This window comes from Microtus pennsylvanicus, chromosome 7, assembly GCF_037038515.1.
Source record: "Microtus pennsylvanicus isolate mMicPen1 chromosome 7, mMicPen1.hap1, whole genome shotgun sequence".
Taxonomy (NCBI): domain Eukaryota; kingdom Metazoa; phylum Chordata; class Mammalia; order Rodentia; family Cricetidae; genus Microtus; species Microtus pennsylvanicus.
Genome location: NC_134585.1, coordinates 115,838,532 through 115,952,100, shown reverse-complemented (window position 1 = coordinate 115,952,100; position 113,569 = coordinate 115,838,532). Strand labels below are relative to the sequence as shown.

At 47.5% G+C, this 113,569-nt stretch overlaps 3 protein-coding genes across 3 annotated transcripts; 2 read left to right on the top strand and 1 right to left on the bottom strand.

Moving 5' to 3' along the window:
* Positions 1–4,323: 4,323 nt before the first annotated feature.
* Positions 4,324–19,321, top strand: Reg4 (regenerating family member 4). Its single transcript, XM_075979061.1, has 6 exons — positions 4,324–4,474; positions 6,858–7,021; positions 11,345–11,439; positions 12,744–12,881; positions 14,836–14,941; positions 18,884–19,321. Exons 2-6 carry the CDS (start codon positions 6,955–6,957, stop codon positions 18,949–18,951), a joined length of 474 nt encoding a protein of 157 aa, XP_075835176.1. The 5' UTR covers positions 4,324–4,474; positions 6,858–6,954; the 3' UTR covers positions 18,952–19,321.
* Positions 19,322–56,823: 37,502 nt separating this feature from the next.
* Positions 56,824–77,470, top strand: Hmgcs2 (3-hydroxy-3-methylglutaryl-CoA synthase 2). Its single transcript, XM_075981807.1, has 10 exons — positions 56,824–56,989; positions 66,391–66,845; positions 71,398–71,523; positions 71,957–72,121; positions 72,382–72,547; positions 73,003–73,173; positions 75,172–75,278; positions 75,672–75,797; positions 76,196–76,307; positions 77,035–77,470. The coding sequence occupies exons 1-9, from the start codon at positions 56,886–56,888 to the stop codon at positions 76,300–76,302; spliced, it is 1,527 nt and encodes a 508-aa protein (XP_075837922.1). The 5' UTR covers positions 56,824–56,885; the 3' UTR covers positions 76,303–76,307; positions 77,035–77,470.
* Positions 77,471–78,526: 1,056 nt separating this feature from the next.
* On the bottom strand, positions 78,527–105,658 carry Phgdh (phosphoglycerate dehydrogenase). Its single transcript, XM_075981806.1, has 12 exons — positions 105,398–105,658; positions 96,274–96,425; positions 94,904–94,969; positions 92,772–92,826; positions 92,575–92,673; positions 86,789–86,921; positions 86,202–86,350; positions 85,221–85,373; positions 81,878–82,010; positions 80,688–80,818; positions 79,570–79,807; positions 78,527–78,822 (listed from the first exon to the last, which is right to left on the bottom strand). The coding sequence occupies exons 1-12, from the start codon at positions 105,533–105,535 to the stop codon at positions 78,668–78,670; spliced, it is 1,602 nt and encodes a 533-aa protein (XP_075837921.1). The 5' UTR covers positions 105,536–105,658; the 3' UTR covers positions 78,527–78,667.
* Between the last annotated feature and the right edge of the window lie 7,911 nt (positions 105,659–113,569).

Genomic DNA, 113,569 nt, shown 5'->3' with positions numbered 1-113,569 from the left:
CAAGCTCAACAGCTTTGCCCCAACCCCCTCCTCACATGGTTCCCATGAGTCCTCAGGACTTACCTGAGTAGTGTATCTGCCTCCAATCTTCCCGTGAACAGAAACACTCTCTTTGTTCTGTAGAAAACTTCCTCCCACCTTCTTAGTCTGTGCTGTTGGGCATAGCAGCCCTTAGAGATGCATAGCTATTAAACATAAAAATTTGTGGGCTGGGGATGTAGCTTTTGGTAGAGTACTTGCCTACATGAGGCTCTGGGTTCAATCTCCAGAACTGCCTAAAACCAGACATGGTATCGAATGCACTTGGGAGACAGAGACAGAGGAATCAAAAGTTCAAGGTCATCCTCAGCTATAAATTGAGTTTGAGGCCAGCTTGGGATACATGAGATCCTGCTCAAAAAAAAAAAAGGAAACTTCACTATTTTCAAAGTTTAATATTCAATTTTTTTGTTAGTCTCTTTCCAGTTTGACTGATGAGCATTTTTGGTCAATGGCTCTCCATGAACAACACAGGTTGAAGGGGGCCCATGAGCATAGCAAAGTCTGTCCAGTAGTCAGACTGATATATCATGAATTGATGAGAGTTCACCTAGTGTTTGGGTCAAAGGAAGAAAGATATTGTTTCATCAAAAATGCACTGTGAACCAGTTCCTTTTCTTTCTCTTCTTTTGGTGTTGCGATTGACCCAGGCTCTTACATGGTGTTGATGACAGACCTGGGCTTTACATGGTGTTGGTGATTGACTTGGGCTCTTACATTGGGTTGATTGACCCAGGCTCTTACATGGTGTTGATGACAGACCTGGGCTTTTACATGGTGTTGGTGATTGACTTGGGCTCTTACGTTGGGTTGATTGACCCAGGCTCTTACATGGTGTTGATGATTGACCCAGGCTTTTACATGGTGTTGGTGACTGAACCAGGCTCTCACACAGTCTTGGGAATTGAACCAACCATCTCAGCCAGTGTTCTGCCACAGAGCTAGCCTGATCTAAGCACAGTTGATCACATGCCTCTTTTCAGAAGTGTGTCCATCATGATCGTGATGTAGCAATGCGTGCGTTTTTATTTGGGAGAGACTTTCTAGAGGCCCAATTGAATCTCTACCCTGACAAGGCAAGAGGCTTCCAGTGGGCTTCAAGGGTAAGATCTCCCAACAGAGGAAACAAACATCTCTTGTTAGAAAGTAAATGTTTCCAAAAGGAATTGTTAAGTGATGCTTTTCTCTGTGGGGCTGAAAAAAAAAAAAGGAATGGGGTTGACCTTGTGGCGAAGGCTCTTTCAGGAGTGACTGGTCACACCAGCGAACACACTTTGCTGGAAATGGGCTCACACACGGGAGAGACGTTATAAGTTCCCATGGGAGTGGGCCGGAAATGCATCAAGAAAACAGGCAGAAAGAGACACTTTAAACAAGCACACCTCAATATCAGTCCAAACACACTGAACCTGATAGAAGAGGAAGTGGGAAGTACTCTACAACACATGGGCACAGGAGACCACTTCCTGTGTATAACCCCAGCAGCACAGACACTAAGGGCATCATTGAATAAATGGGACCTCCTGAGGCTGAGAAGCTTCTGTAAAGCAAAGGACACTGTCACTAAAACAAAAAGGCAACCCACTTACTGGGAGAAGATTTTCACCAACCCCGCAACTGACAAAGGTCTGATCTCCAAAATATATAAAGAAATCAAGAAACTAGACCGTAAAAGGCTAATCAATCCAATTATAAAATGGGGCACTGAGCTGAACAGAGAATTCTCAACAGAAGAACTTCAAATGGCCAAAAGACACTTAAGGTCATGCTCAACTTCCCTAGCGATCAGGGAAATGCAAATCAAGACAACTTTAAGATACCATCTTACACCTGTCAGAATGGCTAAAATAAAAAACACCAATGATAGCCTTTGCTGGAGAGGTTGTGGAGAAAGGGGGACACTCACCCATTGCTGGTGGGAATGCAAACTTGTGCAACCACTCTGGAAAGCAGTGTTTCGGTTTCTCAGGAAATTCGGAATCAACCTACCCCTGGATCCAGCAATACCACTCTTGGGAATATACCCAAGAGAGGCCCTATCATACAACAAAAGTATATGCTCAACGATGTTCATGGCAGCATTGTTTGTGATAGCCAGAACCTGGAAACAACCTAGATGCCCTTCAACGGAAGAATGGATGAAGAAAGTATGGAATATATACATATTAGAGTATTACTCAGCAGTAAAAAACAAGGACTTCTTGAATTTTGCATACAAATGGATGGAAATAGAAAACACTATCCTGAGTGAGGTAAGCCAGACCCAAAAAGAGGAACATGGGATGTACTCACTTATATTTGGTTTCTAGCCATAAATAAAGGACATTGGGCTTATAATGCATGTTCCTAGAGAAGCTAAGTAAGAAGGTGAACCCAAAGACAAACACATAGGCATCCTCATGAATATTAACCTTCATCAGGCGATGAAAGGAGACAGAGACAGAGGAGCACGGGACAGAAATCTCAAGGTCCAAATCAGGAGCAGAAGGAGGCGGAGCACGAGCAAGGAACTCAGGACCGCGAGGGGTGCACCCACACACTGAGACAATGGGGATGTTCTATCGGGAACTCACCAAGGCCAGCTGGCCTGGGTCTGAAAAAGCATGGGATAAATCCGGACTGGCTGAACATAGAGGACAATGAGGAATACTGAGAACTCAAGAACAATCGCAGAGGGTTTTTGATCCTACTGCACATACTGGCTTTGGGGGAGCCTAGGCAGTTTGGATGCTCACCTTAGGAGACCTGGATAGAGGTGGGCGGTCCTTGGGCTTCCCACAGGTCAGGGAACCCTGATTGCTCTTGGAGCAGATTAGGGAGGGTGACTTGATCGGGGGAGGGGGAGGGAAATGGGAGGCGGTTGCGGGGAGGAGGCAGAAATCCTTAATAAATAAATAAATAAATAAATAAATAAACAAGCACAGACACACGAGCTGATCAGGAGGCGCGGTCCCTGTCAGAGTCAAGAATAGGAACACTGTCCAACAGGAAGCTGTGGAAGGGGCAGGGAGATAGCTAGGTTGTAAAGGGCTTGCTTGCTGTGCAAGCACAAAGACCTGCATTTGACCCCAGATCCCAAGTCAGAAGCCAGATGTGGGGAGGGCAGACAGATCCTAAGAAATGCCACCTGAGCTTAACCTCCCGTCTCTGTCTGCATCCACACACACACACACACACACACACACACACACACACACACACACGAGTGTCTTCCTGGGCCCTTTCACCTGGTTCCTACATCTACACACCCAGGTCTTTGTGTTTGATTGCATTCCGTGTTTATTGCATTCCTTACCCTCTTCACAGAAAAGCAAACCTACTGTCCTTTCTAAATAGCTCACCTTTTTCAAAAACAATTAGGAATTCAGCAAAGAAATCTGTATTGGAATGAGGAAGTCAGAGTTCTCCACACACCACAGACAAGTCTTGAGAACCCTCAGGTCACTGCTTTCTTGGTATTAGGTTTTTAAATTTTTTCTAAGGATCACTTTTATTATTGTTAATTGTATACAGATATGTGTGTCTGTGTGTGGGTGTATGCACATGAGGGTAGCTGCCTGTGGAGACCAGAGGCCTCAGGTTCCCTGGAACTGTAGTTACAGATGGGTGTGAGCTGCCTGACACGGATGCTAAGAACTGATCCAGGTCTCTGGGCAAACAGCTGTTGCTCTCTGGGCCCCCACAACTGGGCTTCTTAACTGTGCATGGGAGAAGCCTGTCCTACATTGCCCACAGGGCATTTGATGATGTAGGAAAGAATTTGATATAAGATATTCTATCAGTGTAAGATATATATATATATATATATATATATATATATACATTATTTGCCTGCGTCAAAACAGATTTCAGTGTCCTCAATTCCACAGGAGAAAGGCAAACAGGGGTCTGAGGACCTTGATGCATGCTGGGAGGTGGGAATGGCCTGGGGGAGAAGAGCCTATGTGGTCTTCAGTTGAAACCTAAAGCCAAATCTGTTCTGCAAGGATAGATATCTAACCCTTCAGAGTGGAACATCTTTCCAGGGAAGAAAGGAAGACAGAGGTCACCTCCAATACGAAGAGTCAAAAAGGAGAGAAAAAAAAATACAAAACAGAACCGAGCACAATTAACTGAAGAATTGTGAGAGGAAAAGGGCCGTTCTCAGACTACAGGATACTGTTAATTTTAATAGCGTGGACATAAAAGATTTTGTTTGCACACAGGGAGAGGTCCTGCTCTCGGCTAGACAAAGCCCAGTGTGTGTCCACTCTACAGCGATCACGCAAACAGTCCATTTTTTTTTCTGTAGATAAGGGTAATTATTAGTAAACAACGCTATTGCCTCGTGACTTCAACAGGTCATCACATCCTGAGGCAAGAGGTATAAAGACACAGGAACCTGGGACCACTCATTCTGAAGAAGACAGAGTTCTCAGAGTCTGGTTGCAACCAGGTAATCCTCCCGGCGGTGGGGACAGAGGGCTTTTTATGAACACCTGTTTTTCTCTGCCAGCTACATGTGGATCAGAAATTACAAGATACATCTCTGTTGCTTCTGCTGGGGTGTTTGTTATTAGCGCTGTTTTGATTTAAATTGTTCATTTTTAACACCGTCATGAATATTAATTGCTGTGTGGGTGTTTGCACATGCGCGCAAGGCTAGCATTAGGGTACGACTCGAATTCTCTCCTTCTATCTTTACGTGGGCCCAGGGATGGGACTCAGGTCGCCAGGCTTACACAGCAAACATCTTTCCCGCTGCTCCTGGCCCGCAGCCCTGAGTTGTTTCTTTTCTTTCTGCTCTTACTGAAAGAGAGTTGGCTTTGGTGGCCAACAGTGTTGGGTTCTGTGGTGGCTCTGTGGATGGGTAGCTGTGAAACTCAGGGAAAGTTCCAGAATACAATGAATGGCAGTTGGTTTATCAGCAACATTGCTGACACTCGCAGTACAGTGTAGTTATGGAGGTCAAAGGAGACGACAGGTTTTACCAGATGCCTCAAATCCTGGCCCCCATCTCTCCAGCCCATCAGCCTGACCGTTGAGTTCCAGCTAGGTTTCGGGACTTTGAAATCCCACCGTACTTTAGAAAGGAAAGTCCAGCAAAGAAGTCCAAAGTCCATGAGATAATTTTAAAAACTAAAAGCAAATAGAACATGAGGGGTGCCCTCTCTGTTACTGCCAGACCCAAATGCTCATGGCTGCTGAGGATTAAAGTTTCCAGAAGTCTCCAGTTTAGATGCCCTATTGCATTGGCCCCCAAGCCATCAATTATTTGAGATTTTCTTATTTGGATTTTGATCGGAAAGCATGATTAAATGAGAATTCAATGAATTCTTCATTTTCATAGTTATTTCTGAAAAACTACTAAGGCTTAGAATTGTCTTAAAGCGTTGATAAGATTAGAAGGGGCTGTGGGTGCCCATTTTAACCTTACGGCAATATGGTGGCTACTGTTTCTTGTAGACAATTCCAAAGATTATAGAGAATACTGTGCATATAACAAAGGCATTTTTAAAGCTTGAACATTATTGCTGTTAAGAGGCTGCCGAAAGATCCAGTGAAGTCTGTGGCTCAGCTCTTGTTGGATGAGCTAAGTACAGGGGCAGGGGCTACTGCAAGGAAGCAAAAGGAAGTGGAGTTTTTGGGCCTCCTGTTGGCCCCTACAGTTGAAGTCTGTGGTTCTTTAGAATTATATATATGTATATATTATATATATATGAAAAGTATGAACTTAAAAATAATTTTAGGACCCCAATGGGAAGCAAAAAATATATTTAAAAAAACATTCTTGTCAATCATCAAAAAATAACAACAAAATAGAAAAGTATAAAAAGCTATAAGCTGATAATTCACATAAGAATTTTCAAAAATCATATATAAAAGATGCTGTGTTTCACTAACAGCTTTTAGGTACGAGCAAACATACTTTTCAAACATCAAACTGAAGTGTTTTCCATGAGATAAGAGGGCAACAGTCTTGAATTCTACCAATAGGATCCGTAGGCCAGCCTTCCAGAAGAGAGGGGCTTCAAAGTGACAACGGACTTACTCTGGGTGCAGCAGAGCGTGAGTTCATGCCAAACAGAAGAGAAACCAAACAAAGAACCATGGCTGCAGGAGCGTCCTCTGTGGCTGGTCTGTGTCTGAGAGGCAGCCAGGTTACGAGGCAGTGTGATTTGATTTATGCGAACCTATACACGGGGGCCTAGGACGGTGTCTGGAGGCCCTTCACCGAACTGCTTATCTCTGGGAGATGGGCTCACTTCCTAGTTCTTGGTCTGCGCTTACATTTTAATGATTTGTGGGTTTTTTGATAATGAAAGGGGAGACTAGCAAAGCTTCTTTCTTTCTTTTTTTTCTTTCAACATGATGTCAGCAGGGTTCAAGAATCTAGTTACAGTTGCTGGTGACACAGAGCAAGTAACCTAGTCCTTGTAAACTTTCTTATCTGTGACGGTATTTGGGCCATCTGTTTTCTTTATCTTCAACATTATAAAAAAACTCTCAGTATTGGAACCCCTTTATTACATTTCCTGGACTTCAGAGGTCTATTACCCCTGTGAGGAAGTGTGCCCATGTCGCCCTCTGCTGACTATCCCAGAAATAACAACACAGGTACTCCGCCTGGTTCACAGACTCTCAGATTGCTAAGCACTTCTTCCTGCTGTAATTAGGGCTCTGACATTGGTCCAGAGGGGCTTGAAGGTAAGACTAAATCCTCATCAACTAAATGCTCCTTATCCCTATGTCAATTATGGGATTATCTTCATTGTAAAATTGGAAATATTTCGATGTGGTATCTAAACTCCAGCATCCTTCTCACTGGTCTGCTGCAGGTCTAGGAGACACCAGAGTCTTTAAGAGAAAACTGGCAAGTGTTCTGAGGGTCTTGAAATCAAAACATCGAAGTATTGTCCCCAGTGAAAGAGGAAGATGGCTCCCAAATGCGTTCGGCTGCTCCTGCTGCTGAGCTTTGTAACCGGCCCCGAAGTCATGAGTGGTAAGTTCAGTCACATATTGAAAGACAGTCACAGCCAGCAAGCACACAGGGCACACATCACACCATCTGCTCACACCCTCAGGCATTTCAGGAAAGAAGTATCTCGAAGAGGGAAAACTAATGAGACCTGTCAATGGGTCTACAGTCAAACAGGGATGCCCAAGGTGGTTGTAAGCCATACTTAATTCATGGGTTGCAGAATAAATTTTGCAAGTTTGTGGTGAATGATAGAGAGCCTGTCTAAAGAAGCTGACATGCATCAGACTGTCTGTAACTGACAGTTCTAATCACAGCATCCAAACCCTTATGTGCTGTTCTCTTATTTGAGCCTATTGCAAGGTCCAGTTTACCAGGGACCTGCAAGCCTAGTTGCAAAGATGGTTATTTTACACTCACAGACCAATCATCAAGGACAGGGAGTGTGCCAGTGACTGTACAGGATCTAGAGTAGAGAAAATAGGGCAGGGAAAGTGTCAGTGTGCTGAGAAAAAAATACCGTGGAAGTCTGAACTGGAAGGACTCATCTAATGTAATGGTTTTGTTGGATCTATGAGTAAAATGAGGGCAGAGAAAGACAGATTTGTCAAAAGTCACACTGCCAGACTATGTGGGGCTCTGGCCAGCTCCTCTTCTTGGATGTCTCCCATAGTCCTCCATAGCCTCACTGGGAGTTGGAGGTGGCAGTGTAAGAATTATTTGCTTGAGCATCGTCTCTGTTGAGAAAAGAGGTCCAGTGATGCCTAAAACTCCTTGAGTGGGCTTGCTCAAGGGGAGGAACTAAAACAAGGTACTATCAAGAGAAATAGTGCTTTCTGAGTCATCAGTTGAAGGCTGTGCTCCTTGCCATAACCTACCCTTGACATGGCTGTGTATGGTACTCGCTGCCCCCAACCCCATACCTGCCTCCAGCCATCAATTCTCTCACCATTTATGGCTGCTCAGGACCCATGAATTCAACCACCATTTCTGCTCCCTTGCAAGAACGTTCAGAATGCTGGGAGCTGCCCCCAGCCACTGCTGAGCTGCCTTCTAGCCATTTCTATACATGGTTTCAGGGCTGTCCTGACCTCTGGCCTCCCATAAGGACTTGACATTTACCTTGACTGTATTCTGGAGAATAAGACAAGACTCTCCAGTTCGTTTCCCAGGACTTCACTAATCTCTCCGGTTCTCTCCCCAGGAGGAGATAGAGCCAAAGCATATACCATGGGTCCTCCCATGGCTCTTTTCCAGACAGATCTTCCTCCCAGCTGGAGAAAAACTTGGCGTTGATTGTTACATTCCTGAGAACCATGCTTAAGACAGATCCCATATATTCTGTGCACAGCAGCGTATGGGAAAGTCTAACCTTGCTTGCATTTAAAGGTGATGTGGAAAACTGAGAAATTGGTTTTCTCTTTCAGCAGAGGCTGATGGCCAAGATCAGAGCTCTGTTGTCCCCACAATGGTCCCTTGCCCTGGCCTGTGGCTGCCTGTGGCTCAGTGAGGAGAAACAGAAACACTTAGAGACAATGGGAACTGCATCTGGTTAACGTTTTCAGTAATGTTCCACCTCATTATCACAATAATGGTGATGCATTTTAAAAGCTATAATTCTAGCTGAGTCTGGTGATGCGTACCTGGAATTCTGGTTACTCAGGAAAACAGTGCAGAATGACCTCAGAGCCCTGGTCTGCCTCTGCTACACAGAGTTCAAGGCCAGTCTTGGGAGCTTAAGCAGACCCCGTCTCCGGTTTTAAAAAACAGAAAAGGCACGGGTTAGGGTGTAGCTCTACATACCCATCCTGGTATCATGTAAGAGAGCTAGAGTTCTAGCCAGCTGTCATGTATTCAACCACTGCTGTATGCTAGGCAGGATGCTAACCCTTGTGTGTGCATTTTGTGTGCGTTATCCCACTAACCCTCCAAGCAACCCTGTGGGGAAGTATGTGTTGTTAGTTCATTGTGCGGGCAAGAGACCAGAGTTATAGAATGCTGAGAGAGTAGAACTAGAGATGTGGAGCCTGGGTGCTAGGACCCGTTCCTTCTGGTCACCCCAGGACACTCTTGGTAGAGATATGAAGGGTCCTGGGCAGCTGAGAAAACAGTGGCTCGCCCAGGTTCCACCACACTCCTGGCTGGTAGCCATTGCCATCTCTCCAGGAGAGTCTGGCTGTTAAGCAAGGCAGCCGGCACAAATGGGAGTGGCTTGCAGTTGTTTGTTTGTTTGTTTGTTTTAACGTAGCTTGAGCTTGACTAAAGACGGCTGGAACCTTAACTCAGAGCCGTCTAGGGCACATCTTCATTCTGTCCGCTGTGGGAGTGTGAGGCGCAGCAACTTCCTTCTGCCTTTGTTTCCTCTTCTGAGACATGGTGGTGATGTCAGAAACTACTTAGCAGGGGGCGGGGTGGGTTGTAGAGTATTAATAAGACTGCCCAAAGCAAGACCTGGTACCAATGAATGCTGGGTAAATGTGTGGTACTGTGGAAGATACTACAGCGCAGGCCTCAGAAGCATTTTTTAGCAACTGAGATGTTCCCACCAGGGGGCGCATTCGGTAGCTGCAAGAAGGCTGGGCTATGGTAAGAAAGACGAAGAAGAGCAGAGGGAAGGGGAGAATGCCAGGCAGAGGGGCAGAGTGGCATGCGCAAAGGCAAGGAGAAAAGCAAGAGAGATGAATCGAAAAGACAGAATCGATGGACACACAGACACAGAGAAGCAGAGAATCCGGTGGGAGAGGCAGAGCATTGAGTGCCTGGCTGGAGGCATCCTGATCTTAGGTTTCTATGCTCTGACTCCCCTCTGGATCCTCTGCTTGTGGCCCAATATGGCTGTTCTCTTGAGCTCAAGTCGGAGGAGGCGAGTGCCATGGTGGAGGGGGGCCTTTCCCGTCTGTTTGCCCACAGAATATCAAGCCAAGTCCCTTCGGGTCACGTGACCTGTGCTGGAGCACAGTGTCTTGCCAGGCTCTGGTTCTTAAGCTCCGCTGCTGGTGCCGTTACACGGTTATCCAGGTGACCAGCCCCCAGGTCCTCGCACTTAGAGCTGGAGAGTTTTGCCTTCTGCTGCCTCTCTTCCTGAACATTCTCACCAGCCTTAGATCAGAAGGTCCGCTTCCTGTATTAGTCACTTTTCTCATTGCCGCGATCAGAGGCCCGAGGAGAATCTTCTCTGGGAAGGAAGCGTTTCTTTTGGAGTACAGTTTGAAAGTCACCGTCCACAGCCATGGGGAAGGTGTGGTTGCAGGGGAAGAAGAGAGCTGACAAGAAATGGGCTGGGCCACACTAGGGATCCGCTTCCTTGGTGAGGCTGCACCTGCAAAAGTTCTGCAGCCTTTTTTTAAAAAAATGCCACCAGCAGGGGGAGCAAGCACTCAGATATATGAGCCTAAGGGAGCCAGTTCACTGGTTTGAAAACTATTAAGCTTTCTCAGTGCTGCTTTGGTAAGCCTTCACTTGAGCCCGTTTTACTATCAATTTTTTCCTAACAGTTACCAATGATCAGCCTTGTCCCAGCTGGGGTTACCGTTGTTGTGATACAACACCACCATCAAAAGCAAGTTAGGAAGGAACGGTTTATTTGGCTTACACTTCCACATCATGGTCTATCGTCAAAGAAAGTCAGGACAGGAACTCAAAGAGGGCGGGAACCTGGAGGCAGGAGCTGATGCAGAGGCCACAGAGGGGTGCTGCTTATAGACTTGCTCCACACAGCTTGCTCCTCCTGCTTTCCTAGAGATCTGCAAAAGCAGCAGCCCAGGAATGGCACCACCCACAGCGGGCTGGGCCGTCCCACATAAATCACTAATTAAGAAAGTGTTTGCCTACAGCCCAATCTTAAAGGGGCATTTTCTCAACTGAGGCTCCCCGCTCTCTGATGACTCTAGCCTGTGCCAACGTGACATAAAACTAGACCGCACAAAGCACAAATCTCTTTAAAAAGCTTTGGCTTACAAAGCCAGCACTTTTACACTCAGTTTCTAGAATCTAAAGCAAAACAATGAAGTTTTGGTTTCTTCAGGGATTGGGGGGCACGCCTATAATCCTAGCACTAGAGAGGCTGAAGTTGGAGTTCAACCTGGGCTACATAGCCAGACATTCTTTCAAATAACATTGTTTTTTCAAGAAAAAGAAAAAAATATTCAGTGTCAGATTCAAAAATTAAGATTTCCTTTGTTTTTAAAATTGTCGTATAAAACAATTGTGGTTTCTCCACTCTGTAATCATTTGTTACAAAGTTCCTACTTTCTCATTTTACTTGAGGTGTTCCAAATCCAAAAACTGTCTCGTCATCATACTGAGTTTTGACATCACAATCTATAACTGTCTTTTGTTTCTGTACAGCTGTCTGGAGACCCAGCTGCCCTGCAGGATGGTTTTACTACAGTTCCCACTGCTATGGATACTTCCGGAAGATGGGAAACTGGTCTCAGGCTGAGGTGAGAAGTGTGAGCTGCTGATTTCTTGGAGAACAAGGGACCAGCTAGAACTACAGATTGTATTTGACTTAAAGTCAAGGGTTCTTCCTGGGACCCCAGGAGAAGCCTCGTGGTTAAAACGAAGAGGGATGTGCTCAACTCCTTCAATTTTGTGAACATTGATGGTGTAGGTACTATGTGCTAAGAACCTCAGCAGGCTGCATGGAGTTAAGAAGCAGCCATGACACTCAGAAAGCTAGAAATACACAGCTCAAAGGAGCATCAAGGGTCAAGGAGCTTGTGCAAAGAATAACTGAATTCCTCTATGAGACTTACCAGAGAGAGTGATAGGGAAATGCCTGAAACAGGTCTCAGGGACACCAGGCAGAAAGCCAAGAATCAGAAATGGGGGATGTCCCCACTTGACACAACCCACACATGCCTGGATTTTGTCTTTCCAACTATGTGTAAGACATTTACAAATATCCTAGTAGCCAGTCCAAGTAGGCGGAGGATTACTATTGTCATCTCTCCAGCTTGTGGCTGATTGACACACATAGAGGTTATGCGTCATGGCCCAGCCCAGCGTGGTTTCAAGTGCCCTTCCTGTGTGTAACTCAGTAGAGAAAGGAACAAGGCTGGCGTCCCAACCATGTGGCAGCTGCTGAGGATCAAGCAGTTTCCTCTAGCAGTTTCCTCTGACTTCTGAAACTGAGAGAAGGGAGCATGGTGGAACATACCCACAACCCCAGTTCTTGGGAGCCGAGAGTTTGAGGCCAGCCTTGGCTACAGAGGGAGATCTTCCCTCAACAGACAGGTGATGTGTGAAATCAATGGTGGTTGTGACGTTTAAACAGGAAATTTCTTTGCAGCGTAAACAAAAATGATTTCCTTTTGATTAGACCAAGAGAAGTAGCAATGAAAATTCAGGGAATGAAATGTCTTATTGAGTGGAGGCCTGAATAACCGGGAGCATAGAGAGAGCGAGAGGAAAGATCGAGCAAGCAAGAGGTGGGGAGGAGAGAGAGCGAGACAACCCCAGATTCTGTAACTATGATTCAATTGTGCCTCAGAGAGGTGAAGTGACTTATGAAGGCCACTGAAATCTCAGGCACTTCTCTGGTGCTAAATCTCCTGCCCGGGCCTTGAGCTTTTGCTTCCTCTGAGACCCAGCACTGTGGTCTTCTGTCTTCTATAGTGACAGAAATCACTAGTGGGGTTTAGATCTCAGTGTCGGGGGAAGGGAACCATCCTTCTTGGTTCACTAGGGTTCCAAGGAGAGGGTTGTGCGCTCGTGACATCTTTAATGGGACCTCTCCTTGCAGGAGGAGTGTCAGAAGTACGGAAGTGAGTCCCACCTGGCAACTGTCTCGAATCTAAAGGAAACCAGAGTCATAGCAAAGTACATACTTGGCTATCAGAGAAACCTGCCTGTGTGGATTGGCCTGCATGACCCACAGAAGGTAAGCCCATGGTTGGCTCACAGAGCCTCTTGGGAAATCCAGGATGACAATCCTTCCATGAGAAGTGACCTTCTGGCCTACAAATAGGACTCAAGTAATAGCCCTGTGGCCAAGCACCTCCAGTGGCTCAGGCTGAGGCCTGAAGGTCAGGGACCCCTTCTTTTCCTCAGTGTTAGAAATAATTCAAAGAGTTCCATTCTGTGGAACTTTTAATTAAGGGCCTTCTTGATCTTCAGATGCAAAAGTACCAATTTTACAGAGCCTTCAGAGAGAGAGAGAGAGAGAGAGAGAGAGAGAGAGAGAGAGAGAGAGAGAGAGAGAAGGGGGAGAGAAAGCAGGCAAGCCGATCTAGAAGATTCAGAGTAATTTATTTGCCTTTGGTCTTAATTAAAGGTAAAAACTTTCAACTAACCTTTTTTTTTTCTGAGATTCTGTCACATTTTTTTAGTCATTCTTAATTCTCTCTGCACCCCTTTTGACCTCTTCATCAGCACTTGACTATGAGAAGTACCACAGGGTATCTGTATTTATGCATTTGGGGTGGGGTGTTTATACCCAAGTGAAATAGGGGCATAGGCAGGGAAACCCTGCTTTCTGTTTCTAATGACATAGCTGGAGACACCAGAGCTCATAGACCTTATTCCGTGAAAACGGAGTCACCCTCTGGCACTGGCCTATGACTCACAGTGTGCTTAGTCTTTTGAGTATTGCAGAAAAACAAGTGATTTTTTTTGTGTGTGTGTGTTATAACTGTTATACAGTTATTTGTTTTAAATGGTGTTTATTTGAGTTGCACAATTTTTTAACTTTTAAGTATTTTTTTATATTTTTACTTTCCATGTGTGAGCATGTATCTACATGTTTGTATGTTCCTGGTGCCTGGGGAGGCCAGAAGAAGATAATGGGGTGCCCCAGAATGGGGTATCACTGTTGTGAACTGCCATGGAGGTGCTGAGAACCAAGCCTGGGCTCTCAATAAAAGCAACAAGCACTTTTAACAGCTGAACTTCTCCACTCTTTGAGACAGAGTCTCACTATGCAGCCTTGGCTGCCCTGGAACTTGCTACATAGACCAGGCTGACCCCAATTTCACAGAGATCTTCCTGCCTCTGTATCCCCAGTGCTAGGATTAAAGGCATAGGCTACCACACCTGGCCAAATTTTTCATTTTTTATGTATTTACTTTGTTGTCAATTAGAACTCTGCCTTCAGAGATAAGCTATATATTTACATCTATTTCTGTGAGATTTTTATAGTTTGATTTTTTGACATGTGTGAATGTGAGACACAAGTGTTCTAACATTGTTCTCTATCTCCAATAATCAAGAAAATGCAAACTAAAATTATATAATTTGACTTAGATTATCAATATTTTTCTTTGTATCATGACTACTATCTTGAGGATGCAGAGAAAGGGACCTGGCACCCAGTCAGTGAGCATGGAAATTTGTACAAGTGGGCAGTTTGGGAAAGTACTGTTTCGATGGGGATTGATAACCTCAAAACAGCCACATTATTTGACCCATTAGTTCTGCTTCTGGAATAGATTATAAGGAAATAATTTTGAGAACACAGAGTGAGTCTCAACAAAATTAGTCATAGCAGTGTTTTTCATAGTAATTGGAAACAATACAGTCAGTCGTCAACACTAGATTGTTAAGGTAGATTATTGTACATCCTTGTGTTGAATGGGGGGGGTTGGAAAGCCACAGGAAAGACTCAAATGTTTTAAAGAGGACAGTATTTTTTAGTACATTGATAACCATGTTTCTATCAGAAGTAATATGCTAAAACATTAGTGATGTTTTCCTCTGTGACTTCCATAATTTTGGTTCTTCATATATTTTTATCCTTTGCCCCATGAAACCCGATCTCACTGGGCTGAGGGCCTGCTGTGTCTGTGGGAGTGGGAGCTGCCTGGGTTACACACTCCCTCTATTTCCTGTCATTGCAGAAGCAGTCATGGCAATGGATTGACGGGTCTATAGACCAGTACATACCCTGGAATTACAGGACAAAGAGCGAAGGCAGGCACTGTGCTGCCCTGAATCCCAAGGACAGTAAGTTCCCTGCACCCCTTCCCTTTCTCCAAGCTGCAACTCCGTCCTTGAACCTGTTAAGAGCGAAAGGGGCATGCTTGGCCTCCTCCCATCGCCCCTTTCACTCAGCAGCACTGCCTCACAGGATGGTGGCCTCGACACGCAGTCTATGAACCTCCAGTCGCCTGTACCCACTCTGCCATCTTTGCTAAAGCCAGTGAAGGACTTTCTTTTTAACATCAATGGAAGGGGCCATGAGGTGACAGACTATGACAAAGACATGAGAGGTAAAAGCTGGAGAAGGGAATCTCTTAGGCCAGGAGAGCCCACACCGCTGCTACAAAAGACATGTTAGCCAGAACACAGGCAAAATGATAGGTAAGAGCTACTAAAACAAGGTTGCCCACCCAAACTGAGAGAAAGCTGTGGTGAGTTAGTGCCACCCAAACCCACCACGGTGCTACCCCAGGAAACAGCGAGAAGCCCCCCACTAAAGTCATCCAGACAAAAGCTAGACATTTTATTTCATTGTAGAAGAAACTGTGTTGGAAGAGAGACTCGGAGTCACAAGGATCAATGGGAGAACATTCCAAGAGGACATATTTCAGGGACTCACACACCTATCGTATGAGGCCCTCCATGTCTGCCTTTTAGTCAGTTCAGTTTTGGGGAAGCAGTTGACCAGATGTTTCTGGAGACCCTTTGCGTCCCCACTGGATAAAGTGGTTCTGTGCTTCCCACGGGACAGTGTTCTTAGGATTTCTCCTGTCGGAAGAATCCCACACTGAAGGAGCCTGTGGCGTATCTGTAAGAAGGGGGAGCCTGGGTCTTTTGGTCCCATCCACCCATCTGGTTTCACTTCAGTTCACAGCAATCAGAACACAGGCTTCAGACACAAAGAAAGCCAAAGGAGGAGGCTGAGGAGGGGACTGGGGTGGGGCGGGGGGGAGGACAGGCAGTGTGCTTGCTGTGCTGGTGTAAAGACCTGAGTCTGAATCTCCAGAACCCACATAAGCTGGACAAGGTAGTGTGCACATGTAATCTCAGCACTTGGACAGGAAGACAGGGGTGGGATGGAGACAGGAGAGTTCCCCGGAAGCTCACAGGTCAGTCACACGTGGAGGTGGGGGCCAGGGGAGCACATAAAACGGGGTATTTAATTAAAAACTCAGGGAAAGGGGCAATGCTAGTGAAAAGCTGGTGAAGGGTAGACCTTAGAGGGGAAATCTTCATGAGCCCCCGCCCTAGTGCTATTTATGTCTGTAGAATGGATTTTACCTATGCACACTCAGGCACAAACTCTGCTCTCTGTGGCAGCGCTTGTTCTTGCTTCCTTTCTACTTAGGAAGAACTTCTAGGTGTTTTGTCCCCTCTGTCCCTCTGTCGTTTCCTTGGGACTCTCCACTCTGCACCAGAACTGTTTTGTGACCCACTATGTCACTTTGGGACTCCACACTAGAATAGGCCTACAATCCCAGTACTTGGAAGGCTGAGGCAGGAGGCTCGTCTAGTTCAAGACCAGCCTGGACTACAGAGGAAATTCAAGGCCAGCCTGGGCAATGTAGTGAGACCTGCGCTATAACGGAAAACAAGAAGAGAGCCGTGAGTATGGTCATCTAGAGCAGTTGGTAGTGTATTCGTGGGCCTGGGTTCAGGTGTCAGCGCTGCAAGAGAAAAGAAGGAAAAAAGACAAGTTATGTTCATTCTGCCCTGGGGTCAAGGGCAGGAGCTCTATGTTCTGGGTGACCTTGTATATAGCATCTTCATCTTACTGAACTGCCTAGCCTGGTGCGGACTTCTTCCTTTTCTGCACCCCAGATATCTCCTTATGAAAGGGAGAGAGTCGTCTTAATAGTCATTCAGTGCCTTCATAGATAGGCTGGGCTCACTGTCCAGGTTTGGTGTGCCCATCCCTCCCCATTCCCAGCACGTCCCCCTTTAGTGTTGTGGGAGGGAGGCAGGCAGGAGGAGATTAGAATGGGTACCAATCTAGGTGGGCACCATGGGTAATCTGCTCTTGGTCACCTAACTCTTCAATTCCATCTCTTCTCTGGGCTCAGTGGATGTCCCAAAGGACCCTACACAGCCACATATCCAGTCAGTCAACCTGAGTTTCGCAGGGCAGATTCCAGGCTATCAGGCTTGCGCGCACACTCTTAGTTCCGAACTTGAAATCCCTCAGCAGGCTTGTAGTCCCCATGTGATGTTCTGGTGCTCCAACTACAGGCCCTTTGATTTAGGACACAGGCACAGATACCCTCTGTGTCTCAGGTATGGGAAGCACACATAGGTGACAGGGTCAGATCTGCAGGTCAAGACCCAAGCCGACACCAGCTAGGGGGAAACACAACATCCTGCCACATTCTCTCCGGGATCTCACGGACTGAGGAATTCTATTTTGAGGACAGAAATAGTTGGGCCTCTCCTAGAAATATATATATTTCAGTCCCCCAAAGGTCCCCAGTCTCTGGCCCAGCCCTTCTTTCTAAGTGGGTAACCTGTGATTGGTTACAATGGCTTTAACGGGTCTTTGAAATTCACCCTAGAGCATCTCAGAGCTTGGCTGTGGAGTCTCCCAGGGCTTTGACACAATTTCTAACACAAAGGAGCGGCTGAGGGAGGGCTCAGCTGTTGTCTTAGCTAGGGTTTCTCCTGCTCTGGTGAAGCACCATGGGCAATAGCACGCTGGGGAGGGAAGGGTTATTCAGTTTATGCTTCCACTGCACGGTTCATCATCAAGGGAAGTCAGGACAGGAACTCAAGCAGAGCTAGAACCCGGAGCGAGGGGTTGATGCAGAGGCCATGGAGGGATGCTGTTTACTGGCTTGTCCGGCATGACTTGCTCAGCCTATTCTCTTATAGCAGGACCACCAGCCCAGGGATGGTCCCACCCACAGTGGGCAGATCCTTTCTCATGAATCGCTAGGAAAACGTACTATAGGCTTGTTTATGGAGACATTTTTTCAGTTGGGGCTCCCTCTTCTCTGATGACTCTCGCATATGTCAAGTTGACATAAACCAGTGAGTACAGCTGTTGAAAACAGCTGCTGCTCCTCTAGAGGATAGGAGTTGGAGTCCCAGCACTCACACTGGGCAGGTCACAACCTCTTGTAACTCCAGCTCCAAGGGATCTGAAGCCCTTCTGTGGCCTCTGCAGGCACACACACACACACGCACGCACGCACACACACACAAAATTATAAATCTTAAAAAAAACCATAACTGTCGGACGGTGGTGGCGCACACCTTTAATCCCTGCACTGGGGAGGCAGAGGCAGAGGCAGGTGGATCCCTGTGAGTTCGAGGTCAGCCTGGTCCACAGAGCTAGTTCCAGGACAGCTAGGGCTATTACACAGAGAAACCCTGTCTCAAAAACAAAACAAAACGAAACAAAACAAAACAAAACAAACAAAAACCAGACCACCACCAGCAGCAACCAATAAACTAAGCACACATAAAGGGAGCCTTCCCTGGGTCTGTGCCAGGTGCTGCCTCCTCCTGAGTGCTGGAGTAGAGCTTGTACAACCTGCAGTGATCTGAGAAAGTTGGTGTTTGCGTTAGTCAGGGATCCCCAGAGAACCAGTAACGGGAGGTGGAGATTCCTGGGGGTGGAGCGGGGGCAAGGAAATTACTGCAAGAGCTGATGTGGAAAAACTAAATCCAAAATAATTAAAGGGAAAAATCTTCTGCTCCAGGAAGCCCTTGGTCTGGGCTCCTTTACTCAATGTCTTTTGGTTTGAGTGTCAACAATATCGATGAAATACCCACAGAGCAATATCTAGACAGCTGGGGGCCTAGCACTTGCTGGACATCTGGACGAAACAATACCTTACCCTACCCGTGTTGGCACCTGAAAGAACCACTACCGGCCCTTGTCCAGGGCTCCAAGAAGAACACACAGACAGTTCTGGCAGATTCGGTACTGAGCTAGCTTGGTTTAAATGTCTGTTGATTTTCTTACAGGCTTTTTAAGCTGGAACAAAAACGGATGCAGCGAGCGCCAACACTTCCTATGCAAGTACAGGCCATAGAGCAAGAATCAAGCGCCTGCCAGCCGTGCGCAAGCTCCTTCTTCCTCCCTCTCACCTGGCGGCTGATATAATCCTTATCCCCGAGAGGAAACACAGCAGCGAACACTGATGAGGCCTCCAGCACACTATCAGGCTCAGAGAGCTAAGCATGGTGGGACAGGGGCTTCCAGCCTCAGAGCTTAGCATGGTGGGACAGGGGCTTCCAGCCTCAGGGATTGGCAAGGTGGTACAGTGGCTTCTGATCTCAGTGTTCACTCTGGAATCCTTTCTAATCCTCCTCTTCCCTTTGGCTGCCTCAAACAAATTGAAATGTACTCACTGACCACTGGGTCTCTGTCATACCAGTAAAGTTTGGAGCCAAAAAAACAAATGGTCAAGAGTGAGCTTCTGTCCCCTTCAGTCCCTGGAACCTCCGACCTCCTCTGTTACCCATACATGTCCCTGTACTTTGCTGCTGTCTGTCCTCCTGCCATGGAATGTTCATCAGTGGAGTCCCTGCCAGTCTGAAGTGGACCCTGAATTATTTATTGAGTAGGTGGATTATTCATTGTGTGTGGGAGTCTGCCGAGTTCCACTGTAGTGGTGACAGGCATGGAAAGGTGAAATAAGTCTCAGAAACACTCCTGCATGGTTTCCCATCTTCCTCCTCCTCGCCCTGCCTCCTGCGTCCCCAGCAGCACTTGGTTTGAATAGAGAGGTAACCGGTGTACCTGCGAGGCTCAGAGTGAGCGGAGCAATGCTCAATTAAGAGTTCTTCTGGACCTCTGATGGAGGTAACAGCCACAAGTGGTGCGGTGGACTGACCTGGAGGCCCTGGAACTCACCTCTTCTCTGCCGTTAACAAACTCGGTGGCCTTACTCATTTCTCTGTGCTCCGAGTTTAAGATTCCTTATTGCGTGTCTGCTCCAATAATAAGGAGGTAATCAAATTATAGAGCATATACATCCTCATCCCCCAGGTCATGAGTCTGCATGGCAGTACAAGAACATAGGATTTGCTGACTGTTTAGATCACTCACTTTGGTATGATCCTGACCTTGTCTAGTAGAAGGGAAAGTGTCTAGGAAGAAAGTCTATGTGACATGGCCGGGCAATCAGGTGGACAGTCGCTTGCTTTCTCCTTGTGACATGGCCAAGCAATGAACAGTTTGCTGCGCTGTTCTGACAATGGCCCTTTATCCCCAGAGCCATTGGGGGCTGACTGCAGGAAACCTGAAGGAAGGGTTAGCGAGGAAAGAGGTAACCAATGGACCCCTTCTTTCTGAGGCCCAAGAGGAAAACAGCTGTCATGTATTACTCTAATGGGGCCTGTCAACCTGTAAATAAATCATACTAGTGAGATTTCAGAGGAGGTGACAGGCAGGTACAGAAGGACCATTTTCACTGAAAGGGTAGCCACCCACTCCAAAGAGGGATCCAGACAGATCTCTGCCCAGGAAGTGAAAGCGTCAGATTCCTGGATAGAGAAGGTCGATGAACTGAGAGTGCAGGCTGAGGGGTGCCACGTAGGACCCAGGCTCCAGATGCTGCAGTGCTGCAGTAAGAACTGGAACTTGGACAGGTCACAGGGAGACTTGTCCCTTCATGAGGCAAGGCCTTGTTGTTTATGGAATGAGGCTCAGGAAAAAGGAAAGAACCTGCCCTGCATTCGCTTTCTCTCCAAGTTCATTTACACCCCCACCACAGCAACAGAGAGATAAAATAACAATCCAGACAGTAACTGATGAAAGTCTATTCTAGAAGCACTGGGAAAGCTCTTAAAATGGGCTTGAAGTAGTTCCGTGTGGGGGGTCACTGCTATATATATATTAACTTTATTTTATGTGCATTGATATGAAGGTGTCAGATCCCCTCGAACTGAATCTTCAGACAGTTGTGAGCTGCCATGTGGGTGCTGGGAATTGAACCCGGGTCCTCTGGAAGAACAGTCAGAGCTCTTAACCACTGAGCCATCTCTCCAGCCCCATCACTGCTGTTTTGGGGACAGTCTTTGTGGATGACAAAGCCCCCGTCCTGAAATTGCTGCGATGCTGAAAACTGGCGTACCCTCACGCGTAGATAGTAGGCATCCTTCCACATGGACGGATGGCTTCCACCTTGTTAGAAGGGGGGCTGATTCACAGCTCACTCTAGAGCTCTGCTGCCCTTCCCTTATGCACACAAAACGTCAGCAGTCCTTAGAAATCCAGCTGCGGGTGGCATACCACAAATCTCCCAGAGTGCATCCTGGGTACCAGGAGTTGATGCTGGAGCCTGGGGAAGCCATCAATAAGCAAAGTTGATGATTGTCTTGCCGTTATGGTTTGTGCCTTTCAGCAAGGCTGGGCGGTGGAAGGAGACAGAAAAGTAAACCAAATAAAAGAAACAGTCTTGAAGTGGTGGCAAGTGCTAAGGAGGAGGGTAAGACTGACCAGGAGCAGGGTGGGGTGGGGGAGGAAGGGTGGGAAGGGTGGGGTAGTAGGAGGGAAGGATGGCTCAGGGTGTAGGGCATCACGTATTTCTTATCCATTGCAACTGATAGCCAGACTTTCCCAAATAAAAATAAGAATTTATTGATTTATGATATGTAATAATTCATAAAAAATTGGATTGAGGTATAACTGAACCAATGGCTATAGGTAGTCCCGGGATGGTGTTTTCTCTTCATTTTATGGCTGGGAACTAGCCTTGTTAATTAGCTTCATCTCATAAGCTAGCTATAACGACTCCAGCTTTGACCCACACAGGAAAAGGCTCACAGACCTCACGCAAAAGCCTCCAACTGAAGCCTTATTGGCTCAAAATAGCCTGGTGTGAGTTAGGTGCTCACCAAAGGCTCATGTGCTGAAAGCCTGGCTCCCACTAGCAGACTTAATAACTAATTCAATCAGTAAGGGTGATTCCTTGACATTTGACAGCAATGTGGGGGAAGTAAGGGTTAGCTGCAAGTAGGTCCCTGGAGGAAGGCGTTGGAGTGTCTTGTCCCTTGTCCCCACCCTCTGCTTCCTGCCACCATGAAGCGAGCATCTTGCTTCTCCATCACGTCCTACCATGATGCTCTGGCCCACCTTGGCTCAGAAGCAGAGAGCCTGACAACCCCACACAGATGCCTCTTTGTCAGGAACATCAGGAAACCCTTTAAGATGATTTTTGTTAGGTTTTTTTGTTTCAGTGATCTGAAGACAAAGAACTGACCAACACACTATGAGCCCTTAAATGGGTTGGCTCCTTCATGAAGCTGGAGCCCTCATGGTCCACAGCCCAAAGGACCCATTTCAGAACACAACTGCCGTCAGGACGAAGCCTTCAACAGCATGCATGAGTGCTGTGAGTAGGATTCAAATCCGAACAGGCACAGCTGAGCATTCATTCAGAAACGCCAGTGTGTGCTTAGTGTCTGAGAGCTGTTTGTGATCGCTGAGTTAAAATGTGCAGTGGAGACGGAGATAAGCCTGAGGACTCTCCCAGAAGCCCTGTGTGTCCAGGTTAAATGTGGACGAATATCAGTGTGACCTAGGGCTAGATTTCTCCGTAGTCAGAAAGCACAAGCCGTCTAAGAGAAACACTGATTAATTTGGCTTCAACTTTTAATATTTTTGTGTGTATGTGTACAGGTGTGTGCACTCGTGTGTATGCAGGTACGTTTATGTAGGTTCGCACAGCATACACGTGTGAACATAGACGTGGGCAACTTAGGGTGTCACTCCTCCCGAGCTGTCTGCCTTGCATTACTGTCACTATTGTTTTCTGTTTGTTTGTTTGTTCTGTTTTGTTTTTGAGAAAGTATCTCACCGTGTAGCCTTGACTGGCCTGGAACTCACTATGTAGACCAGGCTGGACTAAAACTCATAGAGACCCACCTGCTTTGTGCCCCAAGTCCTAGGACGCAAAGGATGTGTCTGTCACTATACCACGCCTCCAGTTTTAAGACAGACTCTCCCACTGGGACCTGCAGCTCGCTGACTAGGCTAGGGTGACCTGCGCCATGCTCCAGGGACCTATCTCTCTCTGCCTTCCCACAAGTTTACATCACCACACCCTTTCTTCACGTGGATGACAAGCATCCAATTTGGCTTCTTACATTTGCACAGCGGGCATTTCATTGACTGCGCAGTTGCCATCAAATTCAATACTTTGCCCTTAAATATATACTGTTGAAGATGGAGAAGAGATGCTGAAGAATGGGAAAACAGGTGAATTTCAAGCTCGTCACATCTGTGTGCAGCATCCCTCAGCTTTACCTCTACCAGAAGGCGTTCCCATTCCCACCCCACCCATCTCCATCGGCTCTTCTTTTTATAACGATAAACACTCATTTTAGACAAACTGCAAAGGCATTTAACCCTTTGGGTGCTTCAAACCTCCCCAGTGAATAGACATACCTGTTCTCCAACTCATCACGGCTTCTAACATAAAGTCCTAGAAAAACGGTTTCAAAATTTATTGTTTATTTATTTTTACTTTTTACTTTTTTTAAAAAAAGATTTATTTATTATGTGTACTGTTCTGCCTACATGTACGCTGGCAGACCAGAAGAGGGCACCAGATCACGTGAGCCTGTGCACCTGTAGCTGCACAGGCCCACAAATTCCAGCAGAGGGCGTCAGATCCTCCGGAGCTGGACTGAAAGGCAGTTGTCAGCAGCCTGACTCGGTGTTAGGAGACAGACGTGGGTCCTCTGCAAGAGGAGTATGTACTCTTGACTACTGAGCCATTTTCCCAGAACCCTCCAGAACTCTCTTGCTTGTTAGAAGAGTTCCGGTTAGGTGACTATCCTTCCGCCAGGGGCCTGTCTACTAGCCTCTTTTCTTCTAACTTGTAGAGCACATGGCCTCTGCCCAGTCTCATTACCATGTTAAATATGTGTTATCTCAGTGTCTGTTTGTCTTTCAGACTTCATTTTCTCTACTGTCTTGATATGGATAAGTGAAGCGATTCGATAAAAGGCAATAAGGACTTTAGCACTCAGATCCATTCCTTTCAACGAGGCTCAGCCAAACAGCTAAGTCTGCTGGCCTTTGCCCACAGGGACAAGCTGATAACCCTGGAACGCGACTCACTCTGTCCAACTTGTGTCTGAATCACGTAGTTCTCTAAGTCAGGGTCAGTCTCTGAGGGCACTGGGACTTCTACAAAGAATAACAGGGAACGCAATAAAAGAGTGTGCATAGCAATGGTGGGTCAGGGTATCCTCCTGGAGGGTAGACGGGGTTTGCTGCAATCAGGGGACGGACAGCACTGGTGTATGAGCAAGCCTCAAAAATAGAGTTTATGACCAGGATCGATACCTGTCCTGCCGCCAGAGGGCCCCATGGAGGCAGTTAGAAAGGAATCTGCAGGCGGAAGCCTAAATTTGTGAGTAAATTAAAACTAGAGCCTCTTTGGGTGCTAGGACCTATCTCCGCAGAACAGCAAATATTGTCGGATTGCTTGTGTCCAGTGACAAATATTTTATCACATTGTGTCTATTTCTTTTGTAAGTATGTGCTTGCGTATGCAGGTTGCGGAGGTCAGAGGTCAAGGTCAGGTAACATTCTTCGTTTCTTGCCACCTTAATTTTTGATGCAGGGTTTCCCAGTGAGCACACAGCTTGCCGACTTGTAGAGAGGCTGGCCAACGAGCCCTAGCATTCTCTTGCTTCGGCCTCCTCCGTGCTGGGATTGCTGGCACTCAGCCATGACTGGGATCTGAACTCAGGTCCTAAGGTTTGAGTAGCAAGCACTTTATTCATCCGACCATCTCCCAATTTGTTAGGTTCCCAACCTCCAAACCCCTAAGTGCCTTTGAAACAGAAAGCTCTGTGACAGACACATTTATACTGGCATTCCTCAGGAACCTGTGAATCCGGTTTCTGCCTGCCAGGAAGAGCTGCTTCCCTTATCTTCTCCTATCTCTGGCTAAAGGGAGGTCTGGCTCCCTATTAGCACACGGACTTGTAACACCCAACAAAGCGCCATGCAGGCTCCCAGGCGGTTCTGGCTTGCACACTCCCCTCCCTTTAGCGACCTGCTCTTTATAACTGGCACGGTGCTCCCCTGTCTTGGTTGCTGTCATTCCTGTCCCTGAGAGGTAGCCATTGTTGTTCCTTTTGGAGACTACAGCTCCCAGCATCCCCCTGGACTGGAAGCCACACAGGTGCAGGGCATTTCTCCCAGACGAGAGCTCTCTCTCTCTCTCTCTCTCTCTCTCTCTCTCTCTCTCTCTCTCTCTCTCTCTCTCTCTCTCTCTCTCTCTCCCTCCCTCCCTCCCTCCCTCCCTCCCTCCCTCCCTCCCTCTCTTTCCCTCTATCCTTTCGTCTCTTCACACCCGTCCCTCACCTGTTGTTACCGCCCCCCCATTAAAGTGCACCCACGTGGGACCGCCGCGTGTCTGTGTCTCCTTCCTAACCCCGCACCGCCGCGTGTCTGTGTCTCCTTCCTAACCCCGCACCGTCATGCGTCTCGCATAACGTCACCACTCTCTAACCCCACAGACAGACAAGGCCAATACAAAAAAGATAACAGCCATGGCATCTTTAAACTCCCCAAATGCCTCTGGCTATTCTGTCTACACCCTGAGAGGCCTGTCACTTTCGTATCTACAGTCAACCTTCTTCCCACCCACAGAGCGGTCTAGTTTGGGGGTTGCTGTGTTCCCACACTATCCTGCCGAGAAAAAAAAATCATCCCGAGTTTAAAATTAGACAGCGAACAGGTCTAGACTATAGTAACCCACAAAGGTATGATATAGACATCGCATGAATTTTCATTAAGATGTACATTAATATTTGAAATGGAATCCCCAAACACTAACGAGTAGATGTCATGGGAGCAAAATGTATTAATATAAAAAAAATAGCTGGATGTGGTAGTGATTTTTTTTTTTACTTTTTATTGATTCTTTGTGGATTTTGCATCCTGTATCCTGATTCTACTCATCTCCCTGCCCCTTTGTATCTGCCCTCTGCTCTTGCAACCTCCCCCTCCCAAAATAAAATAAAATTTAAAACACACACACACACACACAAAACAGAAGCAAACAAACAAACAAAAAAAGAGAAACAAAACAACCAACAAATAAAATCTCAGTATGGAAGCTGTAGTGTGGCCAAGCCACACGGTCTACCCTTTAGTTCATATATCTTTACGATAAGTGTTCATTGCGATGAGTCATTGGTCTGATTCCAGGCTCTGGCTTCTGCTACACCATTGATGCTGGGCCCTCTCTGGAACTCTTCTGTCTTGTGTCATGGAGACCCTGTAGCTCCGGAAGAGCAGCAAGCTAGGAGCCACCGAGCCATCTCCCAGCTCCCGGTTACTGTTCTTAAGATCAGTTTTGATTTTTAAATTTTAAAATTAAATTTATTTGTGTGTGTATGGGGGAATTATATTGCCACAACACGTGTGTGAAGACCAGAGGACAACTCTGTGGAACCAGTCTCTTCCGGCATCATGTGAATTCCAGGGTTGGTCCCAAGAGCGTATGTAAATACTCCTTCAGACGTGAGTATTTTCTGCTACAGAAGACATTTAAAGATGAAGTTCCTTTAGTTTTGCTATATGTGCTTATTTTCTATTAAAAAAAAGTCAAATTCAATGCTTTTGCTTTTAAAATGCTGTAGCTCTTATAATCCTATAGCCCTGAAATTATTTCTGTCTCCCACCATCAGCATGTATGTGGAGAGATATTTAAAATCATATCCTCGAAGACAGGTGTGATGCTATGCACTTGCAAGGCTGGGAGGGAAATCACCAGTTCAAGGGCAGCCTGGGTAACATAATAAGACTTTGTCAAAAACAAACAGCAATCATAAAAACACAAAGAAACGTACGTTCACCGTTATTAACAATTTTATTTTTGCAGTGGTAGGATTGAGGTAACCTTTCAAAAATTCCTTTTTCTATTTTTTAAAAACTAACATATATGCTTTTTAAATTTACTTTTTTTTGCAGACACTAGACATCCTTGTCTGGCCTTGAATTCATTGGGTATTTCTCCCTTGGCTGCAGTCTCCTAAGTGTTAGGATAGCTGACACTCATCACTGGATCTGGCTTATAATTAAATATTTTTAAATGTATTTCTTGCTTCTAAAAAAAGTTCAAGCTATATTTTATATTTATACAAATATAACATAATAAATATTTTTATATTAGCTTTAAATTGTTACATTAAAACTTTTTTTTTATCAGGGGAGACTTTTATGGTTTCCCAGTTATGTAAGCAAATCACCTTATGTGAAATACATACAAACACCAAATTAGAACTATATCCTTTATGTGTAAGCCATGAATAATGACGTAATAAATAGAAATAAACTCATTTCTAAAGAAAAAGAATCAAGCTCACATAAACTTGACCTAACAGAGAATGTGGGTTTCATGAAGCTAAAGCTGGTTTTCCAAAGAGTCCTGGAACAGACAGACCTCTGTCTGGCTGTGGTCCAGATTCTTTGGAAGTTTAACAGGGACTCTGGCTCAAGTACCACTTAACTCTTCTCCATTCAACCCCCGGTGCATTCTTCATCCTCTAGACGCCTGCAGCCACACTCAGCTCCACTCCACGCCAGGGCGCCTGGGAAACTGGCCAGCTCTGGCTCCCTCGTCCTCATAAGCGAAGCAAACATCACTGGATTTTGTCACAGAAACAGAGCAAAGCTTGAAATGTTCAAGGCATGACTCAGAAATCAGCAGTGCTAGGTGCTTCTCGACTTGACTGGATGGAGAGAGGCCTACAAGGTTTAGTCGTGCACACCTCTGGGTAAATCTGTGAGGCTGAGTCCAGAGAGCCGTCAGGGGAAGACCTGCCCTGAATGATTGTGCCTGGCACCATCCCATGGTTGGTGGCCCTTAGTGGAAACCCGGAGGAGGAAGGAGAGAGCAGCCAGCACAGGCCTTGAGCTGCTTCCGGACTGCTCTTCTCGGCCACACCCTCTCTGCCTGGGTGGACAGAAACTTAAAAGTAGGAGCAGAATCACATCTGTCTCCTCATCCAGTGGTCACTGCCACAAAGCCTAGCCAGTAATGGCGGGTGATGAGTTTTTTTTTTTTATTGAGAAAAGGAGAAAAAAAAAAAAAACAAGTTTCCACCTCCTCCCAGCCTCCCATTTCCCTCCTCCTCCTCCCACCCTTCTCCCCCTCCTCCCACCCTTCTCCCTCCCCCCACTCCTTTCCCCCTCCCTCTCCAGTCCAAAGAGCAGTCAGGGTTTTCTGCCCTGTGGTAAGTCCTAGGTCCTCCCCGCTCCGTCCATTTCTAGGAAGGTGAACATCCAAACTGGCTAGGCTCCCACAAAGCCAGCACATTACGTAGGATCAAAACCCCGTGCCATTGTCCTTTGCGTCTCATCAGCCCTTATTGTTCGCCATGTTCAGAGAGTCCAGTTTTATCCCATGCTTTTTCAGTCACAGTACAGCTGGCCTTGGTGAGGTGCCCAAGCCGAGGTCCCCAGTTAGTTCCTTGGGCAGCTGAGGATAGGGAACCTGAAATGACCCTATCCTAGAGCAATACTGACGAATATCTTGCATATCACCATAGAACCTTCATCTGGCGATGGATGGAGATAGAGACAGTGACCCACACTGGAGCACTGGACTGAGCCCCCAAGGTCCCAATGAGGAGCAGAAGGAGGGAGAACATGAGCAAAGAAGTCGGGACCACGAGGGGTGCACCCACCCACTGAGACAGTGGAGCTGATCTATTGGGTGATGAGTTTTATAAAGCAGTTTATATATTCTCTTTCATATTTCAAAAAAAATTCTATTAAAGGCAATTAGCCTGGCTAGGGCCAGTATTCCATAAATCTCCCCCGACTTTGATCTCCCTCACCTAGGATATCTTTTGTTTACACGAAGGTCTATTTGCAAAACTTGCTATTCTGGAGTGACTCGCCCCTTCTCCCTTTCTTTTCCTTTGCACCAATTCTCATACAACTAGACAATCTCAAAAGACTGTGAAATCAGAGCCCAGGGAAGGAGGGAAAGACCGTCACCTTAGAATAAAAACTAAGGGAACTCTGGCCGGAGTGCTTGCTTGCCAGCTTCTGGTGCAGCCTTTGTGTAAAGAGAAATTGTCTTGACAGCTGCTTTCGCTATGCTTGCTTGTTCCGTTGTGCAGTGCTGACGTTATCCTTCTTTGTCCCCAACAATGCTGAGAGACAAGAGAAAGAGCATGGATTTTGCTGCCTAACCTATTTCCAGTCCCAGGTCTGTCGACTAACAGTGACATGGCTTTGGACAGCTTGCCCGATCTCTCCGAGGCTGCTTTCCCATTTGCAAAAGAGAAATACGAGGCTGCGTTCCCATTTGCAAAAGAGAAATAAACAAATAGAAAAAAAGGACTCTCTTAAAAGATCATTGAATAGATTTAACAAAATCACCCACAGGTACTTAAATTGGGAGCAAAGCAACTTGTGTCCCTAGATGTCCAGTTAGCAGAACAAATTTCAATGGCCGCTGTCATTGGGTAATACTCCAGGATTTAACAGAAAACTTTGCAACTTGATTAAAATTCCTGAGGGTTTCAGCCACCGAAACTGTCACAGATCAGAGGTAAGTGATCTGTGTCCGAAGCTGCAGAGCAGTGGTACAGCCTACATCCCAGAAAGCATGAGGTGGGCAAACCCAGCTTGTAGCTGGTTGTGCACAGTTCCAGAAAGCAGCTCTCTCTGCCTGCAGTGGCTGTGCTGCAGGGAACCCTGGCTGAGCATGGGAGGGGCCTGTGGTAGTGATGAGCCACAGCACTGAAGAACAGCCCACCCTCTCGCATCCTTGGAGGTGGATGAAGGCTTCCCAACCATGCCTGTTCGCACTCCGAATGCTGGACCACAGTGAGATTAGTGCCACACGGCAGGCTCAGAGTCGCTGCTCCTCTGAGGAACAGTGAGCTGTGCTCCGTGGTGAGACTAAAGGAATGTTCTGGAAGACCACTCTGACGTGGGGCAAATGCAAAGTGGTTTGCAAGATTACTCAGAGCCAGGCAATGGGACTTTGTCAAGATAGGGAGTTTTCAGACTTTCAGTATGGTGATGGAGAAGAAAAATAGTTATTGAGGCTTACGAGGCCCCCCCCCCCCCCCCACTGAGGAGTTAGTCTACAGAGCTAGTTCCAGGACAGCCCGAGCTACACAGAGAAACCCTGTCTCAAAAAAACAAAAACAAACCTTTCTCCCTCTCCCCCACCTATATATACACATATATACATTTATTTATATATTAAAACTTACATTTTATTTAAAAACTTGTAAATAAAAAAATCATGCATCAAAATTAACTAGACCCAAAGTCTTAGTGAACAGTTAGAATACAGTTAGAATAGCCCTTCTGAAGCTGTGGAGCTTGGTGTTAGATTTTATGCTTTCACTACTGAATATATTTTATGTACTTATACACACACACACAAAACAAATAGAAAACCAACAAACTCTGCCAAATCCGTAACAAAGCTAAACCTAGAAAAAAATAGCTTTATATCTTTTTTTCATAATTTGAGTGCCCATTGCCTCCATTAGGTCCATCCTAATATTAAATAATAAAATCTAAAAAAACATGTTTGGCTGGCCGTGGTGGCGCATTTCTTTGATCCTCGTGCTCCGGAGACAAAGGCAATGGATCTCTGTAGCCCACCCTGGTCTACATGGAGCATTCCAGGCCAGCCAAGGCTACACACTGACACCTGATCTCAAAAAAGGAAGGAAGGAAGGAAGGAAGGAAGGAAGGAAGGAAGGAAGGAAGGAAGGAAGGAAGGACAGAAAGAGAGAAAGAGAGAGAGAGAGAGAGAAGAGAGAGAGAGAGAGAGAGAGAGAGAGAGAGAGAGAGAGAGAGAGAGAGAGAGAAAGTTAGAGTGAGTTATTTGACCCCAGCTTTATCCGAGTATCTTTAAAGACAAATCGAATCCTTAGTATGGGACCTGAGTGGTCATGGTACTGGCCTGGGTTACCAAGTGTGCCTGCGGTGCATTCTGGGAACTCTGAACAGTTGAGTACTGGGAGTCAGGGAAAACTCTATTCGACTGAGGTGACAGTCGCCAAGGTGCCAGAAGAACTATGCCCACCATCCCTCCAGGAAGTAAACCGTTGAATGTCGTTTGGACCTTGGGCTGCACTGCTAGATGAATATCAGAATACGAGGCTGGTGGGATTCCCTTCCAGGCTGTCTGCAACTGCAGGAAGCCCAGAAAGAAAACACTGGAAACACGTGAACGTGCTGAGGGACGCTGCCATACTCACAGCAGGGGTGGGAGTTGGGGGATGGGGGTTAGGGGTGGGGAGTGGGGTTGAGGGTGGGAGGTGGGGGAGGTGGAGGGCGTGGCTTCTACGCACAGCATCTGGAAGGCTTGGCAGAATTCCTAAGTTACACATTCAGGAAGAAAAAATTTTGATTATAAATTACGATACAACAATCTTTTGGAATGAGCCTGGGACAACGTGCTGAGAGGACCTTGACCTAGTTTTGACCCGGGAGAAGCCAGGTTTCTGCGGGATTGATCTTCCCAGAAAGCGTTTGGAGAGAAATGTTAATGGAAAAACCCGTGCTCACTGGACACTTGGTAATCCATCATAGTTGTCAAGTTTAGTGAAAACAATGGAACAGGAATAAGAAAGGGTGCCAATACCACCATTCTCAGAGGACAAAAACTGAGAGCAAAGTGAGGCTAGAGTCGTCTTGAGGTCAGACCCGTGCTAGCAAAAGTCCATACCTCTGGCCAAAGCATTCTCCAGAGGGCTGGAGAGATGACTCAGTGGTTAAGAGCACTGGCATCTCTTTCAGAGATTTTCAACGTGCGTGTAGCAGCTCACAAGTGTCTGTAATTCCAATGCTTGGGGATCTGACGCCCTCTTCTGGCCTCCACAGTCACTGCATGCACATGGTGCACAGACATCAACGGAGGCAGTATTCCCATAAAGCCCACAAACATTCCATAGAGGGGCTGGGGAGACGGCTCAGGAGTAAAGTGTTTGTCTAGGACTTGAATATGATGATCAGAATCCACATTCTAAAAAGCTAGGCACAATAGTGGCCTGCTCGCAATCCCAGCGTTGGACAAGTGAAGTTGGGAAGCTCCCTGGAGCTTACTGGACATCCTGCTTATCCTGCTTTGGCAGGTTCCCAGAATGGGGTAGTGATGGTGGCTTGGTTTAAAAAAAAAACAGTAGAGCCAGGCAGTGATGGTGCACACTTTTAATGCCAGCACTTGTGAGGCAGAAGCAGGCGGATCTCTGTGAATTCGAGGCCAGCTTGGTCTACAGAGCGAGTTTCAGGACAGCCAGAGCTACGTAGGAAGGCTCTGTCTTGAAAAACAAAACAAAATAGTGGAAATCGCCTGAAGAATGACACCTGAGGTGCTTCTCTGTCCTCCACTCGCTCCTGCATTTGAGCATGCGCATACGTGTGACCCGCACAAAAGGACTCCACAAAGGGTGTGTTTATTCTATTGATGCATTAAAACGTCACCACAAATCTGCTTGATACCAGTGACATACATTTGTTATCTCAAACTTTCTCTGGGTGAAGAGGCCCATGGCTTAGCTGGGGACTCATAGGCTGCCACGCAGTATTAGCAGGGTAAGGTCCTGACCGGTTCCCAAACTCACCCAAGTTGTTGCCCGAATTCATTTCCTTATGGTTGCAGGACTGAGGTTGCTGGCTGTTTCCAAAGACCTAACCTGGTTCCTAAGGTCACCTGCTGTGTGTCTTTCCCTCAGGTGGGGTAGCCTGCTTCTTGCCATCCAACAGGGGACACGCGACACTTTCTGTAGTCTGCAGTCACGAAAACCACCATAGGAGTGGCTACTCACTTCTCCTGCTGCAGCTTCTGGCTAGAGCGAAGCCATGAGTTCCATCCACACCGGGACTATTTGAAGGGCATGACTCATTGGGGATTGCCAGTAAGGTGTGTCCTCCGCACACTAAAACACTTCGTTATGTGTGTGCTGTGTGTGCACGTGGCCTGAGCACACGATTCCGGGAAAGTTAGAGGACCACATTTGCTTGCGTTTGCTCCAGGTCAGACTATGAAACAAGATTTCATATGGAGCAGTTCTGTTTGGGAGGCGCTCCTCCGAAACTCCTGCAGAGCGAGGGAGAGGGAGGAGAAGGAAATGTAATGGACAAAGCGGCTGTTAATTACATGGTAGCAGTGTTACAAATTGCGGGCAATTTGAATTTAAGCCCTCCCTCCCCCCAGGTTCTCATAAGAAGCACAATACAGGACTTTCCCCGTACCACATGAGGAGTAAAGAGCTGAGGGGTTTTTACACCAACAACAGGCATGAAAAATGAAGAGGTCTGGGGCTGGAGTTATGGTTCAGTGGCTAAGAACACGGGCTGCTCTTCCAGAGGACCTAGGTTCAATTCCCAGCACCCACATTGTGTTATGGTTCACAAAGGTCTGAAACTCCCATCTCAAGGGATCTGATATTCTTTTTTGGCTTTGGTGGGTACTGCAAGCACATGATGCACAGACATACATGCAGGTAAAATAACACCCCCATATATTATTATATTATATTATATATTATAATAGATGAAAGGGTGATTGCCCGTGGAGGAAATTTGAGAAGGGCAGGACCATCTAATAAAATTTCTTTCTAACATTTTAATGAGATGTGTATGACACACACACACACATCCCAAATCCACATCTTGATGAATTTTCATAAGGAGAACGTGTCCATGGAAGCAGCTCTCTCTAGAAGCTGCTATGGTGACCCCGCTTTCCAGGGTAACTGGTACCCTGCTGTAGAACTTCGTGGATTAGTTTTGTCCATGTTGTGTTCACATAAGGGAACCACGCATGTACTCACAAAATGTTCGTATGTGGCATCCAAGTGTAAATGAGTACCCGTGAGTGTGCATGGAGGGGCAGGAGACTGGGGTCTCCCTCTGTCTTTCACTCCCCATTGTTTTAAGAGTGGGTCCTTACTGAACCAGGAGGTTGCAGTTGCAGCTAGACTGGCTGGCCACCAAGCCCCCAGAATCCACCTGTCTCTGCCACCCTGTGCCCCATGCTGGGGTCTTAGGTACCTGCCACCACACTTAGCTTTTTACATAGCTGTGATCTCAGGTCCCCATGCTACCATGGGAGACACTTAGCCCCTGAGCCATCTCCTTAGCCCACAGATATTTGTGTCCTGCATTTTAGCTCAGTCCTTGGGAGGTCATCCATACTGTTACATGCTCATGGACTATGCATTCTCATGCTGGGTAATATTCCATGTCACAATGGTATACAGTCCACTGATAGATGTGGGATGTCCGTCTGTATATGTGATGCTTTTAATAAATGGGTTAATAAATAAAGCTGTTTTGGCTGAAGTTTTAGCAGAGCAAAGTCAGATGGGAAATCTGAAAGAGATATAGAAAGTAGGCAGAGTCGAAGAAATGCCATGTAGCTGCCGAAGGAGAGGAACCTGGAAACTTTCCGTTAAGCCACAGCCTTGTGGCAATACACAGATGAATAGAAATGGGTTAATTCAAGATGTAAGAGCTAGCTAGAAATATGCCTGAGCCATTTGCCCAACAGTGCTGTAATTAATACAGTTTTTGTGTGATTTTTCAGATCTGGGCATCTGGGAAATTAAAGAGCAGTTTCTGTCTACAACCGATGATGGGCATTGGGCGGTTTCTTTCTTTTCTTTTTTTTTTAATTTTTGAGACAGGGTTTCTCTGTAGCTTTTGGTCCCTGTCCTGGAACTAGCTCTGTAGACCAGGCTGGCCTCGAACTCACAGAGATCCGCCTGCCTCTGCCTCCCGAGTGCTGGGATTAAAGGCGTGCGCCACCACCGCCCAGCCTGGGCGGTTTCTTAACAGGACTTCTGTTTGATGTGCGTTGTACAGTATTCTCTATGGCAACGCAGCATCTTTAAGTAGCAGTGTGAGCTATGAGAAGGTTCTATAAGGTGAACACCAAGCCCAGTGCGGGGATAGCTCGGGATAAAACAGAAGCCATGTGTGAGCCAGCCAGGTCCACTGCTCTTTTGTTTTTAGTGGTTTTAATTTACTCCATCGATTTCACTCAGCAGAAGCTTGAGTTGCCTGGGCAGGCTGACAGTGGATCTAGAGAAAGACTTCCACTGGTGTCGCATGGCTTTTCTCTTCTGGTTTTCCTTTTTATCAAAGATTCCAAGGTCTCACTCACTTACCAAGGGAATGGGCATGTGACTCAAAAAGACAAATCAAAGCTTCTTTCTAGTAAATTTGGGGACTTGTCAGTAATTATGTAAGCTGATTCCGACTCCGTATAGTGAATCTATACACAAATAATAATGATAATAATAAAATTTATAAACCTTAACTCGTTATCTAGTGTGTACTCTAAACTGTGTTGGTGATGGGAGTAGGAGGCGCCCCACCCCCAGAGACTCTTGGGGCCAGCAGCAGCAGCAGCAGCAGCAGCAGCAGCAGCAGCAGCAGCAGCAAGAGGGTCAGTGGTCTGAGTAGCCAGCTAGGAACAAATGAGAAAACCTCTGGTAACTGGAACAGGGACAGATTCAAAAGCTACAGGGTGAGGTTGGGGTGGAAGATGGTGTGGTGTTCTTAATTTGTCTGGTTCATTTTTCTGGATTCTGCATCAACATTGAAAAAAGAGGGAGAGGGTCCAGCGAAGTGGCCCTGATTGAGACCTTGCTCTGGTTCTGGCGGACTTTTGCATCCTCTTTCCAGGCTCTGTCCTGATTGGTCCTTACTCTTCACTTTATTTGCATACACACAGCCAATCAGGGCCTGTCTATGTCTCTATAAACCAGTGGTTCTCAACATTGTGGATAGCGACACCGCTTGCCCAGAATCAAGTGACCCTTTCACAGGGATCGCCTAAGACCACCAGAAAATACACAAATTTACATCATAATTAATAACAATAGCAAAATTATAGCTATGAAGTAGCTACGAAATAGTTATATGGTTGGGAGTCACCACAACATGAGAAACTATATTAAAGGGTCGCAGCGTTAGGAAGGTTGAGGACCACTTTATAATATAAACCCTGTGCCCATCCTCTTTATCATCCAACTTAGGCTCTCCTCAGAGAGGAAAGACTCCCTCTGCCCTTAGGACCTGAAGAGATCTGCCACAGGAAGGGAAACTGGGACCTGCCTCAGCTTCTGAGATAGGCTGCTCCCACCTAAGGCAGAAAATTGCTTCTTATCTGATACCAAGTGTTCAGCCCTAAAATCACATAATACAAGTAACATTATATGGACTGGGCAGGCTCTATTTCTATATTTAGGAATATATACGTCTATAACAACAAGGAAAGAAATCGATGTCAATCTGCCGAGATGGCTCAGCAGTTAAGAGCACTCGTTGCTCTTGCAGAGGACCTAGGTTCGATTCCAGCACCCACATGGTAGCTCCCAACCATCCATAATTCTAGTTCCAAGTGGTCTGAGTCCAGCTTCTGACCTCCTCAGGCAGGAGGCATGCAAGGGGTACACAAACATACATGTAGGCAAAATATTCACATGTGAAATAAAGTTAAAAAAGCAAACAGAGGCCATGAATTTGAGAGAACAAATGAGGAGTGTAGGGGAGGGGTCAGAGAGAGGAATGGTAAGTGGGGGAATGATGTCATGTTTTCATTTAAAAATATATTTTTAAAAGAAATTTGGACCCACTATTTCTTGCTCTAATTGTCACTCCTATGTGAACTTTCGTTTTTCTGTGTGAATTAGTTTTCCTGAGTGGGGAGCACAGTCTTCTATATTTGTTCCCCTGTTACTGCCTTCCTACTTCGTTCCAGGATGAACGACCAAACTCTGCCCCTGTCTTACTACCACAGTCCCCAAAGGGTCCCTGCTCCCAACGCATCCTAAATCACGCACAGCCCACCTTCCTAGCAGGTGCAGGGTTTGATCTGTTACCAAGGAAACAAGACATTCAGGCTTCTCTGGTCACCGATCTGGTATTTTAAAACCTCATAGTCGTTACTGCCCAAATGAACCCAGAAAGAGAAATGGATAAAACATCGGCTGTAGAAGAGCATCAGGAAAGGAAACCACAAATCTGAAATTCATCCCGCGAGCATCCTTCATTAACGATTCATCAGCTTGCATCTGAGCCGCGAAGGGACTGAGAACAGGTAACTGAGGGTAATGATGAGGTGGTCCAGCACACAATAGTCCTCTAGTTTGGTCGCTATGGCAACTAGGCGGAAGTTTGTAGTGAGCACAGAGTTGTTGACCAAGTGGGAGGAGGAAGGCACGGCAAGCGTCATAGCTTGCATCGGGCTAGTTTAACTCGTTGAAGGTAGTCAGGAGCGTGGCCTCCAATCAGGGCAGATGTCCCAGGACGAGCATGCCTGGGCTTTGCTTCTGTGTCTAGCGATTCTGACCGGCGTGGGGTTGAAGGACTTCTTACAATAGTAACATTTTCAGGATTTCCCCACAGTGCTTTTCTGGTGCTCATTTCAGTGAAGCCTTGGCTTCCTTGGGCGTCAGAAGGTGATCTGGGTTGAAGTAGCCAAGCTAGCTTTACAGAGTCCTTTCCTCTGTTTCTTCGGTGTTCAGAAGCACGCTGGCGTCCTCTGTGATTCCCCGACTCTGTTTATTCTCCAAGAAAGGAAGCGTTCTCAGCCTTCTCCTCCCCTTATCTCCTTTGCCCTTATTCTGCTGAGTTTTGATTTTTTTTTCCTCAGCAGTTTGTACTTAGTGTTCAGCCAGGCCTGGAAAGGGGCCCTGGCTCTTCCCACAGCTGGCTCCTAACTTTATGTTCATGTTGATACCTGCGGCTGATTATGACGATGATGTTTACACCAATCAGATTGTTAAAGTATAAACAGTACCTGAGTGATGGAGCTGTTCCAGCCCCAGGGTGTGGAGCGTACTTACACTTAACTAGCCCTGGTGGTCAACCTGGCTCTCAGGTTTAGTTGTTGCTTCTCCCCCCAGTTCTGGGCGATGGTTTAGGGGTTTAGCTCCTATGTCCAGAGCTTCTTACAAATCATGTGTCAGAATCGCTAGACACAGAAGCAAAGCCCAGGCATGCTCGTCCTGGGTCATCTGCTCTGATTGGAGGCCACGCTCCTGACAAATCTCCTCTCAGAGGCCAACATGAATGTTCTGTTTTATCTCACCCCTTGCATCTGGTGGATCAAAGGGATAAGTCGTCACCTTGTTTTATTGTCAGGGTTCATAAGCTTTTGATTTTCCTTTAACCATTTTATATGGGGATCAGGGATTCAAACACTATGCCACTCTATGCCTCAGGAAGCTGTGGACTGGGTGATGGATAAGTTCCTGGTTCCACCTGCTGTGTGTGCAAAACATCACAAACACTTCTGTGGAGCAGTAAACAGACCTAAGGATGCTCTTGGCCACGATGGAGGTCTCCTTCTGTTAGAGGGGCATCTTCTGCTGACGCTTACGGAAAGTACTTCGTTTCGCCACTAGCTGCTAAAGTCCCGCAGGCTGCTTCTTACAACCTACTGAACTAGGCTGCTTCTTACAACCTACTGAACTTTTGCCGCTTTCTCCACCTCCAATATTCCCCTGCCTTTCTGGTCACTGTTTAACTTCTCAGATAGGAAAGCAATAATAATAAAAATTTAAAAACCGGTGTAAAACCTTGACCTTTAAGGAAAAAAAAAGATGACTTTCCTATAGCTACCTCCTGCAGTAATGAAGGCTCCAGAACTCATGGCCTCAGAAAGTGTCTCCGAATTCATGTCAGTTCCTTGTTTTGCAAACAAAATAATTTTCCACAGAACTGGATTAAACAAAAGAGTAACGGTATCTTGAATGTTATTATTTTTTTCAATATTATTTTGGAAAGGAATGCAAACTATAATTAAATTATTATAATTGCGTTAGTCTGGGCTTTCTAGAAAAACAAAGAATTGGGCATGTGTGTGCATGTATGCAGTTTCTCATAAAGTATTAGTTTGCATGATTGTGGACACCGATAAGTTCCTGGATCTGTGGGTGAGAAGCTGTAGATTCAAGGGAGCCAGAGGAAAGCTCTTGTCCGGACCCAAAGGCCCGAGAATCAGGAGAATGGTGGTGTAGCTCCTGTCTAGAGGCTGGCAGGTCGGATGCCCAGGAAGAGCTGAGTGCTCAGGATGAAGCTAGAAGAGGGGATGTTCCAAGCATCTGCCAGGCAGGAGGCATCCTATCACTCTTACTAATGAGAAAGCTCATTTTTCTGTTCTATTCGGGCTTTTAACTGACTAGATGAGGTCCATCCTCATTAGCAAGACCAAATCCATCACTTAGTCTGTTGATTTAAATGTTAAACTCAGCTGGGAATACCCTCACAGAAATACGCAGAGCGATCTTAGCAAATTTGGGTGCACAGTGACCCAGCCAAACTTATATCTAAAATTAATCATTATAGTTACTAACCATTGAAACTATTGAAGTATTAATTACTTTAAAGTGATCTCATCAGTTGTACTAGGGGTTACTGGAGAAGATGGTTCTGCCTACAGTGATCTGTTCTAGAAGTCAAGGGAGAGAGAAGTGGGGGCAGGGATGAATTCTCCGGAAGTGTCCAGAACGGTGTCTCACACTGATGATCTCAACACTTGGAGAGTTGAGATAGGGGGATTGATACCAGCAGAGGCAACACTGGGAGACCCTGTCCCCAAACAAGCAAACAGAAGTTTTATCTCTGTTAATCTGGTTTTATAGAGTGGGGCATCAAAGGAAATTAGCTAAGATGGCATAGAGAGAAAATAGAACAAATCCAAATCCATAATTTCTCCTGTCCTTTTCTTCCCCCTTCTCTGTTTCTTCTTTTCCATTCTCTGTGGAGGTTTTCTTTCTCCCATCTAAGGTCACTGCCTGAGGAAAGTAGGCAGAGGCTTTTTTGCAGAATGAAGTAGTTCAACACACTGACATTTATACTGCAGGCATTCCCACTGTATCTGTTGACTGTGTGGAGGAACGAACGGAAGTTTTCAGTCCTCCAGGAGGAAGAAGTGAGCGTCTCTAACAATCCTCACCCTGGGTGCGCAGCAGGGCAGGTGGTGAGTGGAGCTGGCGCAGTCTGAAGAGCCTCTGTGTGACTGACTGTGGAAATACATGGAGCTGTACCAGAGAGCAATGCGGAAGATGCTCTGTCTTGCGTTGGTCAGTTCTAGAAGTTCAGGGAAAGGGAAGTGGGGGCTGGGGTGAATGTCTGGAAGGGAGAACTTTGGAGCAAGAGAACTCTGGAGATCTACCTTGCGTAGATCTGAGAACACACACTGTGAGTAGTGTGGTAATACACCAAGCAATAAAAACTCTGCCTTTACATGGGATAGAAAAGCCCTGCCCAGGAAAATGGGGGAAATCACACATTTCCCATCTACTCTAGGTACTTTGAGCTTTGTGCTTTGATGTTTTGTCTTTTCTGCTTTAAAACTTCTAGTAAGAAATTATCTGTACAGATACACAGAAAGCCGCTGATCATGACTGGGACTGAATCTAGTTTTCTGTTTACTTATTTGCTTTTTTTCTAAATTGTATTTTCTGCGTGTATGTGTGTGTGTTTGCATGTGCTTGGTGGTCAGAGGACAATTTAGGGAGACTGTTCTCTTCCTCCACTGTGTCGGTCACCACCTGCAACTCAGGCCATCGAGCTTGGTGGCAAACACTTTTACTGCTTCAGCCACATCTCTAGGCCCCTTCTTTCCATTTTTCCTGAGATGGATTTCGTCCTTAAGAAAATAACAATTAAGGAGAACTCTCTTTGAGAGCACAGTTGCATTTGCTGGCCAGAGTTTTGAGTAAGTCCGGTATTTACTCACAGTTTGCAGATTCCAGACTTCTCCCAGGAGTGGGAGTCCAAAGTCCGACCAGCACTGACCAGAATGTCCATGTGAGAGAAGCCTGTGCGCACTTTGTCCAAAGGCTTGCATGTTGACATTTCATCCAGATCCGTGTCACTATAACCAAACATAACCCGAGTTCAAAAAGAAAGAAACAAGCTGCATTCACGTTTAAGAGCTTTCTCTACAGTAGTCTTAGATTGTCTTGATTCAAGTAATGTCCAGATATCACTCTGTTGCCATTGTTCAAATTTTCTCACCGATTAATGTTAACGTGGAGAAATGCTGCTGAGCTTTATAACTGTTTCTGGAATGTTCGCTGAATCATCAAAACATTTTCTCAAGTATTTGATCACTTGGGTGTTCCCCTGCCTTGTACTGCTTGCTGTCGAATGCACTGAGTTTCTTCTCCAATGTTGTCCCCTTTACAGATCTTTGAGAACCCGAGAATGCACTTTGTTGGCCCCTGCTTGTGTTTGCGTGCGTGCGTGAGTGTTCTGGACTGAACTGGGGACCCCGTGTATGCTAACCAATCAGCACTTTTCTCAGCCCTGCCTCTTTCTCTTGGAGACAGGATCTCACTGAGTTGCCCAAGCTGGTATAGAATTTTGTGTAGCACAGAAAGGCTTGGAACTTCCCACTCTCCTGCCTCAGCCTTAGGCCTTCAATGCCTGGCTGAGCCAGTGCTGCTACGGTGTGGTACAATCCCACTTCCATTTCTTTCTTGTCTTACTCTCTGGAAAAGTGTGGCAGTCTATCTGCGCAACCTCTAGCTCCGTGCTCTACTCAACTGCCAGTTTTTTCTTTGATGAATTTTTTTCACACTAATGAACAGTTTAAAGTTTTAAAAAACATTTATTTGTTTAGTGTTTGTGTGTGTGTGTGTGTGTGTATGTCTGTGTATGTGTGTGTGTGTATGTGTGTGTGTGTATGTGTGTATGTCTGTGTATGTGTGTGTGTATGTGTGTGTGTGTGTATGTGTGTGTATGTGTGTGTGTGTGTGTGTGTGTGTGTGTATGTGTGTGTGTGTGTGTGTGTGTGTGTATGTGTACACTTGCATGCCTCAGCTCTAGGGTGAAAGTTAGAGGCCGATGTTTGGGAGAATGTGAAGGAGAGGCTGTTCTCTCTTTCCTGGAATTGAATTCACATGGTTGGGCTTGGCCTCAAACACCTTTGCCTCCTGGGCCATCTTGCCAGCCCCTAGATACATCATCTGTAGAAAGAAAAAAGTGTATTTTTGGCTGCTCTTTTATTTCCTTTTCCAGATATCCCCACTCCAAGCAGCTAGTGTCATTAAAAAATTGACAGCCCGAAATCTGCCTCGTCCATGCGTCTCTCAACTGAACCTGCAAAAAAGAATCTTCTCTATTTAACACATCTGGGGTGAACTTGGGAGGTAAACTGACATGGAGTTATTTATTTATTTATTTAGTGGAGGGCTGTCATGGTTACTGTTCTATTGCTATGAAGAGACACCATGACCAAGACAGCTTATAGAAAAAAGCATTTAAATGGGAGCTTGCTTTCAGTTTCAGAGGCCTGAATGGTGGGGAGAGAAACCTAGGCAGGCCTAGCACTGGAGCAGTGGTTGAGGGCTTATGTCTTATTGGCAAGATGTAGGCAGACAGAATCTAGATATAGAGAGGGGTTTTGAAACCTTCAAGCCTGTCCCCATTGACACACTTCACCCAATAAGGCCATACTTCCGTATTTTTCTTAAACAGTCTACCAACTGAGAAGCAAACATTCAAATTAATGAGCCCATGGGGCAATTCTCATCTAAACCTCCTTAGGGCCTCTTTCTATCTAGCCTAGCCATTTTGTACCCTACAACTTCTGACTTGGCTTTGTCCTATGGACACGGCTCTGGTTGTCCCTTGGACTGTGCCCTGTTCCAGGGGTTTGGGGATCCCTCCAGCTTTGCCTTACTGGTCAGCTCTAGTTGTCCTTCCAGAGTACGGTTGGGATTCTGATGACCCCTCTTTTTCACCGGGCTCTTCACATTGCTCCTGGGGTTCTGACCCTTCCTTTCTAGGTTCCTACTTCAACATCGGTTTGGAAAACCAGAAATCTGAAAGATGGCAAAAGGAGATGCAGGTGACATCTTTTAGAATTCCTGATTTCACCTGCATTTCCTTTACATTTGTCCTGTGTCCATCTAGCTAGAACTCAGCCTATTTAAAAGTCCTTCAACTTCTGTGGTAAGGACCTCCTTACCACCTCCGCTTCCACTAACCTATCAGGTCTCAGTTCATTTTTCCAGGCTAAGTGGAACTGCTGTTGTAAGACTTGAGTAGACACCCACACTTACACCAGACATTAGTTCAACTCTTGGCCCTGTTCCAGAGGGCAGCGCTTGGCAAATCACCCTTCAGCTGACTCTACCTACTCCTGTCACCCCTGGGGAAGCTCAAATTCTTAACGACAGCCTCTGTCTAGATCAACTGTTAGCTTGATCTATCTAGATCTGAGTCACGCCACACAGACTCACATGAACAACATCCTTTTGACTCATGAATACAGGTACCAGACCCTCACTCAGGGATCACCAACCAATCAATTGACACAGGATGGAGAGGGAGAGAGACTTGATCTTAACCCCCACGATGCTCCAATTCCAGCAGAAAGTAGCCAGGATGGAAGTGGATACCCATACATCCCTTGGGCCCCACATCCCTCTAACCCCTGTTCTGCAAAGTGGTTTCTTTTTTTCTATAAGTAGAAAGCTGAAATATTAACTCACAGAGGCTGTCCCAGTACCGGGGCTAAGCCATACATTATATAGCCTGTCTAGTTCCTTCACTAAACTGCTAAGCTCAGAGACCCCCTATCCTCTAACATCTATAAATGTAAGGAATTTCCCATGTTCTTTGTGTTGCTCTTGGTTCCCCTCTCCCATCTCCCCCTGCCTTGAGGAGCTGGAATTATTATTGAAGGATCAATTTCCTCAAAAGTGTATCATGAATTCTCTCAATATTCCTCTTACAGGGCTACCCATCGTTTGGATAGTATTCATACCCACACGTTTATTCTTCTAGTACCTTAGAAGTGTGTTTCAGACATTTTAGAAAAACACTTCACCCTTTTGCCTTTTCCTGTTGATTTTGAGGGTTGGGGAGGGATGAGATTAAGATAGGGGGTAGCCAATGCTCTCCTTAACTTGTGGTCCTCTGTCTCCACCTCTCACGGCTGGATTACAGCTTGTGCCATGACACCCTTGTACCATGAGGGGCTGTTTGTTGGAGTTTCTATCCCACCTGGTACCTCACAGCCTGCAAGCCCCAAAGAAAATCACACAGAGATATCCATAAGTTATAAAGCTGATTGGCCCATTTGCTCAGACTCCTTGTTAGCTCTTGTAGCTTATATTAACCCATTATTCTGATCTATGTTAGCATGTGGCTCAGTACCTTTTTCAGTGGGGTAGATCACATCCTGCTGCTTCGGTGGTCTGGGCAGGAGTGGGAGGAATCAACTTCCTCCTTCCCAGAATTTTCCTGCTCTCATTGCATCATTTTTACAAATGATGCAAATCATTTGTAAAATGATTTACATCCACTCCTGCCCAGAATTCTTCTGTTCTCCTTGTATCATTTCTACTTCCTGTCTGGTTCTCCCGCCTATACTTCCTGTCTGGCCAATCAGCGTTTATTTAAAACATGATTGACAGATTAGAGATAATTCTCCCTCACCACACTCTGCCTATTGGCCTGTTGGATTTCCCTAATCAACTCTTCCTGCCAACCGTTTTGATCGTGTTCATACCGTAATATTCTTCTACAGTGTATTTCTATCAATGATATGACTATGTGCTTAGGATTTCTTTTCAGATAAAGCTCTTTATGTCTTAGGCGCACGTTTTGTGATTGTTCTAAATTCTTGCTGGCACCGTCTGCCCCTTACAGCTGAGAAGCATGTTGCTGTTATAGTCAGTGAGCTTGGTTTCCCAGAGGCACTGCCTCTGGTGCTCAGTGGTGAAAGCATTAATGGTCAGCTTGGTCTGTGCCCTTCAGGGCCTCTTTAATGTGAGAGGCAGAGCTGAGCACACTGTTGAGGGCCACAGATCCTGCGCAAGTCCATCTGCCATTCCTGCTCGCTGACCCCAGAGGCCACCTCTGAGTGAGGGTCCCGCTCTGCTCCTGGAAAGCAGAGCGCTGGGAGAAAACACTGCTAGACCAGCTTTGGGGAGCGGAAATGGGGGTCTTGAGAGGGACTGTCAGGCCACGGTTGGTCTTACCATCTGGGCACCAGAGTAGAATTTTGTCTTCCCTGTTGTCGCCCAGCTGCCCCCCTCCTGCACAAACTCCAACCCTACCTCCCCTAGTGTGCCCTTCCTGCAGCCCTCAGGCCCCTCACGGATTTCTCTTTGGCTTTTCAAATCCACGCTCTTCAAATCCAGGCTCACGTGGGAGGAAGCATTCAACAGCCCCCGGCAGTGTTCTGTAGAGCCATGCAGCCAAGTCTACATGATCAAATATAATGCAAATAGAAGTTAGTATAATAAGCAGGACAGCACTTGATCACTATCTATCTATAAAATTCCAAGCTAGAGAAGCAAGACTAACCAGCCATGCAGTTGACTATGTTGTGATGTATTACTTGTAACAACAATAAAATGACCGTAAGAACAGAATTGCTTCTTTTCAACCAGTTTAAAGATTCGTGAAGATGCCAGAGAAAGGATTGTGTACGGCATCTGGTTTGTTTCATGAGAATCCTGGGCAACTGTGCCACTTCTCACCAGGTCTCCACCATACAAATACTGAGCCCTTCCCACGCGTGACTCCACAGCACGCGTGACTCCCAGCCCCTTGTTCCTTCTGTCCTCCAGAGGATATGGGCCACGTGGGACACCTAAAAGTGGAAATGCACTTCAAAAGTCACCAGGAGGGGATTGTTTTTCTTCTGAGAACTTTCTCAGACTCCCTGCCCTTTCCCCTACTTTCCTCTGGAACTCTGACCGAGTCAGATAGGAATCTAAACACACTCCCCACAGCCTTCTCTCACCAAACTCTGGAGGCTTCAGAATCAAAGGTCTGCCTTTCATTCCAGGCAATCACAAAAGACAAGGCCTGGCTCATAGGAGATAGGAGGAAACAAGAAAATCAGAAAACCTCCCAGCCTTGCCTCCCACAGCAGGCTCCTCGCCAGCCTTCCCAAGCTGCAGGCTCCATGCCAGCCTTCCCAGCCTGTCGACCCGAAGGTGTGGTTTTTACCCACTCCCAGCCACAGCCCCTATCCACCCACCCACAAGCCAGTTCACATTATCTGTCATGTCTCAATGTCTGCCTCTTCCAAATGGGGCTAACAGTCCAGGGATGGCCAGCATCCGACCTGACAGAGCACAGGCTTGTATGTACTGCATCAGCGAGAGGATGAAACACAGTTCATTCCTGAAAGTATCCTGAGGGCTAGACTTGCCTTGGAAATACCCCCCAACACACACACACACACACACACACACACACACACACACACACACACACACACACTTTCTGGTTTCTGGTTCTTGTAATTCCAAAAGCCTTTGCCCTTTGACTCAGTGGAAAGCACTGCCTGCCCGGGAGACATTGCTTTGAATCAGTAGTCCTGGCCTCTTCGGGTAAATGTGCTTCATGGTTGTTTGTAAGGGTTGTGGCTTTCTGCTGAAGAAGAAACACTGGCCTCACATGGGCTGAAAGGGCTCATCGAGAAACCCGAGATTCTTATTTATAACTTGCTCATGAACCAACGCAGGTGGCAGAATTGCCTAAAACACAAACACTGCTTGTGCAAGACTTCATCGTTGATAATCGATTTCCCTTTTAATGTTTCTCTAACACTTAACAGAGCTCCTCCATGGATTGGGCATTTTGCAAACTCTGAAAGACTGAAGGATCCAAAGCCCAAAGAAAAGTGAAAATGTCTGGTCTTCTCTAAGAAGTATTCAGAGAGTCTTTTTTTAAAAAGACATAAAAGTACAAAGCAAGTCCAGGAGAGGTGTTGGGACAGGGGGTTGTAGGATGGTCAAGATTATGTACCTCTGGGAAAACCCAGGGAAATACCTTGATTTGAATAATTAACATTAAAATTACTGTAACAAAAGTAAGCATAAAACATGGGCTCAGGACTGAGGAGATGGCTCTTTGGGAAAGAGCTCTTGCTGTACAGGCATGAGGACCTGAGTTCAAATCTCCAGCACCCATGTAAAAAAGTATGCCTATAACCCAGCACTGTGGGGAGCAGGGATTGAGAGGGTTACTGGAGCTCACTTGCTGTCAGCTTCGATCCAGGTTCAGTGAGAGACTCTGTCTCAAGGGAATACTGTGGGGGAGTGATAGAGAAAGACTCTCCCCCTGGCTTCCACATGTATACCCCCCCACATGCATACCTATCACACACATACTACACATGCACATCCACACGCTCTCACACCCCAAAAGAGTGGGTTCACTTAAGTATTGGGAAGATGGAGTCCTTTGGGGTCATGACTGAGATCCAATCCTTTCAACAATGTGGGCAACTGGTAGACAAATCATTTACTCAATTGGACTTGAGTACAATTACTTGACTCAACAAGGTTCTTTTCACTGTGGAAATTACCACATGGTGGGGTCTGGCTGTGATATTCTCCTGTTTTTACTTTTCTTAGTACACTTCTGTACATTTTAGTAATCTCAAAGGACCAATCAGTCTAAGAGGTGGCATCCCAGGACATTGATGCATGTGTCTCATATAACTTGATCTGGGGAAATGTGGTCACCCCAGACAGGGTAACACTGGCAAATCAAAGAAATTCCACTCACGTCTAGCTTGGAGAACCAATAGGATTATTGAAGTTATCTACAGGTGCAGGAGTAACTCAGAGGCAGCTGCATCACTGAAAAGCCCCCTCCAGCATGGATGACGATAACCAAAGCTGCACGCCTGTACTTGGGTAGCAATAAAGGCCCATTAAGGGAAAACCCCATGCTTAAGAGGACAGACTCTCTGGCCTGGGTGGAAACCTAGCATTCCAGATGGAGGGGTCGATCCTGGCCACAGAACTTCCTCTCAGGAAGGGGAATAACCCCTTGGAAAGTGGGCCTACTTCAAACTATGTCAAAGAGATGGGTGGAATAAGTACTACTTTAATGAGATGCTGTATACTTCCTTACCAGAATCCCTACCCTGTAGTGCATTATTTACAGAGGGAAGTCATGCTGTTTTGTAATGTTGCCTGCTTTTCTGAAATACTCAGAATAATGATCCTTCTTTTTTTTTTTACTTCTTCTCTAAGCATGTTTTCCCTCATGCCACAGGTGTCACCCTTTGACACCCCTTGAAACCATGCCAGTGACTTCCGGGCCAAGTGATAAGTCCCCTCTCTCCTCATTCATGGAGGGAACTCGAGGAGGAACCTAGAAGCAGGAACTGGAATAGCAGCCATGGAGAAATGCTGCCTATTGGCTTGTTCTTTGTGGCTTACTCAATCTGTTTCCTTATAGTGGTCTGGACCACCTGGCCAGGGGTGGCACTATTCACAATGAGGTGGGCCCTTCCACATCAATGGTCACTCAAGAAAATGTACCATAGCCTGATGGCGAGAATTTACAGAAGTCTTTATTGTTATTCAAAGGGAAATACAGACTCACAAAATACAGGATAAGGTGGAAGCTACAGTGTATCCAGCCGCCATAGGCCCAGCCGCAGGTGTCCTGCTGCTCTGCCCAGGGGAGGTGTGAGCAGCCACACAAGCTTGCTTCTGCTTTGACTTCCCAAGAGAGTGAGCTAGACCCCTCCTCTTCCTTATAAGAGATCATGGGTCATATCTGCACACAGAAGCCACATCACATCTGCACACAAAAACCACGCCCTAAGACCCTATTGGTGGAAATGAATTTCCACAACACTTCCCCCTTTTGTCTAAATGAGAAGCTTCAGGTTCTAAACCTGATACAAAATTATAAATAATAACAAATATCAAGTATTATCTAGGAGAAAGGGTAATAATATACACCAAAATAGAACTATGACCAAGAACAACATCAAGCAAGAAACACAAACACAAACACATACTCCTTCCTGTGGTGAGTTCTAAATGCTGGAATCCGCCTCTCCACATAATAGAAATGTGTGTAGCTATTGCCTCTGGACTAAAATATTTTCTCCTGGAAGAAGGTGGGAAAGACCCAGGAAGCTAATAAAACTCACAAGGCTCAGAAAGTTCAGAAATTTACAAGGCTCATAAGGCTCCCAGGCTTTAAGAGTGGGAGAAACTGGCTGCAAAGAGGAAGTGCCTATGCACATTGTAGAGTGAGTTCCAGGTGATGTCAGGGAAATCCACGACCTCCCCTCTTGGGGTCTTTAGTCTAATCAATAAAAACAGACTCAGACGAAAACTTGAAGACTGTGCTAGGTAGTTTTATGTCAACTTGACTCAAGTTAGAATCATTTTGGATGAGGGAACCTTAACTGAGAAAATGCTCCCAAATATGAGTGACTAGGGCCCAGGAAGACAGATTTAGGTGTGTGCAAAAGCTGTGTTCCAATGGGGTGACAGTTTTAGTCAATGCATTTTCTTTTTATGATTTAAAAAAAATTAAGAGTGTTGTGCCTGCATGTATGTATGCACACCAGCTGAGTTTTGTGTGCCCACAGTGGTCAAGAAGAGGGCATCAGATCCCCTGGAACTGGAGTTTGGGTGGCTATGAGCCACCATGTTTGTGCTGGGAACTGAATCTGGGTCCTTTGTAAGAGCAATAAGTGCTCTTAACCACTGAGAATGTCTCCAGCATCAAGAAATGAAGAAATAAAGGAAAAAATGAAAGGAGAAGGAGAGGATGGAGGAAAGAACAGAAAATTTCTATAATAATAGAATAAATTAAATTAAAAATTGAAACACTTTTTCAAATGCATTGGTAGAAACATCAGGTAAGCAGGTTACCATAGAGAGGGGACCTCTCTGGTACAGGCCTCAGATGCTACTTGCTGATATTCCTCATTCTCCTCTCTCTGTCTCTCTGTGTGTGTATGTGTGTGCACGCGTGTGCACACATGCCACAGTGCCCATGTAGAGGTCAAAGGGCAACCTCAGGCTTCAGTCTTCACCTTGTTTGAGACAGGTCTGTTTTATTCAGGGCTGCATATACCAGGCTTGCTTGCTAGATAGCTTCCAAAGTCACATAACTCCCACCTCCCAGTGAGGTGTGCTGGGTTTGCAGAGTCTGGCACAATTGTATCAGCTTTTATGTTGGTTCTGGGGATCTGAACTCAGATTGCCAGTCTTGTGCGACAGGAACCTAATCCACGGAGTGGTCTCTCGGCCCTGTTCTTAGTTTTCAGAACGGTGAAAGGTGGTGTGTGTAAAGACCTATTTTAAAGTTTTGGACAGACAGAGAACTGGGCTATAAGTGGTTTTCAAGGAATCATCGTGAGATGATTGAACTCTGGTCTACAACATTTCAACTTTATAGCCACCAAGTTCAGTCATTTGGACTTGCGGAATACTTTACCCTTTGGTCTTAGTATACATTGATTATACCGAAATGAGTTTCATTGTATTTTGGTCATATTTACTCCCTGATACCATCCTGTGCCTCCCCCTCACACACACACACAATCCAGTGAGTTCCCTGGTCCCACCCACCCCCTCCCTCTCACACACAGTGTGTTTGTTGGCTCCCTACCTTCCCCTCTTTCTCTCTCTCTCACACACACAATCCAGTGAGTTTCTTCATTAGAGTTGCTGACTCTACCACTAAAGAAAATCTCTCTCCCTGCCCCATCAACCACTAACCGTAAGGAGGAGTAGGGCCCCTGAACCTCCCCACTTCCATGATAGGATATTCAGGAACCAATCTCGTACAACTTTGTACAGATAGTCACACCTCGTGTGAGTTCAAAAGTGCAGAGGCCACGCCACATCTGGAATCAGGACTTCCCATCCTTTCCTTGGGATCTTCCTTTCCTCGCGCCCCTCCCCACCATGTCCCCCGGGCCGTGGAGCGAGTAATATAGGTGCACTCTTGTGGCCGAGCGTTCAACAGTCGCTCATCCCCAGCACTGTGGCCGGTGACGGGTCTCTGCAGCTACAGCCCACTGCAAAGAAGAAGCCCGGAGATGATTGGTAGTTCCATCTATGAGTATAAACATGGCGATTTAGAGTGGCCTTGCTAGGAAAGTAGCGTGGCCTTTAGAATCTTGAACTCGGGTACAGACCGCTCCCCTCTACCCAGGGAAGTCTAGCTTACACACCCCATTCTCTAACAACCCTGACTCTGCTGGGCCACTCACTTTTAAGGGGCTACCTGCACCTCTGCTGGGTTCACCACTGACCCTGTCTGTCTTCCCTATTGTTTCTCCCTTCTCCTACACAGCTTGGATAACGGCACTGCGTCACCATAAACAGCTAGCTCTGTAGAGACACTGTGACGTTTGCTGACTCAGACCTATTGAACTTCTGACTGTGGCTGAACCCAACTTTTGATCCCCTTTAATAATTTTTTAAATTATATTTTTACTTTTGGTTTTTCCAAGACAGGGTCTCTCTGTGTAGTCCTGGCTGTCCTGGGACTCACTTTGTAGGCCAGGTTGGTCTTGAACTCTGAGATCCACCTGCCCTTGCCTACTAAGTGCTGCTATTAAAAGTGTCTACCATATCCTTCTGGCTATCCACTTTACTCTTGCATCTGGACAGCTAAGTCTGGCTAAAGGAAAATACAACTTTGGATTTTCAAACATGCATCTCCAGTGTGGAAGGAAAGAGTGGCAGATTCAGAATGGACTTGAGTAGGAGAGAAGGTCACGTGACCATGGGGAGCATGATGAAGAGGGATAGGACACCAAGTCAGAGACAACATGATGGGGTCTTAAAGGGATGGAGAGGCTTTTCTTTAAGGGAACTGGCTTAACACACAGCTTAAAGTAAACAGATAATTGCCATGGACAACAAGATAGGGGAACCTGAGGGAGAGAGAGGAGGAGAGGAACAGGAAGAGGAAGGGAGAGAGGGGGAAGAGACGAAGGGAGGGGAAGAGAGAGACAGAGAGACACAGAGAGAATGTTCTCTGAACACCAGAAAGCTTTTATATTTTCCCAGGAGGTGGGGAGACTGGCCACAGCTCAAACCCAGTTCCGGGTAAGCATCATAATTGTTTGTAGAAGGAGCAGAGATAAGGAAGAACATTTGTTTACAAAATCCTTTTATATTTGCAGGAGGTGGAGCTGTGCTGTATAGAAGGTGTGGCTTGATTTCAGACACACACACACACACACAGAAAGAGAGAGAGAGAGGAAGGTAGGAAGGGAGGGAGGGAGGGAGGGAGAGAGAGAGATCTAACAAAGTTTGTATTTAAATTCTCAAATCCTCATTCCCAGCTGAACACTTTGACTCTTGTCTCCCCCCCAGAACACAGTAACTACCCAAAAGAGCTGCTCCCCTTGCCTCTGCTCCGCCCTCCTGTTACTAGAGAAGAAAGGTGCCTGCTTTGGGCTCGTGGCCAGTCACCACTTACACAGTGATTGTGCCACCTCTGTCCACACAAGGGCCTTTCCCCAGCTCTGCCCTCTCCCTCTCATCCAGGTCCCATTCCCTACTGTGTTGTTCTTATCGTACTGTTCCTGTACAGCTCAGTCTTCTAAACTCCCTTGCAGGCCTCTGTGTTTTACTGTTTGCACCTAATCTATATCCTCCTTTGTAGCAAATTCATTGTGCTACAGTCTCTTTAGTCTTTTGTCCCTAGTGCACCATTGCTATTGAAACCTCTCTTATCGAGGTCCCAAGTGACTTCCTTATCATCAAATCCAGTGGTAGGTCCTGAGCCTTCAGCATCCCAGACTGCTGGGGCAACAAAGGGCAAGGTCATTCTCCCTCCTTCTCAAGGAACTACCAAACCAGACAGTTCCACCTCCATCCTCCGGCTGCTTCTCGCCCTCTGACTCTATATCTGGAGGAATCCAAGCAGTGAAATCCTCCTGATGTCACCAAGATGGAGGAAGCTGAATAGGAACCCTGGGATTTTATACAAACATACAGGATTGCAAACACACAATGTATTAATTTGATAAAACTAGAGAACACAAACATTCAATCTAACAGAAGTTTGATTTTGTGTTGTCAAAAGAAACAGCTCTCACTTCAAAGGCATAAAGGACATGGTTTGTTCAGGAACAAAACTTGAATGACCCTGACCTGAGGACATACATTTAGGTCTCCCCAAATATAGTGTCCAACATGGAGGCAGTTTCAGAGACTTTGATGGTAAGAGAATAAAGAAAGTTATAAATCAATGAATTTTTAAAATGCATTGGTGGAAACCTCAGAGAGAAAAGTTACAGTAAGATGGGGGAGCTCTGCTAGCTCTGTTACTGGCCTTGGATGCTGTCTCCAACACTCTTAGCCCTCTGGTAAGTTAGTACATTCCAAAGGCTTCTTCACTGTCAGATTTAGGTCTGGCTAATAGCAGGGTGTTAGGTCAAACAAAGAGGGACAAAGAGTATCTTATTAGGGTGCTAGAGACCACCCTGGATGAAGTGTCCTGAGGCTCTGGGGCTGCAGCGTTCAACCCCTCCACATCACCCAAGTTTCAGTCGTCAACCTGTGTAGACAGTTTCTACCCTGGAGTTCTCCTTCCTGTAAGTGATAAACGAGGCACCGCCATAAGCGTTGCTGCAATAAAGACAGATTGCTGCCTTCAACGACCTAAAGAGTCTCTTTAAGTTTTTTAGGGATGTACCTAGACTCAGGAAAATGTTGACTTCAACACAAGAAAGAATTTCTGGGCAAGTGAGCATGAAGCAGAATCGGGGTTTATCAAAAGACAACTGGTGTAGGTGGCTGGGGGGATGGCTCCGTTGGTAAAGTCCAGACCAGAGTCCAGATCCCTGGCACCCACATAAATAGCTGAGTGTGCTGTGTGCACCTGCAGTCACCGTGTAGAGGGTAGAAGGCAGGAGCATCCTTGAGGCTTGCTAAACAATCTGTTCAGCTGAATCAGCGAGCTACAACTCCAGGGAGAGATCCTGACTCAAAACAGAAGATACAGAGTGATAGGAAGGGGGGGGGAGATACTACTTTGACCTCTGACCTCCACCTGTACCCCGCCACACACATATATACACATGCAGAAGAAATAAAGGGTTTTTTATTTAACACAGAATTTCAAGCACAAGAGTTAAGGGAAAGAAAGAAGTTTGGGAAGAAAATAAGACACTGCAAGGGCAATGGGCATGGGTTTCTCTAAGAGACTGTTGCAGCTCATTGCCTTTAAAATAGTCATATATGCCACTTTGGTGATGTTGCCAAGGAAACAGAATGAGATGACAAGTCTAAGGGACAGTTGACATGACTTTGAACAGGCAACCGTCTAGCACCAAGGGATGCAGGAAGGTATCTTCACCACACAGCAGAGTTTATAATAGTCTTGTTTGAGATCCCCACTTGGAATCTTGGAAAAGAAATGAGGCCCTTCTCTTGATATAAAATGTCTGTACAGAGAAGGGATAGTGTCTCCTTGCAGCAGCCTTGGTGCCAACACATCACAGCAAATGGCAAAGTTGAGGAAGCTTGATGCTCGGCTGGGACAGACTTTAACCAGAGTCAAGGCCTTTTTCCCTGCCCATGGTTCTCCATGTCTTTGCGTCCTGCCTCAGCAAGCACTAAGAATTCCATCAGACTAATCAGCTTTATTTCCCCTCCTGCTTTTGAGCATGTACAGAGTAGTCTGTGTCTGCCAACTACTTGTGACAAGCACTTGTGAATGTTATCTTAGTTAATTTTAATAAGTATCTGAAGTTGGTTCCGTTGTTGTGTCCAAGTTACAAGTGTCTGAACAAGGTCAAGATTATGGCTGAGCTGAAAGACTGAAATCAAGAGGAAGGCAAGAGCCTGGACATGACAAATGTGTAGGAAGCCAGCATGAAGGCTGATATCACTAACAATGTAGGAGGTGCTAAGAGTAGAGAGGAAGCAGTGGTCCTCATGTTTAGATGCCTTTGAGGAGAAGTGGAGTAAGACTCTTACAGGACTGAAAGAAATGGGGGACATTGGGTGGGTGATGGCTTGGACTTTAAGAAAGAAGGTTTTTGTTTATTTGCTTTGACTCAGGGTCTCATGTAGTCCGAGTTGAATACTTATCACAGGATAATCAGGGATGCTTGATCCTCCTGCCTCTACCCCTGAGTGCTGGGGTGACAGAAATGTGCCACCACATTTGAGTTGACAGTGGGAGGCTTTGTAAGAATGGGGAATGTAAATACTCAGTACTTAGAGGTATCAGTGAAGAACCAAGAGACACATGCCTTGTTCCAAGTACTGAAGAGCCTTGGGTGTCTGTGGCCAGAGGAGCGGTGTGTGGAGAAAGAAAAAAAAAATCAAAACCATCATTGGGAAGAGCCACGGGAATGCCAGCTGATTCATCCATTGGAATTCCCAGTTCTCAGACAATAAACAACGGACATTTCAGAGAAGAGACGGCAATAAAGAAGTCTCTTGATGACAGAACTCTGAAGAAGGTTCAGTGGACAAGCATGAGCACCAGGCGGAGACTGAGCTAGACCTGAGCCAAGATACATGTGGGGGAAGGGAAGATGAAACATTTGACTCCAGGGATTGGAGGGAGTACACGGGAGGAGCACACACAGTTGAGGTGTAGGGATGGGGGAGGAGGCGTCTGCTGCCACTGACCTGGAGTCTGGCAACCTGAGTTCTGTAAACTTTGTGGGAGAGAAGCTCTTGTTGTTCAATAATCTTGACCCCAGGGGGAGTGTGCTAAGAGCTTGGAGATCTATGGACAGGCTCTTGGTAGGGTTCTTGCCACAAGGAGGCTGTTGCAGGTAGGCGTGACCTGCGAGCAGTCTAGCTGGATTCAGCAGTATGGAGACAAGAACACAAAGGTGACCTAGGAGGCTCAGATTTAGGAGATATCTAGAGCTTCTGGCTTCAGGGAAATAAATGAACCAGAACTACCCCAGTTCTTGTGACTCTCTCACAGAGTTGGATTAGACATCCGGGTTAACAGCATCAACTGCTAGGCGAATGCATGATCATTGTGAGGGATAGAACCTGGTGCCCCAAGAAGGGTGGGGCAGACACTCACCTAGCACCTCAGATTGCTGGAACTTCTGTCTTAAGTAGCAGAGGCGCTGGGGAGGGCTCTCAATGGATAAAGTGAAAGTATGGCACCTTGGGTTTGGGACCCCACACCTCCGGATAAGCACACGTCTGGAACCCCAGTTCTGGAGAGGCAGAGCCAGGCGGATCCCAGCGACTCTTTGTTCAGCCAATCTAGCCCAATAGGCAAGCTGCGGGTTCACAGAAAGACACACTCCATCTTAAAACCTAAGACAGAGAGTGGTAGAGGAAGTGACGTCAGCCTCCGGCAGCCAGAGGTGCCTGCGCAGGGCAGCGTACTTGCGTGCACAGGTATAGCACACAAGGTCAAAGACACGGTGGGGGGTGGGACCCCACTCTGCAGCTTAGCAGAGCTTCCTGCTCCCTGATGTCTCCAGGCTCCCGCTAACACCTCTCCTTTTTAGGAGAGCCTGGACTTCAAGACAATCTCCTTTCGAGGGACCCTGAAGCTCTCCTGCAGCACCAGCTGCAGCCCTCTTGACAACCATGTAGAACTGTGTGAGCATGTGGCGATATGTAATACGATATGATAAGCAGTAAAGATAAGAAGAAAATAGCCGGCTCCACGGATCAAAGCCAGCCAGCCCCTCATATGTGAGACAACACCTACTCTCAGCTGCTGGAAAGGCCGGTATTAAAAGATTTTACCTGTAATCACAGCACTTGTGGGAGGCTGAGGAAGGAAGACTGATTTATAGTTCAAGGCCAGCCTGGACTACTTAGGAAGAACAGGACTCAAAAAAAAAAAAAAAAAGAAAGAAAAGAAAAAAGTCACTCAGCAGGGGAGTGAGGGGCAGATGCGGGGGGCGGGGACAGTTGGGGTGACTGTTAGTTAGGATCACGCTTCCATGTGTTTCCATGGCTGGGCAAATATAAAGCTGATTACCAAGGACGCCTCAGAGCCAGTCAGCCAGAAAGCAGCCAGGAGCAGGGCAGCTATGTACATGTTAGAGATGATGTTTTCCTTTGACTTGGTTCTGAGACCTTTGGCCCAGTTTTCCCGAAGCAGGCAGAGGCCTCGATAAGCTGAGGCGGAGCTTCCGGAGGCTGGAGTCCTGGAGACTTATAAAGCCCAGACCACAAGTGCTGGGCATCTCTCCCAAGGTCCCCGGACTGCTGCTGGCTCTCTGCTGATACCCAAGCGATGCAGCGGCTTTTGGCTCCAGCCAGGAGGGTCCTCCAAGTGAGAAGAGTGTTGCAGGAAGCTTCGCTCACACCTGCTCACCCGCTCTCAGCAGCCCAGCAGAGGTGAGTCGCCTGCGTTGAGGGTCAGACAAGCAGGCAGAGGACCTGTCGGAGAAAAGTCACTAGAATCCCGGGCAAAAGCTGGTGAGGCTTGCACTGAGCCCTAAACACACAAGTTGGCTTCAAATGAGCGCTGTTGCCTCTGTACTAGACAGCGCTTGCCAGCGGTTGAGCTGGAAGTATCCAAACCAAAGTCTCTGATGCAGGTTGTTTAGGAAAAACAGCATCCTTTCCTCTGCCAGCTGCACAGGGATCCCGCGGCTGCAACCGGATCTCCCAACTGCAACCAGATCCCACAGCTGCAACCTTAATTCAACTGCTCACTTTAGCTCAGGGCAGCAACCTAAAACGTACCAAAAAGAGGAAGCTGTGTTTCTCCATGCTTCAGTTTTATGAGATGAAATATAGAAGGTGGGTGTGTGTGTGTGGGGGGGTGCATGTCCTTATGCAAGAACACTCATGCCTCGATTCTTTGTAAACACCCTTTAGTCTGGTCCAAGTACTTGTGGTTGCCCAGAACTAACGGGATACAGCTGCGCTTCGTGCTTTGGGTTCCCAGCTGCCCCTGTATTATTTTCTCCTTTGCTCACTGCCCACTGAGATCCTAGTCCCAAGGCTTCCCTTTACTTACACTCATGAACACGAAATATTTGGGAAAGCCCTTTGCTCTTGTGTCTTCCCTTGCCTGCTCTCCAGGAAGCCTGGTATAGGTGTGGAGGAGAGGGGACAGACAATGCCCTTCACCTTTTTTCTTTTCTTTATGACTCCGCCATCATCTCCACTCTCCCACCCTTTGCAAAACTACTGGATTTCAATAGAACATTCCAGTTCAGAATCTAGCTTGTTTCTGCATGAGGAAGTGGTAGACATGATTTACTAATTTCAGGTCTGAACAAGGGTGATCATTTCATGCCCCCCCCCACTTTTTGAGAAAGGATCTCTCTATGTGGCCTTGACTGACCTAAAAACTCACTATGTAAACCTTGACTGATCTAGAACTCAATATGTAGAAGAGGCTGGTCTTGAACTCATGCAGATCCATCTTCCCGTGCCTCCAGAGCACTGGGATTATAGGTGTGTGCCACCAGCCACCACACCTGGCACAGACTTTCCCGAAGCAACAGTGGACCACTACCCAAGCCTCCTTCCTCATCAACGCTCTGTGGCTTCCTTGGTTCATGCTCTGGAATCCTTGTTCACATTTCCCTTTTGGTGGCCTCATGGTTAACCCCAGTGCTGGCTGCCTGAACTACTAATGCCTTTGTAGGTCATCTTTGCTGTAGCTCACCTCTAATCCAACCAGCATCGGTTTTAAGTCCACCCCAGAATAATCGCCACCCCCAGCATCCGCTTCCCTGCCCTGATATTAAACGCCCAGGTCTTCATGTTTCTCACTCATAACCCCTACACACCCTCCTCTGTGAAGGCTTCCTGGCCTGCTCACACAGCCCCACTGTGGCCACTGCCCTTTCACCCCCTCCAGTCCTTCACTGACAAAACGCCACTCATCTGTCACTGACCTTGGGGGCTGGTGAGGTGGCTCCTCGGGTAAAGGTGCCAAATCAGAGGACTTAAGTTCAGTCCCCGGAATGTTCATGGCAGAAGAAGAGAACAAACTCCCGAAATTTGTCTTTGGACGGTCACACATGTGCTGTGGCACATGTAACACCCCCCCCACACACACACACAACATTTGAAAAACGTAAACAAAGGAAACAAGGTTGACCTCAGATTTAGCTTCTTCCATGAAGCTTTTCTTATTTTGCCTCTCCAGAGAATCTCTGCTTCCCTTGCCCTACATGATATTTCCTGTATCCCTTTCATGGTCCTCATCCCCCTCGAGTCTTGGCAACTGAACTACAGCCATGCTCCTTCCTGCCATGTCCTTTTCTCTGTGTAACGCCTTCACACAACACCACCCTTCTCTGCACAATGGGTGCTGACCATGGATGCCGACCATGGGTGCCGAGCATGGGATAGTTAGCTGTGAACCCACAGGGAAGCAGGAAGGATGAAGTGAATTAGAGCTTGGTGCGGATTCTTTGTTAGGCAGCAAGAACAAGCAACTTTAAATTCAATGCAGTTATCATCCTTGGAGAAAGCACAGGATGGGGACTCTTAACCAAGTGCCTGGATGCTCCTGGAAGCCTTTGTGCAGTACTTTAATCTCCAAGGCCCTGAAATCCACGTCCAGAAAAACCTCTTCCAAGAAGATAAGGAGAGTTCCTGGTTCTCTGAACTTCTCCCTGGATCCTGTCTCTATGAGAAGCGAGGGAGGCAGTCGGCCCAGATAAGGCAGAAAAGAGACACGAACCTGAAGGGAAAGTAGCCACGCTGGCAGCTCCAAACACTAGCTAACCATTAGCTCTTGGTCCTGGGGACGCTCCCCCATAAATATTTGAAAGTTCAAACTCCAGTTATTTGGAGGGCACCAAATAATTAAGTTAGCTCCTGCCCTCTTCCTGTCAGAGACCAATGAGGGGAATCGCTCTGCTTTGGTATCTCTTGACCGTAGGATGCTCTTTTGTCTCACTGGAGTCCTTAAAAGTGACTCCTTGTGGGAGAATTTGGGGACCACAGAGGTGCAGGTAGGGAGGAGCACTCAATAAGAGTCAGAGCCTCTGTGGTACAGAGAAAGCTTTGTAAGCCAGGTGCCCAAGGTGACAACTAGACAGTATTCCTAACACTGGGGAATCACTTCACTAGAGTTTATAGTGAAGAAGGGCACTGGCTTTAGATCCTGTAGGAAGGGCGCTTGCAGCTCAGAAGGGAAACTGCACACTTTCACCAGAGGAAGGACACAGGAAAGAAAAAAAAAATCTCTCCTCCCTCTTCAACTGACCCCCCACCCCCATTCTCTCTGATCTCCATTTAAATTGCACTTTTGATCCTCAGTGCTCCCACGGGTTGGCCTGCTCCACTCCACAAGGAGCTATAAAATGCCTGTCCCTCTGTGGGCACAAAGGGTGTCTGCCTTAGTCTCTGGTGAGTCAGCTCTGAATGGGGAGTGTCTGATGAATACTGAAAAGTCCCAATCAGAAGAAAACAGACAGACTGGAAGTTAGGGAAAAACTTCCTTTACAAGTAGGAAAATGACCTGGGTGTACTGGCCCACATTTGCAACCTCAGCACTCCAGAGGCTGAGGTAAGAAGGTCATGAGTTCAAGGCCAGCTTGGGCTATGTGGTGAGACTTTGTCTCAAAACAAAACAAACACAGCAACAAGTGGGAAAAGGATCTGTGTGTTCATGTGTGGTAGAAGAGAGGAGAGAGGAGGACAGCGAGAGAGGTACACTGTAAAGACCGTCAAGGTTTCTAGATTATTCCAAGAGCTTTTACCATATGTGAAAATAAAACATCAGGATCACAACAGCTCGAATGGATGGAGACGGTAACAGAGCCGACCTCAGAAAAGGATTGCGCCTGTCTACAGGTAGTTGGGTGTACTATTTTTAATAGGCACACAATAACTGTTCATACTTACAGGGATGGTGTGACATTTAAGCGTTCATGTGCGCACACATACACACACACACACACACATACACACACACACACACACACACACACACACACACACACACACACACACAATCTTGCAATGACCAGATCAGGGCCATTGACTTATTTATCTTTAGAGACTTTTACTATCTCTTTATGTTGTGAGCATTCAAAATCTTCCCTACTTACTACTTTGAAATAATTAATTACTGTCAATCATAATGATCCTGCTTGTATCATAAGGCATTCAAAGTTACTTCTGGGATTGGAGAGATGGTTCAGTGGTTAAGAGCACTGGCTGCTCTTCCAGACGCTCAGGCTACAATTCCCAGCATCCACATGGCAGCTCACAGCTGCCTGTAACTTCAGTTCCAGTTCCAGTGGCTTCAATACCCTCATACAGACATATATATAGGCAAAACACCAATGCACATAAAATACAAATACATAAATTATTTTAAAAAAAGAAAGTTACTTCTGGGTGAGGATGTGGCTCGGTGAGTTTGCCTCAAATGTCCCATATTTATGTCCCAGCACCATGGAATAAATCAAAACAAAAACTGAAACTTATTTCTCCCATGCAGCTGCACCCCTGTGCACGGCAGCCATGCTCTCCCTGCCTCTCCTTTTCTTACCCTGCCCCAGGCTTTTGTATCAGTGTTCTAGTCTCTACTGCTTTGAGGCTGGTGTCTTAGCTACCACCTGTGAGCAAGAACATGCACTATTTGACTTTCTCTGCCAAATGTATGTCCCATCCATGTCACTGCAGCAGCAGAATTTAATCTTCATGGCTAAATCATATTCCAGCATGCATATATGTTTGTGCGCACGTTCATCTGTCAGCGGACAGCACAAAGGATTCTCTATTGTGGTTCTGGTCAATAGTTATGCAATAAGCGTGCAAGTGTCTATTGTGTGTGACATGCAAGATGTTTGTTCAGTTCAGTTTCTTTGGATATGTACCTGGTATTAAGATTCTTGGATCAGGTGGTAGTTCTCTTCTGGGTTTTGGTTGTAAAACTGTACAGTTTCTGTGTGGCTGTATCAATTCACACTCCCATCATCTCTGTATGAAAGGTTTTTCTTTAAAAAAAATTGTGTGTGCGTATAAGACACGCGATAAGGTGTGTGTACCATGGCACACATGTGGAGGTCCGAAGGCAACTCCCAGGGGTTGGCCTGTGGGTTACTGCCGAGACTGAGCACAGCCTGTCTTCACGGGAGAGGCAGAAAGGCACCTTCCCCCACCCACCGAGCCATCTCGCCAGCCCTGAGAGTTTCCTTTCTCTGCAGCCTTCCCTGCATTGGCTGCTCATTTCCTTATAGAGCCATTTTCACTGTGGCGAGGCTCCATCTTGGACCTTTGCTCCGCATCTCCTTGCTGAGGTGTGATGTTGCGTGTGTTTGCACCTGTTTTCTAGCTGTACATTCTCTCGAAAAATGTGACTCAGGTGTTGGCCTATTTAAAAACAGAAATAATTGGATTTTTGTTGTCAGGTTGTTTCAGTCCCTGGTATGTCCCGAGAGTTGCACCCTTCAAATGAACAGATTGCAAGGATTCCCTCCCATAGGAGGTTGTCTTTAGTCTCATATCGTTCCTTGTGCTGTTCAGAAGCATGTTCCATTTTAAATAATCACATTTGCCTTGCTTCGGGACAGGGGTTCTTAAAAAGTATTTGAAGGACTAGTGAGATGGCTTGGCAGGTAAAGCTGATAGGTCTGATGACCTGAGTTCCATTCCCAAAGCCCACATTGAGGAAGGAGAGGACACTCACAGTTGCCCTTTGATGCCCACACACGTACATAAGTCAATACGTAAATAAATAGATAGGTCAGTAATATAAAAGCAGGGAAAGGGAAGGGAAGGATTATGAATTTGAGTTTGATCTAAGCAACCTAGTGACTCCAGTCCAGGCTCCATAGTGAAATCACGTCTCAAACAAATCAAATCAAAACAAGACGAATCTTTACCCACCTAGATTAGCATGTGTCCTGCATTTCCTTCCAGTAGATTTATGATTCAGGACTCTCACCCGTTTTCAATTTATTTTTGTATGGAGAAAGTCAGGGCTCAGTTCTACTGTGGGTGGATAGCTCGTTTTCTCAGCAGCACTCATGGAGAAGCTCATTTCTTCAAGGTGTATTCTTGACACCTTGGCAAAAACTCAGCTGGCTAGGAAAGTGTGGGTTTATTGATTCTGAGTTCTTTACTCTGCTCTGTTGGTCTATGTGTCTGTTTTTATTTCAGGGCTGTGTAGTTTGAGCTATTATATCTTTGTAGTGTGTGGTTGTTGCTTTGTTTGAGAAGGGTTCTGCTATATAAGAACTGGCCGACCTGGACCTTGCTCTGTAGCCTAGGCTGGGTTCCTACACACAACCTCCTGTCTCAGCTGCCCATGTACTTGGATGGTGGATGTGCACTTCAATGCCCAGGTTTGTACCTTTTGAAGTCAAGTCTCCTAACACCTAACACCTTTGTTCATACATATATATATATATATATATATATATATATATATATATATATATATATACACATATATATAGTAGGAGTATTCTTTTTTCTTTTTTAAACATTTGTGAGTGTGTGAGTTTAAATGCTCACATGTACATGTGTGAACACATGTGTGTGTGCATGTGCATGCACGCACCCACTCGCACGTACCTTATAAAGAGGTCAGAGGTCACCACTGGGTGTCTTCCACACTCTCCATTTCAGTTTTGGAGACAGCATCATTCCCTGAACATGGAGCTTTCTGATTAACTAGACTAACTGGATCATGGGCCCCAGTGCTGCTCCTGTACTCAACATGCTTAATTAATTGATTAATTAAGCTAACGGCCTATCAGGGTGATTTATTATTTCAAGGACTACTATTTCATTGTTCCTTTCATTGCTTTATTTTCTAGTTTGTTTATTTCTGCTCTGCTGCTTGTTATTTCTTTCCTTCTCGTACGTTTGAGTTGGTTCTTACTTTTCTTGTTCCTTGTATTGCACATTAAGTTGTTTATTGCATTGCATCATTAAGTTGTTTATTCGTAATCTGTTTGTTTGGCACAGACATGTTGCCATATGCTTCCTTCCAAGGGTTGGTTTTGCTGTGTCTCGTGGGCTTTGGAATGTAACAGTTTCACCTGCATTGAGATTGTTGTCCAGAAACAGCAGCTGTTGGTGGAATGTGCTGCCAACGTGTTTCATTCGCTTGGTCTACAGCCCAGGTGAACTCTATTGTTCCTTTGTTGACTGTCTGTCTCAATGATCTATCTTATCTATTGATGAAAGTGGTGGTGGTAAAATCCCCAGTTATAGATTAGGATCTGTTTTTCCAGTTCTATCTGAAGTCTTGCTTTATGGAATCCACGCCCCTGCACTGAATGTATATGTATTTACAAGTATTTCCTCTTGCTGACTTTATCTATTATTTAATTCTTATCTATTTATTCCTCTTGCTGTCCATTTATTATTAGACAGCAACCTTCTTCATCTCTTCCTATAGACTTTATGTACAGTCTATCTTATCTGACATGAGCATAAGTACTCCTGTTTGCATTGGGGGTTCTTTTTATGTATCTCTTCCATCCTGTCACTATTGGTTTATGTGTATCTTCAGTAGTAATAAGTTTACTGTAGAGAGTGTATCAATAGGACTTGGTTGTAGTCCAAAGCCAATTTATATCTTTTAGATGGGATATTGGAGTGTCTTTTATTTTTTTTTATACATGTTTTGCTGGTCATTTGTATGGCCTGTGCTCCTTCCTTTTCCTGTTCATCAATGTGGTTTGATTGTTTTCTATTCTGATAGATTTCGCTTTCTCCTTTTACATATATCCACTCTGCTATTGTGTTCTACATTTTCAGATGTCTTCATAGTGTGGTCATTTTCTGTCACCTTAGTATAGAATTTCCATAAACATTCTTTTAGAAGTTATTGGTCAGTGATGAATTCCCTGCTTTTTCTAATCTTGCTAAGACTTCATTTCTTCATCTCTGAAGAATAGCTTTGCTGTATATAATATTCTTGGTTGGCAGTTCTTTTCTTTCAGAACTTTGAATAGATCACCCCATTCTCTACAATCCTGCATGGTATCTGCTGAGAAATCTGCTGTTGATCTAATGGACAGTTCTTTATATATAACTTGAGTTATTTCTTTTGTTGTTTTTGGAATCTCTATCTTACACTTTTCTATTTATTTATTTACTATGTGCGTACACATGTATATGTGTATGCTATGGCTGTGTCTGTGCAGCAGTGTGTGGAGATTAGAGGACAGTCTGAAGGAGTTGTTTCTCTCCTTCCACTATGTAGATCCTAGGTCTTGAATTCAGGTCACTGGGTGGACAGCAAGTGTCCCTACTTGCTGAGCCACTTTGCCAGGCCTGTCTTAACTCAGCTGTGCTTTGCTAAGTCTCATGGGCTTCCTTCATGCATTTTCATCTCTTCTTTTTTTCATTGGATTAATTGTTAAAAAGCATGCCTTCTTTATGCTCAGAAGCTGTCTCTTTTGCCTGCTCAGTTGTATTTTTATGACAGTTATTACTATTCTCCGAGCTGAAGAACATAATAACTGCCACTCCCTATGACCAAGCGTTCAAATATATGAGCCTATGGGGGCAATTCTTATTCAAACCACCACCCCTGCAATCCCAATACCTAGGAGAATCAGGAGAATCCAGAAAAACTAGCCTGCCTGGGGTAAAATGAGAGACCCTGACTCACAAATCTCAAATCCAAAACAACAACAAAAGACACACATGTAAACAAAACAAAACAAGCTCTTAGAAGTTAAAATAATAAGCAGAGAAAAGGTATAAAGGCTTTTGTATTTGTTACTCTTCCTTTTGCTATGACAGGATATCCTAACAGAAGCAACTTAAGGGAGGAAGCAGTTATTTTGGTTCACAGTTTTAGGGTTCTGTTTACCATGTTGGGGAGGTCACAGTGACAGGAGCTTGAGACAGTCCGGAGTCAGAGGACACAGAGTAGTTACGCTCAGCTTGCTTCTTCCTCTTCATACAGCCTAGGACCCAACCCAGGGTAAAGTGCCACACTCCTCCAGGGTGGGCTGTTGGAGCCTGCTCCAACAAAGGCAGCTAGGGTACATGGAAGTGGTGTGAGGATGAGGAAATGGCAGATTGAAAGAAATTGAGACAGAAAACATAGATTTGGGAGGTCGGTTTGATAAATACCAACCAGCCCAGAGTTTATTTTAGAACTTGCTCTTACACCAGGTAAAGGCAGAAGGCAGAACAAAGAGCGGTACAGTCACCCCCACCCCTGCGCGCTGTCCTTAGAGAAAGCTCATGCAGTTTTTTATCTGGACGTGCCTTGGGCTGGCACTTACCAGCCTGTGTCTTGTTAGATAATGTGTTCCTTTTTATGGGCAAAATGCTCTTTCCCATGGGCTTAATCAAAACGTTTTTTACAGTTCTCAAGGAGAGTGAAACAAGCAAGCTTGAACTCAATGACTTATACGTCAGAAATAGACTCCAGATGGAAACTGAGTCACATGTGGGTTACTATAGTGGGCCTTCCCATCTCAATTAAACCATCAAGATAATCCCTCATAGGCAGGCCCAAAAGCTAACCTACTCTCAAAGATGGAGGCTTGTCTCCTAGGCAATCCCAGATCCTAAGGACTTGATCATCAACACTGATGTGACACTCTGGGAGTCTAGACTGCCATTCAAAGAGCCATCACATAACTAGCGTGGAATGTGATTAGGATTTAGGATGAGTTAAAGGATGAAAGGGTCAAGTCAACAGATACAACTACTAAATTTTCACTCCCTTGCTAACACAGCTTTAAAACATACCAAAACATGAATGAAATAATTACTCCATTGCTTTCGTGGCAACTGTCAAAAGGCCATTAGTGGATTTACAGCTGTTATTTTAACTACAGGTTTTTCACAATCCCTCCTGCTCCCCTGGCCAAAACAGACACTTGGCCGAAAGACGTGGGCATCCTTGCCCTGGAGGTCTACTTTCCAGCCCAATACGTGGACCAGACTGACCTGGAGAAGTTCAACAATGTGGAAGCAGGGAAGTACACAGTGGGCTTGGGCCAGACCCGAATGGGCTTCTGCTCGGTCCAGGAGGACATCAACTCCCTGTGTCTGACAGTGGTGCAGAGACTGATGGAGCGCACGAAGCTGCCGTGGGATGCTGTGGGCCGCCTGGAAGTGGGCACGGAGACCATCATTGACAAGTCCAAGGCTGTGAAGACAGTGCTCATGGAACTCTTCCAGGATTCAGGCAACACTGACATCGAAGGCATAGATACCACCAACGCCTGCTATGGTGGTACTGCCTCCCTTTTCAATGCTGCCAACTGGATGGAGTCCAGCTACTGGGATGGTATGTGTTTCTGGGACTTTACAGAAGTCGGGTTCTTAGAGTAGAGGCTGAACGCTATGTTCTGCTTGTTAGCTCTCCAGAGGGCTTTATCCTGGGAAGGAAGGGAAAGGCAATTTATTTCTACAGCTGCTGCTATTGCCCAACAAAAACAGTGAGAACAACCAGGTAGATGTTCATGCGGCGGTTCATTTATTCTGTGCATTATCCCGTGGCGTGAGTCCTGCACCAGATCATAGAAATGATCCGTGTCTTACTGTTTCAGTTGCTTGTCTCGCGTCTGAGTTTCAGAGATTTTAGCTCATTGCCATCACGGCAGGAAGCACGGCAGCATGCAAACAGACATGGTGCTGGAGTTTAGCTGAGAGTTCTTCATCCAGATCTATAGGCAAGAAAGAGACTTGGGGCTTAGCTGGAGCTTTTGTAACCTCAAAGTTCACCCCCAAAGACTCTCTCCTCCCAAAAGGTCATATTTCCTAATTCTTTCAAATAGTGCCACTCCCTGGTGACCAAGCATGCAAATACATGGACCTATAGGGTCATTCTTAGTCAAACCTACACATTAACCTCCCAGAGCCTCCAAGCTCTTGTTTGCCTTTCTGCCTTTCAGGGCTGAGGGAAGGACTGAATGAAGTACTGACTGGGGTGTGAGGGGCCTTGGCGGTCTCCGGAGTTACTGAGTTCGAAACTAGGCCAAAAAGCAGGGAAAAATAAAGTGAATACTAATTACAAAATTAATTTTAAGGTCCTGATGTGGCGACGGATCCTAGGAAATATACAGCCCAATATTCTTTGCTTTAAGTAAAGAGACCAGGACTGCAGAGAGGGCTCAATGGTTAAAGTACTTGCTTTCAGGGGAAGCACGAGGACTGGAGCTTGGATCCTGGATCCCAAGTTAAAGCTGGGCGAGCGAAAAGAGAATGAGCTGTATAAATATGAGGGGGCTGGCAAGACGACTCTTTAGGTGAGGGTGCTCACTGCCAAGCCTGGTGATCTGAGTTAGCCCCAGGCTCCACGAGGTGGAAGGAGAGAACTCTATCGAGTTGTCCCTTTATTTCCTTTTGGTGTGACTTTTATAAAGGAAGGAAAATAGATTTTTGAAGAACTTAATCATTAAAAAAAAACGTTGGCATTAAAAGGCACACACTGAAATGAACCAGACTCAAAGGCTATTCAACTCGATGGAGTTCTCTATAGTTAGAAGAGCCACTCGGAACAGACTCTGTAGATTTTATACTTCCACAGCTGAAAGTATGTTTATGCATGTATCCACCACTAAAACCAGAAACTCCACGAGAGAATTAGAACTAAAAGAAGAATTTGCTTTGTAACTCATGACCAGCACCTGCCTTCAGTCCTTCTTCATCTGCTGCAGAACAATCGTTTTGTATGCTGTGAATCTTTTTGCACATTTGTTTGCATATAGACCAATCTTATTAACTAAATTCCACATCTGAGAGAAAACCTGAAAAGGTTTGCATCCCGATAAACCTCTCCACCAGTGCAATAATCCAAATCAGACTAAATCAAACCAAATTAGAAAAAGCCCAGGTTTAATGGATGCCAGCGCTTCTGGGTTGGCATTCCAGCCCCAGAGAGGAGATGGGGAAGGAAGACTGGGAAACCGCGTGCTAGTTCTCTGTGGGGACAGTTTAAATACCCTGTGGAAGTGGTCTTGAGCAACTCTGGGAGCAACTTTGGCAGGGGGTCACCCTTTGGCAGGCTTTCTTGGACTGAGGCAACTCCCAGGGGAGGGGCTAGGGATGAAACTTTTCACCCAAACATTCCAGACTTGGATTTATTCCAGATTGGATTTATTGATGCCAGGGGTTGGGGATGACACTTCCAATCAAACAAAAACGTGTCTTTTTCTTCCTGAAATTGCGTGGCCTTTCTTATTATTATACATTTTAAGTCCATCCGTTTTCATGCAAACGTGATTTTGTTTTTCTTTTTAGGCTGAATAATGTCCTATTTTATATATAAAAATTTCCTTTATCCAGACTCAGCTCTTGAGGACAATTAGGATGATTCCTCTTCTTTGCCACAGAGAATTGGGGTGTAGATACCTCTGTGGAAGGGTGTGGGGTTCTCTGGGTATACGGTCAGGAGCAGAACAGTTAGGTGATATGCTAGTTTTGTCTTTACTTTTTGAGAAATCTCCAAACTTATTCCCACAGCAGCTGTATTCATTGAAGCCCCGCCAATACTGAATAAGTGTTCCTCTCTCTCCGCGATGTCTCCAGCATTTACTGGTAGATTTATTGACGATGGGCATTATGACTGGGGTGCTAAGGGGGCATCTCAAAGCCGACCTGATGGCTAGGAATATCGAACACTTGAAACAACAAGTGGCCACTTGTACTCCTTTTTCACCTTTTTGAAAAGTGTCTATTCCATTTATGTGCTCAGTTGTGGACTGGGCTTAATTTCCTTGGTATTTAATTTCGGTATTTTTTTTTTTGGTAAATTCTTGATAGTGGCCTACTGTCTGGAGCTTAGCTGGTAAAGACTTTCTTCCAGGCTGTGTGAATATTTTAGGTCATTTTTCTGTTACACAGCTTGTCTTTTTTAAATGAGACTTTTGTAATGAAGGGAAATAGATTTTTTTTCTTGGTTATACATATTGTAAATACTCTTTGGTTTGTCTTTTGATTTTGTCTCTCCCTAGAGATTTGGCTTTTATGGTTAAATTTAAAGGTCTTTTCCTTAATGATATGTAAGTGCTTTTCTATAGCTTTTGAAATTTTCATATTGAGAATGAAAAAAATAGATACATACAAAAATGTTATTTTATTCTCCAGTGGCCCACATGTACAGTGTGAGGGAAAACCCTAATACTTTCTCTTAGGGTTGTTACAAGTAGTGAGAGGAGGCCCTGGGACTTGAAGGAATGTGAGTTGGCCTCCTGGTCCTCAAAACTTCATCCTACAGTTTAATATCTTAAGTTCTGTGGGCCTCGGTTTCTTCCTTCTTTGAGGAGGCCGTGGCTAGGTTGTGACTCAGTGGGAGAGTGCTTGCTTGCCTAGCATGCTCAAAGGCTTGGCTCCACCCACAGCAGTGCCTGGGGAGAGGGTCTGATTAATATGGCTTAGGAGTCAGTCAGAACAGGGTTTGAGTTTCAAATTCCACATCCCCTAGGTCGGTAGTTCTCAACCTTCCTACGGCTGTGACCCTTTAATACAGTTCCTCATGTTGTAATGACTCCAACATGATAATTTTTGTTGCTATTTTATAACTGTAATTTTGCTATGCTGTTATGAATCATAATGTAAATATCTGTGTTTTCCAATGGTCTTAGGTGACCCCTGTGAAAGGATCATTCGTTCACAAAGGGGGCACAACCCACAGGTCGAGAACCACGGCATTAGTTGAACACTCCAAATAAGTTTCTTAGGAGGCCGTGTCTTCAGATATGTTAGCTTAGCCTCCTCCCTCCTGATGCCTTGTCCTTCTATGGTTTAGCAGACACATGAATATGTAGGTGCTCTAAGTTGGTTGGTACAAACCTAAACTGTCCCCACAAGTGCCAATCAACAGAGATTTAAGCGACTTTGGAAAAGGAATCCTGACCAGACATGGTGGCTCTAATTTGTCATCAGCCACTTCCCGATGCAGGAGGATCTTTGAATTTGATCCAACCTGGATGCAATGAGTCCATGTCTCAAAAACACTCCAAACAGGTATGGAGAACGAATGGCTCGGCAGTTAAGAGCGCTTGTTATTGCAGAGGACCTGGGTTCAGTTCCCCATTCCCGCATGGAGGCTCACAGCTACCCGTAACCACAGTTTCAGAGTGTTCAACCACTTCTTCTGACCTCTATGGGGACCAGACACACACGCAGTGCAGACACATGCATGCAGGCAAAAGACTTATACACATAGACTAAATAAATCTAAAAAATAAAGCTTAAACTCTAAAAATAGAAACAAAATTTTGAAAAAAATAAATAATCCTGGGGACCAGCAATATGGTTCGGTGGGTAAAGGGGCTTGCCACCAAGCCTCATGACCTGCGTTCCTCCGCCAGCACCAATGTAGCTAGGCCTGACTTGCACAAGTTTTTCTCTGACTCCCACATGGTTTTTGTTCTGTCTTCTTGTATGCATGCGAGCATGCATTCACTTAAAAACTACATGGAAAGTCTGGAGGTGGTCGCTCACACCTTTAATCCCAGCGCTTGGGAGGCAGAGGCAGGTGGATCACTGTGAGCTTGAGGCCAGCCTGGTCTACAAATAGAGTGCCAGAACTGTTACACAGAGAAACCCAGTCTTGAAAAACCAAAAAAAAAAAGCATAAAAAAGTTTTAAATGTAATTTATATATATAATTCTGAGTGAGTTAGGATTCCATAGTGAGACTGTAGGGGCATTGAGCACTGAATTTATATTTCAAATACAAATGGATTGTGGGTTTTACTAGAGTTTATGTGTACTATTTTATCTTTTTTTTTTAAGGTCTGGTTCCATTTATTTCCAGAATACAAAACTGTGCTCGGCACACAGCTGACCTCTACTCCAGGTTTGGCAGTGATGTCTGAAGGTCTGTTTTTGCAGGTCGCTATGCCCTGGTGGTCTGTGGTGATATTGCGGTCTACCCAAATGGTAACGCCCGGCCGACAGGTGGCGCTGGAGCTGTGGCGATGCTGATTGGGCCCAAGGCTCCTCTTGTGCTGGAGCAAGGTTCGTAATTAACATTCCCAAGAGGCTGCAGGTGGTACGGTGGTACATTCACGTCATAGATCCTAATCCCAAACTGTCGCGTGCACTCCTCAGGCCCGGGAGATGGTGGTGGCTCTCCTCTCAAAGTCTGGCCTGGGGAGCAGCTGCTTAAGGGGGGAGAGAGAGAAGCCAGAATCTGTGGTTTCATCATGCCTGGGAGGGGGGGCGGACAGTGTATGGAGTGGGCCTGCCAAATGCGGATTCGGAACCGTAGGGATCCATGGTAAAACTAGCGGTGAAAGACGACATTCAGCCATAAAGTCAGGCTTGGAGAATTCTGGCATAGACGACAGAACAAAGCCAGGCGTCTCTTTCCTCACTGGTCTCACCCATCCTTTCTGCTTGAGGCGGCCTGTGTGAGAGGCGGTCTCTGAAACCGTCTGTGCCTTTCCAGGGCTGAGGGGAACCCACATGGAGAACGTCTATGACTTCTACAAACCAAACTTGGCCTCAGAATATCCACTGGTGGATGGGAAGCTTTCCATCCAGTGCTACATGCGGGCCTTGGATCGGTGCTACGCAGCCTACCGCAAGAAAATTCAGAACCAGTGGAAGAAAGGTACGGGGCTGGGAGGGCAGAAAGCGGGGCTGCTACTCATGGCCGAGAGTCTTCCTTTATCTTTCCCTGGGGGGAGCACTTTGTAAGGCCTGTGGGACGAGTGAGACAATGTGTAGAGGAATGAATGAGAGAGCCTCACATGCTAGGAGTGGAACCCATTTCTTCAGGAAGCTGAGCCTCTGGGCATTGGCACATCCGGGAGGGAGGATCTACGTAGCTCATTGTCACACGGCCTCTCACCTCTCCACCTTCTTTTCTAGCTGGAAATAACCAGCCTTTCACCCTCGACGACGTGCAATATATGATCTTCCACACGCCCTTTTGCAAGATGGTCCAGAAATCCCTGGCTCGGCTGATGTTCAATGACTTCCTTTCATCCAGTGGTAACACACAGAACAACTTATACAAGGGGCTGGAGGCCTTCAGGTGGGTCTTCTTTAAGTGGAAGGCTTGGGAAGTGTGAGTGAGGAGGCTCCCTCGCACCTCGGATGTGGACTTCCCTCCGTGAGAAGCAGCCGGCAGTCCTTCACAAAGCAGAAACGATGCTAAGCCTTTCTTTCAATAGAGGGAAGGGATGGGGCAGCTGTGCAGGGCTCTCCGTGTATTAGGTGAGGAGAAGAAGATAAAAAGAAAGAACGAAAGCCAAGCAGGGTGTGTGGTTATGGATTTGGTTTCTAGTTTTCTAACAGACTATGGAAGTGTGCATAGATGCCACAATGAAGTGTGTGTGAATGCGGTCTCAGTCAACAGGAATGTGACTTTGAGGTCTACAGACGTTTCAGTTTGTAATAAAAACCATGCACCCCAGAGCTTTCTCGCCTCCATGTTCCTGGCCTTCTTCTCTTGTCAACTCTCATGTGACATCTTGCTCTGCCTCACAGGGGTCTAAAACTGGAAGAAACCTACACCAACAAGGAGGTAGACAAGGCGATTTTGAAGGCCTCCCTGGACATATTCAACAAGAAAACCAAGGCCTCGCTTTACCTGTCCACGAACAATGGGAACATGTACACCTCGTCCCTCTACGGGTGCCTGGCCTCCCTTCTCTCCCAGTGAGTACTGCCCCTCCCACCTGCTGTTTCCCATTTGTAAGCTGATAGCCCAACCAATGCTTGCTCCTTTCCATTGAAACATTTGGTTTGTTGAGAGATAGACTTTTACAATAAAGGGGAAGTAAGAGGATAAAATGAAAGGTTACAACTTGTCCCAGAGGTGGTTGGGGGCAAGTTTGCTAGCTGTGTTGAACTTCTCCAGAGAGAACATGTGTATACTGGGGAATGTGCCAGATATACCCAGGCAGGAAGAAAATAGAATTTGTGGGCGTATCTTTATCTCACCAATTTAAAATCTCTATACTTAATACAGCATGGTGGATTGGAGGCTGGCTTCAGACCCCATAACTGGTTCTAGCCTGTTTACCACTTGTCTTGAAAACTAACTTCCTGGACCTGTATGAGCCTTGCTTCTTTTACCTGTGAAATATCTGTGTAACAATGGCTGCTTTCCACAGTTCCTTTTTATCCTTTGGTAATTTCTTACAGTATAAAATGTACTTAGATTGTATCCACCCTCCATCACATACTGCAACTCCTCCTGGACCACCACTTAACTACCCCTTATTTTATTTTTATATAACTCACTGAATCCAGTTAGTGCTTCCTATATCGTATGGGTATAGGCTCATCCGCTGGAGCATAAGCAACCTACCAAGGGCCACACCCTGAAGAAACCGACTCTCCTCCCTCAGCAGCCATCAGCTACCAACAGCTCTGCAGTTAGGATGAGGCAGCATGAGCCGTCTCTACCCATGCAGGAATTGTGATGGGCTTGGCCGTATGCAGGCAGCCAGAGTTGCAGCGTGTTCATGAGTGCAAAGGCCCTGACATGTCCAGGAGGCACGATTTTGCTGCAGTCTAACCTGACTTCTGGATCTCACAATCTTTTTCCTCTTTTGTGATTGTCCTTGAGGGGTGTGTGTGTGAGATACAGATGTATTCCCATCAGTGCCATAGTGACACAAATGTTATTGGAATAACCAACAGCTTTCTAATTGGATTTGAGGTCAGCTCCGTAGGAGGGAACTCATGCCTGGTATTGTAAGCCTGTCCAAGAATCCATGACTGGGTAGGTCCTAGGCCCTACATGAGAACCTACGATTCCTTTGCTAAATAGACATGGTATGGAACACTCTTCTAAATACCTATCCATATGCTCATATATTAGTACAGCTCTCGTCCCTGCCTCTTTTGGCTGTGGCTAGTGAGCAACACAGAGATTAACAGCTGGTCAAAGTACGGAGGATGAACGACTATGGAATGCTTTCCAGTGTTCATGAAAATTGCCTTAAAACATTATGATGCTCAGAAAGCGCTCAAAGGCTGTTACCTGTACTGATTTTTCCTGTTTTGCAGTGTTTATAAGGGAACACTGCATATTATATAGAAAAGATACCTAGAGGTGAACTTGATCAAATTACTGATGGGGGATGCTCAGAAAACTGAGTCATAGGAATGTGTGCTAGCAAATGCCTGTACTCCCAGAACTGTGGAGACCTGGGGAGGGGGACCGTAGAGATCAAGGTCAGCCTGGGCTACATAGGTAGGTAGGTACACACACACACACACACACACACACACACACACACACACACACACACAGCCAAACGATTGCAGTTAATTTGTGATCCCAGTGGGTAGATATATAGATCCACAACACACACACACATACACACACACACACACACACATACACGCTGAACCATTGTAGTTTGGGAGCCCTAAGGGTTAGTCCACTGGTCTAATCTGCTACACCTGGAAGCTTCTGCCCTCACAGTTCTGCCTTCACGCTCTGGGCTGTGGCCGCTCTCATTTTGGCAAAGCTTCTTCTTGTTCCCACATCTGGATTCCACCAAAGGTCCCTCTTTGTGCAGGGCACGTGGAGCATCCTTCTAGCTGCGTGAGGTGGGCAGTGGTGAGATAAGGCTGACACACAGAAGCTTTATATGAAAAGCAGAATACAATGCTGATGTGGATTTTTTTTTTCACTTGCAGACACTCTGCCCAAGAATTGGCTGGCTCCAGGATTGGTGCCTTCTCCTACGGCTCAGGCTTAGCAGCGAGTTTCTTTTCTTTCCGAGTGGCCAAGGATGCCTCTCCAGGTGAGTCTCATCTTGTAGCAGGTACTCCCGAAACCGTGCCCCACCCTGCGCTTCACCCCAGCTGAGGCTGCTGTCTTAACCGAGCTAAACTGGGATTAAGAGCAAAGAAAAGTCCTGTATAAGGTGAAATGCATGCAAGCACTTCCTCCACGGCAGAGTAGACACAAGGAAGCCTGGTAGACAAGGCAACAGGTCCTGAGGAATGGGCTGGCCGCCTAAAGAGAAGCTGATGGCCCTGAAACAGCCAGTGTCAGCTGCCTGTGGTGTTGACTGCTGTGACCAAAACCAGGCACCTAAGCACCATGGGGAGGGGGTCAACCCCCAGACCCCGGCTGCTTATTAGCACCAGCGACGATGACAACAGGACGTTTTAATATTGCTTCTGCTTCCCAGGTTCCCCTCTGGAGCAGCTGGTGTCTAGTGTGTCAGATCTGCCCAAACGTCTAGACTCCCGGAGGCGCATGTCCCCTGAGGAATTCACAGACATAATGAACCAAAGGGAGCAATTCTTCCACAAGGGTAAGAAAGGGGACAGGAAGAGAGAAGAGAGCGATTCACCCCAGACAGCACATCAGTGAACTGTACTGGGGGATTCATCAGACCTTCAGGATGTGATGGGTCAGGGTCACAATTTTTATGATGTGCTTATGAGGCGAGACCTTGAGCAGCTGAGCCATCTTCACAGACGGTCTCTAACAGCCATGCAGACCTCAAGCACCAGACCCAAAATGGCGGCTCCTCTGGCCCCTCTTCTATATGATTCTACCTTCCATATGGTGTTCTCGGGGTGGTTTACAGCCCCGGCAGCTCAGTCCGGAGTGCTTCCCTTGCATCTGTGGGCGTTCCTACTACTCCGCTCTTTGCTGCATGCTTGCATCTCTCTTTCTAAGTCCTGCTTCTTCTTCTGTGTCCCACAGTGAACTTCTCACCACCCGGCGACACAAACAACCTCTTCCCAGGGACTTGGTACCTGGAGCGAGTGGATGAGATGCATCGCCGGAAGTATGCCCGGCGCCCCGTCTAGAGGAGGTGAGTGAGTTTGTCGGGTTCGTAGCCTGAAGGCCTGGGGGCTTCTCTGTAGCAGACGCAGTTCTGAGTCATTAATCATGTCAGAGACGGTCATAACTTAAGAGGAGTTACAAACTGTGAGCTCCAGGACATGGGTGGGAGGGGTCTCTGTCTTGGAAATCTGGACTGTGAAAGTCAGATCTCTTCGAGTATCTAAGTCTCCTAGAAGCTTGGTAAGTCAGAGCCCACAGGAGGAAGCAGCCAGCAGCAGCCAGAACTGCAGCATATTGTTCCAAAGCAATGAGAATCAGAACAACAACAACAAAAAAAGACAAGAGAGAAGGCAGATCAGCCCTTTCCTTCCTAAGAGCCTGGCAGCATCATGCCACAAAGATGGAGCAGGGCTCCTGAGCCGTTTGCACTGAATCAAGAGCACCAAGCTGGACTGACGTGAAGAATTAAGGTTGATATAGCAGGCCATGGAGCCAGAGTTCCGGCCAAGCCACCCTGACCTCTCATCACCAGCAGAGCATGTGACAGGGACCTGCCTGTCCCCCAGTCTCGGCTCCTTAGCACAGGTTGACAGACTCCCCAGGCATGGCGGCTCACAACTGAGAAGACAGCCAGGGTACCAGGATCTCATAGAACAGGGGTGCTTTCATGCATAGCTGTCTCTGGCAGGGGGCAAGGCCTTGGGGCTGGGGAGCCCAGGGTGAGGGGTGACCAAATCTGTTTCTCCTCCCTACAGATCCATACAACAGTTCCTCGGGAATGGATCTGAGCTGCTGCCCAAACAGTGTCTGCATAAATTTCCACCCACGGCTAGCTGTAAATAAAGAATAGACACGGTAGCCCCATAGGATCTGCGGTGAAGAGCCACTAGGCTCAGTGGCTCCTTCGTGACTCTCCCTGATGCCACCACTGCCACAGGCTCATGCTGCTGTGGACCAGAGCTCCCCTGTGAAGAATATGGGAGAAAGGGGGGACCGCTGACCCCCATGGAAGCAGATCAGTCGTCTTTTCCCACATTCAGACAGCCCCACCGTTTGTTACGGCTCATTATCGGACTTCAATGCTGTTGCATTTTATGCTCATTACTTAAAAGTTTCCCGAGAATGTCTAAATTTTGTATCTTGTCCTGAAATAATGTATGGCAATAAAAATGAGGGAAGAGACGATGCACATTTTCTAGAAGTCAAGAGCTTCGCAGAGAGCAGGGCACGCATCCCTTCACCCCATCCCTTCCACTCAAAGTCTGTCCAGTTCCGCCAAGGACTACAACAGACACCAGGCAAATAAAGAAAGTGACATGGAGCTCCCCCTCCCCTGCTCACTTCTCTATCCTACAGACACCATATCCAGGCAGGGCCAGCAGGTGCTTGGTACATCAAACCCCCTTGGCATATGTGGCCAGTGTTGCCTAGACCAAACATAAAAGCCATAAGATTGGTCAGGCATGGTCACACAGATCTTAGCACTTGGGAGGCCAAGTAAGGGTGAGTTCAAGGTCAAAACCGTGGTGTTCCAGGTCATCCAGGCCTGCCCCTTTCCAGGTCTGGGGCGGAGACGGGAGCAGGCCTTTGCTGCTGGAGCTCTGGCCTTGCAGGAAGCCAAGGCTGAGAGGTAGCCTCTCTGTGCCAGGCGGGCTGGAAAGGAACCCTTCGCCACTGATAGACTAATGGGGCGAGAAGCTCTTGATAGACACAGTTGTTTGAATGGAGTTCATTCTGCCGCCTTCTGTGAAAATCAAGTGAAACACTGCCCAACTCACACTAAGCTTGCTGTGTGCAGCTACTAAGGAAACATGTTCCTTTAGCTCACAAAATCTGTCCAAAGCAACTCCCCAGAGACCAGCATCCTCTGCTCAGAACCAGGAGAATCCCTGCACTCCCACAGCATGTGAGCTGTGTGTCTAGCCACACCCACAAGACTTCTGGTGCCCAGCTGTCCACTTTGAATTCTCTGACGGCAAAGCACCAGCCAGGGCCTGGCATACACCGTGCTGAATTTTACTCCTTAATTGCACCCCTAACATGAGAGGATTCTGAAACACTGAGCTACATTCCTGTGGATAATCTTTGAAAGGAAGGGAGGGGCTATCTTCAGAGCACCCAAGCTCAGGTTTTTTTGTACAACCCAACCTTCCACTACATAGTTACTGGTCAGCTGCCAAACCTCCAGAGGCAGCCCGTGGGTGCCCTCTGCTGGCTTTTCTGGATAATGACCGCACAGATACCATGTAGTATTCGACTCTTTACTAGATGTTATTTCAGGCAGGTGCCTGGGTTCTGCCCCAGGAACGTGGATCTCCTCTCCCTATAGATCACAGCGAGCAGGTTTCTCAGAAAATCCCGAGGAGCTGGTGCCTCTGAGTCCCAGGTTCAGAAGCAGAACTGGAAGGCTTCAGACACGTGTGGCTTCCATGCGTCCAGGCTGGGCAGCAGGGACGAGAGGCCCATGACGTGCCAGGTCTCTCCGTCTGACACCTTGGAGGTTTGGTAGGAAAGCAGCTGTACACCTGCCTCTGCCAGGAGGCCTGGGGGTGGGCAGAAAGGAAAGCCCGGGTTAGCATGGCACATGGTGGAAGGGGTGAGAGAAGAGGTCTGAGTAGTAAGATGTTAGGTTTCTGTGACCCAGGCCAAAGGGCGGAGGATGGGAGGGGGCGGCACTGATCTAAACAGTAAAGAGCTGCTGCGGCAGGACAGGTGACTTTCCTCTTCACTGGCCTCTTCTCAGCCTGAGTATCAGGTGAGGCGGGGAGCTCATACCCTGACGGGAGCTACGCCAATAACGAGGGAACAAGATAATCAGAGAACTGTCCTCTGGGCAGCTGGCAAAGATGATGAAATAAAGTCCCCCCAGGGTCTGGGGACGCATCCTCTGCCAAACCTGGATGAGACCCAGAACGCTCAGAAGTCCAGGTCCTGGGAGACCTAGGCTGCACCTCCTGTGCTCTGACACATTCTGTTAGGCTGGTCACCAGAGCCCGAGGAAGAAATGATCCGTGAAGTAAGCTCCAGGGATATGGAGAGTGTGTGGGAACATGGCGAACTTGTGCCATGGCCGGGGGTAACTGGCACTCTGCCCACCTCTGCCCATACTACTCTGTGACCTCAGATGAGCTACTCTCTTTCCCTGTCTGAGCTGTTTCTTTCTAATATTGTGGAAATGGCTCTGCAAGATCCTCGGTGAGGCACATATAGACATGCCCTGAGGCACAGAGAAAGGCCCGATCCCAGGGAAGACCCCATCTCTGCCAGCCTCCCCCGCAAAGCCTCCTCACCAATCATAGTGGGTAGCATAACAGGGTTGGAGGGCGGAGCTCGGAACATGAGCAGGGGCTGGCCCCGGCGCAGTGGCACCTCTGGCCTGAAGACAGCTCCGTTGAGCATCTGCAACATTGGGGTGGTACCCTGGACCAAGCCCACAGCTTGGTAGGGGCCACCTGCCAGGGCGACAGTCAGGAGGCCTTCCCCGCTGCCCTGCTCCCCTGAGGCCCCCGGGCTGTGGGAGGTGGTGACCTGCAGTGACAAGACAGAGGCACAGTTGAACAGTCTAATCACACCCAATTGCAGGGAATCAAGCCCGGCCACCAGCTCAGCAGTCTGGGGACAGGAACAAATGGGGAGAGACTCATGTCTCCAGACTTTAGCTTCTCGGGACAGTCAAGATACCCCATAAAGGGAGGAACAGGTGTCTGCCTGGCTGGCCAGGAAGGGTGAGAAGTGGGAAGCAGAGGACCAAGCACTGCGTAGCTGACCAGCCTGGTCCTTTCTGCACCAGCCTCTTAAGTCAATGGCCTGACTAGGATGCAGGAAAGGGGGTAAATGTGGCAGGGCTGGGAGAACACTATTCCTAGGACTCCGGCCAGCTTCAAATGGCCACCACTTAGTCTTTGATTTCAAGGGGAGTGAGAGAGGAAGCCAATAAAGGAAAGCTCAGAGGGTGGAGGAACCTGTTCCCAGGGTTTGCAAGCATCTCTCGGCTCCATTAGATGCAGCCTAAGTCAGCTTTTTTTTTTCTTCAGTTGTGAAATGGAGGTGCCTTACACCCCCCATTCAGGCCATTTATCCATCTATCCATAGTTTTGTGAGTATGAGTTCACACCATTACACTCAAACATATGGTCACTCCCTTCACAGATGAAGGCATTAAGGCGGGCTCTCACCGATGGGCAGGCAGGTGGCAAGAAGCAAACCCAAAGAGCAAAACTGGGAACAGGCTCTTAAAGCGCAGGGTAGATAGAGCTAGGCACAGGGGCACACGCCTGTAATCCTAGCGTTTGGGAGGTAGAAGCTGAAGGATCAGAAGTTCAAGGACAACCTGGGTTATACAAGACTGCCCCCCACCAAATAAAAAGAGGGGTGGCAGAGCAGTGCCCAGAGTAAAGAGGGTGCGCACATTGAGGCCAGCCTCTTTCACCAGTAGCTTAGCGTTCACCAAATTCACATCTGCCTGCTTCGATGCTTCCCTCAGGAGGCCGACAATGACCGCAGGGCTCAGGCAGTTCCCAGCGTTCTTCAGAGATGCTCCTGGGGATACAGAGGGTTACCCCAAAGTTAGTTGTTCACTAGGCACCACTTAGCTCTCAGTGACAAGGCTCTTGTTGCCCTGGGGACCCCAAAAGCAGGCTGCAATGGGCACTGTAATTCCTCAAGAGTGTTAAAAAGCCAGCTGGGGGTGCTGAGCCCAGAAGCCTAGGATATTTTAACCAATTTGAGAAACTCCCCTCCAAAACTGAGACCATCCCGACTGGTCTCCTTGGCCGGCCTGTCTTCCCAGAAGATGCTTGGAAAACTGTGTGCTCCCCACAAGTGGCTGGGAATGGCGACCCTGGCAAGCTCAGAAGCAGAAAGGTGACACCCAAGTAACCACGTGAACAGTGTCCTGCTAAGTTTCCTCAGGGGCTTGGGAACCCAAGGCCGTGGGCGTGGCATCCCCTGGCTCCGCCTATCCCTGATGACCTTGGCACTTTGGGTTTACCTGCTCTGCCCAACCTCATGATCTCGCCCCAAGTGTCAGGTGCCAAACAGGCAATTGGGGGTACGGGGGAGGCCCTGTACAGGATAAAGGGAGGCACCGAACCCTGTCTGCAGAGTGGTGGACCCAATACCAAGGCAACCGAGCCACACACAGTCACAGGTAAAACCAGACCCACATGGTTTTGCTGACCGATTTAGATTCTGTAAAGATTCCACTATCTTTTACACGAAACTCTCTGGTCTTGCTTGCACGGGGAACTTGTCTATCCTAAAAGCACTGCATAAACATGATCTGAGAAAATTAAGTACATTTTCCCAGGGAACTTATTTTCTACTTACATACATTTTTTTGTCCAACTCTGTCATGGGTTGAGCTGTACCCAGAGCAGGGCCCAAGTCCCCTGAGTCTGCCACTAGATCAGCACTGAGCACTGGACACACCCAGCAGATATGAGTCCACAGTCCCTACTCCCTGTCTCTGCAGGACCCCTAGCTCATGCCGCGGTCGCAGCCAGACCTGGACTCAGCAGATATGAGTCCACAGTCCCTACTCCCCGTCTCTGCAGGACCCCTAGCTCATGCCACGGGCCCAGCTGGACCTGGACTCACCTTGTGTCACCACCTGGATGGTCCCTTTAGGGGAGCCAGCCCAGGCATGCATGAGTGTGCCCAGCGCTTCTGCCAGACCAATCCAAGGCTTGGTGTGTGGAGAGAAGGCGCTGGTAAGGGCCTGGGCGTTTACCTGCAGAAAGAGGGGGACAGGGTGAGGCTGAGAACCTGCTCAAAAGAGGAACTAAATCAACACCACGTGGCCAAGAGTCAGCCTGCCATGAAGGGGCAACTCAGGAGAAAACAATGACTTATCCCTGTAGACCAGAAGAGCTACAGAGCCCAAGGGCACACAGAGGAAAGTTTCGGCTGCATTATGTAGCCAGAACAGGGGCTGAAAGCCTAGCTTCTTCCATTGAGCAGTACTGGTACTGGCGCCCTCTGTGGGAGACGGACTTCCTGTGTTATAGACAGGGGTCTGTCTGGACAGCTCAGTAAAACACGGACATCACAGGTATACGGAAGCAGAGTGATGGTTCTTAGGGAGGGTGATCTAATTTGCCCTTTTTGTGTTGTTTTGAGACGGGGCTTCATTCTATAGTCCAGCCGGGCAGACCTCCCGAGTGCTAGGCTTACAGGGTGAGTCACCAAGCCTGGCCTATTTTATTTTCTATTCTGGTTATTTGAAGCGACTGCCCATATTGGTCACTGAACACTATGCTCGGCTACCATAACATATAAAACCAGATTCAGACAGTTCCAATGAGCCTACAGTATGCTTCAAACAGCCATCTATGCTGAGTATGCAGAGGCATGCTGGGAAATTGAGCAGCCAGAGTCGACTGGAAAGGCCCTGGACATCCCAAGTACAGGGTCTCAGGGCTTGGACTTCCCTTCTCCTCCCAGAGACCCAATAACAGAGCTTCCTTGTTCTGAGGTAAAATTCCTGCTCCCTTTTGTGGCTCCAGATGCTTTGGCTCCCAGTCAGGCATTAACAATTTCTTTGAGGCGACTTAGAAAGAATCTATGCAAGAAGGATTTAATTAGGAATCTGGGTTTTAAATTTGCCTGCAATCTCAGCCCTAGGGAGGCCAAGGTAAGTGGCTCCCCCTGAGTTCCAGCCCAACTGTAACTACAGAAGAAAACCCCACAAGTCACATCCTCACCCCACTGACAAGCAGACAAAAACTCGGGTTTGATGAAAAAAAAATCAAATAAGCAGCTATGAGATGGGAAAAATGTAATAATTCTGTTCTTGTTTTCATAGTTATCACTAGAAGAGTCAGAAGCTGCAGCGAGACACGGGAAGGAAAAGCAGAGGACTCGGAGGACTAGGGCCGACTCAGAGCAGAAAGGCTCAGCTAAGAAACCCCAAAGCAGGCCTCACAGCTCACTGGAGGCCACACAGCCCAGCCCAGGGAAGGGCTTGCTTCTCTGTACTTCTGTGAAGTAAAGGGTGTGCAGTGATCCATCTTGAAAAATAAATAGCAAGATGCCAGGGCAGAGTCAGGTGCCGCTGGAAACCGGCCTGGCCCCAGGGCTCATCTGTGCTACGGTCAGAGAACCGGAGAAGACGCAGGACGAGTCAGGGAGGAATTTCATTTCTTTCCAAAGACTATCGGCAGCTGGGGTAGAGAGCTCGATTTGCTAACTCGGTTGTGAGACGGAGAGAATTCCTATCTTACATAGGATGGCAGCCCTCTGTCTTTGTATCCTGTGGAGCTTGTGGGAAGCAGCCTGTCAGAAAACATCATGTGATCTCACCGCCACCTCACGAGAGGTGGCTCCCTCAGAGGGTTCCCATGGAGGGGGCAGAAGCCCTCCTTTGAAAAACTTGAGCGGGTCGAGCTCTATCAGGTTGCCCAAGAAGGGGGGATATTCATTAGCAGGGCATCAGCTGAGGCAGGAGAGACGGTCTGTTTTGTTCAGTCTTCCATTCTCTGGTTGGAGAGTTCAGCCAGGACCCTAATCAAAGTCACCTGCTCAAAAACTCACTGGGCAGCCAGATGGGTAGGAAAAAGTGCTGTGGCCTCAAGGAGCCAATGCGGTGTGCAGGGGAAAGAGAAGACGGGCTGGCCGGTGTCACCTGGTCTTCATGGGCTCTGCAGGCTCTCATAGCACAACTGGCCCTCAAGGAACCCCCTGATCACTATAGACCAAGTGGCCTCCTGATTGTCTCAAGACACAGAACTGAGCCATCTAACGAGACATAGGCCGGCTGAGTGAAACTGTCCTTCCTACCATGGTTCTGTCCCAACCAGTGACTCTCTCCGGGCTGTGAGTCAGTCAGGAAGGCACGAGCCCTCTCTCACTCATCCGCTGTTTCTTGCAGAGTATCAGTTACATGTCTGGGGCATTCATATAGTCAGCCTGTTGGTCCTCAGAGATCTTAGAATTCAGCATTAACCAGATAACAAACCCATGATAGCACGTAAGAATGTAGTTAGTGCGTGTGGCAGCATACACCTTTAGTCCTAGCACATGGGAAGCAGAGGGATCCCTGAATTCAAGGCTAGTCAGGGCTACTAGTAAGACCTAGCCTCAAAAACAAACAAACGAATAAATAAAAAACCCCAAACAAATAAAAAAAAAATGAGGCAGAGCCAGGCGGTGGTGGCGCACGCCTTTAATCCCAGCACGCGGGAGGCAGAGGCAGGTGGATCTCTGTGGTCTATAAGAGCTTGTGCCAGGACAGGCTCCAAAGCTACAGAGAAACCCTGTCTCGAAAAACAAAACAAAACAAAACAAAAAAAAAAAAATGAGGCAGAGCAGCAAGGGCCCAGAAAGCGTTGGTGAAGGAGGGAAAAAGGCTCCAGGAAGAGCTGTGCTTTCTTAGTTCTGTGTCCTCTACTGGACCCCCGTGTGTGGGGGGGGCAGGGGGCGCCTGGCATTCACCAGACTAAGCAAGGGGGCTGGCTAACACAGCAAAGGTTTTAGAAAGTAGGAAGACTGGTTGGTTATGGCAGGGTGAGCTCTGCCCATGGACACTGTGCTGCAGTGTTGAGCATACCCAACACACACACACACACACACACACACACACACACACACACACACACACACACACACACACAGTGGGCCCTTCTCTGCTCCCTCACCCCAGCAACACACCCTCCCTCCCAAGGCATGTGAACAACAAAGGAGCCTTTCACTGGTGCTGAGCCTGGGAAGGCTCACAATCTCTGCAGCGGGGCTACAATATAACGGCTCAGAACCCAGCTCCTGGCTCCAAGGCCTTGGCTATCAAGACTACAGAAGAGCTGCTCCTGCCCGTCCACCCTGTGAGCCAACTCAAGTACAGCCTTGGGCTCCATTCCCAGGGCTGAGTCTGTCCATCCCGAGCTGCTGTGTCTGCTCTCTTCCTGGACTCCTCCAGACCCCAGACCCACGTAGAGATACTTACAACCCCTGCTAGAGACTTCCCCTTCACCATGTCCACAAACTGGATGGCGATTTCCTCCCCACAGCGGCTCTGGGCCTCCTTGGTGCTGGCACCCAGGTGGGGACAGCTGATGACATTCTCATGGTCCACTAAGGCCCGGTCCCGTGGTGGCTCCTGCCCGGAGAGAGACCTTTAAGTTGACCATGGACTAGCTATATTATAAATTCTCTGCTGTTGTTCTCACTGAATTTTGAGAATTGCAACGATTTGAATCCCAGCCTCCTAACGGCGGGAGAAGATGGTGCATTATCAAGAAGATGGTCATATACAGGGGAGCTGGTGATACACCATGCACCCTGGCTGGGAATAGACAAATGCCATGGGGTTCAGAGAGGGCCAAGTGACCTGCCACAGTCTCGCAGCTAGAACCTGCATTCGCGCCAAAGGCCATGCTATTTCTCCCGGGCCACAGCGAGGAGCCCTGATGCTGAGATAGGGCCAAGGGAATTGGTGGAGGTGGGCACTCTGCACTCTATATGCTGGGGCTGAACCTTTGCACATGCTGGAAGAGCGGTCCACACTGGGGACTGCCATCACCCCTGGGTTTCTGACCCTTCCTAGGAATGAAGAGAGAGAGAGGAACACTAATGGGTACTGGGCAGGCCATGTCATTGGCCATGGGGTTGACTAAAGTATCAGGAATGACACACTAACTCCTGTTTTAGTCTAGAACCCCTAGCCTCATCAGTTTATCTTGGTCTTCCCCAAGTTACCAGTACAGCAAACAGCCTGACCAAGAACGGGTCCTATTTTAAGACCCAGGATTTGCAGAAGACAGCAGAGAAAAGACCTCCTCAGAACTACAGGCGTGTTTCTTGGCAGCACAGCTTCCTCTGTGCCAGAAACAGTGAGCTACTGTCCTGTGAGATGCTACCTTTCCTTGCCTGTGGCCTCTCGGCTCCTCACCTTTCCCCTCCAACTTGACACGGAGGCTGCACTTACCTCTGTGAACACATCCAGGGCGGCACCAGCGCACTGACCAGACTGCAGGGCACGGAGCAGGGCACCTTCATCCACAATCCCTCCTCGAGCACAGTTCACCACTCGCACGCCCTTCTTGCACCGGGCAAAAGTGCTGTCGTTCAGCAAGCCTGGGAGAGAGAGGGGACGTCGCCCACTGTGGCAGTTCCTAACCCGCTCTCTCAGCACCAGTTCCCAGAAGCCACCTCTCCTCAGAGGTCTCTTCTGCTGGATAGGTACCTTGTTCTCACCTGTCTTCAGAGATGCTCTGAGATCATAGACTCTGTAGCAGATATGGGTTAGACTCAGGCAGTTTTGGAGATGAGCGTGCTTTGAGTAGGCTCAAGAACCAAAAGCACCCCTGCAGGGTGCCATGAAGCCTCCACACGGGACGCTAGTTGTGTCTGTGTCCCGCACATTCCCAAAACCTTGCTTTTTCAGTTAGCTCAGCTGCCTTCATCAGCAGCAAGCACTTGTGACAAAGAGCCACGGTGCTTGGCGGGTCCTCGCTAGGTCCCTGTCCACACTTGCTCAATGGTACCTGCAGAAAACCCACACTAAGAGCCTACCTGTGGTGGAGGGCAGGAGGGGAGTGTGGACAGTGATGAAATCACAGAGAGGCCAGATCTCCTCGAGCGGCAGCTGCTGGACACCAAAGGAGGCCGCGACTTCTGGAGAAATGATGGGGTCATAGCCTACAGTCTGGTCCGAAGCAAGAAAGGGGAGGAGGCACCTTTACCATCAATGTTGGTATTGTCTGTAACCGCACCATTTGCTAGTAGTGGGTACCACATTAAGCCTAACTGAATCCTCTAGTCTAACTCTCAGAACAATACAGGGCGCTTAGGGCTACTCTCCTGCCTCTGTAGGTCAATGGGAGGAGGCTTGCAGAACTAGCAGGGAGCACAGTCAGACAAGGGAAGGCTGCCTGTCACCAAGACCCAACTGCAAGTAGATGAAGAAGCAGCTCATGTGTGGCTGGACAAAGCGGAACTCGGAAGCTGAGGTAGGAGCGCTGGTGAGGAAGGGCTCAGGGATGACCACCAGGCCCTCTGTCCACCAGCAGGTGCCTGGGGTTGAGGGTGATGGGCCGGGGAAGGAGTGAGCAAGCATTGTCCACAAAGGCCAGAGAGCAAAGGTTCAGCTTCTTCCAAGTCCCAGCAAAGGTCATGTCCTAGCAGCCACGCAGATGTAGGAAACAGGTATGTGGGGGTGGTTTACAGTAACCAAGATCTAAGCACTTTCTGCCTGATCTACCCAAGAGGCCATCCCAGGCCTCCCTCCTGAGCTCAGCTCTATGGGCAACTCTGACTTCGGAGAAAGAGGCACCAGAGCCCTAAGAACAAAGGCAGGGCAGTCCTCGGAGGCAGGTGTGCCTGCAGCATCCAAGAAATGGCTGGAGGCAGAAGTCCTTCCTCAGCTGCTGCCAGCCGTATGTCAGAATCCCCTAGAAGGGTGAGGACCCCCATATAAGAGCCGTTGGAGAGATGACTTCAGTCACTCGCTGCTCTACCATGCACTTAAGCAAAACTATTGTGAGAGAATCCCCCTGACCTCTTCAGGAATATCTCCATAGTGGACCCAGATGTAAGTGAAGACAGGGAAGAAATGAGGCCTCCTCCTTGAGCAGTTGCTACCTCTATGGGGAGGGATTCTTCCCCTTCCCGTGCTTTTTAAGCCCTCAGCTACATGGGTGTGGGAAGCACCTGAAATTAGGGAGCTTCAGCCTTTCGACAGATAATACAGAGACTTCTTTCTCACACTTAAAAGCTTCGGGGGAGGAAAAAGGAAAAAAAAAGCCAAATAGTTATGAAGAGGTTAACCCTTTGGGGCCACATTTTGCATCATTAGCCTTGTTCTAAGCAAAGCCAGGGAGCTCCCTTCCCCCATTCCAGCCACCAGGGAAGGCTGGGGGAAAGACATAGCTCCTTGGGGTCCTCTAAGGAGCACAGCACGGAGCACCAAGGGCACACATATTTCGAAGGCCTATTCAGACATTTTTATTGCCCTCCGATGGAGCCCATTCGCTTCCGGACAGAGAAGGAAATGCTCAGGGGGAGAGATGAATCCCTGGCCTCATCCTCACAATTCGCCTTTGTCTGCTGGCGCCAGAGACGACGAGAACAATGGCCCCGTTCATCTCTAATCCAGATGTGTTTTCTTCTCATGTGCAGTGAGGGTAGAAAAGAACACCAAGAGATCACAAAGCCACGCGCGACTGAGCGAGCTCACAGCACTCTGTGGTCTTTTCTACTCTTGGGGACCAAGGCTGACCACTTGTTTGATCTCTAGCACCCCCATGGTAGAGGGACAGAACCAACTCCCGTAGCTGTCCTCTAACTTCCACACACTATAACGCACGCACACTCGCATGCACACACAATTTAAAAAAATTGCAAGAGTAAAAATTTGAAATAAAATAGCAATAGTTTTTTTAAAGTGGCTGTTGTTTGCGTCACTGAGCAGAGGCCGCTTAGGGACTTAATGTGGGCCACGAGTGGAAACAGTGGTGGCCCTGTAAGCCAGGACATGCGAGTGGACTCTCACTTCCTTGTCTTTACTCTTGAGCCTGTAGATGACCTTGCTGGGCCTCAGTTTCCTGTGAGTATCGCAACTGATGCAGCCGACCTTAGCAAACAGAAGCTAGCCAGGAAATGCTAACAGCCACCGGACCTCGGGTCCTGAGGACAAGGGTGACAAAGACCCTGCTAAGAGATGCTGATGGGATACTGGTAAGGAAGCACAGGGCTCAGCTCTGAGCCAGCCGGGGCCTGGTTACACACCCCGAGAGAGATGCCAGCATAAACAAGGTGAGTCAATCACTACAGCTCTTATTTAGCAACACACTGAAGGAAAGTTCAAGGTAACAACAGAGTGTAAGGTCACCAGCGGGCTACAGGCTGACCTAGGTGTCATCCACCTTGCCCTGGAATCGGTCCTCTTTAGTTCTGTTAAAGTCATATCACCTTTTCCGCCAAACACAACCCTGTTAACCACTATTTGTTTGCTTCGCAAAGGTGTTTTCCAAATGTTTCCAAAGTCCAAATCTGTCTAGTAGCTTTTTAGACCCTCACACAGACACGGAGATACATATTCTAGCTAAACTTCCTGATAGGATGGCAACCATTCCAGCCTTCCTGTGTGTTAGGACTTAATTCTTCTCTATACTTGAGGCAGGATCTCAGGATGCAGTCCAACCTAGCACTGAGTTCTTGATCCTCCCGCAGTCTCTCGAGTTCCAAACATGCACCACCACACCTGGCTAGATTCTAACTACCTCTCCTTGCTTTCTAGATTCCACAAATGATGCCTGGTCCTGGCTATGGGTGAGAATGGTGGCTAGGCAGTGGCTCTGGGCCACCATCTACAATTTTCCTCCTGCCTGATAGGGGCCTTCCTTGAACCCTACACATTGTGTGTGTTGTGGGGAGGGTGGGAAGGTGGGGGATGCAGCTTATCCCCACAGGGATTACGGAAGAGGCCTTTGCTGAAACCTCAGTGTGCCTCTCTGGTGGAACAGCCAATAATCCATACCACAGTATTCCAACCAAGCTTGAAAACTTTTTACCTTAACACCATATGCAACGTTGTGTTCTACACAGACCTGCAACCTTCTCTGGGCATAGTACACAGTCCGTGTACACACAGAGAATGCACTCTGGGGTGGCAGATGCCAAACTAGTGCCACTAAGAGAAGGCTTGTGCTGGGAGGTTGATGTGGGAGGCCGTTATCTGTACGAACACATTCATTTATTACGTAATTAGAACGGTGCTTTAAGCTGGGCATCCTGGCGCATGTCTGCAACCTCAGCACTTAGGAGCCAAGGCCAAAGGGTCCTAAGCTTAAGGCTACCCTGGGTAATTCAGCAAGACCCTGTCTCAAGGGAAAATAATGAAAGGGGCTGATGATGTAGTTCAGGGGTATAGCAACTTGTCTGCTTCTGTGAGGCTCCAGGTTCAAGGCCCAGTACCCTAAAACCAACCCAACAAAACTCCCATATTTAAAAATTGTCTAGGTAGCAAAATAAGTTATAAATCTCCATGCTTTACCAGTTAAATTATTATTTTCAAAGGGAACAAGACTAGTTTGAAAATGAGCTTAATAAGGATTGGTCTCAGGGCTGTGAGATCACTCTGTAGGCACTGGCACTTACTACCAGGGCATATTCCTGGAGTTGGATCCCTGGAACCCACATGGTGGAGAGAGTCAGGTCTCACACTCTATCTGACCTCCACATGTGCACCAGGGCGCATGTGTGCATTCTTGTGAACATGCGTATGCACATACATGCACACACGGTAATATAACTTCTTAATGTGATCGTTGTTTCCTCCTCTAGATACTTAGAACTAAGCTATCTTGTTTTCTGTGGCTTTGAAGACACAGACAGGAGCTTAGGTGGTGCAGAATCTCTGTCCCAAGATGACACCCACTAAAGCCCAGGAACGTTGCCGGGTGGTCAGGGGGCTTGACGAGGGAGGGCACCACAAGCTATGTTTTAGGGGTTTACAAGGAATGGTTCAAAACCGAGACAGGCAGAAGTGACCCTTCAGAGACATCTAGATAGAAGAAGCCCCAATAAAGACAGCATACCCTCAAAGTCCTGGTTGTAGTTAAACGTGGCTAGATATGGCTATGCATGCCTATAATTCCAGTACTTGTAAGTTTGAGGCTAGCCTGAACTACACAGTTAGACTCTATCCTAAACACGCTCAAGCATGTTGTGTGTGATACAAAGCTACAGACCAGCAGTAAAGTGAACAGGTTCTAGAAATCTCTTTGAAACAAACACCGGTCTGAGAAGAATCTATTACTTCTTGACATTGAAGCTCAAGGCCCCACATGGCCAACACCTGCAGGTGGGGGAGCAGCTGGGCATTAGCAGGTGGCTGTGTGGGCTCCCCTCTCACCGCTATTATTTGGGAACAAAACAGGGCTCTTTGGCTAGGTTCAGCAACTGTAAAGGCCTCTGTTCTACCGCTAGAAAAGTCTGGGTGTTGACGCCCCGAGGACAATGGGAGTCACGGAGTGGTGGAGAGCCTCATTGGTAGTCCCCAAGCCACCGCATGGCAATGAAATGCTTAGTTGGTTTGTTCCATACGTTTAGCACTGCTGAAACATGGTCCTTAGTTTTTAGTTCAGAATTCTTCATGGGATAAATCTGGACCTTGGAGAAAGTATTCTTAGTAACTCATGGCCCCCTCTGACCCCTCCACCTGCAGGGGCCGTGCTGAGATTTCCCTTCACCGCCAATGGATCCTGCTGAGCTGGCCCGTGTCTCTCAGGGACCTAATATATATACCTGAGGCTTTAGGAAGGCGTGCGATTTAAATAAATACGACACTCAGTGTGGCAGAACGGCATGCTGCCCTGAGGTCTGGATCACCATCCCTTCAGTGAGTCCTTAGGCACACACTTACAAATTGTGGGTGTCAGTCTCAACCTCTAACTTCCGTTCTAGCGCTAAGGTAGAAGGGGTACTGACCATGGGAAGAGCGAGGAGGGGAGAAAGGGAAACTCTATAACAACTCTTTGTAAGGTTTCCTAGACCTGGAAGGACTGATTATTGTCAAAACAATTTTCTTAATGTTAACTAAAGCCTCTGGCTGCTGCATGCCCTGCAATCCCTGTAATTCCCTCAACAGCCACATTAAATGGTTGACGGTGCATGCCCACTGGCACCCAGTCAGCTGCCTTTAGCTGTCTGGCCTATCTAAGCAGACCTGTACTGAACACCAACCTTCATCCAGCCAGGAACTTCCTGGCTCCCAGAGTTGGAAAAGAGAGGACCAAAATGACTTCTGAGACAGCATGGAAGCTGTTTAGTCATTTCTCATATCAGGACATGCAAACAAATGTACAAGTATTTTAAAGAAAGGAGCTTGCTATTCAGGCTGGCTTTGAACTCACGAGCCACCTGTCAGAGGTGCCTAGATGTTGAGATTATAGACACGTGACACTATGCCCACCTATTAGCATCTTTAATCTTTGCTGGGGTAAGTGAGGGAAATAGGAAGGTCAGAAAGCCTTGGCATTAGGCTATAAGTCTGTTTTCTAAATTGTCAGAGAGGAGACACAGCGAAACCAGGAGGCCCTGTAGTATGATGGAAAGGATGTGTATCACAGAAGAACATTTGCTGGCCCATTGAGACTCGGGGCTACCAATACCCAGGAGCTGAGGGACTGTATTGAGTACTCTCAGCTTTTGCGTTCAGATGTCCCAACAGAGGCCAGTGATCCCTTCCTCCCTGACTTCACTGCTTATCTGACAAGGAGTCCTGTAGATCCATGTATAGATCTTCCCTCAAGCCTTGCTCTCTCTCCCAATGCTGCTTCAGTCTGGAAGCCTCTCACCTTCATCCCAAAGGACTGCATTCGGGTGGCCACCTCTCTTCCAATTCTGCCCAGGCCGAGAATTCCCAGTGTCTTTCCGTTCAGCTCTGTCCCCATGAACTGCAACCAGACAGGCAAAAGGCAAAGATGCCCAAGTCAGGACCAAGAGTGGGGCTTGGGAGCTGAGCCCAGATGGGCGAGCCAAGGCAACAGCTCACCTTCTTCCGGTCCCATTTGCCATCTTTCATCGAAGCCGCCGCCTGGGGAATCTGCCTGGAAGAACACAGCAGGTTCAGTGGGTCACCCTGAAGAAGGCGCGAGGACGGCACAGCATAGCCACCATCTGTCAGTCATTCTCCTGGGAACCACACTCACCGGGGGCATGGGGGCTCAGGTTCAGGGTCACTGTGTGTAAGGGGAGCTGGGACAGAAAGACCATAGGACATCTGTCTCCAGCCAGGAGGCTGGCAGAAGAAGCTGATCTACCTCCACAAGGAGAAGGAGTGGGTTTGGCAGGTTTTTGTCCTGTAAGTAGTGGCCAGACTTGCACAGTTTAAAGGGACAAATGCTCCAACGATGGCAGGAACTCTTCCCGCCCTCATCAGGACCACTCTCGATAACTTCTCTTGCTTCTAAGGAAAGGGCAGCTGATCCTTCTTAAACCTCAAGAGAGCTAACCTGAGGCAGACGGGTGCCACTGTCCAAACCCTTCCACTCTGCCCCAAATGATCTTAATACCTCCAACATGCCCACCACCATCCTATCTGCTCCCCCACGACGCTCCCACACACTATCTCCTTCTACTGGCGCCTGGCCAGGTCTGAGTTGCCATGTTTTGTGTTGTTTTGTTTTCTGGACCAAACAGAGAAAGTGGCAGTTAGGGCACTGCTAGGATTTAAGGGTAAGACACGGACTGCAGGACATGTCACCAAGACCACATCTGGGAACACAGACCTTCTCTAGGCTGGACGCCCTGAGAAGTGCTCAGGCCCACACTACTCATGGCGCTCATTCCTGCATGCAGGAGGCACTCAGCCAGTCACAGGGGAGCAGCCTCAAGAGCAGAATGCCCATTAACCTATGAGTCAGGAGCCTCCTCCCCAGCAGGGTAGAGATGTCATGGTTCATGCGCATCCTCAATGAGGGACCTCAGCAAGGGAGGCTGGGAGAGGGCAGCCTTCTTTAAATCACAGTGTCCTGCCTACTCCTTTAGATAAGCTGGCCCTGGCGGTGGAGGGAAACCAGCACCTCAGGAGTAGGGGCAAGAAGTGGTATTGGGGGATCCTTCTTTGACTCCAACAGATAAATATACCACCGAGATTAACAGCAGAAACAAAACTAGTGTCATGGGCCTGTACCATCCTTCTGGGAGAGACCCAGTTCGGACATCCTGGGAGACCTTCAGCTAGGACGCTCCTAGCTGAAGCTTTTCTGATGTGTCTGCAGTCCTTGCTGCTCCCTAGCCTCATCCTCCTGCACTGACCAGTGCAAAGTCTGCGCTGCTATGAAGGACTCCTGGGAGAAGTAGAGCAAAGGTCAACTCCCCCAGCAGGAGGGAGAAGATAGGAAAGAAAGAACTTTGTAATCACAGCAGGCCTCAGGCCCCAGCAAGAGTGCTAGCTGCTGCCTGGCTCTTCAAAGGGACTGCTAACAGCTTCAGGCCCCATTGTACTAGAAAACCCATGTCACAGAAACAGGAGAAAAGGCTGTTAATAGTATGTGTCCTGCCTGCCAAACAATTGCCTGGAGCCGTAGGATGAGTTCACATTATATGCGCCAGCCATCTACTTGGTCACTAGACTGTCCCCTCCAGGAGGCCCACACATCCAGAATCCTGCCAGAAGAGCTCCCTGAGATAGGAGTTCACAGGCAGGCACAAGAATGATGATCAGGTATTTATTGCATATGTTACAATATAGGCCTAGAGCACAGAGTCAGATCAGCGCAGGGGGCCATGCCCAGCTGCTCAATCCAGAGTCTCTTGAATGAATTAACAAGAGTTAAACCCCCAAATCTCAATGCTTAACGAGTTGGCAGTAATCTGGACACACATGGCACTTGAGGTTATAGAGTACGGAAAGCACCTCAAGGTTTGCGGACTAGAGAAGGCACAGCACCCAGTGGGTGTGAGGCATGGTCGTGAGTCGGAGGGAGGGAGGGAAAATGGTGTGTACACTCTCTGTCCGCTTGGAGTTAGCATCCAGCCTCCCACGCCTACTTCCGGAGACCCGAGAAGCTCCGGGGCATCTGCGTACCCCTGCAGCTGTGTCTTTTCCCTACCTCTGTTTGCTTGTGGTAATCATTGACCTACCAGAGAGTGTCTGGGTCACGTGAGAAGTCAGGGACTTACCTGGCCAGGCACATGATCATCCCACAGGTGAGTTCCGCGGCACTGAGGCTGTTTCCGTTAGGGGTGCTAAAGACCCAACAGAAGAGAGGTCAGTGGGCCCAGACAAACCCAGTATTCCAGGCTTCCAGCCCCAAGCTCCCACGCTGGCTTCTCTGATCCTCTGTGGCCCTAAGAACCAGGCTACCTAGGCCGCCTGCAGGGAAGCACCTCCGGTGATGGGAAGGTGGGTGGGTGGTTCAGCTCGGTAGGCTTTCATTTCAGGGCCCATCCATCTCCGTGCCCCTCTGCTCCTTCCTAGGGGAGACCCCTGAGCAAATCTCCGACTTTCAGGTCAGCCCACTGTCGGGTAGCCCTCATCATCACTTCTCCAGGCTTGAACTAGGAACAAAGCTCACGTCTTTATTTCCACTTGGTTGGTTTCTCCTTTTCAATCTATTTTGAACTGAGAAAAAAGCCTACTCCTCAAAAACAACAAACAAAACAAAACACCAGAATAATGTTGACAACTCCCCAGACCTAACATGCGTTTACCCTCCTGCTTCCTCTACTGGGTGTGTTCATCTCTAAAAGGTTCCGGGAGTTAAGAGATGCTATTGAAAAAACAAAAAGAGCTTGTCACTGTGAAAGACAACAGAGCTTCCAGCTCTCCCCCTAGCAAGCAGCCAGGGTAGGGGAAAAAGCGGGACTGGAAAACTGCAGGGACCGGGTAGAATGGGTTATCCTTTAACATCTCCACATGAGGTACTGACCTCTGTCAGGCATACGGGCATACAGACGGTCAATACACCCCTACCCTCCTGGGGGCAGGGGGAGGCACAGGAGGACTGGGAGTCAGCAGAGTGGGCCTGGAATAGCTATACTACCAGGAGCCTGATGCAGGACAGTGCTGTAGTTGCATGCTGGCCATGATCTTTGCCCCGCATTTCTACAAACACAGCGCTAACAGGGACCCCTCTCCTCTGGGGCCTAGAGTGCTAGAAGAGAAACTGGGCTCTTCACTTCAGACTGGTGCAGGAAAATGAAGGAAGAGACAACATGAGACGTCACTTTACCAAGAAAGTGCATGCATCTATACAAGGGGCAGGACCACAGAGCTAGCAAAACGGAAGAGCCAGGCTGGGGCCGGAAACCAGGAAATCTTGACCTACGGTCTTCTGATTCCTACCCTAAGCTACAGATGTGTGGGTCTCAAAGCAGGGTGAGTTCCATATCCAGAGACTGCAGGCCACAGCCTTGGAAAAACCAAGCTGAACTGGTCACCATCATAGGGACCTAGGGCCCAGCTCAGATAGCACTCCGAAAGGCCTAACACCTTTCTTTCCCTCTCTTTTTATTGGTCTCCGCACCCACCCTCAGCTTCCACAACTTACTTCATGACTAGGATGCCCTTCCTCGTGGCGGCCTCCAGATCCACATTGTCCACGCCTGTGCCAGCCCTGCCCACCACCTGGAGCTTCTCGGCTGCGTTGATAACATCAGCAGTGACCTTAGTGGCTGACCGAACGATAAGGCCTTCGCAGTCCTGGGTAGGGGAAGAAATATCCGGGTTTCCGTAGCTGCTCTGTGAGGTACCTGAAGCCTCTGGTGCACTCCCGGTGGGTATGAATGCCACTCATGGGCAGCTCTGCCTTCATGGTGTACTGTCGGTGATGTGGTGATGTAGATTACACCCTGCACAGGTATGATGTGGAGTTGACTCTACTTGTAAGATACAAGCGCCTTGCCAGCACGCTCCAGCATCAGCCTGCTGGCGCCAGGCATTCAATTCATCTCTCCCTAGATGGTACCCCAATAAGTACCTGTAGACAAGGGATAACCCATCCAGTGTGACCAGACACGTGTCTCAGTCAGCACCACACACGCTAACCCTCCTGGATGCCTCTTTGCTCCAAAGGTGAATTCCAAAGAAAGAAAAGGCAACGTCTGCACACATCGGTCTAGCCTGGGCTCAACTCTAAGCTGTGTTGATCCGAGAGGGATGTGGGTTCCAGCCTCAGGTGTGCGAGGCGCAGACAAGACAGGCAGGTCGAGCACCTGGCCATCCCTTTCTTCATTGGACTGCTGAAGAGAAGAGCAGAAGTAGAATCCAATTCCACGCCTCGAGCCCCTGGGCCAGGCAGCTGGAAGGCAGTCTGTGAATGCTGAATGAGTAAGCAATATGAATGGAAGACTTGCCTGCCGAAACGAAAATGCTTCCTGAGACAAGAACCCACAGGAAGGGGGGGAGGGGGGGGTTGAACCTAAGTGACGCCCTCTGCAGCTGCTCAGAGGCTCAGTCAATAGCACACTAAAAATACGCATGCCATGAATTCACCACCGCAGCTGGGCCAAGAGACCCCCGACTTGGCATCATTCAGAAAGACATGCTGTCTTTCCTGAGGAAGAACATTCTCTGACCAGACAGGACGGGAAGCCCCAGGAGAGGTAGCAGGTGAAAAAACCCGCACACTCTGTCCTACATGGGTGGCCTCAGGCCAGCACGAAATGATGTAAAGGCGCTAAGCCGCTGGTTATGGGGGCGGGCGCATGTCTGTCACCTCAGCACGTGAGGGCCTGAGGCCCGAAGAGCATGTGCTTGAGCCAGATTACCTCTAATTATTAATTAGTAAGTAAAAATAGATCAAACAACAAGAAGACAAATGTCAATAAAAAAAAAAAACACCAAGGATAAAAAAACACCAAGTCCCTGAGGCCAAAGTTCAGGCAGGTCACTGTGACAAGTCACCCCGTTCCTTATCCCAGACCTCCTCCACAAGTCATGTAAGAGGGCTGGAGGAATGGCCCCTCACATCCGGTTTCCCCAGAGGCGTTCTCTGCCAGGTTCTATGGAGACCTTCCTACATCTCTCTTCCACGCATGGATTCTAAAGACAGAGACAGGTCCCCCAAAGCCGGCCCCCGAGGGTGAGCCCCCACACTGCATTGACTGTGTACAAGCCTGAAAGTGAGGGAGGGACCGTGTGGAGAGGTTAAAGGCCAGAGCTATGTTCTCTCTGCTGGGAAGAGAGGGGTGAAGCTTGTGCTGTGGCAAAGGGTATTGATGCTGGGGGTGGGGTGGCTTAACTATTGGAATGGACCGACTGCTCCGGAGTCCAGAGCAGTCGTAGAATCTATAGTGACAGAATCCAAGGCCCGTCCAGGCAACATGAGACCCGGCTTTAAAAAAGAAAAAAAAAGCATAAGAATAGTTATAGAATCATTTCTCTGTAGCTATTGATGCTTCAGGTACCCACATTGGTCTGGGTCAGGACTGTGCCTGCCCACAGAGCTCCATCAGGCCACCTGAAGGGCACTTCAAGCCCTTCAGTGGCTGTGCTTTAGATAGAACAGAGCAGGAGATTCGAAGAAATCTTCCCACGTGTCCCAAGTTCATTGTGCAAATGAGAAACACACACCCAACCACGCCTGATCCCTTAAAACCCAGTCAGTTCTGTAAACCTCCAGCACCATCCCCCGGGTCCCAGCGTTTTCTTTCTTCCCCTGGCTTGGTCACTGGTAGGTAAGACAACCAAGAAACCATCCAGACCCAAAAGTTTGGAGACAGATACACCAAAATCTGCCAGCACTTGCCCTAATGGTACACTCAATACCAGCATGCGCCCAGAGGGTGTCCCAACTTCTCTCTAGCACCTTAGCCCAATACTAGCCAGAACCCACTCAGAAAAAGCACATTGCTGCTGGCACACAGACCCGCCACACTGGCTCCAAAGAAAAGGATTCCCCTGCCTCCAACTGGATTTGACAGATGTCTGTTCTCTAACACTTAAGTTCAGAAGAGCCATCTCATCCTCCCTGCTTTGTTCTGAGACACGGCTTCGTGAGATCAGGCTGACTCTAAGTTCACAATGTAGCTGGGGATGACTTTGACTTTGAACTTCTGATGCTTGTCTCTGTTTCCTAAGTGATGGGATTTCCAGCGCTCACCACCACACCCATTTTATGACATGCCGAGGATGGAGCCCTGCGATACTAGGCAAACTCTCTACCAACCAAACCTCCATTCCCATCCCCAGGTGCCCCGTATTCAGCTGTCCTTCCCCTGATCTACTAGACCTAAAGATCTCTGCTCTTAAAGCAACGTTTTTCAGTTGAGCATTTACCTGTAATATTTTTGGCACCCCCCCCCTTTTCTCCACAGTCCCATTGTGGGGCTCGGTGCTGCATACGTTAGCCATGTTAGCGTCTCCAGGGGCTGCTTCACATTGCTCTCACCACAACACCAAGAACAAACCCTGTCATCCCTATTTTCCAGGTCAAGGAACAGGCTTCGAGAGGTAACCTGAACTAAGTCACTGTTACAGATCTAAAATCAGCCCCAAGAACTGGTGGACAGACAAGATGTCAAAACAATAGAGTCAGAGTCACAGCCAGGGAGGGGCAGAAAACAAATTGGAAAATACCTTGACTCGGAGGAGTGGGGAGTTGCTAGTGGTGATTTTTTTTAAAAGGGTACTTTACGCCAGACGCCGGTGGTACACACCTTTAATCCCAGCACTTGGGAGGCAGAGACAGGTGGATCTCTGTGAGTTCGAGGCCAGCCTGGTCTACAGAGAGTTCCAGGACAGCCAAGACTGTTACACAGAGAAACCCTGTCTCAAAAAAACAAACAAACAAAGAGGATATTTTATATCAAGCACTGGGCTTCTCAACAGCCTAGTTCATGGTCTCCATGTTATAGACAATAATCCAACCCTAGAAGAAGCTGGGTCAGGATCAAGCCTCTTTAGAGTCCAAGTTCGCAGCCACTTTCCAAAGGCAGCATCCACAGAGACACTGTCAAAATTCTATGGCTACTCCAGGAAAGCCGCTGAGGTTCCCAACAAGGGCGTAGGGTCTTCAACTACTCGGCTAGTCAGGCTGCCATGAAGGCACAGTTACAGAACAAAGACAAAACAATAACAGAACAAAGAGGCCTCTAGGTCGTGGCCTCTAGGTCAGGGACCAGCAACATTGATGACGAAACACTTGTTACATCAACTTGATCAATAAGAGTGACTAAGGATCTCCAGTAGGTTTTGGAAAAGGGGAAAAAGTTGGAAGGATCGGGAGAAACATAACAAACATGCTGGGAAATCAACAGAAACAGGCACCTAGACAAACATGGTGTGGCAAGGTGACGAATATCCAGGCACTGGAAAGACCAGAGCAGGGCCGTTGCTAGTTCAAAACCAGCCTGGTGACAGAGCAAGCCATTGTCTTCAAAACAAACAGCAACACTAACACTCCCAGAGCAGGAACTTACAAAGGCAAGAACCAAGGAGATGGGGAGAGGAAAGCCTGAACAGCAGTACTGAGAAGATTTAGAGGGAAATGCTTAGATTTTAAGAATCCAGATGAACTAAAGAAATTTAAAATAAAACACTGGAGCAAAGTGTATACTGGGTTTTCTTAAGCTCTTGGGATGACAGAGTCTTCTATTTTAAAAAAGACACACATTCAGAAACTGTAAGATCATGGCCATATTCTAAATGTAAACCTCTATATGGAAAAATGTCTCATAAAAAGAGTGAAAGACAATGGCTTTGACATGGGAAGAAAATCCAATGCACCACTGAACGTAACCACGTGCCTTCTGAGCAGAACTCAATAAAACACCTGTGAAGGCACAGGCTGGCAATGCAGACCCGTGCAAAGACCCCGCAATGCCTGAGAGCAAGGGGAGCAAAGCCGAGCCACCGGGGTTTGCTTGACAAGTCTCGCACAAGGGAGCCTGAAGATTGCCACAGATCTGAGACTAGCCTGGGCTACAGTGTGAGATCCTGACAGTAGAAGAACCAAACAGGAGCTCAGCTGGAAAAAATGCTTGCTGGGCAATCCTGGGATGCTGCACCCAGGTCCCTTGCTGGGAGGAAAAAAACTGACCTCTGAAGGTTGTCCCCTGCCTGCCCCTCCCCCACTCCACACACGGAGATAGAGATAGAAAGATAAAATTTTTAAACAAAAAATTGTAAATTGAGCAGGCACTTGGTGAAGCCCCGTCTCAAGAGAGTAAAAAGATGAATTTTAAAAGTTAATTTCATGTGGCTGGAGAGATGGCTCAGCGGTTAAGAATATTGGCTGCTCTTCCAGAGGACCTGGATTCCATTCCCAGAACCTATGTAATGGCTCACAAACATCTGTGACTCCAGTTCCCAAGGATCCAATGCCCCTTTCTGGCCTCCTCAGGCACTAGGGCACCCACACAGTCTACAGCCATACAAGCAGACAAAATAAAATACACATAAAAGTAAAGTCTGGAATGTTCATTTCAGGTTTCCTATTGGTAAAGAGAAAACTGACCACTCCCCGATGGTGAGCATGTGGGGAAAAGGAGGGTGAACACCGCGCCGCAGCCTTTGCAGAGGGCAGCGGCTGGAAGCTTAGCGTCCTCCTCTGCAGTCAGCAAGCATACTTTAGGTAACTGCTAACACCAAATATTAAACCTGCCTGGAACTGGCCAACCCTGGGAGAAGGATCCAAGTTCAACTGACAAGCACAGATAAGGAACAAGTAGGGCACAGACCACCCAAGGAGTCATAACCTTCTTACCCACAGTCTTTTCTGTGATCCCAAACCCAGGCCCTGCCCTGTTCAAGGTAACCTGCCCAATCATTCCCCCGGGTTTCGGTACTCCCTCCAAGGTAGCCCCAAATTGAGGACCCCCCCTAGGATGCAGCAGCTGCAGAGGATGTAGGGGTCCCAGTGGTCTGCTTTCTCTGACAGCCCCCAAGGACAAGCGGAGCAACAATGTTCTCTTCTCGCTGGCTGGGTCTGTTCTGTGGGGCTATCACCTTGTGCCAACCAGCTTTTGGCTCTAATGAACCCGAAGCTTCTCCGGTAGAACTGGTACACATGTGCATCCAACAGCTGGCATGTCCCAAGAGCCCAGAATCTACATCAGAGCCAACACTGGTCAGAGTTTGCCGCCTACAACATCAGCTAGAAGCCATTTCTTTGGCTCATTCAGTACAAACATAGGGAGGCCACCAGTCAACCCACCTCGGGCTAACTGCTCACCACCACCCTCGACCCCCGGCACTCCTGAACACCATCGACCCTTCCTTAGCACCAAAGCTCAACCCTCACAGATCCCTCCGGGGTGTTCCTCCCTCGTCTACGTGTACAAACTACTGGACAACCCCAAGGTTCACACCTACCAAACTCCTAGTGTAGTGCTGGCTTAGAATGCTTTCCTTCGTGCACGCCTGTCATCCAGGACTCTACCCCAGGGCTCCAACACTGGGAAGGGGCAAAATGTAAGGTTAAGGCTCTCAAAATCCTCCTACCCCCCCCCTTGTCCCAGTGTCTGCTCTTTCCTCTCTGACACTCGCCAACTGGGAATGCAAGCACCCCGATAGAAGTGCCTCCATGGCTCTTTGTCTACATTTCACCAGAATGCGCACGTTACACATTCACCTACATATTTCATCACTCCCAGGCTTTAGAGCTGGAAAACACTGGTCTGCTTGATTTATGTCTGTCCCAGAAAAAAAAAAAACGACGCTAACTCAGTGGGAACCTAGCCCCACTCCCTTTCTTCAAGTTCACACAAGCTTCCTTTCCCACGAGCATGGGCTTGGCCTTGTGGGTAATTCTATTATTGTTACCACTTAGTACATAGGGTACAGCAGCTCTCCAGGTGATTTTCCTGTTGGGTTGTAGGGAATACAGGTATGCCCGGGCTGGCTTGGAGCACAGAGATTCACCTGCCCTGCCTTCTGAGTGCAGGGATTAAATGCAGGAGCCATTTTCCTTTGCCACCCTCTTCTTTCTTTCTTTCTTTCTTTCTTTCTTTCTTTCTTTCTTTCTTTCTTTTCTTTCTTTTCTTTCTTTCTTTCTTTCTTTCTTTCTTTCTTTCTTTCTTTCTTTCTTTCTTTTTTTTTAAGATGGTCTTGCAGCAATCCTGATGTCCTGGCTTCTCAAGTGTGGGAGGATTACGCAGGCATGCTCACTACAGCCAGAGCACACTGTGCTTCACTGACACCCAGCTAAATTTAACCATTTACAAAGGACTCAGTTGTATGCATGTGTAATGCACGTGCGCGCGCACACACACACAAACACACTGTGAGACCCTGTCTCAAACAATGTTGACGTTAACTCGATTCAGGAAATAACCAGGCTAGCTAAAAGATAAGAAAAGATTCCCCATCAAAATAATAATGATGTTATGTTGATGGGAAAAAAAGAAGCCAGCCTCTAATCTGTGTCTTTATATTCATATATTCACATACACACACGTGTCTGATACCCACATATGAAGAAGACACTGTAGCCTCTTGTTTTCTACAACACTGATCATGACTTAGGGAAACTCAGTGCCCCGCTATGCTGTGATTTGATGACTGGCAGTTTATCACTAGGGGAGAGAGAGACTGGTCCTCCTTCTTGGGCTGAGGGCAAACAGCCTGCCCCGGATATGAAGCGGCACAGGCCAGCTCCAGCCAAGGGGCTAACCCTTGCTTCTCACTGCAAAGATTAAGATGGGGGAGGGCAGGAGACACTGCCAGGAGGAGATAAAGTGAGGAGGGAGGGTGGAAGTGAGGGTCTTTCTGCTAGGTAGCCAAGATTGATTGGCATTCTGAACTGGGTATTTTGCCAAGGCAGACTGACGGCTGAGAGCTCTTCCTGGGGGCCAGCCAGTCAAGTCAGCCGGCACCCACCTCTTCCTGCCTGGCAAGTATCTCCATTGCTTGAAAGCAGCCTGCATTTTTAGCACCGTATTCCTGCTCCCAAGCTTCCAGGTTTTTGGTGAGGCCTGGCCTGCCCCTCTCCCATCTCACACCCCGCCATTCCTGCCACTTTATTGGCTATAACATTTCTCACTGCCTCTGGAAAACAGCAAAGCCTTCCAACTGCAGCCAATGGTTATCTGAAAGCCTTTCCACAGCCTTCCTAGCCTCTGCTTAGATGTTGAGCCAAGGTCTCTGATACCAAGCGAGACGGATGAGCTTGCAATAATTGTTCCATTGACACTACCCACTCTTAAGAGTCGCATCCTGATCCATGCCCACCCGTACAGTTCCAAGCAAGTCCCTTCTCCTGCACTTCCCATTCCAGCAGGTGCCACCGCTTGTTGTCTCAAAATGGTCACCTGAGCAGCTGTCTCAGTGTTGGGCCCTACTGGCCAGGAAACCTACAACCTTTCCTTTTCTCGGCATGCTTTCCAGACATGGGCTCATTCTGTAACCCAGGCTGGCCTCGAACTCACAGAGATGCTTCCGACTCAGCCTCCTTCATGCTAGGCATGAGCCAGCCAGCTCTTTGTCATTTTTTGTTGTTGTTGTTGTTTTTGAGACAGGGTCTCAGGCAGCCCAGCGGATCCAACTTGAGGAGCCTCCTCCTTCCCTAGGCTTCCCAAGTGTTGGGGTTACAGCTGTGTGCCACCTGGCCTAGACTCCTGCAAGTTTCTTAACGACCAGGACCAGAAAAGTATGCGAATAAGGACCGCTGTTGGGCAGGCACTTGGATAACAGCTCCACAGAGGAAGGGGATTGGAGGCGGGGCAGGGTCCTGGGAGAAACAGCTCCGACGGTTTCCAGGGCAGCCAGAGCAACCCCGCTTGGTCCCTGCGGTTTAAGGCCTCTCAGCCTGCCCAAGGGGAGGTTTAACATTCGCTCTGGCCGCAGGCCCTGAACAGAGCACGTGGAACTTGGGGCATGGGGCAGGACAGCTGAGAGGCATCAAGGAGACAGCATACCTGGATGGATCCGATCCGCAGAAAGGGCAGGAACTGGAATAAGGCGCTCCCAAAATAAGCCCTCTAAATCTGAGCAACGTCACCCAATTTACCAAAGCCTTCTTTCAAGTAAGGGAAAGACTAAGTTATAAGGATTAAGGTTTGTTCCGAAGACTTGGTAGAAGTTAACCCTTCGCGATGGTGCATGGGACGAGATTCTGATGAACTGAAGTAGGTCCTGATCGGCGATGAAGCCGACGGTGGAGGCAGACTCTAGGCGGGCGGCCGCGTGGGCGGCACGGGGGCTCTAGTTGCTCCCTCGGCCCGCCCCGAATCCCGCGAGCGCTCCCCAGAGGCCCAGGGCCCCCGGAAAGCGCGCCAAGGTCTTGCATCAGACAAAAGGCAGTGCAAGTTCGCTGCCACAGATGCCACGGGACGGGCATTGGCATAGCCAGCGCCTCCTGCCCCCACCCCAGCGGCCTGCCCCGGGCGGGGGGAAGGGTCCCCATGCACGAGTCTCCGCGTGCAGCACCCCGAGCCGGGAGCCCGCAGCCTGGGCCGCGGAGCAAGAAGGCTCCGGAGCAGTTCTGGCATCCCGCGGTACCAGATGGGAGCAGCTGTACTTAGCAGCGCCGGCGAGAAACACGGGGTTGCAAACAGCACGCAAAGTTTGCATCTTGCAGCCCCGGGCCGTTTCATTCCTCTTCTCCTCTCCTCCCTCCCTCTACTGGTTCCCAATCTCTGAAAGCCTCGGAACCAACAGATATGACAGGGGAGGACAGCCCTGGCACCCGTGAGGTCAGCCCGGTGACTTTGCTCGTCTCCGGCTCGCCTTACCTGCAACTCCGCTATCAGCTCCTCCTTGCTCAAGTTCTGCTTCTCCACTACCTGCAGCCCTCCATCTTGCAGGATCTTCCGGCAGCAGGGGTCCAGGCTGTCACTGATGAGCACTTTGCGCAGATTTGCGAAGGCCATTGCTGGAGCGAGGCCTCGGAATCAGTTGCTCTGGGTGGGCAAAAGCACTTAGGTCAGGAGGCTGCCGGGAGGGCTTCTGGCTCCAGTGACTGGGCAGGGTTCTCGATCTCCCGCTCCCCCTTTACCCACCCCCTCGCGCCAATGGTCTCCTTTTGATTGGTCAGAAATGCTTAAACTCTGCCGACTCCGCCTCCCCGGGCAGAACCTCCCACTTTTTTTTTTCTTTTGGCTCTTTCCCTGACTATTTTCTGTAGCAGCGAATCTCTTACCTGCACCTGGTTAGCTTTAACACGCACGATTTACGCTGACTAGTTGATTTATATCTGAAGTAAACGGAGAACTACGCGGTCTCCACAAGAGAGCTAAGGGCCCAGTCACTACTCTGAGTATTTATAGCTCTGTGGTTAAGCATAGTTAGCATGTGCAAGGCCAGGGGTTCAATTCCCGGCAACACACACACAAACACAATAATCTCACAGCGTGTGTGTGTGTGTGTGTGTGTGTGTGTGTGTGTGTGTGTGTGTGTGTACATGAGTTCAGAGGACAACTTTTGACAGTTGGTTCTTGCCTTCCACCACGTGGACTCGTGGAATTGAACTGTTGATTTAGCCTTGCCTGAGCCCTTTTAAGCATTTTTTTTTCCCTTTAAAGTCCAGGAGCAATGTTAGACATTAAAAGGTAATGCAATACATCTGTTAGGCTAACAGAGTCTGGGACAAGCACAGACAGGTGCGAACTTAAATAATTAAAAACAACGCACAGGCCGGGCATGGTGGCACACACCTTTAATCCCAGCTCTCAGTCAGCAGAGGCAGAGGCTCTCTGAGTTTGAGGCCAGCCGGGTCTATAAAGTTCCAGGGTAACCAGGGCTACCCAGAGAAACCCAGTCTGGAAAAACAAAACAAAGAAACAATGACAACAACAGAAACCAGTGCCAGAAAGCCGTCAGCTCCAAATCGGTGGTGGAATGAGGAATAATTAGTTTAGTTGTTGATAATTCTTTTTCTTCTCTAGTTTCGGTGCTGGGTGGGCATAGCACAGGCCCCCTCACAAGCTTGGTGGACGCTCAGTTAGTGAGCTGCCCCCCCTGTCCGTTTGTAATTTTTAAATTATGCTCTTTTTTTCTTCTGAGGAGTCTGTGTCTTAACTGTCAACCTCCCCAAATGTTAAAGCACATTACCAAGCACACAGTAGGTGGCTTCATAAGTTAGCTTTTGAACAAACCATCTCCTGAACACTTACGATATAAAATAGCTGTGTGAGGTGCTCTTGGTGGGAAGTACAGACTTACTGCCTGTCCCCTTTTGCCTTTTTATTGCAGTATGTTGATATCATAATTAATTATATAAATAAGGTGTTTCGTTATGACATTTTCATACATGGGTACTGGGTACTTTGGTTATCATGCTCACCCTCTCTGGTCTTAGCAAAATGAGACTACAGAAAGAAATAAGATGCAAAATGTTGATGGTTTATATTACACAAGCCTGTGATATAACCCGGATTGTGGGCGGAAGCCGTCATGCATGCACTGCAGAATCAGGGTGGCCCAGGCTAGCCTAGAACTGGCTGACTATGTAGCCTAGGATGGCCTTCTGTCCCTGCCTTTCTGGAGCTAGAATTACAGACCAGCGCCCCCACACCCAGTTTATCTAGTGCTGAGGATTGAACCTGGGTCCTCACGCGTGGCAGGCAAGCACTCAATCACCTCCAGCACAACCTACTTTGAAGAGGACTCTAAGTCACACAGGAAAGAAAACAAAACAAACGAAAACTTAAGAAGATAGTTAAGCTGGAGATGTAGGTCAGGTGGTAGAGTGTTTGCTTCAAATGATAAATCCCCGGCACCACATAGAACAAGCTGAATGTGGGCTCTTGGGCCCTGTCTCAAAAAAACACAGGAGACCCTGTCTCAAAAAAAAGTATAAACAAATATGTGAGATATTAAAAATTAAAAAGGAAAATACCACATGATGTAGGTGTGGAAAGCTGCCTGGGTTGTTGGTTCAGACAGTATCCAGAGAGTTTGGTTTTGTGATTGTTTGGTTTATTGTTTTTCAAGATGGACTTTTTCTGTCTAGCCCTGGCTATCCTGGAATTTGAGGTGCACACCACTGCTGCCCAGTTTATTTTGGTTTTGGAGACAGGATTTCCCTTATCCCAGCCTAGCCTAGAACTTGCTCTGCCTCTGAGGATGACCTTGAACTTCTGATCCTCCAACCTCCAGAGTGCTCAGATTACAGACCCAGTTTTTGGTTTTGTTTATATTTGGTTCTGGGTATCAAATCTAGGGCGCTGTGAATGTTGGGTAAGTACTAATATCAACTGAGCTCCAACCCCAGCCAGAACTCTAGGAGTCCCATAGCTTCAGCACCACTATGGGCCCTTCCAGTGGGAGACCAGAGACAGGGCTGGGAAAGACAAGAGCTGCCTATGCCTACGCCTTGCCCTGAGAAAGAGTTTAAACTTTCAGTCTAGGTGCAGTGTAGGCTAGGGATGAGGCAAGAGGATCACTTGAGCCCAGGAGTTCCAGGCTGACCCAGGCTGGGGCACGGTGTGTATAGGCAGAGACCGCTTGTTCGTTTCCGGCTGCCCAGACCCAAATAATGACACAAAAACTTTACTAATAACAACACTATTTGGCCAATAGCTTAGGCATATTTTTAGCTAACTCTTACATCTTAAATTAACCCATTTCTATTAATCTGTGTATCATCACAAGACTATGGCTTACTATATGGCTGGCGTCTGGCGTCTTTCTCCTTCGGTAGCTACATGCTGTCTCCCCGACTCTGCGTACTTTCTCTCTATATCTGTGTTTGAAATCCCCACCCCCCACCCCTCCGGGTTTACTCTACTAAGTCATTGGCTGAAACAGCTTCTTTAATAACCAATGGTAATAAAACATATTCATAGCATACAGAGAGGAATCCCACATCAGGTGGAGTAAGGTGGGGTGGAGGTTGGGGTGAGGTGACCATATCCATTATAAACGAAGTACAATGGTGGGCAGTGTTTATTCTTTAGGAGTTAGAAGACTAATTTTTTTTCTTTTTAGAAATAATTAAATCTGTTGAGGAAGCCGAGCTCTGCTTATGCTATATGCACATATATTATACTTATATATAATATATGCATATATTGTACTTACTATACAATACCCCACAGTCGAATACCTTTCAGAGCTGCACCCAGGAAATTCTTCTGCTTGTGGTGTCATCTTCCTCCACAAAACAGGAACTTTGACCTTCTTGGAAGAATCAGGGAAGCGGTGCTGCCCTTTTCTCTAGACTTGCACTCCTTTCCCGCCCCTGGCCCCAGTCCCTTGGGAAGAGAGACTCTCCAGGATCTAGAGCTGCCCAGCTCCACTGCCTATGGCTCTCGGAATAAGACTAGCAAGGCTATGCAGACCAGAGGAGGGCAGTAGCTTTAATTTGCTCTTTGGAGCTCAGCTCTGCCCTGCAAACCTGCGCGGGGAGAAATAAAACAGCTAGTTGGAAGGGTAGAGTATACAAGATAGAGCAGGGTTTGATTGTCAGCTTCTCAAACGGACAAGAAACTTATGCTAGCTGGGCAGTGGCAGCGCACCCTTTAATCCCAGCACTCGGGAGGCAGAGGCAGGCCGATCTCTGTGAGTTTGAGGCCAGCCTGGTCTACATAGAAAGTTCCAGGACAGGCTCCAAAGCAACACAGAGAAACCCTGTCTCAAAAAACCAAAAGGAAAAGGAAAAACAAAAACAAAACAAAACAACAAAAAAAAAAACCTGACTCTAAAAGGGTCTCTCCGAGCGTTTGCTTTTTCATGTCTGCAATGTGGAAGCATTTGTCTGGGGGATGAGATAAAAAGGCATTTGAATTAGGTATAATGTGCAGGACTTGCTCACAGGTAGCCAGTCAGCCAGTTGGTGAGTCAACGCTTACTTGTTGAAAACTGCCGAGAATGCTGGAAATGGAAGTTCAGCGGAGAAAAATCTCATGCCAAACTGGCATTGTGGTATGTGGTAGGTGATCTTAGGACTTGGGAGGTAGACACAGGAAGATCAGAGTCTAATCAAAACCGATTCCAGGGCTGGTGGTGCACGCCTTTGTTCCCAGCACTTGGGAGGCAGAGGCAGGTGGATCTCTGGTCTATAGAACTAGTTTTAGACCGCCAGGGCTACACAAAGCAATCCTGTCTTCAGAAACCAAAACGAACAAACAAGCAAAAAAAAAAATCAACCAAACAAAACCAAAATCAAAAATCAAAACCAATCAAGCAAAACCAAAACTAAACCACAACAACAACAAAAACCCCAACCAATTCTAGACTGGCCTGGGCTACAGGAGATTTTGTCTCAAAATATAGCAAAACAAGACTTGACTTCCTGTTTTCTGTGTGCCCTTGCACTGAGGTTGAAAGCCCTGGTGAAGATCTTGGGCTTGTTGTAGGGGCCTCTCTGATGTGCCTTTCAACCTGGCCCCAGTGAGACCTGCAGCTTGGCCTGGCTAACGCTATAAGCTATCCCACCTTCTTCACTGAGTGGGCTTCTCTCAGTTTCTGTCACACCACCCTCGACCTGCAAGGATGACGCGACCACAGGAGCTCTTCTCACTGCAGTTTATTCCAGGACTTTATTCACTTTCTCTCTCTTTTCCCCTCTCCCTCCCTCCTCTCTTCTCTCTTCCCTCTCTCTCTCTTTCTTTCTTTCTCTCTCTCTTCTCTCTCTGGGCAAACCTCTCCCAGCCCTTAAGTAGGCCTGGGCTGCCAACCCCGAACTGCCAGGTGGGCACTGCCCATAGGTTCACGCATATGCAAGCAGCTGGTGATCATTGTGTTATCATAGCATAAATCCGACTTTAGCCATCTCAGGAGTTGATTATACATCTCCATCAGGTGTGATTCCATGCAGCTCGCTACAAGTTTCTTTACATTCTATCCGCTTGTAGTATCGGGGTTCATGAATGCCCCCCAGCTATCCTCATTGAGAAGTCAATCATGTAAGATCTGGTGCGTTACTGGTCATATTCCAGGGTCATGCTATATTCTTTTTTTTTAAAGATTTATTTATTTATTATGTATACAACATTCCTTCCATGCATGTTTGTATGCCAGAAGGGGCACCAGATCTCATTATAGATGGTTGTGAGCCACCATGTGGTTGCTGGGAATTGAACTCAGGACCTCTGGAAGAGCAATCAGTGCTCTTAACCTCTGAGCCATCTCTCCAGCCCCCTTCTTTTTTTTTTTTTAACCTGGTCTCGCTGCATAATTTTGACTAACCTGGAACTCACTGTATAAACCAGGATGGTCTCAAATTCACAGACATCCACCAGCCTCTGCCTCCTGAGTGCCGAGGTTGTTAAAAATGTGAGCCATAATATCCAGCTCGAGCTATATTCAAAGAAGCTTTCCAACTAGATTTGTGATGAGAAGGGGGGAAGGGAAATGGGTGCTATTCTAACAGATTGGTGGGACAGGGGTGTCCACTTTCTCCTGAACTTAGGAGAGTTGCCCGGGACTCTTTACCTGGTTGGAATGGGGCTTACTCCTTTCTATTCTGCGCAGAATGTAAGCTACGATGTGTGGATGGTACCTTACAATCCGATGCACTGGCTGGGGGAGGGGGCAGAGGGAGGAGGGAGCTGCTGCTTACAGTGGGACTAATGCCTGGGGCTGTCATAATTTGCCATTTTCAGTGGAATTCTTTTACATGAAGAACTTGCCATGCTGCCCATGTTTGCGAATACACTGGGTGGGATCCAGGGGTCTCTTAGATCTTAAATTGAAGATACTTAAATACAAAGTGCTGCAACCCTAAGGGAGGAAATGCTTCTTCGTGTTTATATTCTGCTGAGGACAAAAAAGGTAAAAAACAATGCCCTGCGGAGATGCTGAACATAGCGAAGAGGATAAAGTCGGGGCGACGTGGTGGGAAGGGTGGGGAAGGGGCACTGCCGTTAGACTTCTCGTTCAGGGAAGGCCTTCCTGAGGAGATGGTGTATGGGTTGCAACTGATAAGAACTTAGTTCTATAAGGAACTGAGGGGGTGGGGATATATAGCTCAGTGATAGTGTCAGCGGTGGGGAGACGCTGCCCAACCCTGTCTCCAGCAGCCGAAGGAGTCACTTCCTTCCCACCTAGGGACCCCCACTCAAAGACAGTGGCTCTCCACCTCCCTAACGCTGCGACCCTTTGGTGACCCCCAACCAGAAAATAATTTTGTAACTACTTCATGTCTGTAATTTTGCTACTGTTAGGAATTGTAATGGAAATATCTGATATGTAGGATAGCGTGCCCCACAGGTTGAGAACCACTCACGTAAGGAACTCTGAATCCTTGACTAGGCTGCAGATAAGAATTTAAGGGCAAGATAAAGCGAGGCAAAGTCTATTAAAATTGGGAAGAGTATGTGTTGAAGCACGAGTGTTGGGGGGAGGGATTTAGGAGCATCAGAGTTCACTAAAGTAAACATCAGTACATACCAAATATATGGTTTCTTCTCTAGAGAATAGCACTTAGGTGTCTTTACAATGGCCGTTCATATATGATCCTGTGGCTTTCTAAGTAAAAATTCTCAAGGGAAGTAATTTACACTAAGTGTTAGGGGCAAAGCTAAGCTAGGGCTGTGGAGCTGGCTCAGCAGTTAAAGCTCTCATACTCCTGTAGAGGACCCAAGGCCTGATGGGTCCTAGCACCGACATGGCAGCTCACACTACCTGTGACTCCAGTAGCAGGAGACCCAACGTTCTCTTTCGCCTCCAAGGGCACTGTGCAAACATATGTGGTGCATGGACGTACGTACGGGTGAAACACTCGTGTACATAAATATTCCAGTATCGGGGACCCAATGCCTCTTCTGGCCTCCAGTGGCGCCGTGTAAACCTATGCGGGGGCGTGGACATACATGCAGGCGAAACACACGTCTACATAAATATCTCTTAAACTTTTGATTTACGTGTATTTACCTGTAACTCCCTATAAGATCCAAATCGGAGAGCAGATCACATACTTGCAACACACAGAAGCACAGACTACACGTTACCATTCCAAAAGGAAGGAAAGCGAGCATAATGAGGAAATGCTGGACCAGCGCAAGGCCGGAACACTTATTCATGAAGCCTCTTAGGATCCAGTGAGTCTCTCATTGTTAAATCACAATTTTTTTAAAAAAAATATTTATTTATTTATTATGTATACAATATTCTGTCTGTGTGTATACCTGCAGGCCAGAAGAGGGCACCAGCCCCCATTACAGATGGTTGTGAGCCACCATGTGGTTGCTGGGATTTGAACTCAGGACCTTTGGAAGAACAGGCAATGCTCTTAACCTCTGAGCCATCTCTCCAGCCCTAAATCACAATTTTATATGCAGAACAGTTATATGACAAATATTCATTGGCCACTTGGAAGTGGCAGATAACTACAACCTGCTAAGTCTTCCCCACTTTGTTGTAGATGGCTTTGTAATTCCATTTATAGATGGAAAAATCGAAGCAACTTTCATAACTACCCATTGTTGGATGGCAGCCTATAAGTCATTCCAGTAAATTCACACACACACACACACACACACACACACACACACACACACACACAGAGAGAGAGAGAGAGAGAGAGAGAGAGAGAGAGAGTTATTCATCCTATAAGTTCTGTGATTCTAAAGAACCCTAATATACACTTCCTTAGACTAAAGCTTTCTAGGTAGATTGCAATCTATATGGGCCTTCATTGGATTATTTAATGGAAGATCAAGCACCCGGAAACAGGTGTATGCCTGTAATTTCAGAACTTGGAGATGGAATCAGCAGGGTCAGAAATCCAGGGGGGCCCTCAGCTATATGAGGGGTTGAGGCCAGCAAAGGCAACACAAGATCCAAGTGTTCCCAGTGGTACAATGCCAGAGGGTTTTTGCAAGTCAAATTATCTTGAGGATTTAGAAAAGAGAGAATATTCTGGGTTGTGTGGGTGGGCTCAAAACATAACTACAAGAGGACAGAGAAGAATTGTAGATGCTTTGGCAGAAGGGAAGATAGCCCAAAGAGAGACCATTGTG

What these genes read in the sequence shown, in the direction of transcription:
- Hmgcs2 (XM_075981807.1), top strand. Translation starts at nt 56,886, where the DNA reads ATGCAGCGGCTTTTGGCTCCAGCCAGGAGGGTCCTCCAAGTGAGAAGA. An exon ending in TCAGAACCAGTGGAAGAAAG is followed by an intron (nt 72,122 to 72,381) that starts GTACGGGGCTGG and finishes CTTCTTTTCTAG; the next exon opens with CTGGAAATAACCAGCCTTTC. An exon ending in GGCCAAGGATGCCTCTCCAG is followed by an intron (nt 75,279 to 75,671) that starts GTGAGTCTCATC and finishes TCTGCTTCCCAG; the next exon opens with GTTCCCCTCTGGAGCAGCTG.
- Phgdh (XM_075981806.1), bottom strand. Translation starts at nt 105,535, where the DNA reads ATGGCCTTCGCAAATCTGCGCAAAGTGCTCATCAGTGACAGCCTGGAC. An exon ending in AGCTGATAGCGGAGTTGCAG is followed by an intron (nt 96,426 to 105,397) that starts GTAAGGCGAGCC and finishes TCCCCTACCCAG; the next exon opens with GACTGCGAAGGCCTTATCGT. An exon ending in CCTCCTGCCCTCCACCACAG is followed by an intron (nt 86,351 to 86,788) that starts GTAGGCTCTTAG and finishes TCTCTCTCCCAG; the next exon opens with GCTTGCTGAACGACAGCACT.
- Reg4 (XM_075979061.1), top strand. Translation starts at nt 6,955, where the DNA reads ATGGCTCCCAAATGCGTTCGGCTGCTCCTGCTGCTGAGCTTTGTAACC. An exon ending in GAAACTGGTCTCAGGCTGAG is followed by an intron (nt 11,440 to 12,743) that starts GTGAGAAGTGTG and finishes CTCTCCTTGCAG; the next exon opens with GAGGAGTGTCAGAAGTACGG. An exon ending in GCCTGCATGACCCACAGAAG is followed by an intron (nt 12,882 to 14,835) that starts GTAAGCCCATGG and finishes CTGTCATTGCAG; the next exon opens with AAGCAGTCATGGCAATGGAT.